We start from the raw sequence: 140,412 nt of genomic DNA on the forward strand, positions 1-140,412 counted from the left end.
AAGTCTTCATCACTGGAGCACGAGGGAATTCCTGTGGTTGGGTATCTTGAATATTGACACTGTTACTCATACTTGAAAAAATTAAGGTGAGATTGGGAATATGCATGTTTATTATTTTTTTCTTTCGTATACCTCCTGAGAAACACTATTCCCAGTATCTTTCATGGGATGATCCTTTTAAAATCTTACAACAGCATCAACAAACTGACTTCCCCAAAGCATCATATCCATGGTCAAAGGCACCACGAATCATTCATTTCAAAGTTTAATGCAGATTTGCCTTTTTTCTTTACAGTTTTTTTTTTAAACGCCACAGGCTAACACCATACACTAATTTATAACAATCATAAGTTTAAAACACATATGTGAGGTCACCTTTCAAATGGCAGATTGAACTTGAATCTTCAATTCTGCACCTGCTGGTATGGCAAAGGGGGTATGATGAAGAGCTAGAGTTGTAATTAAGAGTCCTTTATTTAGGACCCATCTCCAGCTTCAAGAGTTACTCATAGCACAGTGAATAATGTACTGTATACTATTTTTAAAAGAATCCCAACAATGCATGAAATTTCCATTTATTTTGTAATCAAAGGGGAGGGAAGAAATCTAAAAAGTACATCTGTGAGCCTTAATGCTATAAATATATATGTAACTGAAAGCAGAGTTAGTTCCTCAGTATAATTTATTCAAACAAAAAGCTGCTCATGTACCTGTGCAGGTTTTATAGCAAGGTGACAGTACTGGGTTAAAATGACTGCTGTCTCATGTCTCAAAGAAAGGGAAAATACAAGAACCAACAAAAAGGGGACAAAATAGAACAGCAAAGTTGTCAGCAGCTCATTCTTGCCAACTCCATTTCTCAACATATTCTCAAGCAGAGTTAGATGACTTCACCCTAGTTCCACATCAATACCAAGGCTGATCCTAAGAAGTTAGGAAATCTGGACCCTCAAACTGAGAACCAAATATATACTTGGCCCCATTGTTTCAGAGCTTAACTAACTACATTAATATTCTATTCATTTTAACTTATACAAATAAATCAGATTTATATAACATTACCCTACTCTGGCCCCTGAATCATTTTGGGAAGAGGAAAGAAATGTAAAGAGAGAAAGGAGTTTTTACACTCAATCTCCAAAGCCACACTTACCCAAGAGAGGTGAAGGTGGGCTTTTGTAGTACACTAATTGAACCATAGCTTCTCAAAGTTGGCATGAGACTAGTAGGTAAAAAACATAATCCTAAAAAGTCTATAAACATTTTAGGTCAGTTCCCTTTGCCACTGTTAAAAGGTTAAGGGCCAAAATAAAATGCACACCTCATTCCTCATCCTACTAACATTATGAAAGGCCAGACACTGTAGGACAAAAGTTAGTGGAAAGCAAACATCATACACTGTGTTAATCACTGTAGGTGACTGAAAGCCATAGAGATCCAGGCATAAAAAAAAAAATTCCCTTCTATGTTTTACATATTGATTTAAGTACAACAGACAGCTTCTTAATGCAAAATATATGTAAGAAGGGAAAGGAAGTTGTTCATTGTGGGCCAATGTCAAGTTTGGTGCTAAATGTTTTAAGACACTGTAAGCAACCTAACTGTTCTAAATAAGAAGTCACTGGAGATGTTTATCAATATTCACCTCTGAATATTAACAGTTGATTTACCTGAGATACAAAAACAAAATCATGTAAAAGGAAACAGCCTAAGATTTGGCTGCAGCTAGCATGTTGGTCCCCAGGGAAAACATGATGGGTCGCTGACTGGCTGTTCCTATCTGCTAAGTCATCATGTTCATCCATATGTGTTCTAGTGTTGAAATGTTTTGTGCAAACACCACTTCTCTTCTCCAAAGACTCAAAGTGTTGCTACCAGGCTGCTTCCCAGAAATGAGCACACCACCACGTTGATCAACTTTGGCTCCTTTTTATTCAGGAAGCATACGCTAATTCTTTTTATACATTTTTTTTTACATTCCAGAAATAAGCGAAAATAGCAGTTTTAAATATGTTACAAAGTTGGCTTTGGGGGCTAAATAAGCTTTTCGAGAGAGGACCAGCCAACTGACCTTTTCATCAAAGCACCAATGTATCTTCAGTCTTTTACCAAGCTCTACCACAGCTGTGGCCACCTTGGATGTGTTGTACATCCAAGCCACATGAAAGCTGTAACGGAGAGTTGCTGCAAGTCTCTCTGCAAGGCACCAAGAACAGACAGTTCCAGCTTCCTTTCTTCAGACTGAATCAAAATTTTGAAAACTTTTCAATTCATCTCTCAAGTAGTGCTCTCTCAGTGTGAAGACTAGAATTTGTTAAAACTCCTATCACAAGATACAGTAAATCACTTCCAATATTCTGGAAACCACATGGAAGAGTTATAAATAAATGGACACTAAAATTACTTTAAGAAAGTTTTACATCATTTAGTTGGTAAGGACATTTACACATACAGCACAATTTACTGTTAAACATTCTATAACTGGCTTCACATAAAGATGAAAATAGATAATACAAAATGATCTGACATTTTCAGTTAAGTTGGAATTAAGACTCTAGGCAACCCACTCCAGTACTCTTGCCTGGAGAATCTCATGGACAGAGGAGCCTGGTGGGCTGCAGTCCATGGGGTCGCAAAGAGTCAGACACAACTGAGTGACTTCACTTTCACTTTTCACTTTCGTGCACTGGAGAAGGAAATGGCAACCCACTCCAGTATTCTTGCCTGGAGAATCCCAGGGACGGAGGAGCCTGGTGGGCTGCCGTCTATGGGGTCTCACAGAGTCGGACATGACTGACGCGACTTAGCAGTTTTATTGTAGTCAACATCAATTTTACATATTGTTGCAGATTGTTGTGCTATGCCCTTTAAAATGGGAATTTCTTTCTTGGGGTGAAATTCCATTTGGATATGTGTTCTTGCTTTGTACAAACCACTAAAATCTGAGGGACACAGCAACATCAAAGACATAAACAGTAACTGCACAATATTATCTGCTGGATTAAGCTAATACAAGTGGACAGTATTCTTCAAGTTGCAATATCTAATAAAGCACTATATGAAATGAACAAGGTGAAACATCGTAAGAATGAATATACTCTGCAACCAGTACATATAGCATCACTTCTTTAATTCATAAATCTGCCTCAGGCATCTGCACAATAAATTAGCAAGATCTCAATTTGCTTGAGGCATCACCAGCTCATAATGCCCCACTTGGCCTTCCTGTTTGAGCTGGTCGAGTAAGTCCTCCTTCCGTCTTTTTCTTCCTACCACCAGGTATCTGTCGTGGCCCACCCCATGAGACTTACTCTTAAGACCATACTTCTGGGCGATCTGATGTATTTGCTTCCGCTCATCATTAGTCAGCTCTGTAGAGAAAGTTAAATCCGTGTGGCTCTCGGAGCGGGCATAGTTTCTGATGATCTGTTCAATATCTCTCTTGGCAATTTTATTTACCCTCTCTACATCAAGACCAAGCCCTTCCCGCTTATGCTGCTCTTTGACAGAGATTGGCTCCCGAATGCCCTCACCAGATTTACCTAAACCACCACCCGTCCAACCCATCTTTCTCAGCAGCTGATTTCCAATGTTATCTTCTTTGATTTGCTGTTTATAAGCCTCCTCTGCTGAGCGGCCCTGAATTTCATTTCTGGAAATCACATCTTCAATAGCTCCTTTCTTCAAATTGTTAATGACAGTCGGTTGGGTCTTTTTGAGGGTTTTCACAGCTTCCCCCGCAGCTTCATATTTGACAGTTTTCTTCACTCCAACTGCTTCTGCAATTACTTCACTCTCAAGAATCACCTTGCATTTCCATCGGAGGCCTGTCATTCTTTCATAGACGTATTCAACTGTCATTCGGTTAAACTGAGCTGTGTCATTCAGCGTGCACACAGGATTGGAAGAATTCTCATAAACTACAAGATCCTTTATGTCTTTCTTCTTTCCAGATCCCCTGGGTGAAGAGCCTGTTTGGCACTGTGAACTTTTGACAGATGGATAAGTGGGCTGTGTTTTTTGAAGGATTTTCAAAGCCTCATCAGCAGCTGCATGTTTACTTGTTTTTTTGGTTCCATAACCTTCAGCTAAGCAGTGATCTTGCAAAAATACTCGACAACGCCATGTACGATTTGGCATCATCTCATATTTGTATTCTACAGACATTTTGTTGTATGAGGCAGAATTGTTAAGGATACCAATTGCATCGTTTGCATTTTCTGTAAGGATAAAATTGGTCCAGTGTTTGGCGGAAGCATTAAAAATCGGCTGCCCAGAAGCATCTTTAGCCAGCACCACCAGCTCTTCTGGTGGTTTCAGAGCTGGAGGAAAGTCATATGAAGGCATGCCAATCTGACATACCACAAGGTCCTCTCCAATTGTGTGCTTGAATTTCCTTCGGATAACCCTAACTTCAATACGTTTCTGCAAGAGTTTTACAGCTAGCTCAGTAGCTCGATCCCTGGACCCATTCTTGCTGCCAGCATAGCCTGTAGTTAAGTAGATGTTCTGGCATCTAACTTCACAGGCATAACCATCTGTTAGAAGTTTTTTATTTTTGGGGATGTCAGCAGGAGGGATTTCTTTTAAAGGAGCGTATATATATTCAGGATTTGTCTTACATGCCTGAATACAACGAGTTAACATATAGGTGTAATTAATTTTATCAGATCCAGATGTCATCTCTGGATTAGAAAGGTTCTTCCAGATAGTTGCTGTTAATTTTTCAATAAAATACTGCTTCTCAGCTACCACTGACTCAGGAAATGTTTGTGATGGTGAAGGCTCAGGAGGTGACTGAGAGTCTGCCTGCTGTGATGTGCTGCTGGGGGCAGGGTTCCCACTGTCAAAATACATGTTGGCTGTGACAGGCTTGTCTTTTGTGAAAATAAATCCTGATGAATCACAATACTGAGAGTTCCCATCTTGTATACTGAAAGAGTCTTGAGTATAATCTTGGTAGATGTCTCTTGGCATGTTGGCAAAATGTGTTTGTTCATTTCTCTCTTTTGTTTGAGGGCCATAAGGATCTTCCTGTCTTTCATCTTTTGAACTACTAGCTACAAAATGTACAGGCTCAAAACGAGGTCTCACATGGAATTTGGAACCGGCTTGCTTTTTAGGAGGATTTTGACCTATAGAATGAGTGAAATTTACAATTCATTAAAAAGGGATATTTCAAAAGAACCAAGCAGGAAAACAGTACCAACCAATTTTTTTTTTTTTTTTTTTGCAAGCTGAACTGCTGGTAAAAGTTATGTCCCATCACAAAAACTTCAGGTCATTTAGGTGAAGGGACCCAAATATCAATGTAAGATTCCAACATAAGGAGAGATGCTCCCTGTCCTTCCACGTGTAAGGGAGGAGACTTGACAGAAAATATGCCATTGACTCAACTATGCAGGTCACCACCATGCACGACGGGTAGATGCTTCTGCATCTAATGAGTTAAAGCACAGGTGAAGTGTACTGAGTAAGAGGATGTTCCACTATGATCTCATACCACCTGTGCTGAAAAGCTCCCTTCTTAAGGACTGCAAATGGAACAGATGGCTCTAATGCAACAGAGATGATGACCAGAGGCGTTTACAAAGCCTCTCTTTTGTATCAGAAGTGACCGACTCTGTGATGATGCTTTACATAGTTGCGACTAAAAAAAAAATAAAAAATATTTGTCAAAAGATCCCAAAGATTTTCAAATTCAAAATTTTAGTTTGCTTTATTTTATTTCTACAACAAACTTCAGCTGGAAACTAATGATTTACAGAGGATATCAAATTTAAAGCTATGGAAGAACTCTGCCGAGGCTATACCAGACACTAGAGGTTTCTCCCTATAACACTGTTTAGTAGAAAATTGGTCTACCACAGACCCATCCAGGAGGATTTAGTTACTTAGATGCTTAAGGGAGGTTCCATGGCATGGAAGCATTATCCTTCAAGGACAGCATTATAGCATGAATTCAGTATTCTTAGCTTTCAGTTCTATTTAGCATCCTCAAAAAAAATGTACAAACTGAAAGTTAAAACTTTTACAGTGTGTAAGATCTGATGTTACCAATGTTATTTAAAATCATATACCACACTCATATCTTTAAAAAAGAAGCCACACTGTTTCTTTAAATCCCACCTTCCAGAAACAGTATACTCACCATCACATGTTGAGAGGTGACGTTTTTGACCTTTGGAGGCCTTGGACAGCATCAGATCATATGAAGGCATCTCCCCAATATCAATACCTTCAGCCATTTGGAGAATTTTTTCCATCAAGCGTGGGCTGTACCTATTTAAATGAATATAATCTACAGTTAAAACAGACAAGAATGCAGTTTTTGAAAAGGTTTCTAGATGACCCATCTTATAATTGCTCCCACAGGACTTTACTAACAGAATGTCTTGGCTATAAAACTGAAGAATCTGCCCTAAAATAGTTATGTATCAAAATGAGCAATTATGTTACTGTCATTAGAAGACATACAAACACAAATATTAAGAAATTTAGGTGAAGACCATATCTTTAATTGGAATTAAAAGTACCCATATAAACTCGCAATTTATTTTTCTCTACATATATACATTTATGATGTATATCATGTATACATATATACATATGGTATATATCATGTATACATATATGATAATGATAATGTAAAAGTACTCAGAATGTTAATAAGAGATGGATTGTTAACATCCAAATTGTGGTTTCTATCATTTCCCACCAAATGGAATCACAGTCCTGAAAGAAGTGGCTGGATCCAAGTCTGGGCCAAGAAATGTAGAATCTGAGAGATATTTTCATGCCTGGAAACAAGGACGCTGTCAAAGACCTCAGGGGTTGTTGTCAAACGGACTCAGAAGTGAGCCAACCTGAATATCAAGAATAACCACAGTGGATTGAAACACATCAAGCACGTTAAAAATCCATTAGCTCACAGTAATACTTACAAACTCATTATTGGTCACCTTTGGAGGACGGTGGGGAATCAAGTCATTATTCCCCAAACAAGTAACATTAAAAGAAGAAAGCAAGCATTTATCCAGCATTTCCCTGTACAAATTGTACCTCAGAAAAAACTAAAGAGTTGATGAAGAAAATCTCCTTTACAGAAGCATTCCAGCTAATAATTGAAGGAATGATAGATTCCTACCATTTTGCAACCCATAATACAACAATAAATGATCATCAATGGCCACTAAGTTTAGCAAGGAGAGATAAGAATGCCTTCCTAAATGAACAATGCAAAGAAATAGAGGAAAACAATAAGATGGGAGAGACAGAGATCTTTTCAAGAAAATTAGAGATACCAAGGGAACATTTCATGCAAAGATAGGCTCAATAAAGGACAGAAATGGTATGGACCTAACAGAAGCAGAAGATACTAAGAATAGGCGGCAAGAATACATAGAAGAACTATACAGAAAAAAGATCTTAATGGTCCAGATAACCACAATGGTGTGATCACTCATTTAGAGCCAGACATCCTGGAGTGAAAAGTCAAGTGGGCCTCAGAAGCATCACTATGAACAAAGCTAGCGGAGGTGATGGAATTCCAGTTGAGCTACTTCAAATCCTAAAAGATGATGCTGTGAAAGTGCTGCAACTCAATATGCCAGCAAATTTGGAAAACTCAGCAGTGGCTACAGGACTGGAAAAGGTCAGTTTTCATTCCAATCCCAAAGAAAGGCAATACCAAAAAATGCTCAAACTACTGCACAATTGCACTCATCTCACATGCTAGCAAAGTAATACTCAAAATTCTCCAAGCTAGGCTTCAACAGTATGAGAACTTCCAGATGTTCAAGCTGGATTTAGAAAAGGCAGAGGAACCAGAGATTAAATTGTCAATATCTGTTGGATCACAGAATAATAATTCCAGAAAAACATCTACTTCTGCTTCATTGACTACACTAAAGCCTTTGACTGTGTGGATCACAACAAACTGTGGAAAATTCTTAAAGTGATGGGGATACCAGACCACCTTACCTGCCTCCTGCAAAACCTGTACACAGGTCAAAAAGCAACAATGGATTGGTTCAAAACTGGTAAAGGAGTAGGTCAAAGCTGTATACTGTCAGCCTGCTTATTTAACTTATATGCCAAGTACATCATGTGAAACGCCAGGCTGGATGAAGCATGAGGTGGAATCAAGATTACTGGGAGAAATATCAATAACCTCAGATATGCAGATGACACCACCCTTATGGCAGAAAGTGAAGAAGAACTAAAGAGCCTCTGATGAAGGTGAAAGAGGAGAATGAAAAAGCTGGCTTAAAACTCAACATTCAAAAAATGAAGATCATGGCATCCAATCCCATCACTTCATGGCAAACTATGGGGAAACAGTGACAGATTTTATTTTCTTGGGCTCCAAAATCACTGCAGATGGTAACTGCAGCCATGAAATTAAAAGACACTTGCTCCTTGGAAGAAAAGCTATGACCAACATAGACAGCATATTAAAAAGCAGAGACATTACTTTGCCGACAAAGGTCTGTCTAGTCAAAGCTATGCTTTTGCCAGTAGTCATGTATGGATGTGAGAGTTGGACCATAAAGAAGGCTGAGCACCAGAGAATTGATGCTTTTGAATTGTGGTGTTGGAAAAGACTCTTGAGAGGCCCTTGGACTAAAAGGAGATCCAACCAGTCAATCCTAAAGGAAATCAATCCTGAATATTCATTGGAAGGACTGTTGCTGAAGCTGAAACTCCAATACTTTGGCCACCTGATGCGAAAAGCTGACTCACTGGAAAATCTTTCCTGATGCTGGGAAAGATTGAAGGCAGGTCACAGGAGAAGGGGATGACAGAGGATGAGATGGTTGGATGGCATCACTGACTCAATGGACATGAGTTTGAACAAGCTCCAGGAGATGGTGAAGGACAGAGAAGCCTGGCATGCTGCAGTTAATGGGGTCACAAAGAGTCAGACACAACTGAGCAACTGAACAACAATAAAAGCTTATCAGGTGAAAAGCTGATGGGGAAGAACCTAGAAACAGACCCACACAGACATGTTCAACTGTTGATAAAACTAAAAGCAATCCAATGGTGGCAGGACAGTCTTTTTATCAAATGGTGCTGGACAAAGTAGGCATCCAACCTAAACAAACCACCTCAACCTAAACCTCACATCATATACAAAAGTTAACTCAAAATGCATCATAAACTTAAATGTGAAACTAAAAAGTTTTTACAAAAAATACGGAAGAAAATCTTCAAGATCTCCAGCTAGGCAAAGAATTCTTATACTTAACACCAAAAGTATGATCCATAAAAGAAAAAGTTAATAAAATTGACTTCATTAAACTTAAAAAATTTTGCTCTCAAAAGATCCTGTGAAGAGGATGAAAAGACAAGCTACAGAGAGCAAGAAAATATTTACAAACCATATACTTGACAAAAGACTAGTATCTAGTATAAAGACCTCAAGACCTCTCAAATTCAACAGTAAAATATATACATATATATAATGTGTATATATGAACAAAAGATATGAATAGAACATTTCACCAGAGAGGATATACAGATTGCAAATAAGCAGATAAAAAGAAATGTTCAACATCATCAGCTACCAAGGAAATGCAACTTAAACCACAATGAGATATTATTCCGTATCTATCAGAGTGGCTAAAGTGAAAAATGGTGACAACACCAAATGCTGACAAGGATGCAGAAAAACTGGATCACTTGTACACTACTTGTGGGAATATAAAATGATATGGCCACTCTGGAACACAACTTGAAAGTTTTTTATAAAATTAAACATGCAATCACCTCATGACCTTGCAACTGTACTTTGGGGCATTTATCTCAGAGAAATAAAAGCATATGTGCACACAAACAACTGTACATGGATGTTCATAACAGTTTTATTTGTAACAGCCCCAAACTACAACCAGCCCAGATGTCTTTACCACACACCATGGAACACTGCTCAGCAAAAAAATGAATAAACTATTGATACACGCAGTATTGGGTATGAGTGGGAGGGAAATGGATGTGGTTGTAAAAGGGCAATGTGAGGGATCCTTGTGGTACTGGAACTGTTCAATATCTTGATGATGGTAGTGGACATGCAAACCTACACCTGTGATAAACTGTATAGAATCACACACACAAGTATTAGTAAAACTGGAGGAATCTGTGTAGACTGCAGATTGTAACAATGTCATTATCCTGATTATGATATATTAACTCTGTAAACCGTTGTCATTGCGGGAATTGGGTAAAGAGCACAGGGTATCATATTATTTCCTACAATTACAGGTGAATCAATAATTATGTCAGTAAAATTTTCAACTGAAAAAAGTTGTTGGAGAACTTTATCATCTTAATCTCTCTAAAAATGGGACAATCAGACATGTGTCCCTGATGTGATATGACAGGGCAAAGATCTAAAAAGTGTTCTTGACCACCAAATAATTGCACCCAAACCTAATCAAGCCCCTAACTCCTAGAAACATGTTAAGCACCACCACAAGAATACAGCCAGCCAAATCCATCATGAAGGAAACATTATGTGACAGTCCATTTCTTCATCAAATAAACAGCATGAAAATAAAAGGAGAGGGAATGGTTAAAGGCGACAGATCAGTCAGATATGTGTGGACCGTGGGTCAAACAAACCATTCTGCGACAAATGGAGAAAACATTATTGGATCATTTTGAGAAATTATCATTAATTTTTCTGAGTATGAATAATGGTATTATGACTCTATTTTTAAAAATTATCTGGTACAGATACATACTAAAATATTTGCAAGAGAAATGATGGTAAGGTTTTCTTTAATATATTCTGGACTACCTCACACAAAATACGAGGGGCAAGACGAAATGAGAAGGGTAGCATGACAGACTGTTGACAATTGCTGAAGTTGAATGACGCATGCATGAGTGTCCACTAACCTCTTCTACTTTTTGCGTTAGATTTTCCTTACTAAAAAGCTTTAAGACATACAATACAATATTGTAAAGTAATTAGCCTCCAATTAAAGTAAATAAATTTATATTAAAAAAATAAAAAGGACTCCTTATGAAGTACATTTGCCCTTGATAGAATATCAATTTCCTGCAGAGAAAACTATGGGCTCAAGTGAAGTTTTGGTTATCATGGTATCTACTCACTCTTCTCACCTTCAGAGCCTTTCTAAGCCTAAGACCAAAAAAGACTTCTGGTGGTATGTGAGAAGAAAGTTCTTCTTTGGGCAGGGGCAGGGGCAGGGGGCATGCTGTGCAGCTTGCGGGATCTTAGTTCCCCAACCAGGGACCACTGGACCACCAGGGAATTCCCCAAGAAAGTTCTGAAAATGAGAAACTAGCACTCCTCTACATGAGTAGGCTCTGAACTTCAAAGAGGATAACATTTTCCATTTTCAACACAATAGGTCCCGCACCCATCAGATGTCTTTCCTTGCCAAAGAGAGAGGTGACATGGTGGCCGTCTCTGAAAGATGACCTGGAAGCTAGCCCAGTTGTAACCCACACTTCCCACTGATAACTGCTGCTGCTAACACCAGTATTTAAATGCTGTAATTTTATTTTTATTTAGTCTTATCTAAACATCAAAAAGCATAGCCTAAAATGCCATACATTATATATATCACTTTCATTAAGATTTGGGAGTGGGGACTTCTCTGGTGGTAGATAAGATCCTCCTGCCAATGCAGGGAACACAGGTTTGATCCCTAGCCGGGAAGTCCCTACACGCCATGGAACAACTAAGCCGGTGCGCCACAACTACTGAGCTCACATGCTGCAAGTATAGAAGCCCGCGTGCCCTAGAGCCTGTGCTCCGCAACAAGAGAAGCCACCACAATGAGAAGCCCACACACCACAACCAGAGAGTAGCCCCTGCTGGGCGCAGCTAGAATAAGCCAGCACACAGCAACAAAGACCCAGTGCAGCCACAAATAAAATAATTTTAAAAAAGATTTGTGAGTACAATTTCTAAGGTATGAGATGAAAACAAAAGATTATGAAAATGAGATAAAGTCTACAAATCTTAAACTGGTGTTGCCAATTTTGCTACCAAAACTGGTACTACAACCAAACCACTCACCTTGAATTCCAATTAAAATTCTCCAGATCTTATAGACTGATTCCAAACATGGTATCCAAGTGTAATGGCATGTATGCCATTCAGTGTGCATGAATGATGCATTTGGGGCCCACTCCATTCACAGTTTCTCTCTGGTTTCTTCCAGCATTAGTAATGATTATAAATACTTACTGTTCCCTATTCATTACATTTGCCACAAAATTTAACATCACCCATAGGCTATAAAAATAAACCTTTGTGTTGGTTGCCAATATAGTCATCTTCTCAGCCCTTTATTAGGAAGTCATAATACTGAAGAATCCCAACCAGCTGGAACAGTAATGGAACAGACTGTGTAGTGCCTGCTGCTGCTGCTAAGTCACTTTAGCCGTGTCCGACTCGGTGCGACCCCATAGACAGCAGCCCAGCAGGCTCCCCCGTCCCTGGGATTCTCCAGGCAAGAACACTGGAGAGGGTTGCCATTTCCTTCTCCAATGCATGAAAGTGAAAAGTGAAAGTGAAGTCGCTCAGTCATGTCCGACCCTCTGCAACCCCATGGACTGCAGCCTACCCAGCTCCTCCGTCCATGGGATTTTCCAGGCAAGAGTACTGGAGTGGGGTGCCGTTGCCTTCTCCGGTGTAGTACCTAACACTTGACTATTCAAAGAACAAATACTAATCTTTACATTAATCTTTAATTAATCTTTACTATGAAGACCACTAGGATTTCAGTCCTATTTCAAAAAATTCTCCAAAGAGTACCTACCCAGGGATAAAGAAGTGGTTCCACAAATCTGAAATAAGCCAAGGCAGTAAATAGAGCTTTCATCACTCAGTTTTCCATAGTGCATTTTTTTTTAGTGGATTTAAAAAGTAACACCTTTACTCCAGAAATTTTAGAGAATCCATCAAGAAAACGCCTACAAACCCAACCGCTGATAATTTCATTAACATTTGGGGGTTTACTTTTTATTCCTTTTTCTATGCTTCCCATAACACCTTCTCCCCACCCCTGCAAAAAAAAAAATCACTATCAGATCATCTATGTTGATTTGTAATCTGCTGGGGTTTTGATGTTTTTGTTAATTTATTATGTCATAAGCTTTTTCTCCATGTCATTAGCACATGACTTTTAATGGCTATACAGTATTTTATCTCATGGAGGGATCATGATGTAAAGTACCATTAAGGCAAGTCCAACAAAGTAATTTTAAGATGTATGCATACTATGCATTTACAACCCATTTGGTTGTAAATGCTTAAAAAAGAAAACCAAAAAGCCCCAGCTGGTCTTTAAGGTTTTCCAAGGTTATCATGTATTAAGCTTTTTGGAAATCACAACTGTGCCACCATACCTAGCATACAAAAAGATGATTTCTAATGGACAAAGACATCTGACTTCATGAATCTCACTTTCTTGAAAAAAGACACGTGCTTATAGGTGTGCATTTATGATATACAATGGCACCTGAAATTTAATAAATATTCAGTAATAGATGCTTTATTTCAAATTAAAAAAAATTATTAAACTGCTCTACTAGGTCCAAATTTAAAACGTGAGGTTTGAAAACTAAGCAAAGGTTAGGATTTCCAAGAATAAAATTATTTATGCAAACCTATTCAAAAGACTCCTACATAGTGAATAACATACAACTAAGATTACTGATACAGCTTTTAAAAGCTCCCACTCATATTTCATCAGCTGGTGACTGATGCACTCTACCTACTATGTGCAAAGTTAGTTTCACAACATGAGCCCAGTCAGCATCTTCCTTCCAAACGTCAGTCTCACATCAACAAGAAGAGACAAATAATCAAGGTGGCAAACTGGATTCATTTTAGGATATATTTTCTCTATTGATTAATATCTCACCAAAAGTCAATAGATCAGGATTCTGTTTCTTTCTCTTTTTTTTGGATTCTGTTTCTAATACTACTGATGAGGAATGATTGGAAAGCTGAATGCTCCAGTTAACCAAACATTCTGCTTTATTAAACATACACACACTATCAACAATTTTAAGTAAAAACTGCACAGGTCCCTTGGCATTCATATGAACAATTATGTCTGTGCTGTAGCTGAGGTTGATAAGACTGCACTAAATTTTCATTAGCCACAAGATATGTTAGAAATGGCCTACAGAAAAAAAAAATCTTGACACGTTGTTTATTTTTATGAAACAGACAAGAAAAGGTGAAGAGAAATAATTTCGGCTATTTGGGCTTCCCAATTGCCTAGACTGAGGGAAAAAAATGATCAAAAAGCAGATCAGAAAACATTGTTTTATTTATCCTATAAGACAACGGTTCTCATAGTGTAGTCCCTGGATGTGCATCATCCATTCCCTGGGAACTTGTTAGAAACAGAAATTCTAGGGTCCCACATCCATTACCTGGGAACTTGTTAGAAACAGAAATTCTGGGGTCCCATCTCACAGAAACCCTGGCAGTAGAACCCAGCAATCTGTGTTTTAAGAAGCCTAAGATTTTGATGCTGCTTAAGTCTGAGAAACATGTCAGAAGATGGTCAAGAAGATATTAAAACTTGTTCCCTGAGAATAGCCACTATCACCAAAAGGGATTGAAACATGATTTGCTCCCCTGCTCATGTGAGCTCCTCCTGGCTTAGTCTTATGATCAAGGATTTTTAAAAGCTATCCCTGACCTAGGAGTTCTTTCAGTCCCAGCTAAATTAGAACACAGAAAGTCCTGCAAGTGGGAAACAAAATGCAAAGAGTTCTCTTCTGGCTACTGCTTATAATCTGTTCTAAAAGTCAGGGAATGGGCCTTCAACGACAAACTAATGATTTCAGTTTAGAGTGGGCTGTGTCACCATGCATTCTGCAGTCCCCCTGGGAGAAAAGAAGAGTCTTCTGTCACAGAAAAATAGACCAGAAAACAAGAGCTCTGCCAACACTGACGTTAACAAGTACTGGAATACAGATTTTACTCACCTGAAGATGACAGCTGACATAAAGCCTGCCTCAAGTGGAAGATTACACTTGGTCCCTAGCTTCCAAGATTCTTTATTGCCCCTTCCCTTTCTCCTGTATCTAAGTTAACAGATAGAATGTAAACATTACTCTTCAGTTAAGCTATTGGGTAACATTATAGCAACTCTTGTAAGTTTGTTTCTTAAAGGATTCAGATTTCCCATGGCTTCTGTGATATTAAGGACATCTAAGATTATAGGATAAAGGTACCATTCCAATTGCCAGAACAATATTGTTAAGTGCAAGTCAGTTAGATTTATCTGACTTGATTAATTACTGAGGCTTTCCCAGTCATAACCAGTTCCTCCAGTGAAATAGTCATTATCTCTGGAGGCAGAAAGTACACTAATCTAGAAAAGACAGAAAAAATATCTTTGTGTTATGGAAGCAAAACAAGTATCACACTGGATGCTATCTATGTTCAATAATTAAGCATTAACCACAGACAGTCTTATTTATCTGTATCTGTTACAATCATTCCCGGAACTGAACTGGTTGAATTTGATCTGATCATTTTCCATAATTTCTCATCCTTCCTAAAAAATTTGCCCTGAAGCAAGTGTCAAAAAAAACCAAACCTCTCAAGTCTATCAAAGGAATGATTAGTCTAGTATAGGGCCGATTTGAAGGTTCTGAAGGACAGTGGTCCAAGTAGTCTGTTTTAAAAAAATGCGTTGGAACCATACTGCAGTCTCCATTGAATGCAAAGAGCTTTCAAAGAGGCCTGTTCAGAACAGGCACTAGGTTCTAAGAAAGGGGAGCGGGGCGCGGCGGGGGCGGGGGGGGGGGCGGCGACAAACACACACCTAAAACCTCACTCAGAGGCCAAATGTTAATCCTACTGATCACATTTAAGGTGAAATGAGGGCAATCCGCTTTTACAGTAGATATAACCATTTCTTTGTTTGCGTTCAGACACATTATGCGCAAATCTACAAGCAAGGCGGACCCTGCGGTTGAGAGACCTCATACAAACCGCCTCCCCAAGAGAAAACAGTAAAACCCAGCTAGGCGGCTATTTAATCTAACGAGAATGGAAAGAGAGGACGCTCCAGAGACTAGGATTAGAACCGCAGAGCCCCTCTCCTCTCCCCCCATAGACCCCGGAACCCCGACTGTCGAATATTCTCTGCGGATACCGCATCCCTGGAAGGTCCTACGCAGGTCCGAGGTTCTGCTATTCGTCATTTCCCACGCCCTCCAAAACACCATCACAATGACCACCTCTCGGCAGTCCTCTCCCAGGCGCTGCTTCATCTCCATCCCTGGTCCTGGAGAGGCCTCTCCCGCGATCCCCGCACCTTTCTAGCTGTTATGTCATCTGCAGCTACCTCGTTCAGCCAACCGCCCCCCCCCCCGCCCGCCCCGGGCCAACAGTGGAGTCCTCCAGCACCTCCAAATCTCCAGTCTCTAAGCACTCATCCATACTCGCCCCCTCCTTCCCTATCCCGACCCTCTTCACTGATCCCCACCCCACCCGGGTCCCCAGCCCGACCCTCACACCTTACTCACCTGCAGCCCAAGAAAACGTGGTTGGTCCAGGCAGCGGAGAGCGCGAGGAGCTGGTCTAGGGCAGCCCCGGGATAACTGTGCAGGTGCCGACAGATGAAGCTGCGCCGCAGAGCCCACTGCCAGTCACTTTCGTGGCTATAGCGCCACTGCTCCAGCACTGGCTCGGGCGGGGGGCGGCGGGAGGGGCGGCGGCGGCGGCGGCGGGAGGGGGGGTAGCGGCGGCGGCGACAGGAAGTCGCCCCCCAACAGCAGACGTCCGCCAGCCATCTTCTCCGCCCCCAAGCAGGGACCCCAGGGATGAAGTCGACTCCCGATCAGGAGCAAGCGGGAACGGGGGTTTGGTGGGAGGAACCGGGTGAGGAGGGGCGCGCGGGGGGCGCGAAGACCAACTCTCAGGGGTACTGGAGTGTGTACGTGAGGGGCGACCGTTTAAAAGGGAAAGGCGACCACGAGCTCCTGTCCCGGCAACCCGGGTACACGCCCGCTGCACTCCTGCAACTCGTGGAGGAGCACGAGGGCACCCGGCAGAGTCACACGCGCGCCGGGGAAACCGAGCCAGGCCCAGCGCTCCGCACCTCCGGCGATCCTCAGATTCACGCACTGCGCTGGAAAAGAAAAAAAAAAAAAAAAAAGACACCTGCACGCTCTGCTCCCCCTTCTCTGAGTTCTAGTCTACCTACCCGCGTGCCGCCCTGAGGTTGTGAGACCAGTGCGCGTGCGCCACGGCTGTTCCCTAACTTCAAAATCCCGTCGCTGAGTCTCGCGCGACGTACGTTTTCTTCCCCTCTTATGACGACTAGGGGGCTTTTGACGTACTGTGATCACAAGCGTGGGGCGGGGCTCCGGGAAGGGGATTTTTGAAAGATTTTTCTGAGGTTTGGGAACATGGTTCCGTTAACTCCCTAGAAGGCTCTCTCAGGTGACTGTTGGCACGTCGCCTGACGCTTTCCCCTGGGTTTCTGACAGTGGGAGGGACTTGGGTTTGAAATGGATATCAAACTTTTTTTTTTTTCCTTAATGTAAGCTCTCCGAGGCACCCTTTCTTCAGAGGATAGCTTGAAAAGCTATCTGTGCGTCGTGCACCATTAGCTTTGTTTTATTGTGAAGTAATAGTACAAACAAAATACTTAAGAAAAAAATCATCCAAACCCACTTATCGTCCATACTCTATCCCAACTGCTGACAAATACAAGCATCGTGTTCACACAGTTCTGATCACGGTTTCAAATAATCCTGTATTAACTATCAATTTAAAATGTGCAGAATATTACAAAATACAAAAGGGGCCCCCAAACTAAAAGGTGCACAGCACCAAATGGCTCACTCTGTAGGCAAACGTTTTCACTAGACCTGTGGTCTCCTCCAGCCCCTCAATCACTGTCTGCCCGTCTGTGCTATGGAAGTAGTTAATGAGTGTCAGCGGAAATTTATATATCTATTTTATATAAGGTTGGGATTGGTATCTTTCATGTAAACAATTTTATGTATTTATTAATTTGGCTGCACTGGGTCTTCCTTGGGGCATCCAGGCTATGTCTAATTGTGGTATCTTAGTTCGAGGACTAGGAATCAAACCGGACTTCGCTGCATTGGAATGCAGATTCTTAATCACTGGACCACCAGGAATTTACACAGCACTTACTGTGTGCTCAGTATAGTCAATACAAAGGGAAAAGAAACTGGGTTTTCTCTGTTGTCCTGGAACTAATTATCGCGTTGGTAGGGAGAAATAGTCCTGCCTAGAACTCAGTGTTCCATAGCAGGACGACAGTTGGATGAAGTGACTTTTACCCATTGTCCCCTTTTAACTGTTTTAGGATGTATTTATCTTTTTTTTTTTGCAAAATAATTAATTTTTCAATAAAGATACCAGATTTAATATGAACTGATAAGATGTTTAATGACTTTTGTTCTAAGGTCACCTTATTGAGCGATACATCATGAAATCAATAGTTGTACATCTAGGAAATTTACCAATGGAGCTCTCTTCCACTGGTGTGTATATTTTAATCTGTCTCATGTGGGGATCTCTTCCATTTTGGTGATTGGCTAGAATGGCAATCTGTATCATGAATGTACGAATTGGCTTCTTATGATTATCAGTTAAGGGAACGTGAATCCAGCCACTTGGTTTCACCAATTCAAGTTGCCGAATTTCTTGAAGGTTGTGAAAATTATTTCCTACTCTGACTGAGATCTTGCTTGGAGTGTAGCTTTCATCAGATTTGTAATCCGCATAAATACATGTCTTCACTGTTGTTTTTCTTCTGAATTGTATGTTCACTAAATGAGGCTGGGATCCATCTGATTGCCAGTAAGTTTCTAGATTGTCATCTTGTAATTGATCCACTCCAAATCCTGGTTTACAAGACGAGAGTTACCAAACAGCTTGTGACCCAATTTCCCGTACTGTTCCAGTCCTTTCCAACTGCTTAGGGTCAGCACCAGGAGGTGTCTTGTTTGGTGTGGTCATTTTAAAAATATTAGCTTGCGGACTCCACTTGCTGCCACTCAGTTTTTCTGGATCCGCCGCAGCTCTGCGCCACTCCCCAGGATATATTTATCATTATGTGACATATTTATATGTAGGGCTGTTTTGGACTGACAAGAGCAGAAGATCACAGCATTTTTCACTTTAATAATGATTTATTTTCATGCCTGTCTCTCCCATTACATAGGGAGTGCTGTTTTTGACTCTGTGGTAGGTACTCATGTTTATTGAAGTAATGACAGTCTTTGAACCATGAAATCAAAGAACTTGATACTAGAAAGGAAGCTTTGAGATCATAAATTCCAATCATTATTGTATGAGAAAAATAAGGTTGGAGAGGTAGAGTGATAACTGAAGTCTGTAGAGGTGGCTTCTGGCAAAGCTGCGATCAGAATCTAGGTCACCTTACTTCTCATCCAGTGCTCCCCACTCATTTGCCATTATATTACCCTGTTGTTGTTGTTTTTTTATTCTTCACAGTATGTACCACCTTTTGAACTTCAAAAAAATGTTTGACTCCTCCTCACCCCCTGTGACAGTGCCATGAGAGCAAGGAACTCATCTGTCTTGCTTTTAGCACCTACATTTGGCTCCTGTAGGAACTCCATATATATTTGTTAAATTAAATGAATGATTGAATGAATGAAGGCTCTTCCTGTTGTCTCAAATTTGTGAAACTCATTTTCTTAGGGCCTACATTTTAAGCTGATTTTAAGATTAATTTCCACCTAAGCTGCCAACTTTTATCAGTATCAGCATTACAATCAATACACATCTTTCTTAGAAAAGGAATTGAGAAAAGAAAAATGCCTTCCTCTCAGATTGGATGAAAATTCTTCCATCATATAGGAACAAATAATTCCAACCTGACTTTTGAATTTGGATTACAGAGTGAAAGGCGATGAAATTGTTGTTAGAGGCCATTTGCTCTGGAACAGCCATAGCTGGAGTGCATTTATAAATCCTGCTATGGAATAAGCAGTTTCATCTCTAGGAAGCAAAACAAAAATTCCCATGATTCTCCAGGATCTTCTTTCCTTGGTAATCCTTCTGATCAAAAAATTCTTCAGCCAACCTAGCTCAGTCCATTCCCTTCTCACACATCGCAGATGTTTTCTCACTGAGCAGGAATTGAAACCCCTAAGCAGAAGTAAGTTATCTGAATAATGGTTGAAGAGAAATGGAGGAGGGAAGTCTGATAATGGCAAACACTGTCATCCTAATACAATCCAGAAACCTCATGTAATCACCTGTCCTCCTCCCCTCCATCATCTTTCTCTGCTCTACCACAGGCTCCCGCCACTGTTTTTACATGAAACATAAACACACACACACTCATACACACATAGTCTGTCAGCTCTGAGCTTCCTTCCCTTCCCTTTCCTGTGGGGGAGCCAGTGAGTGAAGAAAAGAGGGAAACCTGGAACCTGGCTCAGCACCACCCTCATAAATTATCCCAGAAATCAGATCACCAAAAGTTCTTGACCAGAGTATTCTGCACTGCAATATCCTCTTGAGGAATGGCTACTAATGGACTAAAAGCAATAGCTAGGAGCTGGCCAAAGCCTGGTAATTTGAGTACCCAAATTATTAAGGACAGTAACGAGCCATTGAAAAAATAGGAAGCCATAAGTCCACAGTGAGACCAAGTAGATAAATAATGAGGGAAAGGGGAGGGCCTTTGCTTACAATAGTGTACTATGTGCTGACTGGTAAATATGAAGGGAATGCTGGAGTCAGAAAATCATCATTGGTTCAGGCAAGAATTACCAGTAGATGCTAAATCTAGGGGGAATTTTTTGATGAGGAGGATTTTGCATGGACTTATAGTTTTCTCCTCACAGATTGTTTATTAGTAGCAAAGAAGAGGATGCAAATAATTATATAGTGGAGAAATTGGGCAACACCTTGACCCAGAATGACAACAATCTTTTTTTTTTTTTTAATGGCACTTCAAAAATATCAGTATCATGAAAGACAAAGAAAGGCTGTTTCAGATGAAAGGACACTAAAGTAACAGGACACAGTGCATGATTCTAGAGCCAATCTTATATGGCAAGAAAAATTGGTGTAAAGTATACTATTCAATGGGCTTCCCAGGTGGCTCAGTGGGTAAAGAATCCATCTGCAATGCAGGAGTCACAGGATCCTCAGGTTCCATCCCTGGGCAGGGAAGATCCTCTGAAGGAGGGCATGGCAACCCACTTTGGTACTCTTGCCTGGAGAATCTCATGGACAGAGAAGCCTGGCAAGTTACATTACACGAGGTCACAGAGTTGGACATAACTGAAGTGACTTAGCAAGCACACATACTATTCAATAGGTTAAAGTAGTATAATACGGTTAAATTTACTGAAGTTGGTAACTGTGGCTATGTAAGAGAATATCCTTATTGCTAGGAAATACCCATTGAAATATTTAGGAGTAAAGGCCATGATACCTGTAAATTATCTTCAAGTGGTTCAGAAAAAAATGTTATGCATCTTTCTCTATCTATTTGGTTCCAGGGGAAGGGGAAGAGGGCACCTCAATGTAAATGATAAAGCAAATGGGGCAAAATATTATCAGTTGGTACATCTGGGTCAAAAGCATGTGAGTGTACTTTGCACTATTATTGTTATTTAATCTCAAAATTAAATGTTTTCAAAAGTGCAATAGCTCCCTAAATTGGTGAAGAATCGCCATCTGCTAAGTCGCTTCAGTCGTATCCAACTCTGTGTGACCCCATAGATGGCAGCCCACCAGGCTCCCCCATCCCTGGGATTCTCCAGGCAAGAACACTGGAGTGGGTTGCCATTTCCTTCTCCAGAAGAATCGCCATCTAGTTATCTCTTAATCGCTCTTTATTGTGTGTCTGGCACTTTCCTGGGCCCGCTGGAGAGCTGTAAATGATGTTCCTGCCCTAAAGGAAGCTTAACATCTCTTGAAGAATGAAGTCTCTCAAATGAAAAGCAGAGAAGATTAAACAATTTCAGCCAGGAGGTTTTTGAAAAGGAAGAAGAGATCAAAACAGGTGGATGGGGTCAAGAAAGGCTTCAAGGAGAAGATAGACATGAACCTCAATGGCAGGATTTTTTTAACTTTTAATTTTGTATTGGGGTATAGCCGATTAACAATGTTGTGATAGTTTCAGATGAACATCAAGGGGACTCAGCTGAGTGGGGGCTTTTCAAACACAAAAGGACACTGCTTAACTACAGTTGCTTACAACTGGAGCCAAGGTTGCTTAGCCATTTTGAAGGTATTAGAAGCCTGGTTCTGTCCCTAGAAGCAGTTGGCCTTCTCACTGCTTAGCAAGTCCCTAGGAACTGGCTCTCAGCACCCCAGCAGACCCTTGCCCCCATCTACGCTCTAGGAAAATGATAATACAAATTTTAGTTAACCAAGCCCGTTTCCCCACCAACTTGTATTAAAATATCAGCCGTTTGCCTTCATTTCTGATTTCTTTTTACCAGCCAGTCACTTCTAAGACCTTTAGGTTTTGTGATGCATTCATCTATGCATGCTCAGTCGTGTCTGACTCTGCGACCCCATGGACTGTAGCCCACCAGTCTTCTCTGTCCATGGAATTTTCAAGGCAAGAATACTAGAATGGCTTGCTATTTCCTACTCCAGGGGATCTTCCCAATCCAGGGATTGAACCTGTGTCTCCTGTATTGACAGGCAGATTCTTTACCACTAGCGCCACCTGTGATGTGTTAACAAGCACCAAAATGCATTAGAAGTGGGATCGACAAACGGTGGCCCACAGGCCAAATCCAGTCACACTCCCTGTGTTTATATGACCCTCCCGTGGACGGAGGAGCCTGGTGGGCTGCAGTCCATGGGGTCTCGAAGAGTTGGACACGACTGAGCGACTTCACTTTTACTTTTCACTTTCATGCATTGGAAAAGGAAATGGCAACCCACTCCAGTGTTCTTGCCTGGAGAATCCCAGGGACGGGGGAGCCTGGTGGGCTGCCGTCTATGGGGTCACACAGAGTCGGACACGACTGAAGCGACTTAGCAGCAGCAGCAGCAGAGCAGTAAAATAGTTTCTGACACCATGTGGCCTGCGAAGCCTAAAATATTTGCCTGCTGGCCCTTTACAGGAAAAGTTTGCTGACCCATGGCTCAGAGCAATGGTTCCCAATTTGGGGCAATTTTGCCCTCCAGGGGATGTTTGGCATTATCTGGAGACAGTTTTGTCAGAACTGGGGATGGGGTAGTATAGTGTGCTACTGACATCTAGTGGGTAGGGATGCTACAATGCACGCGTCGGCCTCCACAACAAAGAATTATCTGGTCTCAAAAGACAATAATAGTGCTGAGGGTGAGAAACCATGGATTCGAAGAACCTAAGATATTTCTAGTAAAGGGGAAACTCCGTCCTTAGTAGGGATTTCCTTTAGTGAACACCCACCTCCTTAGTCTACAGTAGCTCACGAAACCGTTGCAATCATCCCTGCAAGGGAGTTGCTGATATTCTTTTACAGGGAGGTTTTGATCACAACTTGCCCCCAAACACACACAGCTAGCAAGTGTCTGGCTCCAGAACCGGTATTTTTCCACACCTCCGGGATGCCGGGGGCTCAGTGACGTCACGGGCGATTGTTGTCCCGCTCGGCTGCTCTCTAGGGTGCGAGTTGCACAGATGCAGGCCAGTGTCGTTTTCCCTGGTACCCCTTCCCTTCAGAGGTCTCCAAGGGCTTGGTGCGGAGAGGGTACCGACCACCTTCCGGTCTCCAGCATCTGGCTATTCGGGAAATGAAGGCGAGGGAAGGAAATTCCACCACGATTGTGGCCAGAATTATGAAAACTGACCACTGTCCCTCTTGCCCACTTGAATGCTGGGAGGGACAAGGAAGCTTCCCTCTCTAGTAGACCCTATTTATAGAAGGCTTTTGGAGTCATGCCCATGAATTTTCAGGATGTTCACATCACAGTAATAATAAGAGAAGCCATGCAGCATAGTCCTTTTCCTTCTGGAATTAAAACTCAATCAACTCTTATTCTATAGGATCTGGCACTCCACTTTCTCCACCTATTATCCTAGATGAGCTCAACGGATCAGTGAAATCCATGCTAATGAAGGAAAAGTAAAGGACTTCCCCCACCCAGCAAGCCTGCGGATATTTCAAACCCAGATGGGGGGTTTGGGCACAGCAGCCCACCCAAGAAGGTTACAAACAGGGTAACAGTGCCTCCCTGAGCCCCTCAAATCACCCTCTTGAAAGGAAGCCACCCACTCCTCCTAAGGAATCACCTAATAATCACACAGCCACTGAGCATTTCTTCGAATTTTATTGAAAATTGACATGGACATTATAAAGGTATCAAGCTAAACAGTGCTGGTTTTGGGATGTTTCTCCTGGCAAATGAAAGCCCCAGAGGGGCAGTGACTGGTCACATCTCTGAGCAAAAAGAACAAAGGAGAAGAAAGAAAGAATGAACACAGATTTTGGAAAACATGCAAAGAGGCTCTCTCAAGAGACACGGGACAGTGGAATGGCAATAGTTGTAGGGCTATATGGGGATGAGCACACTCACATGGTATTTCGATCCAAGTTAAACCAATGAATTTGGGGCAGATTTATCAACATCAAAGCTCTCCCTCCAGGTCCCACATTGAGCAGAAACCTCTCTCAAAACCCCAACTGGCCTTGGAAGGCTGAATGGAGTAATTTTGCTCTCACTAAGCTTAAACTCCCCCATTTCTCCTTTCCTTTCTCCACCTGAATGTTAGTAGATCCACTCGCCCCACTTGCTGAGGGGGTCTGCAGAAGGTCTGTGAATGCTGAAGATAGGAATGTTGCTTGACTTTCTCGTCCATATTCAGAAATGTTTAATAGTGGCTGTAGACAATCAACCCATTGAACCGGAGAAATGGTGTTTACAAGGAAAAACAGAAAACTCAAATGAAAAACTTGTGAACAGTACTTCCACACCCACAGCTGAGGTCTCCTGCCTCAGTCACTTACACTTGGGTGAGTCATCCTGCAGTTTTCTCTCTGAGGTTACATTGGGTCCATTCTCCAGCTCGGACGGATCTTTTCCTGCCTTGTTAGGTTAGGACAAAACACTTCCATTTAAAATACCATGTAAGTTGGGAGAGAGCTTCTTGCCTGGACACATGAACACTTGTTGAGTGTGTGTGTGTGTGTGTGTGTGTGTGTGTGTGTATGCACGTGTGCACACAATTTGGAGGGAGAGGAAATTGGTTGGTTTCTGGTTTGACACAATATGGAAACCCTAACTCTTCTATAATGGTAGTCTTCTCCTTTAGACTTAGTGCAGCTGCTGAAGACAAGATTAAAAAAAGCTGGAGAGGGAAAGAGAAAGAAAACATGAAATTAGCCAAAGAAAAAGGACATTCAAAGTAAGACAGGGTCAGGGAGGTGGGCAGTGTGAGGTAGCACAGATTATACATGGAGAAGACAGGTGAGAAATGGGGTCACTGATGGGCCATCACCACTGGAAAATCTGCTGAGAAGGTTTTAAGAACACCACACACCAGTTTCAAGCTTCTTGTTTTAATTAAAAAAAAAAAGCGCATATTGACAGCCACATGTGAATGCCAAATGATTAAAACAAACAAACAAAAAAACATAAACAAAACCAAAAGTGATCTATCCTGCATCTAGGAAAAGCAAACTTCTTGGCTTAAGAGAAATGAGGCGTATGTGTGTGTGTGTGTACATGTGGGGATTTTTCAGGAAAACCATTTCAGTCTAGGGTAGGGGTGGGGCGGGACACAGACCGTTTCTAATGACTGGTTTTGTTTCACCAGAAGTAAACAGAGTATTAGGGTAATTTTTTTTCTAATAGTAACAATTATACTCAGTAAAAATTTTTTTTCACTGAAGAAGGAAAAAAAATCTGTTTACAGTGAGACAAGCTACCCGATAAAATAAGCATTTTCATTATTTTACATAGCCTTGGTTGGCTTTATACAGGTCTCATGTTCACACACAAGTTAGATTTTTGTTTACCAAACTTCCTTGATGACAAGGGTCATCTCTGGCACCTGTTAAACTTCTGCACTCACATGCCTCATTCCAGACTCCCAGGAAAGCTGAGCAGCTAACAGGTGTCCATGACTCTTATCGTCAGCAGAAGCACTCAGTTCAGGGGCAGGACTAGAGTCCTCTGCTTTGCCCATCCCTGCCCACCCCATCCGCGAATATTTTTCTATGGGAAATAAAACCTCAAAGGTGCTCTAATACTAGCTATTCATTTTCTCCTGAACATCAAAAGACTTGTCTCCAGGAATGAACATGAACAGATTGAATCCATTTGTGAAAAGGATCGGGTCTCAGAAGACACTGAATTTAGCCTGACTTTTGCCACGAAACAGCCTTGGGACCTCTGGCAAAGTCCCTTCATTTCTCTGCGCCTCGATTTCCTCTTACAAAAAGTGGGTCCTACCTGTCTTCTGGGCCCAAATATCTCCTTTCATACAAAATTCCTGCCCAGTCTCTGAAGGTCTCCAAAGGCTGGGTGGCTCTAATACCTTTTGAAGTTTTCAGAACCACTCAAACCTCAAGTAGTTAATCTGTAAATAAATGTAAATGAGGGGACCTCCTATTTGTGATGCAAATAATTACTGTGGCGGGGGGGGGGTGTGGGGGGGCAGGGGATGGAGACCGTTAGTTGTTTAAGTTTGGGATCCTTGGGAAGCAGCTCTGAAACTGGTCAAAGCTGCAAATAAGAATCCTTTCCCATGGAAACTTGACAGCCTTAACTTAGCATCTCCCTGAGCCAAGTTGAGGATCCAAGCTTTTTTTTTTTGGCTTTTAAATCTCCAAGCATAGGGTCTCCTAAAATACTCCACTGTGTGACTTGGATTTTCTCAAGAAACTAGCTTCTGCTTTGGCAGCATCACCTTCATACTTGCTTCTGGCCACTCACCAATCAGTGACTCACCAAACAATACATCTCAAAACTGTCCTCTTGCTTTGCCAACAAGAAAAGATAAAGTGTGTGCATTCGTTTGCTTTCCGTTTCTACTTTTTGCTTCCTGTTATTATCTATTATTGAAAAGAGAACACCCCCTTCCCATTCTCAATACTTCAAAAAGGCCTGAAAATTTGGCATAGCCTTGTTTGATTGTGTGTTTTCAAAGCAAGTGACCAAAAAATAGAAATCTCAAAAATAAAAAAGGTCATGGTCAATGCCAGTGGGACTGTGAGGCAGAAATAGAAAGAAGAGGTGGGGCTTGAAGTGGAAGAACATGGCAGGGGCCGGGGACCCGGCTGCCTGGCACCCCAAAGGAAAGCTGTCAGTTACAATAGGAACCTTGGCTTAAAAGGCTAAGTGGAGTCCAGTCCAGCTGTAGCAGGGAATACTATTCAGTACACAGCCATGGATTACTGCAAAGGAAGGGCAGAGAAACGGCGTGTTAGCCATGGATCATTGCCAGTCACCGCCAGCTCTCACTTTCTCACTGGTCTAACACCAAAGTCCAGTGTTCCTCATGGCCCTGACAAGGGAGGGCTCTCAACTTCCAAGGGGTTCCCAAAGCCACTATCAGAGAGGCCCCATTATACAAATCCAGGCTAGAAGTTTTCAAATATCAAATCCTTAGAGGCAAAGTTAGGGACCTTCCAAGGCACAGCATCTCTTTTCTCTTCTTTGACTGACAGTCTCACCTCCTCTTCTTATTAAGAGACACATGCAAAATACAAATTGAAATTCATCATCATTAAATTCACTAAATAAATAGACTGGAAGATTCCTCAAAGCTGAACTAAAAACACTGATTCTTGAACCACTCGGTCTGGCAGTTTATGACACAGGATGCTTACACCTGCTACTGACCCTGCCTTGCTGGGATGGTGTGGCATTCTCAGGGAAATTACAGAGGAGATGTGAGACACCTCATAACAATTCCATAAGACACTCCGCTGGTACTAATAGTCAGGTTTATTCTCCCTCCTGCATCTGTAGGGTACTCAGAATTACAGAGAGGGACATTCATGCTATTTTCTTCAGCAGTTGTGTTGTCTGGGAAGGGCTGGGTGCAAATAAACTCATTCCAGGTTCTTAACAGAGTTTGAGTGCAGTCACTTTTACGTGAATCAAAACTGGAAAGGGCTGGGCTGACCAAAGGATCTCCTGGAACCCTCTGAGGAGAGGCTGTGGTTCCTGTCGGGGGCTTAGTGGTGGTTGGGGAAGCCAAGTGACTGCAGACTAAGGGGGAAAACCCTGCTGACTGGTGCTCACCCAGCCAGGCTGGATGCAAATACCTCGGGGGAACAAACAGCATTCGGAGTTGGAACAGGGAAGCTGGTGGTCCCGTGGAGCAGGCAGAACCCCTGCACATGTTACAGTCAAAGACAGGGCGGGAGTGGCCGGCTGGGGGCGCTGGGAGGGGCACTGGGATGCAGGATGCAGCTTTAAACCACGTGACTGCTGGCTTCTTGCCCAGAGGCCAGACTGGGTCCTCAGACTCTCGGGCTTCTATAAACCTTGGCAGGAAGAAAGGGGAGGGCACAGGTTGTGTGCCCCGCAGACGTGTTAAGGGGGAATTAGAGAAAGGGAGGCCCAGCTCTGTTGCGCAGGAAAAGGGCGTCTACAGGAAACCCAAACTGAAAATGAAAAGAGAAGTTGGGTTAATGAACGGATGGATTAATGTAAAAAACAAAACAAAGGTTAGAAGAAAATTGTCATGATGACTGATGGATAAATTAGAATATAGCTATGTTAGATGGTCTTAAGGTCTTGTTGTATTGGCTTCTGGGAACATGCTTTCTCTCTCATTCACCCCCACACACCTCTGAGTAGCGATTGTCATGGCATCGGCTAGTAAAATAATCAAGAGCCACAAGAATTCTTTTTCTCTCTTCTTAATGATTAGGTCCTGACTAGTGCTCCCGACCCAGACACCTTGTACAGGAACACCTTCAGCAAATCTCCAAGTGGCTCAGGCCACAGTACAGAGTGCCAGGCTCTCAACCAGTGATGGCCTCACTCCACAGCAAACGCCGAGGGGGTGGAGGTTTCACCTTAGAAGAGCCCCGGTCCACTAACTGGTCCCCTGGGGCAAGATCTGTTTAAGAAGTATCTGGGGGTGGTGACTGGCCTCTGCACCAGGGTCTAACCACAGTCACTTGGAAACCTGAACAATGGAAATCCATTATTGTTTTGTGTTCACTCTGCACTTTGAACTTTCTCCCATTCAAACTTCACCCTTGTGACATAAATGGGGACAAGTTGTATTGGTCCCCATCTGACTTATGAGGAGGCTGAGAAACACTGCAAGCCCAACTGACTTGCCCAAGGTCACAAAGAATCACAACCTACAGGGGCAGAGCCCGAATCCCTGGGTTGCTTGATTATGACTCTCCTTCACACCATAGTGTCCCTGAGAACTCCTTGCCTGTGGACCCAAGCCCCTGGTTTTATTTCTTTTTTTTTTTACCTGAACACATTTCTTTCATTAAAGATATTGGGGAGGGATAGTTAAAAGCATAAGCTGAGTCTATCTGTACAGTCTCTTCCTTAGAGTGAATACACACACACATACACACACACACACACGCATGAGGATGGCAATTTATACCAGAACCAGTTTTGCGTTCTCATTCCAGTTCTGCCAATAACTCCCTGTGTCAACCTCGGCAAGTCCCTTAACCCCATGCCTCCATTTGTTCATCTTGTGAACTGAAGACAAGCACCTTCCTCCTCTGCCTCACAGGACTGTCGTAATGTGAAAATAAGAGAGCGTGCGGAAAAACACTTTGAATAGTATTAAAAGATCCTATGAAAGCTCAGCTTTCTTGTTCTTCCTTGTCTATTTCCCAGGGGAAAAGAAACCTATAGAACACTGCAAGGGCTGGGCGGCCTGGGAAGGCTGAAATATTTTGCTAGGCGAACTGTCCATACATCATACTCTGTCCCCCTGCCAGAATACCTACAACTGTGTGTGGGCCACAGAGGAAGCGTTTTGTTCCAACTGCAGACGGCTACAGACGGCAATCTCTATTTGGTTTGGAACTGCTCTTGTGGTCTGCTGGGGAGAAGCATGCCAGAAAAAGCCAACCTGCTTAGGGTTGGGGTTGGCTGTTCCCACTGTTTGCCAATTGACTCTTGCTCGTTAATTGTGGCTTTAATTATAGTTTTGAAAGGATTCATTTTAGTAATGGCCACTACCACTGATTTGCTCGGGGAAAGCCGAACCAAACTGTGTCAAACCACGTTAATTTGGGTTTCACGAACTGAAAGCTAACTGAGCAGGATGCATCTTTCCTATTTTCCTCCTTGAAAATAGGGGGACCGAGGAAATACACGTGAACAGAGCATCAGCCACTCTGCTGGGCACTAGGACTGCGGCCATGGACATACACTCCAGAACTCTGTCTTCCTAGGTTTCATTCAAGTCAATGCACAGGGCTCCAAGTCTTGCCTTTAAGCCAGACAAGAAATCATTTCATTGTTCTTTAAGGGTTGTTTCCTTTGGCCCAATTTCATAGGCCTTATGTTTCAGAAGCCTCTATGGACTTCCTCTTCGGGATTTGCTTGAAAGTAGGATGTTCTGCCTGGAGAAGGCAATGGCATCCCACTCCAGTACTCTTGCCTGGAAAATCCCATGGACGGAGGAGCCTGGTAGGCTGCAGTCCATGGGGTCGCTAAGAGTCGGACACGGCTGAGCAACTTCACTTTCACTTTTCACTTTCATGCATCGGAGAAGGAAACGGCAACCCACTCCAGTGTTCTTGCTTGGAAAATCCCAGGGACGGGGGAGCCTGGTGGGCTGCCGTCTATGGGGTCGCACAGAGTCGGACACGACTGAAGTGACTCAGCAGCAGCAGCAGCAGGATGTTTTGCCAGCTGCCCAAAGTCCCCGGTGCAGTAGCTGCAGCAATTATTTTGGTGACTAACAGCAGGTTCTCCATTTAAATCATAAACTGCATGGTGAGTGTGAAGAAGTCTTCTCAATATTTTATATTCCCCGATCCAAACAAACCAAATCTAAAAGGCATTTATGAGACGAGGGTATTCTGAACCCTGACTAGAAATTTTATGTGAATGAATTGTTAAATTTGGAGGTGTGATAATGGTGGCATTGTGGTTATTTTTTTTAAGAGTCATTAGCTCTTAGAGATCCATGCTGAAGTAGTGACAGATGAAATGAGATGTGTTTTGCTTTACAATAATCCAGCCAATTTGGGGGCAATAAATGAGACAGGACTGGCTTATGTTGACAGTACTTTGGGGGTTGGGGGGTGGGTACATGGGGCTCCATTGTATTATCCTCTCTCTTCTTTTGTTCCTGTTTGAAAGTTTCTATGGTAAAGTTTTAAATGGTAATACACCTAATTATGTTAGATTGAAAATATTTGTGCTCCTCCCCACTCACTACCTGTCTAGTAAAATAGATCTGGAAGCTTAATCACTGCTGTAATCAACCTATAAACTATGTGATGCCAGGGGCTGCTTATTTACTCCTGTTGACATGACACCTAGCCCTCAGGAATGCATCTTACTAAGGTTACCTGCTTATCTCCTCATCAGAGGTGTTCATGAAGTTGGTACTTGTGGATAGAGTATAAGGAATTCTCTATAATATCTAACTCTTCATTTTCTTCTCCTTTTATTATGGTTTTGGGAGATTACATAGCCAAATGAAATTAGAAAATCTGAACCCCTCAGATAAGAAACAGCCTCCAGAGGGAAACAGAGAAGCAAGTTTCCATTGACTTGAAACCTTCCCAAACCTGGGGCTCAAAGCTGACCGTGACATTGCAGGACAGGGCTTGTGAACCCAACAGTTTCCCTCATCACTACAGTTTAGTTAATTTTGAAAGTAATGCTGAAGTCTCCTTAAGAAAAAAAAGTGGCTAAAATGGAAACCTCAAATACCTATCACAGGTTCCACCTAGGCTAGGTAGACAAGTCTGAAAACACCCCACTTTTAATCAGGAAGGCAAATATTGCACATGTACACTTGGAATCACACTAGACTATTTCTTAATATTATAAGTCACAAGAGAAAACCGGCTAGAACAATGAGGCAGCTTCTTTGATATTAGATATGTGTGTTGGGCAGGGGGTGAGACTTGGGGATATGTGTTCTAGAAGCCACTGCCAGTTCTATTTAGAGTTAATAAAGCTTACCAGGGCCCTGGGTATCATGCAGCATGCAGCAAACAGCAGAGTTAACTGTAAAACAGTAAGAGCTGATGAAGATGGAGTGAGCTTGGGGAGAAATCAAATATTATGAATTGATGCAAATAATGAAGAGTTAGAGGTCAAAGGAGATTAGGAGGAGTGGGGAGGGGAAGGTGGGAGGGTGGGCTGGTAGGGATCCCCTGAAACACCAGTACTTTTTCTTAACTTCTTTAAGGGCAGCCAAAGGAAATTCTCAGTAGGAGACTCTATTAGATCCAACCACCATCTCTCCAGAAGAAATGCTTCTACCCTCACTTTTGCCCTTCACCGCCCCCCTGCCATCATCACCATGGGACCAGAGTGACACCGGACTAAAGATGGGTCTTCCAGAGGTTAGGCAACTGTTTGGGGAATTACATAAGAAGCCCAGACCAGCAGACACATGTATCTGAAAGTATAGAAGACAGCAGGCTGTTTTGTCAGGCTCTCTTGTTAATAGGACGTGCCTGGTGTGAGTGAGGTTTTCACTCATCTCAAAATTGGAAAAGGGTGCCATCACCAGCTCCAAATATTCCTGGAAGACTGGAGAGACATGTCTCCTTATGTGGGGTCTTCGGCTTAGGGGTGGGGGTGGTGGTCAGTCAATTGGAGGTAACTAGAAGAAAGCCTGGTCTGGGAAGAACTTCCGCTGAACAGCTCAATGGGAACTATTTATATAGTTGAGTGTCAGTGGGGTCCCAACAAATGAATCTCCTAATTCCGGCCAGCAGGCTGTGAAACTGCCCCAGGGATCCTGTTAACAAACACCTCGGGACTGTGAAGGCAGCAGGTTAGAGTTGGAAGACTAATTTAGACTTTTCTGATCTTAAAAATAGGAATCCATTCCTGCCTACAACTAACACACCATTAGAGGTCAGTTAATATAGAGTGTGTCCAAAGAGGCTTTGTTTGGGGTAGTTGAATTTTATCATGTAATACCAAAAAAAAAAAAAAATGAGATCATCAGTGACTTTGACATACAGTGTTGTGACTCCATGACAAAAATCTCTGAACTAAATGGTGAAAATGCCCAAATGACACTTTTGAAAAAAGAATAATCAGATGGCAAAACTTAGTGCCTTCAAAGTTAAGACATTTTACTGTTGCATTTTATTCTTGGTGAAATGTGGTACTGCTTTATTCCTAAGTGATGAGCCAGGGGAAACAAGAAAGGAAGATGTTTCCTCCTTCCAGCCAGTAACTAGCAATGGAGTCCAGCAAAAAGTGGCTAAGAACAGAAGGCACTGACGATGGCCATGCTGTAGATCCTCAGACCACTTTAGTTTGGCTCCTCCAGTCACACTGCCCAAACAACCAGAGTGCAAGAGACCACTAGATGTTTTCCTGCTGTTGTACAGGTCCCATCGGAAATTTTTTCTCTTCTCTGGTTCTGGGATGAGGAATGGGTAACCCCAGCAAGCGAGGCCAGGGCTCGGGTCAGCATTCTTGACCCAATGGTAACCAGGAGCCCATACGTCCTGTGTCGCCAAACCCCAGGGGAGACAGACGGACTGTAGAGTCGTTCCCCAGTAGAGGGTGGGGCCTGCAGAGGATATTAGCATCTGAGGATTCCCTGCCAAGTTCCCAGCACCCCAGGCTGGGGACAACTAAGCACCCAAGAGGGAGGGACAGGAAGGGGTGAGAAACCAGGACTGGGCTGCAGCCTTCAGCAGCAATGCTTAAACTCTGTTGGCCACAGCCCTTAGAACTGAGGGGGGTGAAGGGGGCTCCAGGGCTGAACCACCTCCGGCATAGGATGAGAGCTGGCCTGGGAGCACTTCCAGCTCCCACCTCCCGGGGGGAGAGGAGGCCCAGAGGCCTCTGCTACCCTCTCTCTGCCCTTTTTTTTGTTCATCTCCTTCTTGTAACTTTGCAGATTCCCATCGTTTCCGCCTTTCTTCTTTCTACTCTCTCACTTGCCTTTTGCTTTTCCTCCCCTTTCCCTCCCTCTCCTCCTGCCTTGAGCTGGCAGGACTTCACCAAGTGGGCGGAGCAGAGGGGCTGGTCCTCTGAAGCCACACACAGCCCTCGCCTTCTCTCAGCTCCTCAGATGTAGGGAATCTGTGGGGCCTGTGGGGACACCGAGACCAGGTCCAGGGGCCTAAAGGAGCCTATCAGCCCACAGCTGGCCTCTGTCACCAGCCTGAGGGGATGAGCAGGAGCAGAAAGAGGCCCTCACCCCAGAGCAGCCTGCCACTTACTTTTTCTTCTCTTTGTCTCTTTTCAGAGTCTGTGAGCCTCCAGCCTGGGAGCCCTGGGACTGGAGCAGCTCGGCCGCCGTCTTCCTCTGTTTGAAAGCGTTCACTTCGTCATCCAGGGATTTCTTCTTATCCTCCAGCTTCTTCTTCTCGTCCTGGTGTAGTTTCTTCAGACGGTCAAACTTCTCATGCAGCTGGCAGGGAAGCACAGGGGGTTTGGGAAGAGCAGAGCTCAGCTGAACAGAGCACGGTGGGGGGGAGGTGGGGGGATGGAGTTGGGGGGAGGTGGGGATGGGCGGGCTAGTGACCATGACGGACCCTGGGATCCAAGGAGACATTTCTGCCAGGGACAGCTATAATGTCACCAAAGGGCATCATGTTCTGAATGGTTCTCTTCTGCCATTTTATCTCCACACTTCTGCTCCTGAATATGGTCAGGGAACCATGCATTCTGTCTAAGCAAGCATTTTATTTAAAGGAGTCCCCATAGTTACTACATATGAAAAATAATAACATCAGCTATAATGTAGAACATGTATTGAGTGCTTATTGTAGGCCAGGTACTGGCTTTTCTAAGCACTTTATATGTATTAACTCATTTAATCATCACAACAACCCTATGAGGCAGGTTCTGTTATTATCTGCATTTTATGAGAAAACAGAAGGTATGAGAAGTTAAGGAATTTGCCCACAGTCAACTCATTCTTTAGATGATCATATAATGAGATCTCTCAATAGGAAAGGGGCCCCTGCCTTTTCTTAGCCTCTCCAACTAGGGAGACTCATTGGAGATTGCAGAGAAAACTTCGACAGTGCTGAAGCTGGTCAAAGAAAACACGTGTCTGTGGTTGTGGAAGGAAAGAAAAGAACTTTAGAAAATGAAATGGATGTGGAAACCTCAGCTTTGATCAAGGGGAGGTTCAACTAGTCCTGATTAGAGTCAGAAACCCAAAGGAGAAGCGCAACAATGTTCTAATATGTTACTGTGATAAATGGATCAGGGGAATTAGGGGTGTGTGCATGCATGTTCAGTCGTGTCTTTACACCCCCATGGACTGTGGCCCATCTTCTGTCCTTGGGATTTTTTTAGGCAAGAATAATGGAGTGGAGTGCAGGTTGGATCCCTAGGTCAGGAAGATCCCCTGGAGTAGGAAATGACAATCACTCCAATATGCTTGCCTGGAGAATCCCATGGACAGAGAAGCCTGGTGGGCTACAGTCCATGGGGTCACAAAAGAGTTGGACACAACTGAGTGGCTGAACACACACACACTGGGGGTGTTTGGAATGTGATAAACTATCCTGAGTAGTAAGAGCAGCTCAAGCATCATTTCAGTATCTTTTGAGGATTCAGGAAGGAATGGAGGGTTCTACAGCCCTCACAGCACACCGTGGAGGAGGCTGGGTGTCCTATAGGTATCTGGGCCTGTCACCAAGTAAGGGGTGGTGGATGACAGACTTGTTGGGTCAAGTCACTCAGGGTAGGCTGCTGGTAGAAGCTCTGCTGATCAGTGGTGTCCAGTTGGCTTTTGCTTACTGGCCTTTCATTCATTCAAAGGATCACCTTACCTCTCTTCCTAAAAGTACTGGGTGATATTTTTCTTTTGAAAAGTGAAACTGAAATGAAGTCAATACGCTTGCCATGGGCTTTGGCAATAACACTGGAGAGTCTTGGCAGATTAAAAGAAGAAGAGACTTGGGAAGTAATTAAGTGCTCCTTTCTTTATGGGTTTCGAAGCCTAGAGAGCTGAAGCAGTTGCTGACATGACCAAAACTGTGGCTGAGGCCAATTAATCTGGCAGCAGTAGGGGAATCAGTAGTGGGACCTTGGAGGCAAGGCAATGGTGCAAGGGCTAACGGCAGTCTATTAGTCATGGCTTAAGTAAAGTCCAGATAGACCATCAAGCCTTAGTTAAAAACTCACTAGAGCTGCACAGATGTTCTTTAGCACTAGCATGAAATGGAATGGAAGTGGGTGGGAAACACACCAGCTGTCACTGGCTTAGGATTCAACACAGTACCCAGGACTCCCTGGGACCATCTTTCCTCATGGTCATCAGAGCAGGCAGGATGGGGCAGGACCGCCAAGAAAGTGATCAACTGTCCCTTCTGAGCTATGAACTCCCAGAAAGGGGGGCAAAAAAAATCAGCCTGCCCCTGACCTTGAGGGGCAATGTCAGGTCCTGAGTGCTGAGCAGCACTGCCCAATAGAACTTTCTGCAGTGATGGAAATGTTCAACATCTCATAGCCCCGAGTTGCATGAAGATTGAGCATTTAAAATATGGTGAATGCAAATGATAAATAGAGTTTTAAACTTTATTTCATTTCAGTTCATTTAAATAGCTACTATATGGGACAGTGGGGGTCTAGAGAATTAAATAACAAAGAGTGAGAAAATATCCCGGCCTTGGGGACTGAGGGATGGAAAAGACACAGATCTCACAGCCTCTCTGTGCCAGCCAAGGCAGGGCTACAGATGCTGTGTCCCATTCCTGCCTGAGGCCCCAAGGTTCCCCCAGCTGCTCTCTTGGGGCAAAAACCCTTGTCTTACCTAAGTTCAGCCTCCCTTTCCTTCCCACTTAGCATGCCAACCCACATTTTACCTCTTTCTCTGCCTCTTTAAGTTCAGCTTCTTTCTCTTTGACTCTCTGTACAAACATCTGTCTCATCTCCTCTTCTTTTTTCTGGAGCTCCCCTAGGAACTCATTCCTTTTGGCCTCATATGTCTCCTGTAAACTGCAAACACGGTCAGGTTAATTCCCCTGCCTTTGGAATGGCTCTTGTTCAATGAAAAACAGCCCCCATGATCCTCCCTGGGTTCCCCTACCCTCCCTTCCTCAGTTCTTGGAGATGTGCAAAAGCAGAAGCACAGAGCTGTGGGCACCTGGCTTTGAACTTGGAGTGACTTGGAACGTCTATGTGCTTCTATACCCTGATTCTACAGATAAGGCCCAGAGAAGTGAGGTGACTCGCTCAAGATCACACAGCAAGTTAGAGGCAGAGCTGGGACCGGATGCTGGGTTTCCTCTCATAATCTAGGTCCTTCCATCTGCACTATGCTGCCAGGTCCTGGCTCTGAAACTGACCACATTAATGAATGAGTTCAACAACACTTGATGAAACTCTACCACATGCTGGACACAGAATTAAGTGATACTATGCTAGTCACTCAATACCTGGAGCCAATAGCCACTGTGCCTGCCATCAAGGAACTCACAGTCAGTGGGAGATGCCTAGGTTATGTCTCCCTGCCCACCCCCACCCCCCCACCCCCGTGCCTGGATTTAGTTTCATAGAAATAGGAGTTAGCCTGGTGAAGAAGAGGGGGGGTGCTCTGAAGAGGGTACCCTGTGGAAAGGCACATGTGGAGAAGGAATGGCATATACCTGGGGTGTCAGGCATGGCCTCATGTGGCTGGAGTAGTGGAAGATAAGGTTCCTGAGAGTGGCAGGAGAGAGCAGGCATTGGCTGCCATGTTAAGACTTGGGCGTTTTAAGCAGGGCTGACTTGATCCAATTTGAAAATGGGAAAGACCACTCTGGGCATTGCGTGAAGGACAGACTTTCCAACAAAGTAAGAAATGATGGGATCTTGGGACCTTCCTGGTGATCCAGTGGTTAAGAATCTGCCTTCTGATGCAGGGACATGGGTTCAATCCCTGGTTGGGGAACTAAGATCCCACATGCCTTGGGACAAATAAGCTCGTAGGCAGCAACTACTAAGGCTGCATTTTCTAGAGCCTGTGCATCACAACCGGAGAGGAGGCCTCGAGCTACAGTGAAGATCCTGCATGCTACAATGAAGACCCGATGCAGTGAAAGAAAGAAGGGATCTTAATGGGAAGGCTGGGAGGGAAAGAGAGACCAGTGAGGGAAGCAGAACTCCAAGGACTCGAGAGGAGTCAAAGGTGATTCAGGTGAATGGAGAATGAGTACATTCAAGAGGGAAAGAGATGAATTAAATTTGAGACAGCTTGAGTTTCAGGTGCATCCTCTATGGATGGCCAAGTGAAAATATCCAGGAAGCAGTGGGATCACTGAGTTTGAGCTCAAAAGTAACATTTTAACTTGGGAGTGATCTATTTCTTTAGGACTGTGAGAGCAGAAAGAACCAGCCACAAAGAGAATAGAGAGCGAGAGTAGCAGAAGCCTTGAGAAAGACACAGAAAGGAAGAAGCTGAATGAGACGAATCTGCTGAAGAGGCTGAGGAGTAAAACGGTGTGAGAGAGGACTCTAACCAGACAGACCGATGCTGGAAAAGCCAACCACAAAGAGAATTTCAGGAAGGAGGCAGCGGGAAGGAATATCAAGCACTGTGCTGAGATTTTTAACAAAAAGATGGGGGACTTCCCTGGTGGTCCAGTGGTTAAGACTTCGCTTTCCAATGCAGGGGGTGTGGGTTTGATCCCTGATCAGGGAGGTAAAATCCCACATGCCTCACAGCCAAAAAACCAAAACATAAAATAGAAATAATATTGTAACAAATTCAATAAAGACTTTAAAAATGGTCCACATTCAAAAAATTCTTAAAAAAAAAAAAAAAGAAGACGATGGGGCTCAGAGATCACACTGGAATATGTGACTGCTGACCTAGAGGTCTCTCTACTCAGTGGCATGGTGGAACAGAAGCCAGTAAATACAGAACCATTCTCTCTTCCCATCGCAGCCAAATTCCTTGACAGGGCAGAGGCTGGTGACAAGGAGCAGAGTGAGGAAGAGTTTTTTTAGGATAAGAATGTCTGCCCACAAGATGGAAAGGAGCCAGCAGAGAAAGTGTGCAGAAGGCAAAGATGTGAGAAACAGAGGTAGTCAGGATGGAGCCGAGGAGGAGAGGAGGGGGCTAGAGGACACCACTTACCCCACAGATGCAGATTAAAGCAGTCTGAAGGGTAGGCGGGAGAAAGCTAACAGAACACCCATCAGAGAGACCAACACGTTTTCCTTCAACTCCAGGGGCTCCAGCGCTCCCTGTCCATGAAGGGCAGTGAACTTACCCCTCCGGAACCAGACATCCCCAAAGGAATGGCTATTCTATGCCTCCAGGCTGGCTTTCTGCTGTGAACAGGTTTTGTGGGATCTGAGAAGCCATTTGCAGGCCTTCTTATCCCACAAGCAAGCCCGTTTATCAAGGCCTGACATTTCCTGAAATGTTCCAATACAGGGCACTACATGTGACATGGTAATTTACAACGTGAGGCTTACATCACATATTATGCATACAGATCAGACACTTATTCACATAGCTCCCATCAGCATAGGTATTTGAAAGCATTTGAAGCAATGCTTTCAAAAACTTTCCTCTTTTCTGAAAGCATCTTAGATTCTGATTTGAGGTGTCAAGGATTAGTCACATCTGGTGGTCAAAACAACCTTGCACTTGAATACAAACGCTAAAGGGCAATAATGAAGAGCTGGAAGTTCATCAACACGTGTGTGGTGACTGCTGCCTGGTCCCACCTGGTTTTGATCATGGGGAGGGGGTAAAGAACAGACTGGAAACCTGACAGAGCAGCAGGAGCCCGATGAAGAATGTGGGTCAGCAGGCAGGCACAAACTGCCACGTTGAGGCACAAGGCCCAGGCTCAGGGCTCACAGCTACTATGCGAACACCTGTGGCAGCGATATCACAGGCCTTGCCCATCCCCTGGCCTCCTCCCCGCCCCCATTCTTATAAGCACAGCATCGGGGCTTACCAAGCCCACCATGCCACAGCATCCCCTGGCAGGTGTGCCAGGGCAGAGAAGGGACAGGCAAGTGGAGCTGGCAAGTGACAGCCTTCCAGCGCTAGGTCTGGGATCCTGTGTCTCGCCTGCCCTGTGAATTCTCCAGGGCAAGCCTCCCCCCTGCCCCTGGGTGGGCTGAGTTGGGCTGGGCAGGGCTGATGGGAGAGATACCTGAAGGGTTTGCTGTCAGGGTCGGTGTCCTTGAAGCCCATCTCTTCCAGCTTACAGCGGCGGTACAGCTCATAGTGCCGGCTGTGGGTCTGCTCTCGGAGATCCTCCATGTTGACTCGGATCAGCATCTCCCGTAGCTTCACAAAGTCACAGTGGGCTTCATTTTCAACTGCGTTTCAGGGGTTGAGGTATTGCAAGTCCATTGAAAGGAAGGCCAGAAGAAGCAGAAATGGACAAAACGAGAGGTGAAATATCTAACGGTGACATCACCTTTTAACCTGTGTATAATAAGAGGTCGAGATGTTGCCTTCTAACTGGCTTTTCTACTAAAAAGGCAGATGAAAAATTATAAGAATGACAGTAATGGAAAACAGCAATACCATAAAAGTATCTAAGAACACATCTGGTAGACATTTAGACTCAACTCAAATTTACCCATCAGACACTCACAGGAATGTTTGCTTCGCACCACTTTTAGGACAATGCAAATGGACATTCAGCCATCTGTCTGATAAATACTTGCAGAATCTTTGTTCCCAGGATAGTATGAGGCACTGGGAATTCAGACACATGAGGTCTTGCCCATAGGAGCTACCAGTTTAATGGAAAGACAGATGCAAACACACAAATGTAATACAATGCAAAAATTACCAACATGGAGATACATAGCCAGGGAACCACAGAAGCCCAGAAAAGGGAGTCCTGAGAACTTCAGGGAGCATGAAGACTTTACCAAAGAAGGGAGAGACCCCTAGGATGACTCGTGAAAGAAGACTAGGAATTCAGCAGGCGGATAAGGGACTCATCCTTGCAGAGTCTCACTGAGGGTTAGGCAATGTTACAGCTAGAAGTCGCAGGGTTAGGATTCCAATCCAGGTCATCTAAAGGAGAGGCAAAGCCTATGACCGGGTATCAAAGTCCACAGAATAAGAGTGTAGAACTAGGACATGGCTAGATGGTTGTGACAAGGAGGGATGTGAGCCACGAGTGGCCCATCTGGATGGTAGATGCTTCAAAACAGGTGTTTTTAAAGGGTGAATAATGACCTGATGGCAGCAATGGTGACCAGGACAGAGTATCTCTGGGCACAGTTCCACCTTGCTGGAATGGGGGGTGTCTGGCCTGACCACATTGGGACAGTGGCATCTGAGATGAATAGGCACAGTTATCCCAGATTCCGTTTCACAGGTCTGGGAGAAGGTCATGGGGGCCGTGGTGGGGGTGTCTGGACACGGGATGAGTTTATGGTAAACCAACCACCTTCTCACATATAGTAACCCTGACTAGTACCAAGAGCACCTTACTTAACATGTGTCAGGCAGACTGCAAAAGGAATTTTCTCAAGCCTATAGGCAACAGACTGTTTTAAAATTGCAAAGTAATCATACAAACAAAAGAGTGCTTGAAATGTACAGTTTAAAGGATCAAAAAAAAAAAAAAAAGGACACCAATGTATCTATGGCCCAGGTGAAACATTACCCTAGACATCCCTTCCTTTTTTTTTGTAAACTTTGCCCGCACTGCAGAATCTTGGTTTGATCTTAGATGGGACCTTCATCCCCTGCTTTGGAAGGCAGGATCTTAACCACTGGACCACCAGGGAAGTCCCCCTTTGTGTCCCTTTCTGATCTCATTCATGCCTCTCCTTCCCGGCAACAAGACTTAACCACCGTCCTGACATGGGGGTTTATCCTTCCTTTGTTTTTCTTTATAGTTTTACCGTTTACACATGAATTCCTAAAGTTCATTTTTGGCTTACTTTTGGATTCCATATAAATGGAATCATCCAGCTTGTATCTGTCTATGATTTACGCAGCTCAACATGCTGTTTGTGAGATGCATTGCTGTAGATGTATAGTCCATCCATCTTCACTGTTGTATAATATTGCATTATTTGAACATTCTGCAATTCACCCAATCTATTTTTAATGGCTCTGGGTTGTTTCTAACTATTTGCTATCACGAACAACACTGTTGTGGACATTCTTGTACGTCTCATACACTCAAGTGGGTACACCTGTTTTCTCACACACTCTGTCCTACCTTACTGCAAGTACATTTATGTTTGTTTTAGGAATGCTTTCTCCATTGGAGACAGAGAGCTTGCTCAGTGCAGAGAATCCAGGTATGGAGCCAAAGTTTGCCTGCTGGTGACCCCTAGAGATGCCTGAGGCCCAAGATGAATAAGTAGAAACTGGGGACAAGTGAGGAACTGGTCACATAGTGGCTGGGGACAAGCAAAGGGACAGATAGAAGGGGATTGCTGAGCGTAGCCCCTCTCCCAGAGATTCACTCACCTTGCACAGTGCCCCAGGGGTACTGCCGAGCTTTCATCATCTTGTTACCTATCTTCAGTTCTTCTGTGCTACCAATGACAGCAAATGGCAGGTGGGCCTGAAACAGGAGGCAGACAAAAGCTGAGAATTCCGGGTAAAGGCACCGAGTGGCCCCAATACAGCTGCTGCTCATCGCAGGGGCCTCGGTACCCCTGCCGCAGTGTCCCTCACTGATGCCACCATCAGAAGGCATTTCATAAGCTCCCAGGATGTGTAGGGAGAGAGGCCTACTGCAAGCTTTGCATGTTCAGAAATTCACAATAGAAGGTAACCAGGATATGGCCGAGTGCATAGGAAACAAAGACAGAAAATAAGCAGAATAATAAGCAGATACACAGATGAGCCAGCTATTCAGTCTTCATGGTTGCTGAGGCGAAGCGCCTTCCGAAGGCAGGTGAGTGGGACACAGAGGGCTATGTGTGGAGAGAGACTAAAGGAGAATGGAGGGGGCTGGAACCACTGCTCCCTTTCCCCACAGTATGAGAGCCCCAAGAATAGACACAGACAGAAACCACACTACTGACTGAGGTGGATGCCCCTGGTCTCATACTATCCTGGAGCAAGAGCTTGCCTCAAACTCTCGAGCCTAGAAGTCAAGTCCCCAAGTATTTACCCAGGTGCCCATCACTGAGCTGAGTTCTGTTTCAGGGGCTTTAAAGGGAAACAAAGGGAATAGAAAATTCACTCCCTTACCCTCTGGGAGCTTATGATCTGGTTAGGGAAGACTGAATTCCATACCCGAAATCACAGAAGACAGAATATGCCCAAGGGCTCAAGTGTACAGTCTGGCACCCGGCATACAGTAGGTGCTTAATAAATACTCCTTGAATAGTCACAGGAATAGCAGAGGAAAGAAAAGTACAAACGGTGGGTATGGCTTGGTGCTTGAGGTGGAAAGGGAGAGTAAGGCACAAGGCCTAGCTGATGAGGCTGCTTTCATGCATCAGAGAAGAGGCAGATGCCCCTAGTCGTACTGTGAGGCCCGGGACACGCTCCCAATGCTCCATTCCACAGGAAGTGCTGAGTCACCACTGGCCAAATGGAATCACTGATTAAATACTGTTTACAAGCCAGGTAGAGCTTTATTCAGAAGGGCTTTACACAGAGAAGCAAAAAGTCCACTGAAACAAGCTTTCTTAGCCTGCTTGGACAAACAGGCCTTGATCTCAGATATTTTGACCCACTTCATAGTCAACAAGAGTCCGAAATGCAGTACTTGGATGCAATCTCAAAAACAACAGAATGATCTCTGTTCATTTCCAAGGCAAACCATTCTATATCACAGTAATCCAAGTCTATGCCCCGACCAGTAACGCTGAAAAAGCTGAAGTTGAATGGTTCTATTCTATGAAGACCTACAAGACCTTCCAGAACTAATACCCCCAAAAGATGTCCTTTCATTATAGGGAACTGGAATGCAAAAGTAGGAAGTCAAGAAACACCTGGAGTAACAGGCAAATTTGGCCTTGGAGTACAGAATGAAGCAGGGCAAAGGCTAATAGAGTTTTGCCAAGAGAACACATTGGTCATAGCGAACACCCTCTTCCAACAACACAAGAGAAGAACCTACACATGGACATCACCAGATGGTCAACACCAAAATCAGATTGATTATATCCTTTGCAGCCAAAGGTGGAGAAGCTCTATACAGTCAGCAAAAACAAGACTGGGAGCTGACTGTCGCTCAGATCATGAACTCCTTATTGCCAAATTCAGACTGAAATTGAAGAAAGTGGGGAAAACCACTAGACCATTCAGGTATGACCTAAATCAAATCCCTTATGACTGTACAGTGGAAGTGAGAAATAGATTTAAGGGACTAGGTCTGATAGACACAGTGCCTGATGAACTATGGATGGAGGTTCGTGACACTGTACAGGAGACAGGGAGCAAGACCATCCTTAAGAAAAAGAAATGCAAAATAGCGGTGAAAAGAAGAGAAGTGAAAAGCAAAGGAGAAAAGGAAAGACATACCCATTTAAATGCAGAGTTCCAAAGAATAGCAAGGAGAGATAAGAAAGCCTTCCTCAGTGATCAATGCAAAGAAATAGAGGAAAACAATAGAATGGGAAAGACTAGAGATCTCCTCAAGAAATTAGATACACCAAGGGAACATTTCATGCAAAGATGGGCTCAATAAAGGACAGAAATAGTATCGACCTAACAGAAGCAGAAGATATTAAGAAGAGGTGGCTAGAATACACAGAAGAAATGTACAAAAAAGAGCTTCACGACCCAGATAATCACAATGGTGTAATCACTCACCTAGAGCCAGACATCCTGGAATGTGAAGTCAAGTGGGCCTTAGGAAGCATCACTATGAACAAAGCTAGTGGAGGTGATGGAATTCCAGCTGAGCTATTTCAAATCCTGAAAGATGATGCTGTGGAAGTGCTGCACTCAATATGCCAGGAAATTTGGAAAACTCAGCAGTGGCCACAGGACTGGAAAAGGTCAGTTTTCATTCTGATCCCAAAGAAAGGCAATGCCAAAGAATGCTCAAACTACCACACAATTGCACTCATCTCATACACTAGTAAAGCAATGCTCAAAATTCTCCAAGCCAGGCTTCAGCAATACGTGAACTGTGAACTTCCAAATGTTCAAGCTCGTTTTAGAAAAGGCAGAGGAACCAGAGATCAAATTGCCAACATCCGCTGGATCATTGAACAAGGAAGAGAGTTCCAGAAAAAACATCTATTTCTGCTTTACTGACTATGCCAAAGCCTTTGACTGTGTGGATCACAATAAACTGTGGAAAATTCTGAAAGAGATGGCAATACCAGACCACCCGACCTGCCTCTTGAGAAACCTGTATGCAGGACAGGAAGCAACAGTTAGAACTGGACATGGAACAACAGACTGGTTCCAAATAGGAAAAGGAGTACATCAAGGCTGTATATTGTCACCCTGCTTATTTAACTTCTATGCAGAGTACATCATGAGAAATGCTGGGTTGGAGGAAGCACAAACTGGAATCAAGATTGCCGGGAGAAATACCAATGATTTCAGATATGCAGATGACATCACCCTTATGGCAGAAAGTGAAGAAGAACTAAAAAGCCTCTTGATGAAAGTGAAAGTGGAGAGTGAACAAGTTGGCTTAAAGCTCAACATTCAGAAAACTAAGATCATGGCATCTGGTCCCATCACTTCATGGGAAATAGATGGGGAAACAGTGGAAACAGTGGCTGACTTTATTTTTTTGGTCTCCAAAATCATTGCAGATGGTGATTGCAGCCATGAAATTAAAAGACGCTTACTCCTTGGTAGGAAAGTTATGACCAACCTAGAGAGCATATTAAAAAGCAGAGACATTACTTTGTCCACAAAGGTCGGTGTAGTCAAGGCTATGGTTTTTCCAATGGTCATGTATGGATGTGAGAGTTGGACTGTGAAGAAGGCTGAGCACCGAAGAATTGATGCTTTTGAACTGTGGTGTTGGAGAAGACTCTTGAGAGTCCCTTGGACTGCAAGGGGATCCAACCAATCCTAAAGGAGATCAGTCCTGGGTGTTTACTGGAAGGACTGATGTTGAAGCTGAAACTCCAATACTTTGGCCACCTGATGCGAAGAGCTGACTCATTTGAAAAGACCCTGATGCTCAGAAAGATTGAGGGCAGGAGGAGAAGGGGACGACAGAGGATGAGATGGTTGGATGGCATCACCGACTTGATGGACATGGGTCTGGGTGGACTCCAGGAGTTGGTGATGGACAGGGAGGCCTGGCATGCTGTGGTTCATGGGGTCGCAAAGAGTCGGATACGACTGAGTGACTGAACTGAACTGAACTGGACTGAACTGACGTCCTGCTATGTGCCAGGCATTAAGAAGAATACAACACTGAAAAAGCTCAGAGCCTAGCCCCGGCAATTGTACAGTCTGGGAGGGGAGAGACACACCAGTGATAACACAGTAAGGTGCAGACTATGAACAGAGGCTGGAGGAACACAGAGAAAGCAGAAGCTGATTCCATGGGAAGTCAAAGCAGGGTTCCCAAAGTAGGTAGTAGCAATCATACTAAGGGATCGGGAGCTATAGACCTGATATTAGCAGCAGTTCTCTGTCCCATGTGCCAGGCGCTCTACGTGGCATTATCTCACTGAATCTTACAACACTAGGAAATAGGTATGCTTATTATACCCATCTTATAAAAGACAAAACTGAGGTCCAGAAGGGCCAAGAGACTTACCAGCAGTGCCACCATAGTAAGGGGCAGAGCTAGGAGTGGAATCCAGGTCTCTCTGACTTCAAAGCCCACACCTGCTGGTCTGCCACTCCCTTTTGGGGTTTGAGCAGCAGATCAGGGGAGCACTCTAAACCCAGGGGGTGAACTGGCCAGGCAAGGCCAAATTGTAAGAGGCGGTTTAAATCTGACCTCACAGTCAATATTTCCTTTCTGTTCTCCTCTAGCCCTGCACCCAAGAATGTTCTTCAGAGTGGAAGAACATAGGTGTCAATTGGGAGCTCAGCCCCAGCACATCTGCTAAACCACTCCCCCCGCCCCGCTGAGGTGCTGGGCCTTCACCCACTCTCAGCTGCTCTCCAATGATTATCTTAGTGTTGCCACATCCCACTGCTGTGACTGTCCCCAAATAGGGGACAGAAGAAGGAGGGAAAGACAAGGCTATGGATATGGAAAGTGAGCAAGGGGTGGAGGTGGGAAATGTTTTGTCAGTCTTAATAGGGCCATGGCGGGGGTGGTATGTGTGAAATCCTGGAAACCCTGCCTAAAGGCCGAAGCATCTCTGACCTCAGCCAGCTGGCTCTCAAGGTCAGAAGGGGCAGGGGTTCAATTGGGCACAATTTATTCCCCCTCAGAGACCCAAAACATGCTGGCAGCCTCCAATTCACCCCCAAACACTTTCCAGGAAAAGCCTGCCCCATCTGCAGAGACCTCAAAGCTTCAGTCACTTGAAGGGGCAGCATGACAGAGGGCTAGACCAGGGGACTGGTGGTGGAGCATTCCCACACATCCTGGGCTCTCAGCTGAAAGTGATGTGGGAGGAGGGTATGTGAAGTGGGAAGTACTTCTCTGGGCTTAAGAGCGAAAAAAGAAAAAAAAAATCCAGAAGAGAATAAAGGCATTAAAAAAAAAGTCAGTATTCCCTTGGGTGTGTTATTTTTATCTCCAAAAGACATTTTCAGTTAGCATGACAGGGTCACTTGCTTCCCCCTCCTCTTTAAACTGCCGTCACTTTATCCCTCCCCACTCTGAAACACACAGTCCCTGCCATGGCAGCTTCAGAGGGCTCTGAGACCTCCCCTGGCATACTCGTTTCTAACTGGCATCAAAGTCTGTTCTGATAAGTTTCTGCAAGGATCTCATTTCCGAGTGCTCCCAGGCAGATTTCATTTGATTCTACAACAGCCTTCCAGGGCAGTTATTACAAGCCCCACTCGTGATTTGGAAAACTGGCATACAGACAACTGAAAGGAGTTGCCCAGGTTCCTACCTCCCATGCCCAAATCTTCCCAAGGAGCAGTGAGGACACCACACTGTAGCTGCCAGCCTTTGCCACCACCCAGGGCGGCAGGTCAGCTCAGCTTTAACCGTGAAGGGCAGGAAATCGTGGGGTTGGCTCTGGCCACCTTGCTGCTGCTCTTGAGAGCCTGGTGGCTCTGACAACTAGAATAGAGCTGAGCAGGGCAGGGAGAAGGTAAACCCTCCAGCCCCTACCCCCTACCCGCCTGGGGCTGGCACTTTGTAGGTGTGGGCCCTGAGAGGAGACTTGCAAGACAGCACTGCTGCTGAAACATGTATGGGTTCCTGTGGGGATTCCATGTAATTCTCACTCACCCGAGACCTCAGATGGGCCCCTGTCTCAGAAAACTCCAACAAGGGATAGTCCCAAGCCTCCTCGTGGGAGTCTGTTCCCAGACTCTCTCTCTCTCTTTTTTTTTTAGAGTGAAAGAAGGCTTATCCAGGGAGGAAATACACTCTGTAGACAGAGTGGGGGCTATCTTGGAAGGGAAGAGAGGCCCAGGGTATGGGGTTGTAGACAAAGTGATAGGTAAGAAGTGGATTTATTCAGAGAGAGACACACTCCACAAACAGAGGGTGGGCCATCGCAGAGGACGAGTGCCCAGACTCACTATCTTTATGGTCTCATATGTCCCTTAAATTCCTCTTGGTCCATTTAAAAGTGTTCGATGAGTCAACCAGCCTGAACTATTCTATTCTGTTTCTAAGACACCCATTCTATTAGGGAGGTTAGATGACCATCCCCCTTAGCCCAGTGAAACACATTGTCAGGACCACTGATTCTTCATCTGATAAGATCTGGAGTGGGCATAGCTTCCTCCCAGGAAGACAATATTTCCCAGTTGTGGGGCTAGTTACACTGGCCTTCATTCTAGGCTCCTACTGGCCACTGAGCAAGAGAATTGTCTTTTACCATCTGAGCCATCAGGGAAGCCCGAGAGCATTGACTGATCCTCCCAAGTTCACCCTTGGTGGTGATTCACACACAAATATTGCGAACTATGGAAATGGCACTGCTGCCTTGGGGTGGGGGGAGACAGGCTTGTACCTATGGGTCTCCCTGTGACCCTCCTGGCCACCCATATGCTCTCACTGGGCCCAAATGCCTTTGCAGGGGCCAAACCCAACAGCTCACAGGCAGCCAGCTGACTGAGCCAAATTGAGTAACTGGGCCTATTCCCTGCTCCCTGGCCGCGGTTTGAACCATTCAAAGAACATTCAATTTGAACAAAAGAGCAAATTTTGGGCTTCCTGGGTGGTGCTAGTGGTAAAGAACCTGCCTGCCAATGCAAGAGACATAAGAGATATGGGTTCAATTCCTGGGTTAGAAAGATCCCCTGGTGGAGGGTATGGCAACCCATTCCAGTATTCTTGCCAGGAAAATCCTATGGACAGAGGAGCCTGGCAGGCTACAGTCCAAAGGGTTGCAAAGAGTCAGACACAACTGAAGCGACTTAGCACAGCACACCAGAGCAAATTTTAGCACTCAAGTCTGCCACCTTGAGAGCTATCAGAGTATTGGTGGAAAGTAGCATACAGCAAGACCTCTCCCTCTCTCTTTTGAGCACTCTGAGCCGAAATGTGTTTTCAGAGCCACCCAGGAGCCAAGAGGGAGGCTAGACCTCTTGACTCTCATTCCCTGCTGTGAAAATCCCAAGTGGGGAGCTAAGGGATGATTGAGAAGTCTTCTCCACTAGAGCAAGAGGCTTCTTCCATTCTTCCAACCCAGTTCCCATGACAATTGGCTAGGGTGGCTGAGACTGTGGGGCTGGAGTCAAATCCAGAATTGAGAGGCCAGCATCCATTTCTCCTACCACCCAATCCCGGCTCTCTGATGCTGCTGCTTCTCAGGCCACAACTCGTCTGGAAGGCCCAGTGTGACACAGTTGCTCCAGGGATAGTCAGGCTAAGCAATTCTCTGTATGTATTTCATAGCAGCTACTCCCCCCGCCTTCCCCCATCACAACACATGTAATACACAGTTTGCACATGCATGCCCCCTCCCATGCACATGCCCAGTTCAGGCATGCTAGCTGTAAGCCACCCCTGTCTTGAGCCGTCTGTCACATACAAAAAAGCCTGGGGGAACGCAAGAGAATGAGCGCTGAGGGATGTTGCAGGGATAACCTCAGATCCACTCAAATTAGGTTTTTCAAAGTGAAGCTTTGGCACACTGGGACTATTTATTGTAAAAAAAAAAAAAAAAAAAAAAAAAAAAAAAACAGCGTAGTTGAGGATTACTGCTTCATAGCACAGGAAGTTTCCCACCTTGAGGCCAAGGCTGCACGGGCTTCAAGCAAGGGCCAGAGGTAAGCTGAAAGCAGAGCCCAAAATGATGGTCACTCCTGACCCACCACATAGTCAGAGGTTGTTCTGTGTGACACCCTGAGATTGCTGAGGACTCTTCGACCATATCCATATCCATCCTTAGCCAAGCAAACCACCAGCCTGAAAGCTGCCTAGTGACTCAGGTATCCATGGGGACCGATGTTCTGAGGTGAGTACAAGTTTCCAGACCTCAGTGTGGTGACACCAGATGACGCTTCTCTCTAAGCTCCAGTTTTCTGGAGATTAGGTGCCCCTTCGGGTTTTCTTATCCTAGCAGAACCTAATTTTCATCAAAATGTCCTGGCGGCTGGAGAGGATATGCTATAACCTTATTTTTTAAAAAATTAGTTTTTCAATATTCAGGCCTAGTTAGAGAGGCCACAACTCCACCTCCCATGATCTACACAGTTCTATCCTCCAGCCAGGTTTGTCAAAGATAACCAAGGGCCTCTCATCACAAACATATCTCTGGTGTGCTGATGGGCAAAAAGGCAGGCAAGACAGTGACTTGCTGCCCCACTAGGCTAATTTGTTGGCTGATTCATAAGAGGTGGTAGCTGATGCGTAATGATGACTTAGGGGGCGGCGGCAGCAGGAAAGTTTTCTAAAAATGGCTTTTATTATAAGGCTTTCCTGCATTTGGCTATACTCAGGCATTATGTCATTAGGAAAAAACTGATGACTCTCAATAGAGAAAAAGAAATCTGTTCCCAAAGCAGAGGCTTTCTGCAAGCTATTAGCTGTCTCCTTGAAATCACAACATTGAAGACTTCGCAGCAACAGCATCAACACATTGTAAAGAAGCATGAGGAGCCATTTGACTCCCTGCCTCCTTCATTACTCATTCCTCTAGGAGGGGAAGTGGGGGAGTGAGAGGAAACATGGCAAGTGGTTGGTTGTTTTTTTTCATTTTTTCCCTTCAACTCATTCACACTTAATAAAGCAAAACATAATCATGAAGTTTAAAAATAACATTTCTCTAGTCACCAGAAAAATTGGAGACTACGTGTCATTTTTCCTCCCAGGGGCAGAGGGCTTGATTATCTGAGTACAGATTATCCTCGAGTCTCCAAAGCCAGCCAACTTTCTCACACTTGCCTTCTTTTGCTGCATCAACTGTCGAGACATTTTTCTGGTCTGAGACAAAGACTGCCTTTCTGGCAGTCCCCCAGGGGCTGCCTGGCCTAGATGAGAGAGGCGTCAAAGAGGAGGGTAGGAGACGTTGGAATCCCCTGGTCGAACCGATTCCTGGGGTCAGCCATTCCCTCCTGCAGTCTCTGGCTATTTATCTCTGCATGTCTGAGGAGGGAGGAGCTGTCTGTCTCTAAATTCTTTCTCACAAATACCTGAGACTCAGATAATCGAGCTGATTACACTAAGATGGATGGTGAGGTCTGACTGCTATTTGGCAAAATAATAATCCTAAAGAGCAAATGGCCAGAAAATTGAAGCCCTGTGTGAAGCCCACTCACGTTCATGGTTCCATTGATCTCTGCCACTGACTCATCATCTGTAGGGAATTGGTAGATCTGGACTCCGTTGCTGACAAGCTCGCTGGTGATTTTGATTTTGAACTTGGTTAGTTCACTCTTAGAAATGGCATCTGATTTGGCAATGATGGGGATGATGTTCACCTAGAGAAGGGAAGAGCAAAGGGGCATCATTACTGGAAATTTGCAGCTCAGAGTAGGTGACCTAGGACTTCTACCAGCTGCCAGAAGGAGCAGTTCAACCCAATAGTCCAGGCCTGGCCACCTCCATAGCCAAACAGTAGTATAATAAATGACGATGAGTGCTTTCTGTTTGCTGGGCACTGAACAATAAGTGCTTTACATGGATTAACACAATTAACCCTGGCAGAAAACTCTCCCAGAAGGTATTAGTACCACTATTTTACCAAGGACAAATTGAGACAGAGAGCGGCTAAGTAGCTTGTCCAAGGCCACAGAGCACACACATACTGGAACTGGGATTCAGATCCAAGTTGAACCTCATTTTTCAGTCTGTAGTCTTATCCTACCAGCTCAGATCCAAATTGATGAGCTGCGTGATATCTTAATATCAAGGTCATTGCTTTGGTGATTTTGAAGCAGAAAGATGACAACTGGGAATCTGCGGTGGACAAGGGGAGAAGAGGCCACTCCTTGTCAATAGTCAACTGTCCCAACCCATCTTGTGGGGGCTAGCCCTAAGCTAGGTGAAAGAGACCCATGTGGGAAGTGAGGCAGGGCAGGGCTCCATGAAGATGCATACACGGCCCTCTTTCTGGAGCCAACACTAAGGAAGCAGCCCACTGACGTGAAGACCACCCTCCGTTACTGATTTGATCTGTGCTGTGCTTAGTCGATCAGTTGTGTCTGACTCTTTGTGACGCTATGGACTGTAGCCCGCCAGGCTCCTCTGCCCATGTGGCTTCTCCAGGGAAGAATACTAGAGTGGGTTGCCATGCCCTCCTCCAGGGTATCTTCCCAACCCAGGGATTAAACCCAGGTTTCCCACATTGCAGGATTCTTTACCGTCTGAGCCACCAGGGAAGTCCAAGAATACTGGAGTGGATAACCTATTCCTTCTCCAGAGGATCTTTCTGACCTAGGAATCGAACTGGGGTCTCTTGCATTGCAGGAGGATTCTTTACCAGCTGAGCTACCAGGGGAGCCCAATTTGATCTGAGACTTAGCCAAAAAGAGCTTAACTGTCAGAGTCCCTGATTAATTTCTGTGTAAAGAAAGCAGAAGCAGATGCCCAATTTTGTACAGATGTGGGAAAAAGGCCTGATGCTGCCCTGAAGTCCAATCCACCTGAACCTTAATCCTTGAAATTCTTCCAAGAAGAGACAAGGCTTTTACTGCTGGAAGGTCAAGCAACTGGAAAGGCACGTGCCTGAGTGAGACAGAGCAGAGCCAAGCTCAAGTTCACACAACAAGCACAGCTGGTCCTGCCAGCACACTCCAATGGGCTGGTGTGGATGGTGCTTGGGCCCTGAAAAGAGCTCAAGACTTGAAATTTCCCCTTTCTTTGCTCTTTGCCTTTGGAGAGCCTCTCCAGGCTGATGCCGCAGCTTCAGGTGTTGGTCAAAGAAAGACTGGACCTTGGAGGCACCTCCCTTCAGGTCTTTGGGGCATGGAGGTTGAAGCCTTGGCGAGGTAATGCAGCAGGCAGTCAATTCTTGTCTCTTTTCACCACTTCCCACATCGGCACACTGTAAACATAGGCTGAACTTTGCCTACCTAACTCAGCCCGCCTAGCAGGCTGCCCACCACATGGCTCCGTGCTGCATTATTCAAGACATGCAGGGCATGGTGATGTTTCCTGAGCAGCACGCTACTCACAGGCGGTGAACTCATTGCTGTGAAAAATGACAAATTGCTCCTCTTTTGATGACAGCTGAAACTCAGTGATTACAGTGAAGGTGCTACTAAACAACCACATTTAAAGATTTCCCTTTTTTTTTTGTAAAATAAATTCCCTGGAGTTAGAGAGAGCTCGGTCTGCATCCCAGATCCATTACAAGTTGTCTTGAGCAAGCTATCCGACTGTGCCTCAGTTTCCTCGTGTGTAAAATGTGAATAATAATAATACTTACCATGCAGGGTTATTGGAAGGATGAAATAAAAACAATGCATATAAAGGACTCATCACAGTGCCAGGCACATATGAGATGTTAAGGGAGGAAATGTACTAGTAATGAGGCTTTTTAAAGAATCCCATGGTCAATTATCTTACACAACCAATAATCCTTTAACATGAAGAATCATTGTCTAATTTACATCTGATGTGGGACTTGCATTTTTCAGTTTATCTTAAAGCAGGATGTGCCTGAATCCCATAGCCATTTTCCTTGGGTGTGGAGGCAATGTAACCTGGCACCACAGAGCCGAGTTCAAATCTAGGCTTTGCCAGGGCTGGCTCTATGACAATGGGTGTCTCTAAACCTCTTACAGCCTCAGTTTTTTCTTCTATAAAATAAGAGTAATGATGGTATTTGCTTTACTGGGTTGTTGTGAGGATTCAATGAGATACTCCACAAGGCACTTTTACAGTGGTGACATATACTAAAGGTTTAATAAATGTTAGCTGCTATGATAAAATTATTATTGATAATAAGAATAATAACTTTTGAAGTCAAGCTTGCATGTTTGATTCCAGTATAGATCAGTTAACATTGTGATAAAGGAAAAAAAAACACCTTTCCACCACCTAAAGTCTGAGGCCCTAGACTCAGACAGCCATCTGTCCTGCATCCACCTTTATTCCCAAGAGGGATCAGGGCAGAAGACAGCTCAGTGCACACTCATGCCCGGTGCTAGGAAAACATCACAAAGCATATGACTCAGGTGCTGGAGCAATAAACACCATCTTTATGGAGGGACAGGGAATGAAGGGGAGGATGCCAATGCCACAGAACCTCTGCCGGACTCTGACATCAGTGTGGCACAGGAGACCACCAGGAGGGGTCCAGCAGGCCCCACCTCCCACCCACCCTCGCCCCTGCCTCCTTACTTTACTGTCCAGCTTCTTCATTGTCACTAGGTCCAGAGACTTCAAGGAATGACCCGTGGGAGCGATGAAGTACAAGCAGGCGTGGATGCGAGAGTCATGGTAGGTGTGCAGTACCCTGCGGATCTTCAGCTCCTCCTGCAGGTAGGCCTCAAACTGGGCATCGATGAATTCCACAATGGGCTTGTAGCTACAGGGCAGAGTGGGGAAATGGCCAGACCCCTTCAGACACCTGGATTTTGTTAGGTTTCAAAGGTCTTTTTGAAGTTCAAAATGCTCTCGGTAATCTGACTCCTCCCACCTGACTGGATTTCAGTAGGCCTCTACTCCCATCAGACTAGCCACCTCTTTTATTCCCACATGAGCCAACTGTGTGTTCATCAGTGTGCTTTCTCTCTGGAATGAGCTCTTCTCTCTTCTCATCCCAGTCTTGCCCTCCCAGGCCTCAGGACTTGGATGAATGCCCATCTCCTCCAAAATTCCCCAGTGATGCCAGAAAGCCCTTCTGGGCCTCGGGAGTGTGACAAAGAATTATGCTATTGGATGGCTTACTGATGCTTCACAAGGATTAGTGTCCCCTCAAATAGACTGTGTCCTTGTGAAGGGCAGGGACAGTGAAGGGCCCTTCTCTGTCCCATGGGGCCCAGATGCGGTGTGGAGCCCCCTGGCATCTGTGGATAAGCGGATGGTGCCCCAGGCTGGGCTCATGTCGTTGCTTCCTGTGTCTCCCCTGCAGCAGCTAATACTCGAGCTGGGTACCCAGGGGTGGTCAGGATGTCTCCTTGACCGACTAAAGCCACGCCCCCTGCATTAAAGTGCAGAGTCTTAACCACTGGACCTCCAGGGAAGTCCCTAAGGTAACTTTAAAAATTTGAAACTTTGAAAATTTGGTAGAGTCTTACACAAACAACCTCAACACGTGTGCACACCTCCCCACCCCCAAGCTCACTGAGTCCCCAGGCACAGAGCTCCTGTGTGGCTCCAAGTCTTGCTAAAGAGTCTTAGCCAAGAGTCAGTCCTCTGTTCCTCTCTGTCCTGGGAAGCTTCTTTCTTTTCTATGGCCCCTACAGCCTCTTTCTGCTCTAAGTAAGTCAGCTTAGCCTCCACCCTGCCTCTCTTCTCATCTCCCTGTCTGCTGCCTCTCCATCCGGGGTTTCCTCCCTTCAAGCAAGAAGAGGTTTGCTATCTGGCCCAGGGCAGTGGTCCCTAACCATTTTGGCATCAGTGACCAGTTTCGTTGAAGACAGTTTTTCCAAGAACGGGGGTGGAGAAGCAGGAGGGTGGGGATGGTTTCAGGATGATTCAAGTGCATTACATTGATTGTACATTTTATTTCTATTAATATTGTTATTACATCAGCTCCACCCCAGATCACCTGGCATTAGAATCTGGGAGGTTGGGGACCCCTGCCAGATGGGGAGTCTGCAGAGACCACCGCGGGAAGGGAACGTGATGGAAGGAGGAGCCAGGCTCAGCCAGTGCCTCTCAGCTGCAGTAGCCCCCTACCAGAGCCTTTTTGAAAGATTCCCCTAGTAGAGAAGAGAAAAGAGCTTTTTAAAAAGGAAATCACAAAATTCTAGATTCTGAGAGCTACAGAGAGAGCCAGGTGCACGGTACCTCTGGAGCCATAGAGAAAAATCTAAAAATATAGTCCTTTCTTTCTTCCTTTGATCCCTGTGAGCCAAACACTGTTCTGAAGCATAATAGCATCAAAGGAGCACTTGGTTGCAGGGATCCTTAGAAGGTTCCTGAAGAATTAGCGGAGTGCGGGGGGAATACATCCCTTAGGTTTGTTTAATTTTTGGGTGACTGGCTCATTCGAATGATCTAAATATGGCACGCCCATATTTTTTCCTCCATTATATAACTTTTTTATTTTATTTTTTGCTCTACAGAAGGGACCCAAGGAGGACACAAAGCAATGCATTTTTAGCTTTTTACTCCCTGCATCTCTAGTGACACACTGGGTCTATCTTTCTGCTAACGCCTCTGGCCCTTAGGGTCTCTGAAGAGAGGCATCATCAGAGCAGCCAATCCACCCACAGGATTTGGTTCAGTCTAATCCTAAATGGATGACTCATCTTTGTCTTATTCATTTTTACCCTTTTTCTGACATTTTGGTTTTTTAATTTAGTTTTATTGAGACATAAGTGACATATAGCACTGTATAAGTTTAAGGTATACAGCATAATGATTTGATTTACATACATCATGAAGTGGTTATCACAATAACTCTAGTAAACATCTATCGTCTCACATATGTACAAAATTACAGAAATACAAACAAAATTTCCCTTTTGATGAGAATTCAGGATTTACTTTCTTAACTTTCATATATAACATACAGCCATGTTAATTACATTGATCATGCTATATATAAATTACATCCTTTGTATTTATTTACCTTAGAACTAGAGTCTTATTCATCTTTTATCCTCAGTGTCCCACATGGTATCTGGAATTTAGTAAGGGTCCCACTCCCACTCCCAATGGCTCATCTTCCTTCAATGGCCATCTCTCCCATCCCACTCTGTCATGCTCACTGGACTCCAGTCCATGGTAAACAAAATCCCTTACTCCCATGAGCAACTGTGTCACAAAAATGCTTCCTTCTAAAAAAAAAAAAAAACAACAACTGCTTCCTTCTGAAGGACACCTGGCTCCCCTTCAAAGATTTTGCTTCCTTCATATCCTTATCAACTGGAAATGTCTACATCCCTCACACCCCAAGGCAGCTTTTTTCCAGCCCATTTTCCCTGGCTTACTATGATCTGCTAAAAAACCCAGCTCCAATATATTCTACCCCTCTTTCTCATGACTGTTTATCTTTTACTTTTCAGGGTAGGAATTCCTTTTTATCTTTTGGCCATGCCACATGGCATGTGGGATCTTATTCCCTGACCAGGGATCAAACCCATGCCCCCTGCAATGGAAGCTGGGAGTCTTAACCACTGGACCACCAGGGAAGTCCCTTCAGAGTAAGAATTCCTTAGCCTGAGGTCCACAGACCTTGAAGAGGTCTATGGATAGAATCCATAGGATCCATGAACTTCAATAGGAAGAAACATCTTTTTTCACTAAGCTGTAACTGAAGTTTAGAGTTTCTTCAGGTACAAAAGTAGGTAATGCAAAGGAAACCATAAACGAGACGAAAAGACAAACCCTCGGAATAGGAGAAAATAATTGCAAACAACCCGATCAAAAAACGGGCAGATGACCTAAATAGACATTTCTCTAAAGAAGATATACAGATGGCCAATAAGCACATGAAAAAATGCTTAATACCGCTCATTCTTAGAGAAATGCAAATCAAAACTGTAATGAGGTATCACCTCACACCAGTCAGAATCATCAAGAAATCTACAAACAATAAATGCTGGAGAGGATGTGGAGAGAAGGGAACCTTCTTGCACAGCTGGCGGCAATGTAAATTTATACAGCCATTATGGAGAACAGTATGGAGATTTCTTAAAAAAGAAATGAAACTGTCAAATGGCCCAGCACTCCCACTACTGGGCATATACCCTGAGAAAACCATAATTCAAAAGACACATGTACCCCAGTGTTCATTGCAGGACTATTTATGGTAGCTAGGATATGGAAGCAACCTAGATGTCCAGAGACAGATGAATGGATCAAGAAGTTGTGATACATATATACACAATAGAATATTACTCAGCCATAAAAAGGAACAAACTTGAGTCAGTTCTACTGAGGTGGATGAACCTAGAGCCTGTTATACAGAATGAAGTAATTCAGAAAAAGAAAAACAAATATCATATATTAATGTATACATATGGAATCTAGGAAAATGGTACTGATGAACCTATTTGCAGGGCTGGAATAGAGACGCAGACATACAGAATGGACTTGTGGACACAGTGGGGGAAGGAGAGGGTGGGACAAATTGAAACAGTAGCATTAAAACATATATATCACCATGTGTAACACAGATAACTAGTGGGAAGTGGCTGTATGATGCAGGGAGTTCATCCCGGAGCTCTGTGACAACCTAGAAGGGTAGGAGTGGGTGAGGGTGGGAGGGAGGCTCAAGAGGGAGGGGACATATGTATACTTATGGCTGATTCATGCTGCTATATGGTAGAAACCAATACAACATTGTAAATCAATTATATATTCCCATTAAAAATTGTTTAAAAACCACACTGAGATATCACCTCACACCTATTAGTATGGCTACTATCAAGAAGACAAGAGAAAAAAGAAAAGACGACAATTTTTATCTATTGATCTGTTGTTCCATACTTGGATTGTTTCCATATCTTGGCTGTTGTGAATGGTGCCACAATGGACACAGGAGTGCAGATATCTCTTGAATATCCCGTTTTCATTTCTTTTGCAATATGTACTCAGAGGCAGGACTGCTGGATCATATAGCAGTTCTATTTTTTATTTTTAAAATTGTTTTCCATGATGGCTGAGCCACCAGCGGTGCACAGGTATTCCTTTTTCTTTATCTTTGCTAACACTTGATTTAGGTAATTATACTCCAATAAAAAAATAAAAGTCATTCCAGCAAAAAACAAAGTAGGTAACAGTCTACAGTAACTTCAGCAGTGCCTGTGATTTCATAACCAATAGAAATTACCAATATTTTTCATTTCCTATAATTGTTGCAAATATCTCAAAATAGCATTTATAATCATGACCTCTAAATGATAATCATTATTACACCTGCATATAGCTATTGTTATTTCAGAGGTTAGTAGAGAAGGACACAGATTACTATATCACAATTTTAAAGTATTTTGTTAACTGTATTTTTTTGGTGGGCTTCCCTAGTAGCTCAGCTGGTAAAGAATCTACCTGCAATGCAGGAGACCCTGGTTTGATTCCTGGGTCAGGAAGATGCCCTGGAGAAGGGATAGGCAATCCACTCCAGTATTCTTCAGCTTCCCTGGTGGCTCAGCTGGTAAAGAATCAGCCTGCAATGCAGGAGACCTGGGTTTGACCCCTGGGTTGGGAAGATCCCTTGGATAAGGGATAGGCTACCCACTCCAGTATTCTGGCCTGGAGAATTCCATGAACTATAGAGTTGATATATTTTAGGCAAGTTATTCTGAGCCCAGAGGCCTCACTGGTTTAAGGGGCCAATAGCACAAACAAGCCCAGTCTAGACACTATTTCTTATTCATTTCAGATGGTGATATGCATTATGAAGACAATAAAATAGGACAATGGGATAAAAAGTGACTGAGGGCTCAGCTACTTTAAATACAGTGATCAGGGAAGGCTTCTCTGAGGATGTGGCACTTGAGCTTCAAGGATGCAAATGACAGTCATAAGAGAATGTGGGAGAAGAGCATTCCAGGCAGAAGGAAAAACAAATGCAATGGTCTTGAGGCGCAAACAAACTTGACAAATTTGAGCAAGAGAATTAGGGAATGAGGAAGCGCAATATACTGTTCACAATTGCTAAAGGTGGAAACAACTCAAAAGTCCATCAACTGATAAAATGTGGAATATCATACAATGGAATACTACTCAGTCATGAAAAGGAAGAAAATTCAGGTACATGCTGCCACATGGATGAACCTTGAAAACATTATGCTAAGTGAAAGAAGCTAATCACAAAAGGACAAATAGTATATGATTTCACTTCTATGAAGTACTGCTGTTGCTGTTACTCGTTCAGTAGAGTCCAACTCTCTGCGACCCCATGGACCGCAGCCTGCCAGGCTCCTTTGACTATTCTATGGGGTACTAGAATAGTCAAATTCACAGAGACAGGAAAGAGAATAATAACTGGGAGCTGAGAGGAAAGGGTAATGGGAAGTTATTGTTTAATGTGTTTCCTTTGAGGATGATGAAAATGTTTGGGAACTAAACAGAGGTAGTGATTGCACAACACTGTGAATTTATTAGATGCCACTAAATTTATTCACTTTAAAATAGTTAATTTTATGTTATGTGACTTTCACTTCAAGAAATACAAAAATAATGAGATAAAGCAAGTGAGGTAATGGAGACAGATCACATAAGGTCTTGTGGGTAAGATTATAGTAAGAGTTTGTTTTTGTTTTTTTTGGTTTTTTTTTTTTACTGTGAATAGGGTCTTCTGTTCCATACTGCTTTCTAATTGGTTGTTGTCAGATAAGAAGTCTATGACTTTCTGCATATTTATTTTCAAATTAGCTACCTTGTCTTTAAGTTGATTATATTGGATTTTGTAAATAAAGATATTACAGAAAAGTAAGAGTTTTATCTTTTAATTGTTTTCTTTCTTGATAATGTTAACCAGTCCCTTCTTGAAATACTGTCCTTTGGCTTCACTGCTACTATTAGCTCCTACCTCTATAAGAACTCTTCTTTCTCACTCACCTTAGCTTCAATTCTTGGCCTGTCTCTGAGGTTCCATCCTGGACCATCTTTTGCAGTCATTCTGCACATCACAGGCACTTTAGCCCTGGGTGGTCCCGTTCACTGTCATGGCCTCAGTTACCACTGGCTCCTATCACACTTTGTAGACACCCAGAAGTCACCCCAGTCTCCCTCTCCCACATGCCAGCCCTCTGTGCAAACACAGCTATCAGAAGCTCCCCTGCTGGAAACCCAGAAGACCTGGTCACAGACATCATACTCAAACAGTACCATGTCAGGCATCAAAGCCAAGATATCACAAGGTCTGGTCTCCTGGAACCAGATTCTCAGAGTGACAACACATCATTCACTCCATCGTTCCAATCACCTCTTTCCTCTATGCTCATTGCTATTCTGCTCTCTCCTCGTGGACTCACTATCCCTCCAAACTATGTCCATAGACTCACTATCCCTCCAAACTCTGTCCATAGACTCACTATCCCTCCAAACTATGTCCACTGTGCCCTCTGAAACTCCTGAATCATGGTGAACAAAACTGCCACTCAGAGTGTGGTTCCCAAACTGGCAGCACTAGCATCATCGGAAGGCTTGTTAGAAATGGAGACTCTCCAGTCTCCAACCCAGACCCACAGGATCAGAATCTATATCTCATTAAGAGCCACAGTGGCTCATATGCTACTTTAAAGTCTGAGAAGTAGCATATGCCATCTTCCTCTTCATAGCACCTGCCTATCTCTTTATGCTACTGGAAATCTAATTCTCTCCTGAGGACCCCACTGCCTAGCAGCCCCCTTCTGTGTAGGCTCCTCATTCTCCCACAACCTGTGTACGCTGGGCTCAGTGTGGTGGGCATCCAGGCAAACGCTGAGCACTTCTAGACCATTACTCCTCTACCTCTGTGTAAAACAACACTCTCCATTTGAGACCTGTTCCATCCTCTTCTGGAGGTGCCTGACCCAGTCTTTCTTCCTGTTCTGGGTGACTGCAATGTGCTTGTGGACAAGCCATCAGCGTTCAGCCTCTTTATTCCTTGATGGCCTCAACTTCCCCAACCTCCAGACCCTTCTACTTCAGCCACCTCCACACCAGACCATTCGCCAGGCCAGCCTCACCCAAGATAGCCTCTAACACTCCGCTCTCTGACCACTGCCACACATCTTTCCAGCTCTCCTATGTCTCTGATGGGCCTAAACTTGATCCTTCACCTCATAGAATCCTCTGGTACCTTGGTCTCTCCATTATCTTACAGGCTATCAGCCCCTCATGGCCTCATCTTCTTCTTGGCCTGGGCTGACCCCCTAATCAATGGCCCCAAACACTCTTTTATCAACTCCTCTCCCATTGCACCCTCCTTGCCTGGCTGAACTGCTGGACTGGATACATTTCAGTATCTTCCCTCTGCTCCTAGACCATTGCCGCTGAAGTTGACTAGAAGCAATCACAAAACGTGGGGTCTTGGCACCCAAATTCCTGGCCTCCAACCTCACATACGCCTTTAAAACAATATGACATCCCTTTGCTTGGACTCAGTTGGCTCCTTCCCACTGCTTTCATTGACCAGGCCAAACCGTCCCCACTTTCCTCAAGCTCCAAAACTCATCTGTGACCCTTCCCTCTCACAGGACCATGTCACCTTCTACTTTCTCAGCACAATCAAGGTCACCAGGCTCATACTACAACCTGCCTCACTCCCTTGCCTTCTCTGTACCCTCTAGCCTCTGAGGACAAAGCATCCCTCATCCTGTTCAACGTCCATCAGCCCCTGTGTACTTGATCTCATTCCTTTCAGGCTCTTTGGAGAACCTTCTATCTATCAGCTCCTCACCTCCTACTGATCACTCCCCCTCCCTGAAACCTATGAACAGGCTTACGTCTTCCCTCATCTCAAAAAAACAAAAAAAGATCTTTCCTTAGCCAGTCCTCCTCAACTACACATTTCTCTCCAACTACGGCCCTGTGTCTTCTCTTTCCTTACCAGTCAAGTCTCTCTTTTGCACCTACTACAGGGCCTGACATATAACAGGTGCCTTATAAACGTATTTAGTGCATGGATAAAGATGTTTTTTGAAAGCACAATCTACTCATTTATTTATTTCTACTTCATCTTCATTCCCCAACACACTGTAGACTGGTTTCCACCCTCACCAGCATCCTAGTTAACATACTCAATGGATACTTCGGGGATTTTTGTTGTTGTTTGAAGTATAGTTGATTTACGTTGTGTTCGTTTCAAGTGTACAGCAAAATGAATCAGTTATGTATACACATGCATGCATGCGTGCTAAGTCACTTCAGTTGTGTCTGACTCTTTACAACCCTATGGACTGTAGCCCGTCAGGCTCCTCTGTCCATGGGATTCTCCAGGTAAGAATACTGGAGTGGGTTGTCATTTCCTACCCCAGAGGATCTTCTCTACCCAGGGATTGAACCCACGTCTCCTGCACTTCCTGCATTGGCAGGCAGGTTCTTTACCATTTAGTGCCACCTGGGAAGCCATATATAGATATATCTATAGATACAGATACCCTGATGCTGGGAGGGATTGGGAACAGGAGGAGAAGGGGACGACAGAGGATGAGATGGCTGGATGGCATCACCATCCCGATGGATGTGAGTTTGAGTGAACTCCGGGAGTTGGTGATGGACAGGGAGGCCTGGTGTGTTGCGATTTATGGGGTCGCAAAGATTCGGACACGACTGAGTGACTGAACTGACTGACTGATAGATACAGATATATCTTCTTTTTAAGATCGTTTCCATTATAGGTTATAATAAGATATTAAATATAGTTTCCTGTGCTATACAGTAGGTCCTTGTTTATTTTATATAGTGTATATCTGTTAATCCCAAACTCCTAATTTATACTTCTTCGATGACCATATATTTGTTCTGTATGTCTGTGAGTTGGATATTTTTAGCTTTTTAAATTTTATCTTACTTATTTATTTTGGCTGTGTAGGGTCTTCATTGCTGTGTGGGCTCTTTTCTAGTTGTGGAGAACAGAGGGCCACTCTCTAGATGCGGTGCTCGAGCTTTCTCACTGTGGTGGCTTCTCTTGTTGCAGAGCACAGGCTCAGCAGTTGTAGTGCACGGGCTTACTTGCCCCAAGGCATGTGAGATCTTCCCTGATCAGGGATCGAATGGCATCTCCTGCATTGGCAGGCAGGTTCTTTACCACTGAGTCACCAGGGAAGCCGCTACTTTAAGTTTTACATCATGAAAAGTTAAGAGGTGTTTATTTTCCCCATCAATGTATATATTATATTGATTCATCATTCATTCAACAGATGTATACTGAATACCCACTATAAGACAGATGGCTACCTTGTACTCATCTTGCAAAACTTGAAAACTTAGCCCAGTCATTCCTGATCACCTCCTCTCCCCTTTCTGCAGCCTCCAAGCTATGTACTCCCACCACCAGGCTGGATTGCCTGTTCCCACAGTCCTTCTCCACACGTCTCTGTTACTGTACTTACCATATTATGTAGAATTTGTGCATATATATTTGCCCCTTCTACTAAACTGTGAGTTCCTTAATTAGAGATTAACCCTTATTTCTTAGTATTCCTGGCCCTTCACACTGTACCTGGCACACAGTGGTGGTTTAGTTGCTAAGTCGTGTCCAACTCTTGCAATCCCATGGACTGTAGCCCACCAGGCTCCTCGTCCATGGGATTCCCCAAGCAAAAATACTGGAATGGGTTGCCATCTCCTTCTCAAGGCATACAGTAGGCATTCAGAATTTTATAACCTGAACTAGATCCCCCGTGTCAACTGGTTACTATGTCTTATGGATTCTTTCCCTTACATTGCCCTCTTCCTATCTATCCTTGAAGTTTCTGCTCCTGTTCAAGCCCTTTTCATCTCTTCCATCCTCATAAAATTCACCCATGACCTCCCTGCCTCCCTCTGGATGCTGCTTTATCTTTTTCCCAGCTCAGAAAAGCTTTTTAATGGAGCAGTCTACACCCAGTGTATCTGCTTCCTTTGAAATATTTTCAATTTAAAAAAAAATTATTCATAATCATGCAAGCAATACGTGTACTTAATCTACTATTCTCAGAGGTAACTACTATTTTTAGTTTGATTATTCATACAGACTTATTTCTATGTCTCTATAAACAGAGAGAGGGGCAGGGAGGGAAGGAGAGGGGGAGAAAGGGAGAGATGTTTGTTTTATTGGGAAAGGGTACTCTTGCCTGGAAAATCCCATGGATGGAGGCGCCTGGAAGGCTGTAGTCCATGGGGTCGCTAAGGGTCCGACAGGACTGAGCGACTTCACTTTCACTTTTCACTTTCATGCATTGGAGAAGGAAATGGCAACCCACTCCAGTGTTCTTGCCTGGAGAATCCCAGGGATGGGGGAGCCTTGTGGGCTGCCGTCTATGGCATCACAGAGTCAGACACGACTGAAGCGACTTAGCAGCAGCAGCAGCAGCAGCAGATTTATACAAATGGCATCATGATCTGTGTATCATTCTTTAACTTCTTGTTTTCACTTAGCAACCTGTTTATGTGAGTATGTATAGACTTAACTCGTTATTTTATATGGCTAAGTACAGGTCCATGGTATGGCAGTACTATAGCTCATTTAGTTGCCCTCTTGGTGGAAATTCAGACTGCTTAAAATTTTTTCTCATTCCATAACCAATGATACAGTTAATTTCAGAATAAACTGTGGAAAATTCTAAAAGAGATGGGAATACCAGACCACCTGACCTGCCTCTTGAGAAACCTATATGCAGGTCAGGAAGCAACAGTTAGAACTGGACATGGAACAACAGACTGGTTCCAAATAGGAAAAGGAGTATGTCAAGGCTGTATATTGTCACCCTCCTTATTTAACTTCTATGCAGAGTACATCATGAGAAACGCTGGGCTGAAAGAAGCACAAGCTGGAATCAAGATTGCTGGGAGACATATCAGTAACCTCAGATATGCAGATGACACCACCCTTATGGCAGAAGGTGAAGAGGAACTAAAAAGCCTCCTGATGAAAGTGAAAGAGGAGAGTGAAAAAGTTGGCTTAAAGCTCAACATTCAGAAAACGAAGATCATGGCATCTGGTCCCATCACTTCATAGGAAATAGATGAAGAAACAGTGGAAACAGTGTCACACTTTATTTTGGGGGCTCCAAAATCACTGCAGATGGTGACTGCAGCCATGAAATTAAAAGACACTTACTCTTTGGAAGGAAAGTTATGACCAACTTAGATAACATATTCAAAAGCAGAGACATTACTTTGCTGACTAAGGTCCATCTAGTCAAGGCTATGGTTTTTCCTATGGTCATATATGGATGTGAGAGTTGGACTGTGAAGAAGGCTGAGCGCCAAACAATCGATGCTTTTGAACTGTGGTGTTGGAGAAGACTCTTGAGAGTCCCTTGGACTGCAAGGAGATCCAACCAGTCCATTCTGAAGGAGATCAGTCCTGGGTGTTCTTTGGAAGGAATGATGCTAAAGCTGAAACTCCAGTACTTTGGCCACCTGATGCGAAGAGATGACTCATTGGAAAAGACTGTGATGCTGGGAGGGATTCGGGGCAGGAGGAGAAGGGGACGATAGGATGGCTGGATGGCATCACCGACTTGATGGATGTGAGTCTGAGTGAACTCCGGGAGATGGTGATGGACAGGGAGGCCTGGTGTGCTGCGATTCATGGGGTCACAAAGAGTCGGACACGACTGAGCGACTGAACTGAACCAATGATACAGTGAACATCCTTTCTGTGGGCCTTTTACAAACATGTGCAATCATTTCTCTAAGCTGTATACCTAAAGATGGACCTGCTGGATCAAAAGATACTCACATTTCTTTTTTTTTTTTTTTTTTCATTTTTTATTTTGTTTGGAAACAAGAGTTCTTTTAGAGTGAAATGTTTTAATGGTTAAATAATTCATTTTGAGACTTAAAAACTTGATATCTACTGAATTTAATTTTCTTTTCTGCTCTGGGTCTTCGTTGCTGCCTGTGCTTTTCTGTAGTTGTGGAGAGCGGGGGTTACCCTCTAGTTGGGCTTCTCATTGCAGTGGCTTCTCCTGTTGCGTAGCACAGGCTCTAGGGCGTGTGGGCTTCAGCAGTTGCAGCTCTCAGGCCCTAGAGCACAGGCTCAATGGTTGCGGCACAGAGGCTTAGGTGCTCTGCAGCATGTGGGATCTTCCTGACCCAGGGATCAAACCCGTGTCTCTTGCATTGGCAGGCAGATTCTTTACCACTGAGCCACAAGGGAAGCCCTGATATCTATTGATATTGATGGTTGTATTAGTTAGGGCTCTCCAGAGAAACAAAATCAATAGGATGTATATTTATATATATAGATTTATTTTAAGGAATTAGCTTATCACATTTAAAATTTTATAGATACTGTCAAATATACCCTTTACAAAATCTGTATCAATTTACACTCCCAGCAAGATGAATGAAATTAGCTGGTATTAATGGATATTGTATTTTTATGTTTTATTTTCACAAATCTGATAGATGAAAAAAATACTTCATTGTTTCATTTCACATTTCCCTGATCACTGAAGAAGTTGAATGACCATCATTTTATATATTGATGGTCCATTTACATTTCCCCTTCTGTCAACTACTTGTTTCTCCCTGAATTGCAGAAGCTCTTTTTACATTTTAGAAAAACACTTTGTCTGCTATATGAAAAAGTGAAAAAGAAAGTCACTCAGTCGTGTTCAACTCTTTGCAATCCCATGGACTATAGCCTGCCAGGCTCCTCTGTCCATGGAATTCTCCAGGCCAGAATACCGGAGTAGGTAGCTGTTCCCTTCTCCAGGGGCTCTTCCCAACCCAGGGATCGACGTCTGCTATATTGGTTCCAAATATTTTCTCCCCATCAGTAGTTTGGTTTTTCTTTTGCTTATAATATCTTTCAATAGACTACTGACTGAAAAAATGCACAACCTAAAAGCTGAGAATTATGTTTTATTTGGTGGACAAAACTGAAGACTTGCGCCTAGAAGACACCTTCTCAGCTCTAAGGGACTGCTCCGAAGAGGTAACAGAGGAGACAAGATATCCAGCGGGGTTTGCAACAAAATCCAGGTAGTCAGGCCATCAAAAAACTACTGCTAGTTAAAGAAAACCAGACATCTCAAGTTAATGAGCGCAGTGCTTTTCTATGTATGGAAAGAGGCAAGAGTCTGGTGGGGCTCATTGAAATCATGCCTTTGATAGGCATCTTAACTGTCCAGGGCTAGTATTCTGCTTTTCTCCATCCATCCTGAGTCCCCATGGAATGCACTGTTGTGGGTGGCCTCAGTGGACGCTGCCTGGATGTAACATCCTTTGTTTATTGATAAGGCAGGCGACATTTTTCATCCACAAGACAAAGGTTTTGTTTTGCTTAATTTTTAACGAATTTAAATCTGTCAGTCTTCTCTGACTTCTGGACTTTACATCACAACTAGAAAGGCCTTCTCTATCCTCCAAAATTACAAAAATATTCTCCTATGTTTTCTCCTCGTATTTTTAGAAATTGTTTTTAATCCAGCTGGAATCTATTTTGGGGACTGGTACTTGTGTGGGAGGGTCTCATTTTATTTTTTCCTGATGGATGACCTATTTCCCCAGCACATTTTCTTGAATAGTCCATTCTTTTCCTTGCTAATGACAAATGCTAAATTCTCACAGAAACAGGAATTTGATCTTGGACTCATTTTTATGTTCAATTGCTCCTTTTGCTAGGCTGATGCCTGTACTTCCTTATCTCCCATTCACTCATGGCAAACTAGTTTCACCCACAATACCCCTAGGATTATTATTCTTCAGTTCAGTTCAGTCGCTCAGTCATGTCCAACTCTTTGTGACCCCATGAATCACAGGACACCAGGCCTCCCTGTCCATCACCAACTCCCAGAGTTCACTCAGACTCACGTCCATCGAGTCAGTGATGCCATCCAGCCATCTCATCCTCTGTTGTCCCCTTCTCCTCCTGCCCCCAATCCCTCCCAGCATCAGAGTCTTTTCCAGTGAGTCAGCTCTTCGCATGAGGTGCCCAAAGTACTGGAGTTTCAGCTTTAGCATCATTCCTTCCAAAGAAATCCCAGGGCTGATCTCCTTCAGAATGGACTGGTTGGATCTCCTTGCAGCCCAAGGGACTCTCAAGAGTCTTCTCCAACACCACAGTTCAAAAGCATCAACTCTTCAGCGCTCAGCTTTCTTCACAGTCCAACTCTCACATCCATACATGACCACAGGAAAAACCATAGCCTTGACTAGATGGACCTTTGTTGGCAAAGTAATGTCTCTGCTTTTGAATATGCTATCTAGGTTGGTCATAACTTTTCTTCCAAGGAGTAAGCGTCTTTTAATTTCATGGCTGCAGTCACCATCTGCAGTGGTTTTGGAGCCCAAAAAAATAAAGTCTGACACTGTTTCCACTGTTTCCCCATCTATTTCCCATGAAGTGATGAGACCGGATGCCATGATCTTCGTTTTCTGAATGTTGAGCTTTAAGCCAACTTTTTCACTCTCCTCTTTCACTTTCATCAGGAGGCTTTTTAGCTCCTCTTCATTTTCTGCCATAAGGGTGGTGTCATCTGCATATCTGAGGTGATTGATATTTCTCCCGGCAATCTTGATTCCAGCTTGTGCTTCTTCCAGTCCAGCGTTTCTCATGATATACTCTGCATAGAAGTTAAATAAGCAGGGTGACAATATACAGCCTTGACATACTCCTTTTCCTATTTGGAACCAGTCTGTTGTTCCATGTCTAGTTCTAACTGTTGCTTCCTGAGCTGCATACAGATTTCTCAAGAGGCAGGTCAGGTGGTCTGGTATTCCCATCTCTCAGAATTTTCCAGTTTATTGTGATCCACACAGTCAAAGGCTTTGGCATAGTCAATAAAGCAGAAATAGATGTTTTTCTGGAACTCTCTTGCTTTTTCCATGATCCAGAGGATGTTGGCAATTTGATCTCTGGTTCCTCTGCCTTTTTTAAAACCAGCTTGAACATCAGGAAATTCACGGTTCACATATTGTTGAAGCCTGGCTTGGAGAATTTTGAGCATTACTTTAAGTGTATTTATTAATGACCTCCATTCATGTTGCCAAACCTAATGAATATTTTTCCTTTTTTTTGGCCACACCAAACGGTTATGTGGGATCTTTAGTTCCCTGACCAAGGATGGAACTTGTTGCCTTTACAGTGGAAGCTCAGAGTCTTAACCAGTGGACCACCAGGGAAGTCCCAATATTTTTCAGCTTTTGTCTTCCTGGACACTATTTATCATATCCTCCCATATGCTACATGATACAACTCTCCCTTGATTCTTCTACCAATAAAAGTCATGATCATGACAATATCTTCTGTTCATTAGTTACCTTGTGCCAGGCACTGTTTAAGCATTTCCTGCATGTGGAGTATGCCTCCCCCATCACCTTCTGGGTAGATACTAGTATTATCATCGTCTCCCCTTTACAGAAAACTGAGGCATAAAGAATTGAAGTGCCAGACTTCCGTGGTGGTCCAGTGGTTAAGAACCTATCTGCCAATGCAGGAGACATGGGTTTGATCCCTGGTCCAGGAAGATTCCATATTCCTGTAAGCTGCCAACTACTGAGCCTGCGCTCTGCAGCCCGTGCTCTGCAACAAGAGAAGCCACTGCAACTATAGAGTAGACCCCACTCACCACAACCAGAGAAAGCCTGCGCTCAGCAGAGCCAGCACTGCCAAAAACACTTACAAAAAAGAATTTAAGTGCCGAGTTGTCGGGTGAGCCCTGACAGTTGTAACTTGCATTTTTTTGTAACTCAAGTGCCTGATTTAAGCTTTGATTTCCGAGGCATCCACTTCAATAAGACATTACTTCAAGGACGGCTATCTCGAATAAACACATTGCCAGCCACAGAAAGATAAGGAACCAGCCTTCCCCACCCCCTCACCCCTCCACCCCAGGCTTCTTTGTTTTAAGGATCTTGGTGAATTTCTATAATTGACCATTTAAGCCACTTGTTTTCTCTCTCACGTTTTAAATTCACCAATAAAGAGCAAGCCTGCAAAACTACAGGCCATCCACCCTCACCCACCCTTGATCCCAGGGAAATCAGAACCCCTGGCCCAGGTCCTCTCTCTCTTTCTCTACCCTTGACCCTTGACCTTGCTGTGTGGCCCCAGGTATGCCTTCTCCTTTCCAGGACCTGTGAGTAATAAACCCCCTTTCCCCTTCAAGTTGCCTGATGGTTATAACTCTTGCAATCATAAGAACCACAACACTGGTTATGGATAGATAGGCTGAGACCCGAAGAAAAAACATCCCATGCAACATCCCTGAATTAATAGGTAGCAGGATGGGGCCAAACCCAGCTCTGTCAGAGCCCAAAGCCTAGGTTCCTAAGCACACGCCTTTTTCCAGCCTGTGCTCTGTCTCCCCCTCCAGTTCCTTTTGCTCCAGCATCTTTCAAATGGTGGCCTTCCCATTTCCATTTCCCGTGGGTATATATTTAGGAGTGCTATTGCTGGCTTTTATGACAAGCTTGTGTTTAAGTCTCTTCTGAAGAGACTCCCACACTCTTCCAAAGTGTCTGTACCATTTTACCTTCCCGCCAGCAGTGTCATGCGGGTTCTGATTTCTCCACATCCTCACCAATACTTGTTGTTTTCTATTTTTTGGTTATAGCCATTCTAGTGGGTGTGAAGTGATAACTCGTTGTGGGTTTGATTTGCATTTCTTGAATGGCTAATGATGTTGAGCATCTTTTGATGTTTCTATGAATCATGCATGTATATTCTTTGGTGAAATGTGTATTCAGATCTTTTGCTCACTTGTTTAATTGGGTTGTTGTCTTATTTTGGAAAAGTAAGCTTTCTTAAAACACTCTGGTTACAAGTCCTTTATAAGACATATGATCTGCAAATGTTTTCTCCCTGTCTGTGACATGTCTTTTCAATTCCTTAATAGTGTGAATCTTTTTAATATTAATGAAGTCCAGTTTATGGTTCTTTTTTCTTAAAAAATAGTGGCTTTCCCCAGGCTCTAGCCTTCGTCCCTGCTTTTCTCAGTTTACCTCCGCATCCTGGGTAAAGCAGGGCTTTCTGATGCTCTATTTTAGTGCAGCTGCACTGATCTATCTATGCCTTTGTGGCCTTGTCAGAATGGAGAAAACATGGCTTTTTGTTACAAATCCTTGGAACTCACTACTCCTGTTCCCCAGCCCATTTCCTAGAGGCTTCTCATTTCTACTTATTCGAGTTTCTATTATTTAATGTAAGCATGTATCACACTTATAATTAGGACAAACAGTAAGCATACTAAAAATATAAAAGAAGCAGATTAGCCTCTAAGGGGTTCTATCAGTTCAGCCCTCCCAAACCATCATTATCCAGACATTTTCCAATGTTCGGCGTGTCAAGCGTATGTTACTGAAAACCGTACGATATTTAATTGAGGAGATGCTGAGCAATCTGCAGCTGAGATTAATCACTCATATTGTGACCCAAATATCCCCTTTCCCCCAGGGTTTAATTTATTCTCCCCCAAACAAGATTAGCACAATAAACAAGCCTATAAAAAGCAGAGGTGTCCTTCGTCTAGAATTGCAAATGGAAAACAGAATTCAGTTCAAATCTTAAGGAGCTAAATATATCTATTCATTAAAAGGAAACGAGTGTGGCTGTTGTTATTTTAAGGGAAAGATAGAAAAATTTGGGATATAAATTTGCTAAGAAGCAAGGGGATTCTCAAAGGATGAGCAGACACTTTGCTCAAAATGATGAATGACCTTTTCTGCGAAGAGCATGTGGGATTACATGTGATTTTTAGTTAAATGCAGGTGGTGTCTGACCCCTCCCCACCTCAACCCAGCCCTCATCCTGTCCTCATCTGAGCCTCACTCCAGCCCTCCCTGGCACACCATTTTCAACCGCCCACAGTCTCTCCTCCCACCTCTTTGCTTATTCCAGCTCAGTCTCTTTCCAGGATGTCTTTTCCTCCATCTGCTGACTTAACATCCCCAGGCTTTTGTTTTTAGCCCAGTGTTCACCTTGCTCAACTCCACTCCCTGGATGATCTTACGTATGTCTGCGGCTGGAACACAGTCCCTCTACCTTGATAACCCAAGTCTTTTGCCAACACAGACCCTTTCCTCACCTCGAAACCCTGCACATTCAGCTGCCAACCAATGAAGGATGCATCTTCTCTCAACAGGCCACGGGCATCTCAAGCTCACCGTGTCCAAAACAGAACTGGTTCTTTTTAAACCTGGTTCTATTTGAGTTCCTCTTACTGAATGCCACCACCATCTGTCCACTCTCCAAAGCCAGAAATCTCAGCCTTATTTATTCTAGGTTCTTCTTTTGCCTTCCTGACCTCACACCAAGCCTCTCTATCAAGTCCTCTTGAGTTTACCTACCCAACAGTTACCCCATCTGTCTCCTCTTCCCTGTTTTACTCCTGGCCTCCATCAAATTGGTCCAACAGTCTCCTATTTGGTCTTCCTGCTCTCCAGCCCATGCCCATACTATCCCAAAGCCCCCCTGCAAAGGCCAATCCAACCACATCATTCTACTTTACAGAGCTTTTCAGTGGCCCCATATCCACATATTCCATTAACCCCTCCATGATCCGGCCCCTTCTTACCTCTTCAGGCTCATCTACCCTTACTGTTCCCCAGCTCATGCCAAGCACCAGCCCAGGGACAGAGTGGCTATCATGGGGACCTAAGCTTATATGATTTGAAGGGCCCTCCAAGAAATAGCAAATAACACAATGACTAGAAATTAGTTCCAGGGCTTTGGAGGGTCGTGGGCAAGTGGCAGTCCTGAAACAACCTTCACTAGCTTTACCCCTGGTCTAGCCAAACAGAACAAGTGCTGTCCCCTAGAGCATGCCATGGTCTTCCACAGCCCTTGCCTTCATACAAGCTGTTGTCCCTCCCTGGAATGCCCTTTTCGAACTTCCTTTGTCTGTCGAGCAAAATCGTTTGCCCTTCAAAGGCCAGGTCAGGCACACCTCCTCTGTGCAGGCCTCCCTGAACACCCCTCTCCCCACCCCCTTCCCCACCCCACACCCTGCCCTGAGTGGAGCTGACTGTTCTCTCCTTCCCATTCTCACTGTAACATTGTACCCTGTCCTTTACAGAGGCGGTCATGCTCAAAGGAACTTGTTGATTTAAGATCAGGCTTCCCCGTGACTGCCTCAAGGTCTGAGACAAGGTCATTCTTTAGATTGTTAGAGCATGGCAGTACCTGGCACAAGGTAGGAACTCAATAAATGTTTGCTGAATGAAGGAAAAAGACATCCTGCTTTCGGCAGAGCATGTGGAGTAGAGCACTGAAATAGACAGGAACCCCGGCGGAAGGCGGTGCTAGTGAGCTCTCTGCTGACAGCCTGCATCATCTGACAGGAGGTCTGGCAAGAACCCAGTGGTGAGCTCCTCCCCGTGGGCTTCCCACCCGCCTCTCCACTCCACCGCTTCCCTTACCTGTCCTCCTTGTTGATCTGGTCCCCGAAGCCCACCGTGCTAACAATCGTCAGCTTTAGCCCCACGTTGCTCTCTTGAAGGTCATAGGTATTGGACCGGAGCTGGACACCCGGCTGTGTGTGGGTGGCTGGCTCCCCCTCGAACTTGGTGTTGAACAGGGTGTCCATGAGGGTGGACTTGCCCAAACCTGTCTCTCCTGAAAAATGAAAGAATGAATTGTGATGCATTCACACATATTTTGGATGTATAGTCACTGACATGGGAGACTATACACAGTAAGACACTAAGTGAAGAGCGCCTAGAACTAGATGGGCTAGGTGATCTCAGTTAAGTGAAAAGGAGTCTAAGGAACTGCAGCAACGTATTAGCGGTAGTCATCTCAGGATAGTGGAATGAGGGTAATTTTCCTTTTAGTCTTCATATTTTTGTACTATTTGAAAATTGAGCATGCATTGTTTTTACACTCAGAAAAAGAAACCGTGTTAAAAGGCAGTGATGGAAAGGCAGAGTCATGCCTAGGAAACGACTGGAAGGGCATAGTGTACTCTTACCAAATAGTCATGTCTGGGTGGTGGGGTTGTGTGTGGTTTTCACTTCCTTCTTTATGCTTTTCTCTATTGTCCCAGTTTTCTACAAGGAACTTGTATAGCTTTCATAAGAAAAATTTAAGGGCTATCTTCAAGTTTAAAAGAAGGGACAGAAGTCCCTCCTCAAATAAATATTCTCTCCTCTCAGCACCGGCCCCCCCCATTCCCTGCCAGCCCCAGACAGCAGGGATGCACATCCCAGTGGGGAGACCATTTTTAGCTAATGGGGAGGGAATTCAGCAGGCCACAAATTATCCTTCCCTTTAGATTTCAAACAAGCCAGTCATTTGTTTGTTTAACTAACAGGCTGCAGGATACTAATAAATTCAACCACTGGAATTTCAAAGTCTTGGCTTTCACACTAGGGAGTGGGGGCAGGGCTGTGGGGACTGGTGAAGGTTCTTGGAGGTTATTCCTGAGAGCCGAGAGCCGCAACGGATGTTAAGCCACTGCCAAGAGCCAAGGACTGCGCTTTGGAGACCTGGGCTGCCCCGCTATCATCACCCCTCTGCTCCCCTTCCCTGCTCCCATCCCTTAAGATGTAAGAATTGACAGGTCTTCCTGATGGGGAGCAGGGTCGGGAGGAGGTGGGGAGTGGGTTTGCCCTGGACAAATCCTGGCCTGGCAAGTCCCTCTTTGTGACCGACAGCACTATCTCCAGGGCAGTCCAGGGCTGGGGTTATAGCTGGTCTGGCAAGTCCCTCTTTGTGACCGACAGCACTATCTCCAGGGCAGTCCAGGGCTGGGGTTATAGCTGCTCAACCCATAACCCATAAATGGTCCATCTCTCCTCCACCCTCCGGGTGTGTCTAGCTTTGCATCTTGCAAACCTCTTTCATCCCGAATAATGAGCTATGAATACAGGAGGTGCTTTCAAAAACATCTGTCTCTCACAGACAGGGAACAGACTTATGGACACGGTGGGGGAGTGGGGGTGGATAGTGGCAGAAAGGAGAGGGTAGGCTGAATGCAGAGAGCAGCATGGAAACATATACACCAATACATGTAAAATAGATAGCCAGTGGGAATTTGCTGTATGACTCAGGGAACTCAAACCAGGGCTCTGTGACAACCTAGAGGGGTGGGATGGAGTGGGAGGTGGGAGAGAGGCTCAAGAGAGAGGGGACATATGTATACCTATGGCCGATCCATACTGATGTAGGGCAGAAACTAACACAACATTGTAATCATCCTTCAATTAAAACTAATAAATTAAGAAAAAAATATTTGTCTCTGCTGAGCTCTCTCTGTGTGGAGAGGTTGGTGAGACAGAGAGGGAAAACAAGGAGAACATTCAACTCAGCCTGGCTACCCGGCCCCCCAGCCCGATTTCATAGCCAGGTCTGACTAATGCGGTTGAGTGCCGGGGTGCAGGGAAATGTTCCTTACACAGATCACATTTCCAGCCAGGATCTGCTATACCTATTAGCAGCAAACACTCTCTCAAAAGCGGCCCTTTCTTTCCCTCCCTAAGAGCACCAGAAGTATTTGCATCCCCAGAAAAATCTGGCGAGGTGGGGGGCCTCTGTCATGGGAGGTGGCAGACTTGGCCGAGCAATGGCACACAACATCCGCCTCCCCACCTGAAGTGGGGCGCAGCTCCACTGTAAAGGGGCCAGCACCTCTGAGCTGGGAAACCAGGGTGGCTCCTCCCCCTAACTCGCCTTCCCTCAGGCGCTGAGGCTCAAGCTACATTTTAGCCCGTCTTTGTTCATGCCTAATAAATCGTCCCTCTACATCCCCACTTGCAGCCCCTTTCTCCTGTTCCGTGAGCTCTCTGCTGAGTGGCTTGAGACATGGTAGGCCCTGACTCCCCAGCACCAAGAGCGGCCCCTGACTCCCTGATCCTAAGACTTCTTGGAGAGCAGGGGACGGGCAGCTTCTAGGACTCCCCAGGCAGCTTCTAGGACTCCCCGGAGCGCCCAGCAGAGGCTCACACAGAGCCCTCAGGAGCAGTGAGCAGAGGGAGGGGCCCACCCTGTTTGTGCAGCTGGAGAAAGGGAGGCTGGGCGGCCTGGGCAGGGCAGGGCAACAGGGAAAATGACCATCCGGATGCCTGCCAGGGCAAAAAGGCTGTGGAAATTAGACACTCAATGATGAGTGTCTGGAAGAAAAGACCCAGCGTGTGTCTAGGGAGTTGTGATGAATTGCAACACGAGAAGAGGGCAGAAAATCAAGAACTGGTCCCATTGCTCTCAATGCTCCCGCCCAGGTTGCCATCAATGTGGAGGCTGGGGGGCGGGGGGGCGAGGAACTCTCTCCCTCTCCATGGCTGGCACAGACCCAGCCTAAGCCTGGGATGCTGTCCTGGGCTGAGCATTGAGGGTGGGAGGGGAGCCTAACTCACATCAGGTCAGCAGATTCCACGCCCCTGCAGGAAGGTGGGGACTTGGCCATTACATTCCAGCAGGAAACCTGAGGAGTCCCCAAGGATCAATTTCTCTCTCCTCCTCCCTCAAGAGTGGACAGCAGGCTTTCTTAACCCTTTTTAAGTCATCTCCACCAGTAGAGAGGATTTCCTCTCACTTTGCTTAATGTAGATAGGAACCTGGAAAGACTAGATTTTTTTTTTCAAGATTTCATTTTAAAACATGAAATATGAAATCTGCTTTTTCAAACTATATTCCCTGGGATAGTCTGGTGTTGACCTCTCTACCCTGAGTTCAACACCACTGTGACGAAGAAAAGCTTAACCCTCTTCCTCAGCTACAGTTAATATCTGCATCCTCTGGTACCTCGTGCAATTCAGTTGTTGCAAGTGATTAAATGCAAAGTCCCAGGCGGGTTATCACTAAATGACTATATCATCTAAGCCAAGCCTTTCCCCCTCTTCTGGATTCCAGTCTCTTTTTCCATAAAACAAGCAGGTTCGAGTAATAATAATAAAAGTTATTGCTTCTGGAGCACCTACTTATGTGGACACCATTGTAAATAAATACCTTACATATATTTTCCTCTATATTCCCCCAAATAAGCTTGTGCATTCAGTTTCAGTCCAGTAGCTCAGTTGTGGCCGACTCTTTGTGACCTCATGGACTGCAGCACGCCAGGCTTCTCTGTCCATCACCCACTTCCGGAGCTTACTCAAACTCATGTCCATCGAGTCGGTGATGCCATCCAACCACCTCATCCTCTGTCATCCCCTTCTCCTGCCTTCAATCTTTTCCAGCATCAGGGTCTTTTCCAATCAGTCAGTTCTTCGCATCACGTAGCCAAAGTATTAGAGCTTCAGCTTCAGCATCAGTCCTTCCAATGAATATTCAGGACTGATTTCCTTTACAATTGACTGGTTGCATCTCCTTGCCGTCCATGGGACTCTCAAGAGTCTTCTCCAACACCACAGTTCAAAAGCATCAGTTTTTCGGTGCTCAGCTTTCTTTATGGCCCAACTCTCACATCCATACATGACTACTGGAAGAACCACAGCTTTGGTTAGACAGATCTTTATTGGCAAAGTAATGTCTCTCTGCTTTTTAATAACTTTGTCTAGGTTGGTCATAGCTTTTCTTCCAAGGAGTAAGCGTCTTTTAATTTCATGGCTGCAATCATGATCTGTAGTGATTCTGGAGCCCCCAAAATAAAGTCTGTCACTGTTTCCACTGTTTCCCCATCTATTTGCCATGAAGTGATGGGACCAGATGTCATGATCTTAGTTTTCTGAATGTTGAGTTTAGAGCCAGCTTTTTCACCATCTCTTCCTTCACTTTCACCAAGAGGCTCTTTAGTTCTTCTTTGCCTTCTGCCATAAGGGTGGTGTCATCAGCATATCTGAGGTTGTTGATATTTCTCCTGGCAATCTTGATTCCAGCTTGTGCTTCATCCTGCCCGGCATTTCACATGATGTATTCTGCATATGTTAAATAAGCAGGGTGACAATATACAGCCTTGACGAACTCCTTTCCCAATTTTGAACCAGCTGTTGTTCCATGTCTGGTTCTAACTGTTGCTTTTTGACTTTCATACAGATTTCTCAGGAAGCAGGTCAGGTAGTCTGGTATTCCCATCTCTTTAAGAATTTTCACAGTTTGTTGTGATCCACACAGTCAATGGCTTTGGCACAGTCAATAAAGCAAAAGTAGGTGCTTTTCTGGAACTGTGCTGCTTTTCCTGTGATCCAGCGGATGTTGGCAGTTTGATCTCTGGTTCCTCTGCCTTTTCTAAATCCAGCTTAAGCATCTGGAAGTTCTCAGTTCATGTACTGTTGAAGCCTGGCTTGGAGAATTTTGAGCATTACTTCACTAGTGTGTGAGATGAGTGCAGTTGTGCGGTAGGTAGTTTGAGCATTCTTTGGCATTGCCTTTCTTAGGGATTGGAATGAAAACTGATCTTTTCCAGTCCTGTGGGCACTGCTGAGTTTTCCAAATTTGCTGGCATATTGAGTGCAGCACTTTCACAGCATCGTCTTTTAGGATGTGAAATAGCTCAACTGGAATTCCATCACCTCCACTAGCTTTATTCATAGTGATGCTTCCTAAGGCCCATACTATTTGTCCTTAATTTACCGATGAGTTAACCAAAGCACTTCATAGCTGCGTGCATCTGCCCCTGCTCTTCAGTCTCCCTGCACCTCACTTTCCTCATCTATAAAATGTGGAGGAAGAAACTGACCCAGGGTCACAAAAGTAGGATGTGACAATGCCAGCATTTGACTGCAGGCAGTCTGACACTGGAGCCCATATATGCTCCCGTGTCTAATAGGTGCGATATGCTGGTTCACTCAGTCAGTCAACAAATCTTTAGAGCCTCTAATAGGAGCCAGGCACAGATTTAGGAGCTGGGGATACAGCAATGAACAAGACAGCCACAATCTCTGTTGGCATGGAACTCACAGTCGCATGGAGCTTGTCTCTTCTGGCTTTGAATGTTGGAAAAAACCAAGAGAGATGTCTTTGAGCTCAACCGGGAGGTGTCCAAAAGGAAACTCTCCAGGAACTCCTGTTGGCCAAGGGACCCTATGGACGGGGAAAGGGTCCTGCCTGACGCTGTGACCTTGCCCTCTATGCCTTCCTCATCTTGCAGAGACCTGGCAAACAGTGGTGTGCTGGAGCTGGCTTGCCTGGCTTCCTGCAGCTCCTCCCAAGCCCTCATGGCAGTTATGTCAAGTTGGCAGTTTAAAACCAGCTATGGTGAGACTTAGTAGCAACAGCAGCATGGTGAGAATAATGACAGCTGGGAAACCAGCAGATGCTATAGACCATGGCAAGGTTTCTCCTGAGAGTGGGTTGCTCGATGCTGACCAGCACACTATCACTGGCAGCCTTTCTTAGACAAGTGGATGGCTGCCTCTCCCAGAGACGGTGGGCTGAAACCATCGCCCCCTGACCTTGAGAGAATGCTAGTGGCCCTTCCCCTCCTTCTGCAGGGCCTCAATCCGGCTTCTCTTGTATGTTTTCTTCCCCCCAAGTTCATTATACACATCTGTGTCTCTTTCCCTGTCTTGCATACAGGGTCGTTCGTCATTGCCATCTTCCTAAATTCCATATATATGTGTTAGCATACTGTATTGGTGTTTTTCTTTCTGGCTTACTTCACTCTGTATAATCGGCTCCAGTTTCATCCATCCCCCCAAGTTCAACAGAGCCCAGCTGAGCCTGGAATCCTGAGCAGCTTCAAAGTAAATATTATCATTATGACCCTTTGTGCTCTTCACAGGCATTCTCTGTTGCTGGCACATTCAGAGGGTTGAATCTCTTTGGGGTTCCTTCCCAGTCGAATGTTTGCATTGCTGACTCAAGTGGTTCCTCCAAGGCTTCCTGTACTATGTCTAGAATCCTGGGATCCTAGTGATTTCTAAAGCTAAGGGACTAGATTTTTTAGAGGGGGAGGGGAATCTCATCCCATTCAGTAATTATTGTATTTATTGTCAACTGTTGGAAAGGAGACATAATATGCTCACACCCATGTGCCTGGCCATTTAAAAATAATCGTAGATGTTATTATTGGGGCCCTTGCATAAAAACTATGCTTTTGATTCATAAAAATTCTCCCTCTCAATTCCATATTGGAGTGGGTAGCCATTCCCTTCTCCAGGGAAGCTTCCTGACCCAGGGATTGAACCCAGGTCTCCTGCAGGCAGATTCTTTACCGTCTGAGCCACCCACCAGGGAAACCTGTTTCCATCACACACATGTGCACATATGTGTGTAGGGTACTCACTCTGCTGCTGGAGCCTCTGATCAGAGCCTAGCACCAGATAAACACTGCTGTGACGAAAATATCCTAGGTCTCTATTAATAACCAAGGCTGGGGTTAGTATAATTTTACATTTACTTAAAATTTATTTAAAATGCTTGATCAGAAAAGAAAATCCTTTTTTGGGAAACATACCCTATGCAAACAAAATGGTTTTCTAGTCATCATTAAGGGAGTAAAACTGACTGTTATGCACAGGCAGTAGGCACGAAAGTATGGTCACTGAAGGTTCTGTGAAAGAAACAGTCACCTTCAGCGGCCAAGCCATGGACCCTTCGCCAAGTCAGCGACAGCACCCCGCCCCATGGCCAGGCTGAGATGGCAGCCGAAGAGCTACTGTAAGCCACTCGTGACTTAGGGCCAAAATGTGGGTTCTCAGAGCAAGGACAGGCTTGGGAGCCCAGTCAGAGACAGGGATGTATGAGTTGCAGGCTTCTGTGGATCAGGGATGGGGAATGAAATTAACCCAATCTGGGCAGGTGCATGCAAGGGGTGCACCCGCAGGGCTAAAAGGGGAGTTACTAGGACAGCCATTTCCTGAAACTTCAGGTAGGGAGAGGAAGAGAAGGGGACTCCTTGGGTGTAAGGGTCTCCTTTCTCCCCTTCTCTTGGAGGGTCTGTCCCTGGCAGTTGAGCAATTCTATCCCCACAGGTACACAGTGAAGCAGTTACAGTAGTAACTGCCTGGGTGAGTGGGGGTTTACTATTTCTCCCGCCCACTTTGCCTGGAGCTTGGCTGCCTCTTCCTCTGGGCCCTAGGAGAGCCTGTGGTCCGAATGGCCAATTGCCCCACACTTAGGCTCTCCCAAAGCTGTACCAGCCACCCAACTGCGATTGGTTTGAGAGGCTGACATGGGTGGGCCTTCACTTCTCGTCCCTTCAACTTCAGCGCAGGTCATCCGGAGCTCTGGGAGGAATGCCAAGGGACTCCATCATGTTTGTGCAGAAGTTTTCAGTAATCAAATATTATGTGAAATAAGTTGGCCATCAGCCAAAGATGGGAAAGATCTGGCAGTGCTAATATTGGATGTGATGGCATTTGATCTTGATGTTGATCACCACAGCTGCTGTTTGTTTTGTATCCCTCTCCTAATAGAACTTCATCATAACCATGGGTCAACTTTTGGCATTTGAAGAATTAACAGCTTAGATGTGGATTTTCAGGCCCCTGATAAGTAATCTGTGAAGCATGTATTTTCATCTCATAGACTTCAGAGCTGGACAGTGGGAGTGAGCCTAGCTGACCACCTGTCCCCCAGTTGTAGAAGTGGCTTTGTGTTTTCTACTTGTCTTTGAGAGTGCAGTTATTCTGCTCCACGAAATGATCTGAGGAGTGCCAGGGATGGAGACAAAAAAATAAGAGTCCCACAGAAAGGAATGGCCTTAGTTAGAAAACATCACTTTAGACTACATTAGAGTAAAATATGCAATTCAGTTGTGGTTCAGACCCTCAACATGAATGAACTCCCCATAAGCTCTATACAAAAATAAGAAAAGGCAATTAGCAAGCGTTTGAGTGTTCTAATTGGCATGAAAACTGCCATTATTATGGTATTTATACAGCCATTATGGTTTGGAGGTACGTCACTGAAAATATGCAGGTATGCCTTACTGCACCGTATAGTGAAAATTATATGCTGTGATCATGTTTGTAAACCTGGGATTATAAAGTCTCAGCCAAGAGTTGGACAGTACTGAGCACAGCACGGCAGCAAGGTCTAAAGAGAGATTCTTAAAGAATTTCAGGGAACTGCTATTCCTCAGATGTGTTTGGTTGGAGTGTGACAGTTTTCAAAATGCTTCTGGGTTCTCAAGAGGTGTTGCAGGCAGCGGTTACAGAAGCAGTGGGAGGAACAAAGGGTCAGGCAGACCTGGGTCCTTGTCATGGCTCTGCCACTTGACCTGTGTGGACTCAGATAAGTCCCTTATCCTCTGGAGTTTCTTGGTCTCCATCTGTTCCTTGAGGCTATGAATACCACTTGCTCTGTTCACTTCCCAGAGTCCTAGTAAGGACGCAAATTGCTAACATGGGAAAGTGTTTGAGAAGTATAGTGAGTGGTTCCTGCGGGGATAATTCATTCATTCATTTCATGTACATCATTGAACTCTCTTTGTGCTGTGATTAGCACAGTAGAGGTGACTAAGACATGGTTCCCACACTTGAGACTAAAGATCCAGGCATAGGTACACTTAAAAGGAATAAAAGAACTTGCCACACAGCTGTGTGGTCCCTGTGCTTAAGCTCAAACTGTACCAAGCACAGCACGGCTGCAGAGGAAACAGACAGACCCAACCCACTGCCCACAGCTGGGAAGCAGGCATCTTTCCACAGCCGTTACCTCCCTCCCAGTTCTGCCCTGGCTCTTATTCTCTACAGTCAGAACAAACCTGACAAGAACTGGTCAGCTCCCTCACAGAATTTCCACTGGGTGTCACACAGCTCAGCTCCCCCCACCCTCAAGGGATGGCCCCACATTCTGGTCTGGGCAGAGAAAAAAAAAGTGTAATTACAGCTAGCTGCTCACAAAACAAGCAGAGGGATAAAAGAAGAAGACGGGGAGAAATACTCTTGCAAATAGATCAGAACGATACACTATGGAACCTAATTACCTGCCAAGCCACATCCAGCCATTAAGGATCCATATTCTGTAATAGAATTTCCTGCTATGGAAATACTCACCCACGCACAGGATGTTGAAGCAGAAGCCCTGGCTGACTGACTTATTCACCAGCTGGTCGGGCAAGCTGTCAAACCCCACATGTCCAGCCAGGGGGACTGTTCGGCAACCTTCACCCTAATTTGGAAAGGGAGGGAGGAGAGAAAATGAGGACGTGCTCACAAGCAACCTGGGTTGCACTTTTCCCATCCCAGTGCCCTCTGTGCTAACACACACTCGGGGAGTCGGGCTCATCTCCTCTTAGCTAGTTCCTGATCCAAAGCAAAATGACCCATTAGCTTACAAATCATGGATTCTTGGGTTCTGGCATCCTTGAGGCTCCATAATGAATGTCAATACAGTTCACACGCAGCCAACTACAGAGAGGGCTTGTACGAGGTGGGGGGGTGGGATCAGAGGATGAGAACACTGGGGCTGGAGGTTCCCATTCTTGGGTTAGCTCTGTTGGAGACGATATTATGTTACAGGTGATTGGGAGACCCAATACGCTAACACACATGTAATGAGCTTAGGACAAAGCCTGAAACACATGTAAGTGTTCAGCAAACATGACAAAACAACTTCACAAAAGCAATTACTGGGACCTCCCTGGTGGTCCACCAGTAAAGAACTCACCTTCCAATGTAGTCATTGCTCCTTGGACAGGGAACTAAGATTCCACATGCCGAGGGGCAACTAAGCGCATGTACCACAGCTAGAGAAAGCCCACACTGGGCAACGAAGACCCAGGGCAGCCAAAAAAAAAATTAATAAAAATTTAAAAAGCAATTACTCCTCTCTCTAGGGCACTTTTGGGGATCTAACCAAGGTGGCACAACATACAGGTTAAAAATCAGGCAGGTCTGAGTGGGAGTCCCACATTCTCCACCTCCTGACCTCAGACACATTTACTCAACTTCTCAAAATCTCTGCATCTGTAAAACCAGGCAGTAGTAGTTACTACCTCGCAGGACTGGTGTGAGGACTGGATAGGATAATGCTCTTCATGCCCTGAGCATGGGGCACAGAGTGTGATAAGCACGCCAGCAACAGTAGCTGCAGCTCTCACTGCGCTGTGACGCTCTCCTTCCCCTCAGACCCTCAAACAATAGGCAATGCCATGGAACACTTTGTGACAGTCCAGCTACACAGCTGCCCTCAGCCTGCCCCGGGTTCCCTGGTCTCCATCAGGGTCAGGTAAGCCATTTGCAGCCCTGGAAAGCAGGGGGCCTTTGCTCTGCCTGCATGTCCCAAGGGTTCTCATTGTCAGCAGTTCTACAAAACAGGGAGAACCTCACACTGAGGAAGGCTTCCAAGGAGCCAGGGGGCAGGACCAAAGGGGCCTGCTTGTACTCAAGAAGCCAGCTAAGTGCCAGTGGCCCCAAGGGAGGGGTGCAGAGACGAAAGGGGAAGTGGGGGACAGCTGAGCTAGACAGGAGGGTGGGCTACACAGGGAGTTAGACTTTCTGTTTGGTGGAGTCCACTGAGATTTCCGTACCCAGAAAGGTGCCAAGAGCAATCCAAAATGGACACAGGAGGTGCCAGGAGTCCTATCCCAGCATCACCAGCTGTGCTAGCAGGCACCTCTCAGGCTGGACGGGCCCTGCTTTTCGACTCAGATCATCAGGGTAAACTTTTGCACTGAGACAGACGGACTGCTTTGGCGGGGGAGCCCCTCAGCAGCTGGCATTGTCACCACTGGTTCCCAGACAGCCCTCCCCCCAGCATGGGATCCAACTCCCATCGGTGTCACCAGGTCATTGAAGAGATAGGACAAGTGCCCGTGACTGCCATCTGGCAAGATGGTTACCCTCATACATCCCACCCCACACACTCCCAGCAGAGTATTCTCAACAGACAACCATATGCCATCACTTGGTCCTGGCTGGTAGATTCCGGACCCCAGAGGGGTACCTGAAGACAGCTAAGTTTCACGAGTGGCCCGCATCACTCAGGGCTTGTTCTGCATCTGCCCCTCTTTGCCTTCCCTCACCCCTTTCTCCTTCTTTTTATCAAAACAATCAAAGAGAGATATAAGTTTCCCACCGTTCACTCTTGGTCCTCAAGGCTGCAGGAGAGACAGAAACCTAGGAGCCCATCTGCTTTCTTGATGGAGCCTCCTACTTAGCAGATCAGAAATTGGGACGGACTCAGAGTCGAGGTTTCCTGAGCCCTATTTTATCGCCCCTGGCTGCCTCTTCCTGTCTCCAAATTCGGCACCATGAAACTTCGCACTGCTCCAAGGCCTCTGGTCCAAGTGCCAAAAGGTGAGGAAAGGGAATTTTCAAACTGAAGATAGTGAAGGGCAGTGGGGAGGACTCCATATCTTATTCTTAAAGATTGAGTTCATTGTCAAAACCTCACCAAACACCCCTCAAATGGCCACAGTTATCTTCCACCTAGCCCAGTGCTGTGAGTGCCTGAAATAGCTGAAGAAAACATATGGCCTTTATTCCCCAGGCAATGGGGTTTGAAAGGGGCATTTTGAGTGTTTTGAGCAGGAAGGACCATGACACAAGTGGTGTTTTCAAAACATCATTTGAGCTGCAGGGCACTTGATCAGTGGGAGGAGAAGGAGGGCAGGGGCAGGAAGACATATTAGGGGTGACTCCAATAACGCTGAACTGGCAGAGTGACAAGCAGGCACTGTGACAATAAATGCTGGCTGAAATGAACGGATCTGACTTGGGACTCAGGAGAGAGGAACAAATTTGAGAGCTGTTCTAAAGGAAGAATGAGACTCAGTGAGTGTTGGGGCAGAGAGTAAAGGAACAATCAAAGCTGTCAGGCTGCAAGGTCCTAGGCTTGGGAGCCTGGATTGATGGCACCAAGGGCAGAAAAAGGGAAGCCAGGAGAGGGTGCTTTAGTGGAAAAGTCGAAGATTCTCATTTTAAACAGCTATTATTTTAAAATTACATTTATCAGATTTTTATAAGAGTAATCAATGTTCACGTAGAAATTTTAAAACATATTGAAAACTATAAAGAAGAAAATAAAAATCACTCATAATATCACTCTCCAGAGATAATCACCACTAATATTTATGTGTGTTTCCCTATAGTCTATATACTTCTTTCTCTATCTCTTTTTTTTTTACAAAATGGGATAATTCTGTATATATATTCCTTTTCATCACCTGGCTTGATAACCTGACACTTAATATAGTATGGATGTTCTCTTGAGTAATTAAGTATATTCTAAAACAATACTTTTTTGGCCATGTAGCATTCTATTGTAAGAATTTACCACATTTTCTCAACCCATCTCCCACTGCTAGACCTTTAGCCTGTTTCCAAGTTTGCAACCATTTTAAGTAATAATTCACGTTCTTACACGTTTACATAGTCTCTGATTATTTCCTTAAGCTAAATTCCTAGAATTAAACCCTGCTGGGTCCAAGGGCACACACATTGGAAAGACTTCGGTACACATTGAGAAATCATTCAACAGAGAATATTACAAATGTCTATTTCCAACACCAGTGTCTGAGCATGTCTGTTTACACATACTTAGACTAGCACTGAGCTTCTGAGACTTTTTAACCATCATGAATTTTGTCACTGGAAAATGGCATCATGTCACTTAATTTGCATTTTATTAGTGAGAGTGAATATTTTTTTATTGTTCAACTGTGTACGCAATTGTGTCTATGTATATGTGAGTTGCCTATCCGTGTCTTTGCCCATTTTGTTAAAATGGGTGCTTGTCTTTCTTTTCTGGATTTGTAAAAGCATTTTCTATATTAAGGAAAATGAGATAGTTTTGATTTTATGGTGACATATCTATCCCGAAGAAGTCCAGTATGTACTTAGCTATATGGAATTGCATGCTCAGGGACAATTCGGGACTGAGACAAATTTAGGAGTGAGAAGTATGAAACTGGATGTGTTCTTCAAGAGACAGTACAGGGAGAAAAGAACTAAACAATGAATATAAGAAATATACAAGTAAGGAATGGGAAGACGAAGAGAATTCTTCCAAGAGGGAGGGAAATGATCAGGAAAGTAAGAGATGACCCAATTAGTTTTCTATCACCAGAGGCCAAGGTTGAAGTCAGGAATTATTACAAAGAAAGAACCATTGGTCTGGATTTGGTGAAGGCCACTGATAACTTTTAGAATCCTTTTTTGTTTCTGTCTTTTTATCTGGTGTCCAGTACTAGGAACTAGGGAACATGGAATCTGAGTAATGTGTCTTTCTTGCTAACCAAGATTTAAGCAGTAAATTGTATGTCTCAGTCCTTGTAGCTGAGAAAGCTTCAAAAATGAATTTGTAAATGCAGTTCCTGTTTTAGGAAATCCTGTCTGGCAAGCACCGTTCACTCCTGCTTTGATGAATCTTAGAAGATGTCAAGGTCACCGTTATGAGTATCAGTCCCCATTGTTCAGAGGTAAATACATAGAGGTGAAAAGGACAGAATTTGGGCTGAGTGGACATTGACCCTATGACAGCCCCCGGAAGTTTCTCCACACCCCCCCTTCCTCTCTAAACCTCTGGTAGTTTATCTCTCTCCTATTTCTCCTTAAGGTGGCCCGATTAATTGAGGGCCTGATTGCTTTGATTGCAGTTCATTGAATGTCCCTGGATTACAAAGTGCACAAGAGGAGATGGAACTGGCAACCTGGCCCAGCACATCTGTCACTAAACTCTTACCATCTTGAGTATCAGGTGGTGCCACATCTGAGGCTTTAAACTGAGATGCTAGAAAGGACAGAGCCACCAAAATGTTAAATGGCTCGTCTCCCATGACCCTGCAACCTTCCCTGAGAATCTACTCTACAGAAACTCACATGCGTATACAAAGATACATGTACATACAATACAAGGAACTTCATTACAGTATTATTTATAATGCTGAAAACTTAGGGGAAAAAACCCTAAATAGCCGACAATGGGAAAATAGTTAACTAAATTATGGTAAGTGCACATTCTGGAATATTCTGCAGCCATTAAAAAGCATGCAGTAGGTCTAGAAATAGAATTACAGATCTAGAAAATAAACTTTTGGTTACCAGGGAATAAGGAGGGGCAGAGATAAATGGGGAGATTGGGATTGACATACACACTACAATATATATATTAATAAAATAGGTAACTAACGAGGACCTACTGTATAGCACAGGGAACGCCACTCAATACTCTGCCATGACCTATATGAGAAATAAATCTAAAAAGTAGATATATGTATAATGGAGTCACTTTGCTGTACACCTGAAATTAATACAACATTGTAAATCAATTATGGTGGTGGTGGTTTAGTCACTAAGTCTTGTCTGACTCTTGATACCCCCTGGACCGGAGCCTGCCAGACTCCCCTGTCTGTGGAATTCTCCAGGCAAGAATACTGGAGCGGGTTGCCATTTCCTTCTCCAGGGAATCCTCCTTATCCAGGGATTGAACCCACGTCTCCTGCTTTGGCAGGCATCGCAGGTGGAGTCTTTACTGCCGAGCAATGAGGGGAGCCCAAAGATCAAGAAATCAACCATACTCCAATACATAAAAAGAATGCAGCAGGTCTATACGTACTGATGGGAATATCTGAAACATATTATAGTAGAAAAATAGAAGCTGTGTAACAATAAGCACAGTATGAGTCGATACATGCAAAAATCCCTACATGTGTGTATTGACACATACATGAATGTGAGTGCAGAGAAAGGCAACCAAAAAGATCTCTTAAAAAGCCAGAACTCAAGCTACCTCAGGAAAGGGGACCGGAACTAGGGGCTTACTCAAAGGGGGTAGTGAGTGCGCTTCTGCATTGTTTGATTCTTTTACAGCATGAATGTATTCACACATTACCTGTGTAATTTAAAAACATCTTTAATACAAGAAAAGAGAGTTCTCACTCAGCTTTGCAGCAGGGGTAATTAGGATGCAGAGTCTGAGAGCAGCTGAAAGGAAGGCAAAAATGAAAGTGTGCTCCTGAGAACTGGAGGAGCCCCCACTCCCCTCCCCAACTGCATTTCCTGTTTTCACCTCATCTGCAGGCACCTGCGGTTTTGAAATACGTTATACCACATTTCATATCACAGGCAGAAACACCACTCTCTTTCTCTTCCGCCTCCTCCCCTGAGGACATGCCAATTTCGTGTTTTAATTGAATATTCGAAGGATCACGTTATGAAGAACGAGTGAAGGCAGTTCCAGCTGTGCATCAGTTTCCCCTTGCTGTGATTCTGAAAATAAAGAGTCCTGAAGCACCCAAATGGGCCACTCCTGTCCCCCCCCCAAGCTTTGTGGGAAAAGGAGGGTCCATCTGTCTCCATTTCAAACCGGGGTGTAAAAAAAACCTGGAGTGGCCAAGTTAGTAGCTGTCACTCTGAAGGATAAGGCCAAAACAAAAAGTTTGGAACTCATGGCTGGTAACTGGGCTTGCCCTTGACTTTCTTCCTCTGGCCTTGGCACGGAGATGCTAGGAAAGGACAGAAACACAGAAATCAGATTCTCTCTGGCAGCCTCATGTGTCACTTCGTGGTGGGCCTGATTTCTCACACTTTCCCATTTTCTACATCCATCCCCAGCTCTGAATATTGACCTGTGAGAGACCCTGCAAATCTCAGGATGTTCAAACTCAATGAACAGTTCAGTGATGCATGATGGACTATTAAGCGGATGGTAAAGAACATATTCATAGTCAAGGCTATGGTTTTTCCAGTGGTCATGTATGCATGTGAGAGTTGGACTGTGAAGAAGGCTGAGCGCTGAAGAATTGATGCTTTTGAACTGTGGTGTTGGAGAAGATTCTTGAGAGTCCCTTGGACTGCAAGGAGATCCAACCAGTCCATTCTGAAGGAGATCAGCCCTGGGATTTCTTTGGAAGGAATGATGCTAAAGCTGAAGCTCCAGTACTTTGGCCACCTCATGTGAAGAGCTGACTCATTGGAGAAGACTCTGATGCTGGGAGGGATTGAGGGCAGGAGGAGAAGGGGACGACAGAGGATGAGATGGCTGGATGGCATCACCGACTTGATGGACGTGAGTCTGAGTGAACTCCGGGAGTTGGTGATGGACAGGGAGGCCTGGCATGCTGCGATTCATGGGGTCACAAAGACTTGGACACGACTGAGCAACTGAACTGAACTGAACTGAAAAAACATATTCTAAGAATATTTAATAGCATAGGAACATGATCACCAAATACTGTTAGGTGAAAAAAACAAAACCTTGTATGTACAGGATCATCCCAATCATGGGGAAAATAAGTATATATGCATTTTTAAAAGCTTGGAAGAATATATACCAAAATAGTGACAATGGTCACTTTGGGATTGGAGGGGCTGTAAGAGTTGGTGCTTTCCTCTGTTTTCCAAACTTTCTACAGTAGGCATATTTTAATTTTATAATCAGAAATAAAATGTTATTTTTTAAAAGCACCTATGATGATATTTTCCTAGGCAGGAAAGTGGCCTCAGATAGTTTAACAAAATCTTTAGTTACAAAGAAAAAGTTGCTTTCTGTACAGATAATCAGACAATTCAGTTGGTGCTTTCCTCTGTTTTCCAAACTTTCTACAGTAGGCATATTTTAATTTTATAATCAGAATTAAAATGTTATTTTTTAAAAGCATCTATGATGATATTTTCCTAGGCAGGAAAGTAGCCTCAGATAGTTTAGCAAAATCTTTTTTTCGTTTGTTTAGCAAAATATTTAGTTACAATGAAAAAGTTGCTTTATATACAGATAATCAGATAATTCAGTTAAGTATTCAGCTTTCAGGCAGCTTTATTGTATATAAAATATTTATTTTACCAATAATACAATAAAACCTCATATTTTGCTTATTATAACATAGGTGCATGCATACTAAGTCGTTTCAGTTGTGTCCAACTCTGTGACTCTATGGACTGTAGCCCCCCAGGTTCCTCCCTCCGTGGGGATTCTCCAGGCAAGAATACGGGAGTGGGTTGCCATGGCCTCCTCCAGGGGATTTTCCCAATGGGTTCTTTACCACTAGCACCATGTGGGAAGCCCCATTATATATATGTGTATATATATATATAAAACATTATTATATAGTATATTATTGTTATTATTATATAATATATTGTTGTTGTTTAGTTGCTAAGTCGTGTGTGACTCTTTGCGACCCTATGGACTGTAGCCAGCCAAGCTCCTCTGTCCATGGGGTCTTCCAGGCAAGAGTACTGGTGTTGGTTGCCTTTTCCTTCTCCAGGGAATCTTCCCAACCCAAGGATCAAACCCAAGTTTCCTGCATCAGCAGGCGGATTCTTCAGTGCTGAGCCATCAGGAAAGCCCCGTTATGCCTTATTATTATACAGTATAATGGGGACTTCCCTGGTGGTCCAGTGGTTCAGTATCTGCCTCCCAATGCAGGGGACATGAGTTCAATCCCTACTCTGGGAAGATCCCACATGCTGCGGAGCAACTAAGCCAGTGTGCCACAACTACTGAGCCCACGCATCCTAGAGCCTGTGGCTTCAAGAGAAGCTACCGCAATGAGAAGTCACCACAACTAGAGAGTAACTGCTCGCCACAACTAGAGAAAACCCACAAAGCACAAAGTTGGTGAGGCCAAAAACAACAACAGCAACAACAAATTCATGTGAAGCAGGTGGCAAAGTCAAATCACATAACCTGATGAAGCAATCAGGTGGATGCTAGCCCTATTTGCTGCCTCCAGTGTTGCAGAGTGCGTGCATGCTAAGTTGCTTCAGTCGTGTCTGACTCTGTATGACCCTATGGACTGTGGCCTGCCAGGCTCCTCTGTCCATGGCGGGTGGGTTCTTTACCACTAGCAAGTGACATAAGAGATGCAGGTTCGATCCCTGGGTCGGGAAGATTCCCTGGAGGAGGGCATGGCAACCCATTCCAGTATTCTTACTTGGAGAATCCCATGGACGGAGAAGCCTGGAGGGCTACAGTCCATAGTGTCGCAAAGAGTTGGATACAACTGAAAGAGATAATCATGTTAATAACCTGCATTATTAGCCATAGAAGCACAAAAGCACAAGCAAAAAACTCCAGTATGCCTAACACATGAAAATCAGGATTTCCCTGGCTCCGATTAAGCTGGGCTGAGGAAACTGATAGTAATAATAATGCCCTAACTGGAAGAGAGAAATTTGGGGGGCTTTTGGATGAGACATAAAGCCTGCAAAAGCCAGCACCACACCTTGGGGGCCCCAGTGCCTTTCAGTGGGGAGTAACTTAGGGGATCCCGGGGAAGCACACAGGAAACCATGCCCCCATGGAGACAGAAGGCCCAATTGTGGCAAATCTTAATACACTGGATCAATTCCAGAGTGGCTTTTCCTCCTGTAAAAGGATGCACAGCAGGATTCTATTAAATAGCTAGCTCTCCTAGTGCATTTAAAAGGGGATTCAATAGACAAAAATTCAGCTGTCATGTACCTTTATAAGAAGACAATAGCTATATAGACCTACACGGATAGACAGACAATATCTGAAGGGTCGCTGCTTTCCATTCCAGTTCCAGAGACCCTGCTAAGCTAAAAACCACTGGCTTGCTTTCTCTACAACAGTCTTTCCACCCAGCTCAAGGAGTCAAAGCAAGGAAAAGGTGGACTTAAATTCTGCCATCTCATTTGGAAGCAGAAGCAGTCAAGGACCTGAAAGAAATTAGGCCAGAGGACTAGGAAACACAAGAACCGTACACCGTTAGAGCTGGAAACGCCCTTAAAGATCACTTCATCCAACCGGCTCATTCTACAAAAGGGGAAACAGAGACTCGGAGGGAGGAAGTGACGTGTCCCCAGTCACACAGTGATTTCGAGGCAGAGAACAGTGAGGGGACCCTGACAAGCAGACAGCCACTCTCAAATGGAAAGGCTGACTCAAGTGGCACAGAGATTTCTTTCTGCTGCTAGAATTCCAAGACACGGGGCTTGGGGCTGATGCTAGTCAGGAGGAGAAGGGTGGTGGAACAGGCTCATGAAGGCTGGTGCCCCTCTTCTGCCTCTTCTCTCCCACCTCCAGCTCCCAGTTCCCTCTCTTCTGACTAAGGCCTGAGCCTCAGTTTGGCCTCTAAGAGCTTAAAAGATCTCCTCCACCTCAGGCCAGGGGTGACCCCTGCCCAGGGTGGGTCAACTTTCCCACAAAAGCCAGACAGCTTCGCTTCCAATCAGACCATTTAAACAGAGTCTCCTAGGTGTTCTGGCCATTGTTATCTCCAATCTGTTAGAAAGAGAAGAAAAAAAAAAAAAAAGGTTTACTCACAGGCCTCTGGATGAATGCCCAACTGTCCTCTGGGGAGCCTGAATTTGCCTCTGCCTCCATCTGGTCTCATTTAAAGGGGATCTGAAAAAACCCAGTTCCTGCCTCAGCGCCAGTGCTCAGAGCTGGGGCCTCTGCTGCAAAAGGAAACCGAACACGACCTCACACCTCATCAAGGCCGTGAAAGCAAGGCTCGGCCCCTGCTACCCCAGCGCTTTCCTCGGGGATCAGAGAAGGCCCTTGCCAGAGAAACCTGAGCCCTGGGTCCTGTCCCTGAGAAGGCCCGCGAATCTTTCCCACAGTCCCCTTTATGTGAGTGGAAGGAATGACCCGACTCTGAGGCCAGTGGAGAGCATGCTGCGTAATTCAGCAGATGGCTGCCTCTAATGAGAAGACACTGCAGAAGCGGGAACGTTATTTCTCCCCCTCCCAAGCATGTGGCCTCCTTCCTCTGTGCAGGCAGCAGAGAAAACCCACGGTTTCAAATCCCAGCAGCAGAAGCCTCCTCCTGCCAAACCGAGGAGGAAGGGTCTGTGTTTCTAATTCATCCTGCACCCCCCCTCCAGTCGTTACTTAAAATAATCCATCATTACATGGCTGGTGGCTCCAAGATTTTTATTTAAAGCAATATGGGAAAGAAGAAAGAAAGAAAGCCCACACATAGCCATGACTGTGCTATCTGGGGTTTAAGCTGAGAATCTCTTTTTAACATCAGAGCATCTCCCAAGCACCCAAGTACAGTCTTTCTTGACCTCTATGATTAAGTGTGCTGGGGGGAGGGGGAGATGCAGTGAACACAGGGGGAAGAAGGGACATGTCAGGATTTTTATTTCTTGGAATCATGATGACAAGGCCAGGGTTTTTTAAAAACTGAATTTGTATCATCTGGTAGGTGTTTCATTGCTTCATCCACTGACCAGCAATAACACTTTGGACTAAGTCGTTTGGTCTCCCTGAACCCATAAAATGAAAAGAACAATAATACTCGTCCAGGAAGCTGTTGGGGAAAATGAAATCATACAGATGGAAGCATTTTGAGATCGTTGAAAGACACATGTTACACTCATCCATGGTATTCTTTTTCTTTCTTTTCTTGCTGGTTCTTTCTCGAATGTGGTTTTAACGTACACATGACTGAAAAGCACTCCTGAGTTGTTCATACTAATATGAAACCACGGCTCTGATAATCCAGAAACCCAGGAAAGTCCAGAAATCAGTCCCATTTAGTTCTGGAATACCTTTTCCCAGGGGACTTAGATTCCTAATTAGTTTTGCTCAGGCTAATGCAATGGGCTCGCTCCCTTACAGCACACAAAGGGAGGGGCTGGGCTGGGTAACAAAGCCAGCAATTAATAGAAAATTTACAGCAGAGACTCTACAAAGTAAATGCTGTGCACAAGACTGCAGATCAAAATCTCATTATACTATACAGGCAAATTGCTCGGTTGTAATGCAGTTTTGTAATAAGAATGCCGCTGACACTCACATTTCCGGGTGTTAGGATATGAAGAGGGCTTATTCTGGCCTCTCGTCTGGAAGCTCTGAGAGGGCCGTCGTGTGGGCCTTGCCCACCACTATATTCCCAGCACCTGGCACAGAGCCTGGCAGTCGGTGCCCAATAAACACATGCAGAAGGAATGAATGAAAATAAAAGTGTGTGAATTAACAAAGGAAATGTTCCCAGCCTGGGAGCAGAAGTGAGTTCTCCCCCATCTTCACACCTATCCTTCTGCTGGTTAAAGTCCTCAGCAAGTCTTTCCTATCACCCACCACCACTGCCCCCCCAACCCTGGCCAGGGCTGGATCAGGTCCCCTTGTAATGAATTATCCTAGCAGGCAGTAGCTCTCCTCTGCAGCACATCACAGGGATAATCATAGTTAATTGTGTCTGCCTCCACTACTAGATTGTAAACTCCCCGGGGGTAGGGGCCATGTGGCATTTGCGAGGAGGAGGACGGACATTGCCATTGCCCTACAACTTTTAACTTTGCAAAGTCTCAAGCACACAGAAAAGTTGGAAAATAGTACCATGATCATCCACAGACCCTCGACTTAGATTCGTGAAATTTTACTATTTGGGGCCATGCAAGTTTTCTTCAGTGCTGTATTTGCATATGCTGTATTTGCAGAGATAATGGGTTTATGCTACAGTTTTCCTCTCCCTGCTTGGGGCAGAATATGACTTTTAGTTGGAGGTGGTGGAGATGGCTGAGGCAGGGCACTGCAATGGGAATCAAGGTTAAGTGTCATTTGATAGCAAGACCAGAGTGCAGCCACCTGTAGGTGGTACCCTGGCAGCATTAGGCCAGGCAAGCTCTTTCTTTAGGGAGAAAGACCATTATCTGGCTGCCCCTGAAGGAAAGTATCATTGTCCACACCGCGGGATTGGTTCAAATCAGAATCAGTAAGCCCTACTTTCTATGGGCCAGCACTTATAGGCTGGACCCTAAAAAGCAACACTGAAAGAAACAACTCAGTGCAAGAGCCAGCAGCTGTGGCCTCTGGTGCCCACACCATGCCTTCCTAGCTTGCTCAGACTCATATCCATTAAGTTGGTGATGCCATCCAACCATCTCATCCTCTGTCATCCCTTTCTCCTGCCTTCATCTTTCCTAGCATCACGGTCTCTTCCAATGTGTCAGTTCTTCACATCAGGTGGCTAAAATATTGGAGTTTCAGCTTCAGCATCAGTCCTTCCAATGAATATTCAGGACTGATTTCCTTTACGATTGACTGGTTGCATCTCCTTGCCATCCATGGGACTCTCAAGAGTCTTCTCCAATGCCACAGTTCAAAAGCATCAATTCTTCAGTGCTCAGCTTTCTTTATGGTCCAACTTGCACATCCATACATGACTACTGGAAAACCCTCAGCTTTGACTAGATGGACTAAAGTCAATAAAGACTTTAAGAAAATGGTCTACATAAAAACAAAAATAAACCCTTAAAATATATTTGTGTTTATATACACACACATATATATATAGTCTAGTGGTTTTCCCGACTTTATTCAGACTTAAATGGAAAGTACGGAAAACCACTAGACCATATATAAACATATATTTTTTAAGGGTTTCTTATGTAACCCATTTTCTTAAAGTCTTTATTGACTTTGTTACAATATTGCTTCTGGGTTTTTCTTTTTTATGTTTTGTTTTTTTGGCCAAGAGGCAGGCGGGATCTTAGCTCCCCAACCAGGGATCAAACCCACATCCCCTGCATCAGAAGACAAAGTGTTACCCACTGGACCACCAGGGAAGTCCCATTAGAGTATATATTAATAGTAGCCCAAGCCACATCACAGGCGGGGGCTGGAGATGGGAACATCCCAAGAATCTTCTGTAGTTCTCTAATTATTTCCCCATGTACACAATTAGTCTCTCCAACTAGACTAGAATAAGTGTAAAAGCCAGGAAGTACATCTATTACTTTTTTTAGTATCCTTAACCAGGGCTAGCCATAGTGCTCCACACTTATTAGTCAATCAAATAAACCCTGTGGACACAATAAAGAAACTGTTTTGTCACAAAGAATCTTTATGGTGTTCATTCAAATAGGGTGGGATTGTCTTATGGACACAAAAGCTGAGCTTTCAAGTTGCATGTGTGCACAAATAAGGGTCCTACCCAGGAACTCTAAGGTCTGTTTTTGTCACTAATGATGTTATCTCACAAGCCAGAGTGACCCTCAACTGACTCTGGAGAGGCCAGCCCATCCCTCACACACACCGGAGCACTACTTGCATGGCACCGTATCTCAGAGCTCATTAAAAAGAACTCCTAGGCTAGGCACACTTAGGTTTAGACTCTAGTCTTCTTTTCCCAAACCCCGAATATGCCTTTGCTGAAAGAAACAATCAGCAACCAGACGTCCAAGGTCTTCCAAGTTAATTGCATCTTCCTCTGGTGAATTACAACTTCTTACAGACACAAAGGCAAGCAGAGAGACAAATGACACAGAAACAAGAGCTTCACTGACTGGGGGAGGTGGGGGGCCTGGAGAGTGACGTCAGTTTTCCCAGCAACCCATTTATCACGATAACAAGGTCTCAAGGGCTCTGACTGCTCTTTCAGCTTCAGGATCTGGCATACAATTTTGTTCTTCATTGTAGAGTAGGGTAAGGCCACCCAGAGCAAACTGGAACCAAGCAGAGCAATCCAAGTGGCCCTAAACCAACCCCCTCCATTTTTAAAACAAAGGGGATCTCTGGGTAGCCCCAGGTGAAACACAACCTTCTGGAAGGTTCCCCTTTGCTACATCTGCCCTGCAACCCTGATTCAGGCTAGAGGAACTGGTGAGAGAGTATGGGCAGGTCAGTGCAAATTCATTAGCATCCTTCTTGGTCACTAAGGATGGAGCAAGTGTAATCTAGGGGACTAAATCTTCTCCTTAAGGCATGCCATCGCTAAAATAGAGGAGCAGAAAGGCACTGAGGGAGCCCTCAAAACACTAATGCAATACATATTAGAGTGCCAATCCTGGGGAGAAAAGCATTCTCTCAAACGCCATTATCACAGAGCATGGTCTCCCAAGTACTCCTGGTCCTCCCACATCCTGAATGCCTAAAGAACTCCAGGCTGGGGTCTTGCAGGGCAGTAGGGGAGGATCCAAAGAAATCACCTTGCCCTTCCAAACAGGAACAAGACGGTGGAATAAATTTAGCAGTGTCCTGTAGAAAAAATACTACCAGATTCTGAATTCAGATTTTGAAAACAAATCAATTTCAATTACACCAAATACCTAGAGGCTATATATATATATTTGCACTAGAATTGCATTGCATGGACTATTTCCCTAAATAAGCATGACACAAGATTTAAAAACCCTGTGTGTGTGTGTGTGTGTGTGTGTGTGTGTGTTTCAGAAATTTTCATCAAGTAGTACGGATATTTACTGTCATGGGATCTGACCTAGCTCTACTTCAGTCTCCTTCCTCACTTCAGGGCGCTAGTAACTGTGGGCTTCTTAGAAATCCCAGACACTCAGGGAGGAATAGAAAGGCCAGGTTGTTCCCTCAAGCGGAAACATTCCCCTCCCTTTGCAACGAAACTTCTGGTCTAAAAAAACAAACATGGAGCCTCAGGTCACTTCGGTATAATTTCTCTGCACATCCCAGGCTGGAAAACTTCAGTTCGTTAAACGAAGATTTTTTTTTTTTTCCAGAGTCGGCTGCCAACAAAAAGAGAGAGACGGCATCGCTTTTGCAAGCATCACACTTATTTTCCTGAGTCCCATGACAAGAAGGCAGCGCCACAGGTTTTGGCACACAAGCCCAGTCACACCGAACTCGCATTGGAGACAGATCCCCCCACCCCCAGGGTCCCGCAAAACCCGGGTCAGGTGTCAGAAACACGCCAAAATACGCAGCTAGCCAGCCGCCTACAGGCCAGCGGACTGCAGCCCACACAGACGCACAAATGAGACCCAGAGGCACACAGCACAAGCAGACGAGGAGAGAAGCATCCGGACCCAGGGACACGCACCAGGGAGCTGAGTACACTCCCAGAAACAGGCGGACGCATCAAGGATCACAGACAAGCCGAGCACCGGCGTGGTCCGCCCGGGGAGGCACGAGTGCGCGCGCACGCACTCACACGCACAGTGATACATACACACACACACACACACACACACACACACACACACACACAGACGCAGTCACATATGTAATGCATATGGAAAAACCCTACCCCAGCCAGTCACCTCCCCGCCCCCCTCACCACTCGCCGCCTCCTGCCCCAGGCTCACCCCAGTCCCACGCCCCTCTGGCTGAGGAAGCCCGGGTCCCGGCGCGTGGCGGGGCGCTGGGGCGCGGCCTGGCCCCCGAGGGAGGCCAGGGTGCCGGGGACCCGAAGAGCCCGGCGGCTCGTGCGGCCATTCATTCGGCAACGCCCCAGCGGCGGGGCCGCAGCTGCAGCGAGGGCGGCGGCGGCGCCGGCTGCAGCTCTTGGGCAATGCAAGTTCAGCCGCCGGCCTGCAGCCTGGACCAGTCCCCCCGCCTCCCCCACCAACCCGCCACCACGGTTCTCGGGGACGGAAGGCTGGGGGACTGAGTCTCTGACTCTAGGAGCAGAAGTCCCGCCGCGTCCGGTCTCCTGGATGGTGCCCACCGCCCCTCTTTGCGGCGGCCGTGACGGCGGCCAGGTCTCCTCGGCTCTTCCGAGGCCCCGGCCCCGACTCTGGCACCCAAGCCCCGCACTCACCACCTGGCGAGCTATATCGGTCGCTGCCATCGTTCCTGCGTCCGCCAGGGCTGCCACGGGCGCCGCCGCAACGGGAGCTAGAGCACAGGAAACAGCGGAGCTCCTCCGACAAAGAGAAAGTGTTACACTTTGGGCGCAACCAAGTCCGGCGGGGGGAGGTGCAAGGGAGGGGCCCCTTCGCTACTGCTCCAACCCCGACCTCTCCTCTATCGCCCACCCCCTCGGAAGTGGGGTGCGGCGTGGGGGTGGATTTAACGCGCCGCTTCCCTCTCCTGCGAGCAGGGTTCCAGCTCTCCCTGCAACCTCAGTTGTAGGCCTGTGCGAAGGGAGGCGGGGGCTCCCCTCGGTGACCCAGTCCTTTGCCCGCCCCCCCGCCACTGGGCTCCGTGGTACGTCCCGACCTCTGCTGAATTGTCACACCCCCCTGCTCTCGCCTTACATCCCCGAGTCCCCAGACCCCTGAGGCTGGAAGGGAGCCCCCGCCCCTTCCCCCTGCCTCTGCCGCGCACCACTCGGCTGCTGACCCCTGCAGTCCTCCTCTTCCTCCTCCCTGCATCCCGGACCCCCTTTTTCTCCCCACCGAAATCTCAGGGTGCTCGAAGGGGAGCGGCCGCCGCTGGAGTCTCGCTGCTCCACCACACCTCCCCCACCCCGGTCCGGGAGGGCTGCTGAGGCCGGTGGGGGACCAGGAGGGGGAGAGCTGTGGCAGGTGCCGCTTCCCAGCAGAGCTTAGAAAGGGGGCGGGCGGTTGGGGGAAGCCGCACTGCGGGCCCCGCAACTGAGCTGTGACATGCGGTGTCCGAGGCCACGGGGCCTGACATGAAGCGCCCCTTCTGCCCTGGGGTTTCCACGCCTCGGATGCTGTGGGCTGTCATTTCCGAGCTCACCACCGTTGAGTCCCGCGCCTCCTCTCCCCACCGAGCCCTAGACGATCGGCGTGTGAGCGGAGGCTCGGACGACTTACCCCCCTGTAGAGCCTGGACCGCCGGCAACTCTCAGAGGAGGTGCCGGGGGCTGAAATCCCAGCTCTGTGGAGCGGGATTTCGCAGAGGGACGCCGAGCAGCCTCCAGGGGCTCTGTCCCGCCCCCTGATTTCCCCTTAACCTTGGGTCAACCCGAGGCTAGGCGGCCTCAGTGAGCAGAGGGAGACCCTCCGAAGGCAGAGGCTCTGCCCGCCGGCTTTCCTTTTCCTCTCGGCCCTCCGTCGCCGCGGGTCCCCTCCCTTGCCCTCAGCACCTCTCCCTCTCTTTGGCCTGACGCCCCGCAACCCTTCTCCTGGCCATGGACCCTGCTAGCTCCCTGGGGTGTCCGAGGCCAGAGCGGGCGGGATCATGCTACTCCACTCCTTAAAAGGGCAGGCGCCCTGGTCTCTGAGAGGGACTTGGATCCTCGAGTGGAACCCGGGACCGCGGGGGGAGACAGATCCCTGGGGGGAAGCCCGGCCGGCGAGGGGGCCGGGATGCGGTATGGGAGCTGGCCCGAGTCGGGAGCGCCTGCGGTGGAGAGGAAGGAGGGAGGAAAAAAGAAAAACGGGAAGCTCTGAGAGGGAGAAGGGACCCGACCCGGAGGCCCGCGCGTGGGGAAAAGGGCAGGCAGAGAAACTGGGGTGGCCATAGGAGGCGCTCCCGTGGCCCCGATTCCACCTGCCGGGACAGTGCGTGTTACAGGGTCTCCGGAAGCTCCTCACGTGCGTGTGAACCTTGAGAACAACGACTCCGCAAAATGCATTCCCAGAGCCTACTTCGGGTCCTGGCATCCACCAAGCGCCCAATTAAGCATTTTCTGAACCGGCGGACAGAGGGTTTGGACTGGGGCGGGCGGGGGGAGCGGGCGGTGCGGCGGCGGGTACAGGAGAAGGAAGAGACATTCCGGAGGTGGCTCTGTAGGGACAGAAGAGCCAGGCTCTGGAGGTGCCCATTGTGCGGGAGACCCGGGAGGGGCCGAAAGAGAAGAGCCTGGCACAATCAGGGAACAGAACTAGGAAGCTCTGTGGACGGACAGCGCTGGCCGGAAGGGCAGATGATGGTGGCAGAGAACCGGGGTGACTATCGTCTCTGAGGCCCGCCAGGGCCCTGGGGCAGGGCCTGGCGGCCAGGCCCTGGATTCGGGTCTCTGACACGTGCGGGACCAGGCTGGTATTTGCGGAACAGTCATAAGGCTGGGCCGGGACCGGATCGGGGCGGGGAGCAGTGGGGGCGGGCGGCTCGCAGACCCGGTGTCTGGCCGGCAGACAGGTCTGCGCTGCAAAGGCTGGGGCGTGGAGAGCGGGGAAGGGCTGGAGGTCATTAACTCTGACCTGGATCTGCGGTTTGGTGGGTGGCGGGAGCCGAGCTGTACATTTGGAAAGCAGAGCTGAGAGCTGATACCCGCAGCGTCGGCGAGCAAGCGCAGTGCCCGGCGGAGCTGGACTGGCCGACTGCGGGGCTTCCTGGAACCCTGCCTGCCCCCTTCCAACATCACCTCGCTCCCGCCTAAGCGCTCCTCGGCCACCAAAACTCGAAGCATTTCCACCCGGTACAGGGGCTACCGAAGCGCCGAAACCTTGGTGCCCCGCCCATATGCCCCCCTCTGCCCTTCTGTCCCTAGGAATCCTCACAACCTCGCGGAGGCCTCCGCCTCCAAAACAATGGCCCTCGCAGACTGGAACCAAGTGTGTAACTCAAGTCTCCCTCAACCCTTTGGTCTCTCAAAAACCTGCCACCTGCGGCTGCAAGCGCCTCAGGCTTCCGGGTTTCCGCGGGGTGCGGTGGCTGTCGATGCGTGCGTAGGTGTGCATTTGTCTGTCAGTGTGCATCCGCTGTATCTGTGTGTCAAGGTGTGTCACTGTGTGTGTGTGTGTATAGGCATGCATTCACTGTTTTTTTATCTGCTACCGTGTGTGTGAGTTTCAGTGAGTGCGTCTGTGTCGATGCGTGTGTCAGGGTGTGCTTCTGCTGTGTACTGGTGTGCATGAAAAGCTGCGCATGTCAGTGCTGCGCGTCTGTCAGTCTGTGCGTGTCAATGTGAGGGTCAGTGTGGGTGTGTGTATGTGTAGAGACGCTCTAGCTCACTGCATTCTGGGCTTTACATTCCTTGCCTGACTCCATGCAGGGGGCCCATAACTGAATGCTATGGATTACCATCCTTATTTCAACGAAGAAGTGGGGGGAAGGGAAGGAGAACAAAGAAATTTGGAAATTCGCTGGGTTCTATCTCCCAGTCTTTGGTCCTGGGTCACTAGCCCAGGCACAGGGCAGACACAAAGGGGTGAGGCAGGAGGGCTCACTAGTGGTCAGTCACCTCCTTGTATGTCTGTCCCTGTTGAGGTCTCATGGATCCTCGGGACCCATGAACCTATTTTCATGTGCATTGTATCCTCGCAGGGTCCCTTGGGTCCTGCACAGTTATCTGGCAGATGCTCAATCAATGTTTGTTGAGTGAATGGATAAACGGAAGCACGTAAATGTGGTGTTTTCAGTGTTTCCACTGTCCTTAAGGAAGTTGGAGCAAGCAGCAACTTCCGCAGGCCAGCAGGTGACTGTCATTAACTTGCTAATGTTGTTTGTGGAACCGGACTCCCCAGGGAGGGGAAATGGCCATCCCTGCTAGATAGGAGGGGGCCCTAATTAAAGCCAAGCTTTAGAAAAGTCACCCTGATGGCTGGGGAAGGGGGTGCTCAGACTGGCTGGGGGAAGGGGTCAGCAATGTGGGGAGGGAGGGAGAAGAGGGCAGTGAAATGGAACTAAGAGCTCAGGAAAGAGCTTTGTCCTGAAACTGGCTTTATGGAAGAAGAAAGGATGGTCACGTTGCTCTAAAGTGGAGACGCCGATAATCATCTGAAAAATAAGATCAGAAAGTTGGAGGAAGAGGACAAAGTGAAGCAGAGGGAAAATGACCTGAGATTAACCAAATCGGACAATGCTGATAGAATCAGAAACTCAGTGAAGGGGCTAAGTCAAGAGGAAATAAGGATTCCTTTGTGCATCATTACCTCCTGCCTCTGATTTGACATCAGTTTATTCCAGTAGTTCTCAAAAGGTGATCTTTGTCTAACAGTCTCAGTGTCACCTGGGAAGTTAGAAATGCTAACTCTCAGGCCCCAGCCTAGACAGACCTACCAAATCACAACCTCGAGCACTGAGACCCAGTAACCTGTGTTTGAACAAGTCCTCCAAGGAATTCTCATTTATGCTAAAGTTTGAGAACCACTGGTTTACCTGAAATCTGGCCATGGATGGGACACAGGAGTGAGTAAAGTTTGGCAGGATATTGGAAAATTCTGAAGCCTGGACTGTCATACTAATGGCAGATCCTGGTGGATTACTCCAATGGGCAGCATGAGAAGACAGTGCCTAGGTTGGAAAAGGGGTGCCCTAAAAGATGGAGAGGGAACCCCTGTAGGCAGCTGGAAGTGTCTAAAGATAAACTTTGCTTCCTTTGAAATTTTACTCTTCATTCCACGAATATGACCTAAGCCTCTATTGCATATCAGCCACTGTGCTCAGTGCCGGAGGACTCAAGAAAAACGGATGGCAAGAAACCCTGTTGTGACCTGAGGTAGCCCCCTGGCCAGTTGCCAGCTCCACAAACAACCAGTAATGGGATAAGCGATCTAATCAGGCAGGGGCAAGATCCTGGGGAGGTAGACACCCAGAGAGGTGAGGGAAGGCAACTCAAAGACACATTTGGGAACCTTCCTGGTGGTCCAGTGGTTAGGGCTCCACACTTCCACTGCAAAAGGCAGGGGTTCACTCCCTGGTCTGCTAGGAGAACTAAGATCACACAAGGCACACAGCATGGCCAAAAAGAAAAAAAAGAAAAAGACCCATTTGGATTGAATCCTGAAGAAAGAGTAGGAGCTTATCTGGCCATCAAGGGGTGGGGTGAACAGTAGCAGAACACCATGTGTAAAATCACAGAAAAAAAAAGGCAACAACATTTAGGGAATTCCAACTCTTGGCCAGAGGGAATGGTAGAGGAGAGGACAGCGGTTGTAAATGAGGCTGAGAGAAGCTGGCATCAGAGCTTGAAGGGGCACGTTGGTCATGCCAAAGAGCTCAGCCTTTACGCCCCAGAGTCTGGAGTCTCAAGCTGAACTCTCTAGGGCCAACACCTGCTCCATTCTGGAGCCAAGTGAGACGGATGCTTACAGTGAAAAAAAATCTATTAATGGGTAGAAACTTTTCTATTTTAACTTTTTTTAACCATAACGTTTTCTTCAGTCTTTGACAGATGCTCCTTCTTATCTGTGAGCAGGCAACAGAATGAATGAACATATAGCAAAAGAATATTAAACAGACAGTCCCAGGACTGATCATGCTTAATTCAACAGTTTATTTCTTTTTTCATGGACATCTGTGCTTGTGGCTATGATTTTGTATCGCACTCACACTATGTAGATGTATTTTCTGCTAGCAGAAGTGTTCTTTTGAAAAGTGTTTGATTTCATATGGTGCCATGGAATATATCAATCATTTCCTGGCACTCTAGAAAGAATACCATGACTTCCAGCTGCCATGCCACCTGAACCAGCTGGAGAAACTGTCCCTTAGATGGTGAGGAGCCACCAAAGGGTTTAGAGCAGGGGAGCAGAATGAATGCATTTGCAATTTTGAAATGTCACTCTTGTTCCAGCTTGGGGAGGAGACTGGAGCAGAGAGTGATGAAAGCAGTTGGGACTCGGGAATTAACTCACGGTTGTAGCAGTTCAGGCAAGAAATGATGGTGACAGTGACATGGGATTGGATTGGAAGGGAGGGAATAGGGCACGCTTTAAAAGGGGCATCCATTATAAGGGCCTTGTGCACCATGTTAAAGATGCTAAGCTTGCACCCTCTTGAGAATAAGAGTCTTTGAAGAGTTTCTTGATGAATGGCTGCAGCAGAATCACCTGTCCTTCTTCTTATAGAAACAGAGGCCAAGAGGCCACCTCGGACCTGCCAAATCAGAATCTTTGCTTGGGAGGAGTATGGGTGTGTAAGAAGCTCTCCAGGCAGTTGTGGAGAACCACTGCATGATGGTTAGTGAGTGGCAGTGCAGCAGTGAGATCTAGGTTTACACAGCGCACTCAAGACGCCACAAGAATAACTGATTGAATGAAGGCAAGAACAGAGACAGATAGCACTCGTGTTTGTTTTTGTTTAATTTGTGGACAAAGACTTACAGACGAGTGTGAAAGTAAATCCTCTTTTGCAACCCACAACTCATTGTTCAGTATGAGTTTTGATACAGATAAGAAGGAACATGATCCATAAAATGGGTGTGTATTGATGAGCATAAAGATTGCTTCCAGGGCTGTAGAGTTAAATAAACTTTCAAATTACCAGCTGTATTGATCCTAGTACTCAGTTTTAATGTTGACATGAAACAAAGATGGGCTTCTTTTTTTAGGCTTTTATCTTCGGAATACAGTGTCTGGATTTTCCAAAGGTATTGGCATATCCCAATTATCTCTGTCAAGTTTTAGGGTGTGATAACTTAGGAATTAATATGATTTGAACTTGATAAGTTTTTAGAGAACTAGACAGATCCCATCTCCTGAACCTAAACAGGATCCTATAGCAAACTTCTTGAGGAAATTGGATCTTGAAGATTACAGGTGGCAAACTTTGAAGTGCACTCCATTAAAGATCAAAAAGACTCAACTAAAACAACTGTGGCAAACATCACAGCTGTGGATTGAGTAGAACTTTTTGAAAGGGCTACCTTGAAGATGACAACTTTGGAGGAGCTATGGTGATTGGCAGTGGAAAGAATCAGGACATGTGAACATCCTTAAAAATTTATTGACTTGAATAACTTTGCCTATGTTATGAATAAAAAGAAACCTTTGTGCAGAAAAAAAAAAAAGAAGAAGAAAAAGAACAGAGACAGGGAGAGCAGTCAGGAGGCTACTGCCATGGTCCTAGGCTGACTTTCTGCATTGGGCAAGAGCCAGAACTCAAGGGAAGGTTTGGCTCACCACCCCTTATCAGGGATACTAGCTATCCTTAGAAACTTACCTGTACACACCATTTTACACAAATGATACAATTTTGTATTTTCCCAAACAATTCTTGTTCACCACAATTAGTCCTCAGTGGTCTTCCCAGAGTCACAGAGTTTGCCTAAGATTTTTAATCATGTAAAATGCATGATGTACCTACCAGGGCACTGCAAGAGGTAGAAAGAAATATGAGATATGGCTTCTGTTCTGCGGGAAGTTCCCGTCTAACTGAGGAAACCAGACATGGACTGTAGCCTACCAGGCTCCTCCGTCCCTGGGATTCTCCAGGCAAGAGTACTGGAGTGGGTTGACATTTCCTTCTCCAGGAGATCTTCCCAACCCAGGGATCGATCCCGCATCTCCCGCATTGCAGGCAGACGCTTAACCATCTGAGCCACCAGGGAAGACTCAGATATATACCCACTAACAGTCAAATGTCCTGCACTATACTTGTGTTTAGTCGCTCAGTAGTGCCTGACTCTCTGCAATCCCATGGACTATAGCCCGCCAGGCTCCTCTGTCTATGGGATTCTCCAGGCAAGAATACTGGAGTGGGTTGCCATGTCCTCCTCCAGGGGATCTTCCCCACCTGGGGACTGAACCTAGGTCTCCTGCATTGCAGGCGGATTCTTCACTATCTGGGCCACCAGAGAATAGTGAATACCAAATATGTCTTAAGGCAGTAACCAAGATGCAGCATAGACAATGAATACCAATGCTCTGTTTCTTTTCTTTTTTGTTTTTTGTGTTTGTTTTTGCCATGCCTCATAGCTTGTGGGATCTCAGTTCCCCTACCAGGGATTGAACCCAGCCCTGGAAGTGAAGGCAGCGAGTCATAACCACTGGACAGCCAAGGAATTCCCCCAGTGCTCGATTTCTTAACCTAGCAATGGTCACATGGGTGTTTGCTTTATAAGTATTGATTTTTGCTTTGTCTTTCTGCTTTAGGAATGCTTCAGGATATGTGTTACATTTCACAAGATTAAAAAAAGGTTTACTGCGCACCCTAGAGCCCAGGCTCCTCAACAAGAGAAGCCACTGCAATGAGAAGCTGGCGCACTGCAACTGGAGAATAGGCCCCACTCGCTGCAACTAAAGAAAGCCAGAGCACAGCGATGAAGACCCAGCACAGTTAAAAGTAAATAAGTAAATTAATCACTTAATTAATTTTTAAAGAGGTTTAAAAAGACAATAAGTTCTGTGAGTTGAATGATACTCACCGACAGCCCCTAGACATCGTACAGAATCTAGAGAAACAAGGTGTCCACCCGGTGACCTTGCAGTCTTCCACAGATGAGCCACCAGCACTGTGAAGGGATTGAAATAAGCCACAGAAACAGAATCAAGATGGTAATGACACCTCAGTGAGATACGGGCTTCACCATCACCACTATTAGTCATTGGTTAAGGTGAAGTTTAATTTTTTAAGAATGATTCTGTCAGTGCTTTGAAAATGCTTTGGTTTAGTTTTGTATCCATACACATGTGCATACACACACAGAGTATCTTATTGCAAAGCATATTTTATGGGTCAATAAACTGGGAATAGAACATCATTATCAAAAGAGAGGATTCAGATATGCTAAATCTAGTGGGTTGATATAATCGCTGTAATTAAGTTTTAAATAGGATTCTCAGCTTCCTGGAAGCCATAACAAAGGGAGAAATACTGGCTGGCTTCATTTTGTGTGGGGTTTTTGTTTTTCTGGTCGTGCCAAGCAGCTTTGGGATCTTAGTTCCCTAATCAGAGATTGAACCTGCACTCTCCGTAGTGACAGCATGGAGTCCTAACCACTGGACCACTAGGAAATTGCTGTTTTATGTATTTTCTATACATAAGAATCATTAGCCTCACAAATATTAATAGAGTACCTGAAAAATGAAAGTGAACATGTTAGTCGCTCAGTTATGTCTGACTCTTTGCGACCCCATGGACTGTAGCCCGCCAAGATCCTCTGTCCATGGAATTTTCCAGGCAAGAATACTGGATGGAGTGAGTAGCCAATCATTTCTCCAGGGGATCTTCCCAGCCCAGGGATTGAACCTGGGTCTCCTGCAGGGCAGGCAGATTCTTTACCATCCGAGCCACCAGAGAACCTACTGTATGCCAAGTCTTAGACTAGGTGCCAGAGATCAATGATGAGTAAAAACAAACTTGGTCCTTGCCTTCATGGAGCTTATGGTCTAGTAGGGAGCACAGATAATAATCAAATAGTCATATGCATAAATGAAGAACTAAAATTGCAATAAGAGCAATTAAGTGAAAGTGAAAGTGAAGTCGCTCAGTCGTGTCTAACTCTTGCGACCCCATGGACTGTAGCCCTCCAGGCTCCTCCGTCCATGGAATTTTCCAGGCAAGAGTACTGGAGTGCATTGCTATTTCCTTCTCCAGGGGATCTTCCTGACCCAGGGATCGAACCCAGGTCTCCCGCATTGCAGGCAAACGCTTTAACCTCTGAGCCACCAGGAAGCCCCTAGAGCAATTAAGGAGATATTTATTGTGCCCTGAGAACTTATAATGGCAGGGGTGGGGGGATGTAGATTTGACTCAGTCTAGCCACCAGGGCTTCCTGGTGGCTCAGAGGTTAAAGCGCCACTCCAGTATTCTTGCTTGGAGAATCCCATGGACGGAGGAGCCTGGAGGGCTACAGTCCATGGGGTCTCGAAGAGTTTGACACGACTGAGCGACTTCACTTTCACTTTTAGCCTGTGAGTGTAGGGGGCTTCCTGGAGGAAGTGGTGTTTGAGTTGAGATCTATAGATTAAGTAGGAGTCAGCTAGGTGAAAGGAGAACTGAAGCCAAAAGTGAAAGGGAAAGAGCAAAGGGAAGAGCATGTGCCGAGGCTCCATTCAAGGGACAGACAGGAAACTGGTGTGCCTGGAGTACAGACAGACTGGAGTGGAATGCAATGAGGCTGGAGACATGGGCATAGAGCCAAATCATTCAGGGCTTTGGTCATTGTTCAGAGCTGTTTGGAATTTTTTATGCTAAGCAATGGGAAACCACTGAGGGATTTGAGACAGGAGTATGACATGATCAGACTCGTGTTTTGAAAAGCTCCCTGGCTTCAGTGTGGAGAGCATATTGAAGAGAAGAAAATGGAGGCAGAAAACCAGTTAAGGGAATTTCCTGGTGGTCCATGGCAGAGGCCACGGGTTCAATCCCTGGTCAAGGAACTAAGATCCTATGCCTCACAGCATGGCCCAAAATAAAGGAAGGAAGGAAGACAACCAGTTAGGGAGCTTTCCTGGTTACTCAGTGGTAAAGAACCCACCTGCCAATGCAGGAGACATGGGTGGAAGATCCCACAAGCCACACAGAAATGAAGCCTGTGCACCACTACAATTGAACCTGTGCTCTAGAGCCTGGGAGCCAGAAGCCCATGCACCCTAAAGCCCGTGCTCCACAGTGGTAGAGGCCACCACAATGAGAAACCCAATCACCATGGCTAGAGAGTACCCCCTGCTCACTGCAACTGGAGAGGGGACCACACAGCGGCGAGGACCCAGCACAGCCAAATAAATTAATTAATTAAAAAAGGAAACCAGTTAGGAGGCTCTTTTAGTTGTCCAGCTGAAAGATCATGGAGGCTTGTACTAGGGTGGTAGAAGATGGAGAGAAGAAAACTTACTGGCTTGCTATTTAGAAGATAAAGACAACCTAGACTTGGTAATGTGGGAGATGAAGGAGACAGGGATGCCAAAGTTGACTCTTATGTTTCTGGCTTGTATGGTGGTGCTTTTTATGGAGATGGGGAACACTGGAGAACCTCTGGTTTGAAGAAGAGAGAGACCATCTTTGGCTCCAGTTTGGAACTAGCTTGAGTTTGAGATGCTTTTGAAACACTGAAGGGGAAGATGCCAAGTAGGCAACTGGAGCTCCCATAAAAGGTCAGGCCTGGAGACAAAAATCAAGAAGTCATTGGTGTATAGGTAATGTGTAAAGCCATGGGAATAAATGAAATGACCTAGGGAGAGAGTAAAGAAGAGGACCCAAGACTAATCCCTGGAAAACACCAGCATTTCTAGATGGGAAATGAGAAGAACTTGAGAAGGGAACTGAAAAGAAGAAGCTAGAGAGGAAAACCAGTATCCTGTGCCATCAAAGCCCAAAGACAAGAGAATTTCAAGAAGGTAAATATCAACAGAATTAAATACTGCCACGAGGTCAAAGAAAGTAAGGGAAAACTGTTCATAGAATTTAGGGTTCGTGGAGGTCAATGAACTCAACAAGAGCTGTTTCAGGGAAGTGATGGTGGCAAAAACTGGCTTGAGTATGCTGAAGGATGATTGGAAAATGACTAAATGAAGTCAGGAAATAGAGTCAATTCTTTGGAGAAGTTTGACTGTGAAGAAAAACAGACAGAATGGTAGCTGGAGGAAGATGTGGGGGCTGAGATTTCCTTAAAGATGGCAGAAAAGACTTGAGAATGTTTGAATGTTGTTGGAAAGGATCCAGATGAGAGAGAGTCACTGAATATACACAGTGATGAGCTGTGTATATGCTTAACAACTGGTTCTTTGAGGGGTGAGGGAAACAACCCAGATATGTAGCATTTGCTGATTTCCGTCGGAGAAGGCAATGGCACCCCACTCCGGTGCTCTTGCCCAGAAAATCCCATGGATGGAGGAGCCTGATAGGCTAAAGTCCATGGGGTTGCTAAGAGTTGGACACGACTGAGTGACTTCACTTTCACTTTTCACTTTCATGTATTGGAGAAGGAAACGATAACCCACTTCAGAATTCTTGCCAGGAGAATCCAAGGGACGGGGGAGCCTGGTGGACTGCTGTCTATGGGGTCACACAGAGTTGAATACGACTGAAGCGACTTAGCAACAGCAGCAGCAGCTGATTTCCATGGTATAAATATTCTTACAACAACTGATGTCAAACTGTTAATATGAAGTCTCAAGCCCTACCTGATGCGAAGAACTGACTCATTGGAAAAGACTCTGATGCTGGGAAAGATTGAAGGCAGGAGGAAAAGGGGACGACAGAATATGGGATGGTTGGATGGTATCACTGCCTCAATGGACATGAGTTTGAGCAACCTCCAGGAGTTGGTGATTGACAGGGAAGCCTGGCATGCTGCAGTCCATGAGGTCACAAAGCCTACCAGTAGGCTTCAGCACACCACTAACAGCAGAAAGATTTATGTTCAGTTATCAGTTATATTTTTCCTTTTATGAATTTCTCATACGTGTCCCTTGCCTACTTTTATATTGAAACACTTTTTTCTCCTTCTTTAGTCCTATAAGCTCTTTATATAGTGAGGATATTAACCCTTTGTCATTAAGTTTATTTATAGTGGATTTTTGGGTAAAGAAGTTAAATTCTTTGTATAGTCAAAATCTATCAATATCTCCCTTTATGATTTTTCCCTTGGAGTTCTGCATTTTTGTCTATTAGTAAATTGGCACTCTGCTTTATTTTTTTCTGAAATTGGCTATGATGAATTAGCTTTCCTGAAGCTGAGGTGTTTTGTTATATTTCAGGTATTTTTTATGTAGACCATTTTCAAAGTCTCGATTGAATTTGTTACAATATTGCTTCTGCGTTACATTTTGGTTTTTGGCCACAATATAGTTGGGATTTTAGTTCCTCAGTTCAGTTCAGTTCAGTTCAGTTCAGTTCAGTCACTCAGTCGTGTCCGACTCTCTGTGACCCCATGAATCGCAGCACGCCAGGCCTCCCTGTCCATCACCAACTCCTGGAGTTCACTCAGACTCACGTCCATCGAGTCAGTGATGCCATCCAGCCATCTCATCCTCTGTTGTCCCTTTCTTCTCCTGCCCCCAATCCCTCCCAGCATCAGAGCCTTTTCCAATGAGTCAACTCTTCGCATGAGGTGGCCAAAGTACTGGAGTTTCAGCTTTAGCATCATTCCTTCCAAAGAAATCCCAGGGCTGATCTTCAGAATGGACTGGTTGGATCTTCTTGCAGTCCAAGGGACTCTCAAGAGTCTTCTCCAACACCACAGTTCAAAAGCATCAATTCTTCGGCGCTCAGCCTTCTTCACAGTCCAACTCTCACATCCATACATGACTACTGGAAAAACCATAGCCTTGACTAGACGGACCTTAGTCGGCAAAGTAATGTCTCTGCTTTTGAATATGCTATCTAGGTTGTTCATAACTTTTCTTCCAAGGAGTAAGCGTCTTTTAATTTCATGGCTGCAGTCACCATCTGCAGTGATTTTGGAGCCCCCCAAAATAAAGTCTTTCACTGTTTCCACTGTTTTCCCATCTATTTGCCATGAAGTGATGGGACAAGACGCCATGATCTTCGTTTTCTGAATGTTGAGCTTTAAGCCAACTTTTTCACTCTCCTCTTTCACTTTCATCAAGAGGCTTTTTAGTTCTTCTTTGCTTTCTGGTATAAGGGTGGTGTCATCTGCATATCTGAGGTTACTGATATTTCTCCCGGCAATCTTGATTCCAGCTTGTGTTTCTTCCAGTCCAGCATTTCTCATGATGTACTCTGTATAGAAGTTAAATAAGCAGGGTGACAATATACACCCTTGATGTACTCCTTTTCCTATTTGGAACCAGTCTGTTGTTCCATGTCCAGTTCTAACTGTTGCTTCCTGAGCTGCATACAGATTTCTCAAGAGGCAGGTCAGGTGGTCTGGTATTCCCATCTCTCTCAGAATTTTCCACAGTTTATTGGGATCCACACAATCAAAGGCTTTGGCATAGTCAATAAAGCAGAAATAGATGTTTTTCTGGAACTCTCTTGCTTTTTCCATGATCCAGAGGATGTTGGCAATTTGATCTCTGGTTCCTCTGCCTTTTCTAAAACCAGCTTGAACATCAGGAAGTTCATGATTCATGTATTGCTGAAGCCTGGCTTGGAGAATTTTGAGCATTACTTTACTAGCATGTGAGATGAGTGCAATTGTGCGATAGTTTGAGCATTCTTTGGCATTGCCTTTCTTAGGGATTGGAATGAAAACTGACCTTTACCAGGGATCAAATGTGCAGCCACCGCATTGGAAGGCAAAGTCTTAACCACTGGACCACTGGGGAAGTCCCCAGCTGAGGTGTTTTAAACTGCAAAGGTGGTGAACAGACTGTGGCTCTCAGTGACCTCACCAAGGTACTACCACCTTGTGAGTTCTACTTGTGGTCAGGTAACACTCTAACCTCATCTTTTCAATTTATTATTTTAAATACCATTATAGGACATAGACTTGCCAAGAGCCCACCTCCTCTTTTAAAATTTCTGCTCCAATAATTTGAATCTGCCTTTCAATCACCTGCACAGATAGTCCCCCCTACCATGGCAAATGAGACATTCAGGGACCTTACAAAAGTAAGCTAGTGACAAGATTCTATCATCACCTGCCAAGAAGAACCTCAAAAGATAATCAGATCTCGTATTTTGCTCCTATTTGAAGTAATTAAGGTAAAATTGTAACCTTTGACTGTAGCATGTATTTTCCATACTCAATTGGTCAAGTATTAAATAACTTTATAAAGTAGGTTCACTCACCTGGGGGCATATTGACTTGCAGCGAATTCAGCCAGGCCCACTCATGGGGAACTCATGTTATTTAAAATCAGACATCCCATAGTGTCAATCTGCAGCTGAGGGGTCAAGTCAAGGATACAGCCAGAGTTTCAGGGGTGGGTAAGCCAGTGGAATGGATTCATTTATTTGTTTATTCAGTAAAGGTTTACAGAGCACTGCTGAGCAGTGTACATAATGCTGGGGACATAGCAGTGTACAAGTGCTATTATGGAACTTACAGCCTAGGTGGGAGTGGAGGGAGAAAAAGACATGCAGGCCATTATAACACAACAAGAGAAAACCACGGATGCTCTGAGACCCTCAGGAGATGGGTACCCAATTCAGGTAATGAAGTAAGGCTTTCCAGAGATGGTGATAACTAAGTTGAGGCCTGAATGGAAGTAGGAGATGGTTGGGTGTAAAAGAGAAAGGCAATGGTCATCTCATCAGGCTGAGGTCTAAGAACAAAACACTTAATGGGTGGAGAAGTGCAGATGGTAAACAGAGGTTCAGATGTGGGTTCCAGTGCTGTGAGTCTATTATCTTGAGCTAGAGTCAAAAACTGAGGGTGAGCATGGGTGTGTATATAGCAGATGGGGGAGTAGGTTCCAGAATTAAAAACCTTTTGTTTTCCCTGCAGAGATGTGGGTTATGGGGACTTTGAAGAGCAAGGACTTTTTTTTTTTCTTTTAACTTTTTATTTTGTGTAGGGGTATAGCCGATTAACAATGTTGTGATAGTTTCAGGTAAACAACGAAGGGACTCAGCCATTCATATACGTGGATCCATTCTCCCTCGAAGAGCAAGTAGTTTTTAAAGTAAGCACACAATGAGGTCCTTCATATAGCATAGGGAACTGTATTCAATATCTTGTGACAAACTATTGTAAAGAAAAAATATATATATATATACACATACATATACATATATATGTATAACTGAGTCACTTTGCTATACAGAAGAAATTCACACAATACTGTAAATCAGCTATACTTCAATAAAAAAGAAATTAAAGAAAGCAAGGGGGACTTCCCTGGTGGTCCAGTGGTTAAGACTCTGTGCTTCCACTGCAGGCGGTGTGGGTTTGACCCCTAGTCAGGGAAGGAAGATCCCGCATGCCTCACTGTGTGGCCAAAAAATTATAAAAGGATAAACATTTAAAAAAAAATAAAAGTAAACAAGGTAAAAACAAGCATGCCTTGAGCACAGGTGGGATCTCAGCAGAAAGGACAAAAACCCTTTCTGGAAGCTTGCTTTTATATGGCATGCCCGGTACCCACTCCTTAGAGGGAGCCTGCGTGACCTTTGCAGAGCAGGAATAGTACTGAGGTTCTAGCAGGATTATGGCCGGTTATTGGTTAATGTTATGCACCCACTTTAGTACTCTTGGGCTTCCCTGGTGGCTCAGCTGGTAAAGAACTGCCTGCAATCCGGGAGACCTGGGTTCAACCCCTGGGTTGGGAATAACCCCTGGAGAAAGGAAAGGCTACCCACTCCAGTATTTTAGCCTGCAGAGTTCCATGGACTGTATAGTCCATGGGGTAGCAGTGAGTCGGACATGACTGAGCAACTTTCACTTTCCATACTGTGAAACTTAGGGACTGAACGGAGTGTTTTTTGACTTGTTAGCAAATAGTCCAAGCTGCTTCCTGCTTCTTGGAAGATTTGACTTCACCATAAATAGCTTCATGGCTCACTTCCAGAAGGCCTATGACCTTCCATTTTGGTGACCAGAGGTCAACTTTCCTAATATAATATATACCAACCACCTCCCTTATTGGTTTCCAAAATAAATGCATTACTCCTCCATAAACAGCAGAGAGAAAAAAGCTCTCTAAGCCCTTATCAGAGATGACAAGTTTAAATGATCTGCCATGTCATTCTGATCACAAATCTAGACAAGAAAACTGAAATTTGAGGATAGCTTGCTTGGGGTATGGCATCCACATTTTTTCCATTGTAAGTCACATGATAAAAGATACAGATATGTACAGATTGCATACACTAATGGTAATAGTGAAATATGGCTTGTTGGCTGGTCAACAATACGGACTGTAGAAATAGTAACACAAAAGCATCCCCTCCAAGTTTAATCAGCTGTATTCACTCAAAAGTGCACATTTGTAGGTCTGTTGTTTATCAGTGATAAATTTTGGTTGATTCAATAATAAGAACAGAACACTGGCACTTAACAAAATGACCTGAAACAGTGGGTGCTAGTTTAGTCTAGGGCTGTCTCATGCTGACTCCAGAGACACTCCCAATGGGGGTTTCCATTTCGGCAATCTTAAGAAAGAGAACATACTCTCAGCTGCATTAGAAAGGCCTCAACCTTGTTTAGAGCTTGGCCATTCAAACTGAGAGGTTGGGATAATGTTCACCTCAAAATTCTTGATGAATCCAGTTCACGATGTTGAACATTGACACACACTAATAGTAGGTTTTCTGATTTAGTTGTAAGCAATGTGTAAATGAATAAATGACAACCTAATGTTGTTTGTGCTCCCAAGGCAGTCATAAAAATGTCTTTTTTGTTTGTTTTTTGTTTTTGTTTTTAATTTTCTTTTTTTCTTTTTTTTTTACTTTACAATACTGTATTGGTTTTGCCATACATTGACATGAATCTGCCACGGGTGTACATGAGTTCCCAATCCTGAACCCCCCCTCTCACCACCCTCCCCATATCATCTCTCTGGGTCATCCAGTGCACCAGCCCCAAGCATCCCGTATCCTGTATCGAACATTATCAGAGAAATGCAAATCAAGACCACAATGAGGTACCATTTCACACCAGTCAGAATGGCAGCGATCCAAAAGTCTACAAGCAATAAAAATGTCTTTTAAAGTATATTTTGCTTGTGAAAATAAAGGACTGTTCACCAAAACTTGTGAAACAGATGGATTGTGTGGTGTGTGAATTAATACTATTATGGGCTTCCCAGGTGGCACTAGTGGTAAAGAACCCTCTTGCCAATGCAGGAAACATAAGAGAGAGGGGTTTGATCCCTGGGGTGGGAAGATCCCTTGGAGGAGGGCACAGCAACCCACTCCAGTGTTCTTGCCTGAAGAATCCCATGGACAGAGAAGCCTGGCAGGCTACAGTCCATGGGGGTCTCAAAAAGTCCGACACAACTGAAGCAATTTAGCATGCATGCATGCAAAACTACTATGCTGGCGGCTTCCCTGGTGTTCAATGGTTAAGAATCCACCTTGCAATGCAGGGGACGTGGGTTTAATTCCTGGTCGGGGAACTAAGATCCCACATGCTGCGAGGCAGCTAAGTCCACAGGCTGCAACAAAAGATCTCACATGATGCAATGAAGATCCCATGTGCCGCAACTAAGATTTGATGCAGCCAAATAAAGACACAAATAAATATTTTTTAAAGCTATTATATGGGCTTCTCTGATAGCTCAGTGGTAAAGAATCCGCCTGCAATGCAAGAGACATAAGAGACAGGGATTCAATCCCTGGGTTGGGAAGATCCTTTGGAGAAGGGAATGACAATCCACTCCAGTATTCTTGCCTGGAGAATCTCATGGACAGAGGAGCCTGGTGGGCTACAGGCTATAGAGTGGCAAAGAGTCAGGCATGGCTGAAGCTACTTAGCAAGGACAAAGCTATTATACTAGAAAAAAAAAAAAAGAAAGAAAACTATCAACCTCTTCTGGCCATCCCATTACTGTGCCTTAAACTCTCCTGGGCACTCTGCACCCTACCAGGGATGCATGAAATACAGGACAATCAACCATTCCTGGCACCTGCCAAGCATGGCCCAGTCCTGGAGGCTGGCTCTGCCCCTGCTATATTGCTCTGGTCATTCTGGCTTACAGATCCCTGACTCTGCATATCTAGCCTGAGGTAAGAGACTGCCTCCTCTAGTCCCGGGCTCTTGGGCTCCTGTGGTGTAAACTCTCCTCTGCATCCCTCCTACATCCAGGGAAGGGAACCATCACACAAGTGTGACCTCTTTCCCACCAAATCTATTACAGACTTCTTTACAATATAGGAATGTATTGAACCCAAGACAGTTCAGCAGTGGGAACAGAGGGGTTTCCAGTCCCCATCTGCCCATCCAGGTGTCCAGGTAGAGTCTGCCTTTCCTTGAACAAATCAACAGAGCTTTTGTTTGTCCCCTGAAGTTTCAAGTTCAATGTGCTCTGATGTCTTGTCATATCCATAAGGAAATATAATCTTGTGAATCACTGGAGGTCTAACAAATTGGATTTGGGGCCTCTGATTCCAAAAAGTCCTTGATTGGAGATGGCAGCTCAGTAAATCTCCATACCTGGGATCAATCTCTTCTAAATAGCTCCTAAAGTGTTCATGATTAAAGATGTGAGCACAGAGGAAATTCATAGTCTTTATTGTTTTCTCCGTCACATCACGTGGTGAACCAGACTTGGAAAATTCATGGCATGAGGCATGTGGCAATGACAGCTGGGCCCACCAAATTTCTCTTGGATTGAATACATTGTTGAAATCTTATTTGCCTTTCAAAGCAGATGCTCTACGTATAACAAGTGAACTTTTCCATGTTTTGAACTTTTTAAAGTCCTTTTAAAAAACTGGTTGGGCAAGGACCTACTCAATGTTATGTGGCAGCTTGGATAGGAAGGGAGTTTGGGAGAGAATGGCTACATGCATGTGTATGGCTGAGTCCCTTCCCTGTTCCCCTGAAACTATCACAACACTGTTAATTGGCCACATGCTTTGTGCTAGTTGATCAGCTGTGTCCGACTGTTTGCGACCCCATGGACTGTAGCCCTCCAGACTTCTCTGTTCATGGAAGTTTCCAGGCAAGAATGCTGGAACGGGTTGCCATTTCCTTCTCCAGTAATAAAGTATACTCCAATATAAAATTTTTTTAAAAATTTAATAAAAAGCTGGTTGATACCTAATTCATGTGGGTTGGCACTAAAAAAAAAAACAAAAGAACTCTGGAGTCAGACCCTTTAGGTTTAAGTATCAGTGTGCCTCTTGCCAGCTATGTGCATTAGGCAAAATTTTTAACTTCTTTGTGCCTTAGTTTCTTTCCCTGTAAAATTCAGATAACGATAATAAGATGACCTGTGTTAGGGGGTTGTTATGAGGATAAAATATGTTGAAATTTGTAAAATGCTTAGAATAATACTGGCACATAATAAGTGCTGTATTAGTTCTTAAGTAAATTAGATTAGTTGATTTTGCTAAAACTCTCAAGCAGACACAAACACTTGCCCTTTCCCAGGATGTCACACACCTTGGATGAGGACATACAGTTCATTCATTCTCCTGGGTACTCTGAGTTCTCTTTTTCAGTCAAACTAGACCACTTGAAACCCATGTGTTCAGTCACCTTTGCAGGATCACCTTCCCTGAGTTTTACTTCTAATGCTATGCCTTCCACTTCTGATCACTGTAATAAAGAGACATGTAAAATTCTTTTCTGCTGGCTATTAAAAACTATTGTTGAAACTTCCTTGGTGGTCTAGTGGCTAAGGCTCCATACTTTCAATGCAGGGGGCATGGGTTTGATCCCTGGTTGGGGAAGCAAGATTCCACAGGCTGCGTGGCATCATCAAAAAATAAAAAATATTGTTGAGGACAATATCCAATACGTTACATATTTGCACCTCCAGCCCCAACTATCTTGCTCCAGCCTCATGTATCCATCTGACATCAGCATTAGATATTTCAAAAGAAATAAACTCAACAAATTCAAAAACAAATACATCATCCCCTTCCTGCTCTTGACCCTCAACCAGATTTTCATCAGTGATCCACCTCTCAGAGAACAGCACCACCATCTATCCTGTCACACAGATCAGAATCATAGGAGTCATCTTTCTTCCTCAACCCTCATCTCAGTCTTACAAAAACCAATCTATTTCACCTCCTAAATATCTCTCAATATTCAAAGCCCACATGTCTGTTTTTATACAGCTATGACCAGTGTATATGAACTCTTTTCTTGCCTCTTCATTTAATAGTGTCACAAACACACTGGCTTGAGTATCAGTGGAGACTGAGCCCTTGTTTGTTTATTCAATAAAATTTAACACTCCCCTCTTTGCTCAGGCTAATCTATGAGGGCTGCTGGAAAAAATAGAGATGACCTAGATCTGTTGGTGCCCTCAAGGAGCTTCCAGTCTGTTGAGGGAGACAGACACATTTCCAATTTTTTTCTAGAGGAGATGTGCCATGCAGTAAGCAGAGGTCAATACGCACAGGGTATTGAGAGACCATGGAAGAGTAACAAGTTAATCACATGTAGGTTTGGAAAACTTTCCTAGGCCTTGAACCCTGAGTAACAGTTCCCTGGGAAAGGAACAGTTGAGATTAGAGATAGTCTAGGCAACAACTGCAGTCATGAAATTAAAAGACACTTGCTCCTTGGAAGAAAAGCTATGACAAACCTAGACAGCATATTAAAAGCAGAGACATTACTTTGCCAACAAAAGTCCATCTAGTCAAAGCTATGGTTTTTCCAGTAGTCGTGTATGGATGTAAGGGTTGGACCATAAAGAAAACTGAGTGCCGAAGAATTGATGCTTTTGAACTGTGATGTTGGAGAAGACTCTTAAGAGTCCCTTGGACTGCAAGAAGATCAAACCAATCCATCCTAAAGGAAATCAGTCCTGAATATGCATTGGAAGGGCTGATGCTGAAACTGAAACTTCAATACTTTGACCACTTGATGCGAAGAACTGACTAATTGGGAAAGACCCTAATGCTGGGAAAGATTGAGGGCAGGAGGAGAAGGGGACAACAGAGGGTGAAATGGTTGGATGGCATCACTGACTCGATGGATATGAGTTTGAGCAAGCCCTGGGAGTTGGTGATGGACCAGGAAGCCTGGCATGCTGCAGTCCATGGAGTCGCAAAGAGTTGGACATAACTGAGCAACTGAACTGAGGCAATAATAATAGTGCATGCAAAGACCAGAAAGAAGAAATCCCACTGCTGGTTCAAGGAACTCTAAAGTATTCCTTGTGTCTGGGAGTCAGAATTTGAGAGGACTGAATTACCAGTAGCCAGATCATGCTTTGGGTGCCCTATTGAGGAGCTTCCTCTATCATGTGGTAGCTGAGAGGCCAAGGTATTTACACAGAGGCGGGACAAAATCAGATCTGGATATTTAAAAGATCTCTGTGCAAACCTAATCACAAACCTTCCAAATAGATAAAACAAATAAGGAAAAGATTTTTCAAAAGAAATATAAGGCTTGAACGACACAGTAAACTAACTGGACCTAATGGATATGTATAGAACAGTCCACCCAACAAGAGCAGAATGCACCTTCTTCCCAAGTGACCATGGAACATTTCACAGGATAAAGCCATATATTAGGCCATAACACAAGCCTCAGTACATTTTAAAGGCTTATAATCTTACAAAATATGTTCTCTGACCACAACGGAGTAACATTAGAAATAAATAACAGAAAACAATTAGGGAAATTCACAAATATGTAGAAATTAAACAACACACTCATATATAACCACGAGTCAAAGAAGAAATAACAAGGGGAATTAAAAAATTCTTTGGGATGAATAAAAATGATGGCTCAATATACCAAAATTTGTGGGGTGAAGCTAAAGCAATACTTAGAGAAAAATATTAATAAAGTAATATTTGGTACCAAAACCAGATGAAGATATCATAAGAAAGAAACAATATCTCTTATGAATATAGACGTAAAAATCATCAACAAAACACTAGTAAGCCAAATGCATCAACATTTTAAAAGGAAGAATCACTGCAAACTAAGCTAATGGAGGTGATAGAATTCCAGTCGAGCTATTTCAAATCCTAAAAGATGATGCTGTGAAAGTGCTGCACTTAATATGCCAGCAAATTTGGAAAACTCAGCAGTGGCCACAGGACTGGAAAAGGTCAGTGTTCGTTCCAATCCCAAAGAAAGGCAATGCCAAAATGTTGAAACTACCGCACAATTGCACTCATCTCACACAATAGCAAAGTAATGCTCAAAATTCTCCAAGCCAGGCTTCAACAGTATGTGAACCAGGAACTTCCAGATGTTCAAGCTGGATTTAGAAAAGGCAGAGGAAGCAGAGATCAAATTGCCAACATCAGTTGGATCATTGAAAAAACAAGAGCATTCCAGAAAAACGTCTGCTTTACTGACTATGCCAAAGCCTTTGACTGTGTGGATCACAACAAGCTGTGGAAAATTCTTAAAGAGATGGGAATACCAGACCACCTGACCTGCCTCCTGAGAAATCTGTATGCAGGTCAAGAACAACAGTTAGAACTGGACATGGAGCAACAGACTCGTTCCAAATTGGAAAAGGAGTACATCAAGGGTGTATATTGTCATCCTGTATATTTAACTTATATGCAGAGTACATCATGAGAAATTCTGGGCTGGATGAAGCACAAGATGGAATCAAGATTGCTGGGAGAAATATCAATAACCTCAGATATGCAGATGACACCACCCTTATACCAGAAAGCAAAGAAGAACTAAAGAGTCTCTTGATGAAAGTGAAAGAGGAGAGTGAAAAAGTTGGCTTAAAACTCAACATTCAGAAAACTAAGATCATGGCATCCGGTCCCATCATTTCATGGCAAATAGATGGGGAAACAATGGAAACAGTGAAAGACTTTATTTTGGGGGGCTCCAAAATCACTGCAGATGGTGACTGCAGCCATGAAATTAAAAGATGTTTGCTCCTTGGAAGAAAAGCTATAACCAACCTAGATAGCATACTAAAAAGCAAAGACATTACTTTGCTAACAAAGGTCCATCTAGTCAAAGCTATGGTTTTTCCAGTAGTCATGTATGGATCTGAGAGTTGGACTATGAAGAAAGCGGAGCACTGCGGAATTGATACTTTTGAACTTCGGTGTTGGAGAAGACTCTTAAGAGTCCCTTGGTCTGCAAGGAGATCTAACCAGTTAATCTTAAAGGAAATCAGTCCTGAATATTCATTGGAAGGATTGATGCTGAAGCTGAAACTCCAACACTTTGGCCACCTGATGCAAAGAACCGACTCATTGGAAAAGACCCTGATGCAGGGAAAGATTGAAGGCAGGAGAAGGGGACGACAGAGGATGAGATGGTTGGATGGCATCACCAACGCGATGGACATGAGTTTGAGTAGGCTCTGGCAGTTGGTGACAGATAGAGAAGCCTGGTGTGCTGCAGTCCATGGGATTGCAAAGAGTCAGACACTACTGAGGAACTGAACTGAACTGACTAATGCACGGTGATGGACTTATTATGGTGATTATTTCACAATATAAACAAACATCAAATTATTATGTTGTATACCCAAACTAATACAATGTTATATGTCAGTTATACCTAAAAAAAAAAAAAAACAAACAAAACAAAACAAAAAAAAACCACTAAACCTCAGGAAAAAAATAAAAGAATAAGCAAAGGAAGGACTTTTCTGGTGATCCAGTGGCTAAGACTCAGCAATCCCAGTGCAGGAAGCTGAGATTCGATCCCTGGTCAGGGAACTAGATTCCACATTCCACAACTGAGTTTGCATGCTGCAACTAAAGATCCTGTGTGCTGCCACATAGATCTGGTGTAGCCAAATAAGTAAGTAAATAAAAGTTTAAAAAAAAAAAAAACAAGAAGGAAAAGCAGCAAAGGATCTGAGTAGACATTTCTCCAAAGAAGATAGACAAGTTGTGGATAATTTTGTGAAAAGATGCTCAACACCACTAGCCTTCAGTGGACTGCACTTTGAATCCTAAGATAGACCTACTTCACACCTGCTAGGATGGTGTGCTACAATCAAAACGACGTATAATAACAAGTGTTGGCAAATAAATGGAGACATTGAAACCCTCATTGACAGCTGGCAGTGATGTATAAGCCACTTTGGAAAGCAGTCTGGCAGTTCCTCAAATGTTAAGCACAGAGTTACCATATGACCCAGCAATTCCATTCCTAGAAATAGACCCAGGAGAAATGAATACATACATTAACTCAAAAACCAGTACATGAATGTTCATAGCAGCATGAATCATAATAGCCCAAAAGTCAGAACAACCCAAATGTCCATCAATTAATGAATATTGATGACTTAAATGTGGTATATCTAGACAATGGGATATTATCCTGCAATCAAAAGGAATAAAGTACTGATACATGCTACAACTTGGATTAACTTTGAAAACATGATGCTAAGTGAGAGAAACCAGTCACCAAAGATCATATATTGTATGATTCCAATTTTATGAAGTGTTCAGAAGAGGGAAATCTACAGAGGCAGAGAGTATATTAGTGTTGCCAAGAGCTGGGAAGATTGGAAGGGAATGGAAATTGAGTGCTAATGGCTATGGGATTTCTTTTTGAGGTGGTGAAAATGTTCTAAAATTAGATAAGTGATGATGGTTACCCATATCTGTGAAACACTAAAAAGCCATTGAACTGTACCTTCTAAACAGGTAAATTGTATGGCATGTGAATTATACCTCAATAAAGCTATTATTAAGAAAAATCTCTATGATGACAGGTCCAGGAAAGAAACTGGAGGTGAGACTGAGACCATGCAAGTGATTGGTGTATGGTCTGGGCAGGAGAGGATGAGTGAGTTGGAACAGGGTTTGTGGAATAGATGCAAGAGAGAGTCCATGTGGAGACAGACGGGACTGGGTGATGATTCAGCTTGATTCTTAGTTCTATACATAATATTTGTCCTGATACTACCAGTTTGTATCCGTGAGTTGCTCTCCATCCATAAAACTACCTGCTGCTCCAAACCTCTCTCGTCATCACTCCGATGGTCTATGTGCATCCACTTGGGTTCCCTGCCAGTCTGTTCCCTACGCTGGAGCCACAGTGATCTTTTCATACTGCAGATCTATCATGTCATCCTCCTGCTTTAAACTTTTCAATGATTTCCCTTTGCACTTAGGATGAAGACCAAAATACTTAACCCCCTCAACCACCCCAAATGTCCTAGTCCCTGCTTATCTCTCAGATCAGTCCTTTTGCACTCCAAGTCCACTGGACTGCTTTCAAGTGCCTCACCGTGCTCCCTTCTACCACAGGATCTTTGCACTTGCTGTTCCTCTATGGGTGCTTCATTCCCTGCTTCACCTGGTGACTCAAACTCTCCCTTCAGCTACCAGTTATCACTTCCTCAGAGAAGCCTTTCCTGATGGCACAGTTCAGTTCAGTTAGTCGCTCAGTTGTGTCTGACTCTTTGTGACCCCATGGACTGCAGCACACCAGGCTTCCCTGTCCATCACCAACTCCCAGAGCTTGCTCAAACTCATGTCCATCGAGCCGGTGATGCCATCCAGCCATCTCATCTTCTGTCATCCCCTTCTCCTCCTACCTTCAATCTTTCCCAGCATCAGGATCTTTTCAAATGAGTCAGTTCTTCACACAAGGTGGCCCAAATATTGGAGCTTCAGCTTCAGTCCTTCCAATGAATATTCAGGACTGATTTCCTTTAGGATGGACTAGTTTGATCTCCTTGCTGTCCAAGGGACTCTCGAGAGTCTTCTCCAACATCACAGTTCAAAAGCCTGATGGCCCAAGTGCCCTATTTTATGCTCTCAGAGCTCTTTGTACTTCTCCTCCATAACCCTTATCATGGTTGCAGGTTTTTTTCTATTTATGGGATCATTTGATTAATGTCTATCTCTTTCATTAGCTTGTAAGTGCCATAAGGTCAACATCTGTGGCTATTTTTGTTCACTATTGTATCTCTGGTGCCAAATACAGTGTTTGGCACATAGTAGGCCCTGAATTATATTTGTTAAATAAATGAATAAACCTCAGGAACAATTTAAAATGCTAAGCAAAGCAACAATGAACTGCCCTACTGTGCCCATAGATTGGCAGTGGTTATAAATACCCAGTGTGGAAATGGATAATCAACAAGGATCTACTGTTTAGCACATGGAACTCTGCTCAATGTTATGTGGCTGCTTGGATAGGAGGGGAGTTTGAGGGAGAAGGATACATATATATGTATGGCTGAGTTCCTTTGCTGTTCACCTGAAACTATCACAACATTGTTTGTTAATCGTCTATACCCCAATACAAAATAAAAAGTTTTTCAAAAGATAAATCTTAATTCTCCCTGGAAAAAGAATACCCAATGTGGGTAAGGATTGAGGAAAATGAACACTGTCATATTCTGGTGCTGGGTGTGTATAATGCTATGTCCTTGATGGATGGATCTGCAAATGTTCACACTGTTGCACTCCACAATTCTATCCACGAAATTTTATTCCAAGAAAATGACCACTAGTGTGCATAATGGTATAAACAGGAGGATAGCTCTTGAAGCGTTGTTTGTAATAGTAGAAGGATGAAAAACAACCTAAATGTTCAACCACAGAATATTATTAGTTAAATAAATCACAGTGCATTCATACTGTGGAATACTATGCAGCTATTAAAAATGATCATGCAAATTATGTTTATCAACATGATGAGAAATTCATGGTAGAATCTTTACTAAAACTAAACAGCTACTAAAAAGCATGATGAAAGTGAGAGTGTTAATAGCCTCAGTAGGGAGGCCAGATGGAGAAGGCAATGGCACCCCACTCTAGTACTCTTGCCTGGAAAATTCCATGGATGGAGGAGCCTGGTAGGCTGCAGTCCATGGGGTCGTGAAGAGTCGGACACGACTGAGCGACTTCCCTTTCACTTTTCACTTTCATGCATTGGAGAAGGAAATGGCAACCCACTTCAGTGTTCTTGCCTGGAGAATCTCAGGGACGGGGGAGCCTGGCGGGGCTGCCATCTATGGGGTCGCACAGAGTTGGACACGACTGAAACTACATAGCAGCAGCAGCAGCAGACAAAGTATTGGAGCTTCACCCTCAGCATCACTCCTTCCAATGAATATTCAGGGTTGATTTCCTTAAGATTGACTGCTTTGATCTTGCAATCTAAAAAGACTTCTCCAGCAACACATTTCAAAGGCATCAATGCTTAGGTGCTCAGCCTTCTTTATGGTCCAACTCTCACATCCGGACATGGCTCCTGGAAACACCATATCTTTGACTAGATGGACCTTTGTTTGCAAATGATGTCTCTGCTTTTGAATACGATGTCTAGGTTTGTCATAGCATTCCTTCCAAGGGGCAGGCGTCTTTTAATTTCATGACTGCAGTCACCATCCCCATTGATTTTGGAGCCCAAGATAATAAAATCAGTCAGTGCTTTCACTTCTCCTCTCTTTATTTACCATGAAGTGATGAGAGTTGATGCCCTGATCTTAATTTTTTGAATGTTGAGATTTAGCCAGATTTTTCACTCTCCTCCTTCAGCCGCAACAAGAGGCTCTTTAGTTCCTCTTCATGTTCTGCCATTAGAGTGGTATCGTTTGCATATGTGAGGTTGTTGATATTTCTCCCAGCAACCTTGATTCCAACTTGTGATTTCTCCAGCTGGGCATTTCACATGATGTTCTCTGCCTAAAAGTTACATAAACAGGCTGGCAGTATACAGCCTTTTTGTACTCCTTTTCCAATTTTAAACCACTCCGTTGTTCCATGTAAGGTTCTAACAGCTGCTTCTTGAACCACATGCAGGTTTCTTAGGAGACAGGTAAGGTGATCTGGTATTCCCATCTCTTTAAGACTTTTCCACAGCTTGTTGTGATCCATATAGTCAAAGGATTTGGTGTAGTCAATGAAACAAAAGTAAATGTTTTTTCTGTAATTCCCTTGCTTTCTTTATGGTCCAATGAATATTCACAATTGAATATTTGATTCCTCTGCGTTTTCTAAATCCAGCTTGTATATGTGGAAGTTCTCGGTTCACGTACTGCTAAAGACTACCTTGAACGATCTTGAGCATAACTTTACTAACAGACAAAATGAGCGCAATTGTCCAGTAGCTTCAACATTCTTTGGCATTGCCCTTCTTTGGGATTGGAATGAAAACTGACCTTTTCCAGGCCTGTGGCCACTGCTACATTTATCAAAATTGCTGATATATTGAGTGCAGCACTTTAACTGCATTATCTTTTAGGATTTGAAATACCTCAGCTGGAATTCCATCAACTCCACTAGCTTTGCTCGTAGTGATGCTTCCTAAGGGCCACTTGACTTCACATTCCAGGATGTCTGGCTCTAGGTTGGTGATCACACTATCGTGGTTATCTGGATCATTAAGATATTTTTTGTATAGTTTTTCTGTGTATTCTTGCCACCTCTTCTTAATCTCTTCTGCTTCTGTTAGGTCCATACCATTTCTGTCCTTTGCTCTGCCCATCTTTGCATGAAATGTTCCTTTGGTATCTCTAATTTACTTGAAGAGATTTCTAGTCTTTCCTATTCTATTCTTTTCCTCTATTTCTTTGCATTGATCACTTAGGAAGGCTTCTTATCTCTCCTTGCTATTGTTTGGAACTCTGCATGCAGATGGATATATCTTTCCTTTCCTCCTTTACCTTCTTTTTTCTCAGCTATTTGCAAGGCCTCCTCAGACAACCATTTTGCCTTTTTGCATTTCTTTTTCTTAGGGATGGTTTTGATCACAGCCTCCTATACAATGTTATGAACCTCACTCCATAGTCCTTCAGGCACTCTATCAGATCTAATCCTTCAAATCTATTCAAAATCCTTTGAATCCTTTGAATCTTTGAATCTATACACTTCCACTGTATACTCATAAGGGATTTGATTTAGGTCATACCTGAATGGTCTAGTGGTTTTCCCTACTTTCTTCAATGTAAGTCTGAATTTTGCAATAAGGAGTTTATGAGCTGAGCCACAGCCAGCTTCTGGTCTTGTTTTTGCTGACTGTATACAGCTTCTCCATCCTTGGCAGCAAAGAATATAATCAATGTGATTTCGGTGTTGGCCATCTGGTATGGGCTAGCTGTCAGCCATTCTGGGCAAAGTACAGGCATGGAGTCAGCCAATCAAGGGAAAGTACCAGCTAGGTTCGGTCAATTAGAGCAAAGTATAGGCTGGAGGCAGCCAATCAAGACATAATATACGTTAGGATTCAGGTATCCAGGCAAAATGCCGACTAGCATTCAGCCATTCAGAGCAAAGTAGAGGCAAGTAGTCAGCCAATCAGAACAAAGTACAAGGTTGGAGTCAGCCAAAGAGACCAAACTACTGGCTAAGATACAGCCAATTAGGACAATGAACGGTCTAGAAGTCAGCAAATCTGGGCCTAATACAAAGTTGGATTCTGCTGATCAAAGCAAAGTACGAGCTAGGAGTCAGGCCAATAGAGCAATATACAGTCTAGGAGTCAATCAATCAGAAAAAACTTCTGGTTAAGAGCCAGCCAATTAGGGCAAGCTACAGACTAGGAGCCAACCAATCAGGGCAAAATACTGGCCTGGAGTCAACCAATGAAGTCAGCATATTCTAGGAGTCAACCAATCAGTGTAAACTACTGGCTAAGAGTCAGACAGTCGAAGCAAGGTACAGGATCCAAGTCAGCCAGCCAGACAAAGTAGAGGTTTGGACTCAGACAGTCAGAACAAAGTGTAGGCTAGGACTCAGCCAATCAAGGCAAAATGCAGGGTAGCACTCAGTCAATCAGAGCAAAGTACAGTCTTGGTGTCAGCCATTCAGAGCAAATGATTAACTAGGACTCAACCAATCATAGCAAACTACTGGCTAACAGCCAATAAGACAGGGCAAGGAACAGTCTAAAAATCAGCTGATCGGGGTCAAGTACAAGCTTGGAATCTGCCAATCAGATCAAAGTACTAGCTAAGAGTCAGACGTTAGCTTAATATAGACAAAACACATGCTAGCATGCAGCCAATCAGAGCAAAGTACCAGCTTGGAGTCAGCGAATCAGGCCAAAGGATAGGCTAGGAGTCAGTCAATCGAGGCAAAAAAACAGGCTAGCTCTCAGCCAATCAATGCAAAGTACAGCCTAGGAGTCACCCAATCAGAGCAAAGTAGAAGCTTGAAGTCACTGCTGCTGCTAAGTCACTTCAGTCGTGTCTGACTCTGTATGACCCCGTAGACGGCAGCCCACCAGGCTCCACCGTCCCTGGGATTCTTCAGGCAAGAACACTGAAGTGGGTTGCCATTTCCTTCTCCAATGCATGAAAGTGAAAAGTGAAAGGGAAGTCGCTCAGTCGTGTCCGAGTCTTAGCGACCCCATGGACTGCAGCCTACCAGGCTCCTCCATCCATGGGATCGCCCAGGCAAGAGTACTGGAGTGGGGTGTCATCACCTTCTCCGTTGAAGTCACTAAATCAGGGCAAGTATAAAATTGAAGTCAGACAATCAGGGCAAAGTACAGGCAAGGATTCAGCCAATCAGAGCAAAGTACAAGCATGGAGTCAGCCAAGCAGTGTAAAGTGTAGGCAAGGGGTCTGCCAATCAGAGCAAAGTACCATTACAGCAAGCCAATCAGGGCAAAGTATATGCTAAGAGTCAACCAATCAGAGCAAACTACTGGCTAAGAGACAGCCAATCAATTCAAGGTACCATCTAGAAGTCATCCAATTAGGGCCAAGTATCAAGCTTGAAGCCTGCCAATCAGAGAAAAGTACAGGCTAAGAGTCAGTCAATAGAGCAATGTATAGGCTAGGAGTCAAGCAATCAGAGCAAACTACTGGCTGAGACAGCTAGTCAGGGCAAGGTACAGGCTAGGAGTTAGCCATTCAGGTCAAAGTACTGGCTTAGAGTCAATCAAACAAGACAAAGGATAGGCTAGAAGTCAATCAGTCAGAACAAACTACGTTAAGAGCCAGCCAATCTGTGCAGGGTACCATCTTGAAGTCATCAAATTAGGGCCTCGTATCAAGCTAGAAGTCTGCCAATCAGAGAAAAGTACAGGCTAAAAGCCAGCCAGTAGAGCATTGTACAGGCTAGGAGTCAAGCAATCAGAGCAAACTACTGGCTAAGAGACAGCAAATAAGGGCAAAGTACAGGCTAGGAGTTAACCATTCAGGGTAAAGTTCTGGCTTGGAGTCAATCAATCAAGATAAAGTATAGGTTAGGAGTCAGTCAATCAAGACAAGTATAGGCTAGGAGTCAATCAATCATAGCAAACTACATTAAGAGCCAGCCAATGAGGGCAAGCTACAGACTAGGAGCCAGCCAATCAGGGCACAAGATCAGCCTGGAGTCAACCAATCCGGATTCTCAGAGTCAACCAATCAGAGTAAACTACTGGCTAAGAGTCAGCCAATCAAGGCAAGGTACAAACTCAGAGTCAGCCAAACAGGCAAAGTAGAGGCTTGGAGTCACACAATCAGGACAAAGTACAGGCTAGGACTCAGCCAATCTGGGCAATATGCAGGGTAGCACTCAGTCAATCAGAGCAAAGTACAATCTTGGCGTCAGCCATTCAGGTTAAAGGATAAGCTAAGACACAACCAATCAGAGCAAACTACTGGCTAAGACCCAACCAAATAAGGCAAGGTACAGTCTAAAAGTCAGCCAATCAAGGTCAAGTACAAGCTTGGACTCTGCCAATCAGAAAAAAGTAGTAGCTAGGAGCCAGCCAATACCACAATATACAGGCTAGGGTCAACCAATCAGAGCAAAGAACTGGCTAAAGATAGCCAATCAGGACAAGGCACAACCAAAGAGTCAGCCATTTAGGGCAAATTACCGGCTTGGAGTGAGACAATCACGGCAAAGAATAGGATAGGAGTAGATCAATCAGAGCAAACTACCGGCTATAAGACATCCAATCAGGTCAAGGAACAGGCTAGGAGTCATTGAATCAAGGAAAAACACATGCTAGCACTCAGCCAATCAGTGCAAAGTACAGCATAGGACTCACCCAATGAGAGAAAAGTAGAATCTTGCAGTCACCCTAGCAGGGCAAAGCACAAATTTGGAGTCAGACAATCAGGGCAAAGTACAACTTGGAGTCAGCCAATCAAAATAAAGTGGAGACTAAGAGTCAGCCAAACAGTGCAAGTATACACTAGCACTTAGCTAATCAGAGAAAATTACAGGCTGCTGCTGCTGCTGCTGCTGCTAAGTCGCTTCAGTCGTGTCCGACTCTGTGCGACCCCATAGATGGCAGCCCAACAGGCCCCACCATCCCTGGGATTCTCCAGGCAAGAACACGGCAGTGGGTTGCCATTTCCTTCTCCAATGCATGAAAGTGAAAAGTCAAAGTGAAGTCGCTCAGTCGTGTCTGACTCTTCGTGACCCCATGGACTGCAGCCTACCAGGCTCCTCCGTTCATGGGAAATTACAGGCTCAGTTCAGTTCAGTTCAGTCGCTCAATCGTGTCCGACTCTTTGCGACCCCATGAACTGCAGCATGCCAGGCCTCCCTGTCCATCACCAACTCCCGGAGTTCACTCAGACTCACGTCCATCGAGTCCGTGATGCCATCCAGCCATCTCATACTCTGTCGTCCCCTTTTCCTCCTGCCCCCAATCCCTCCCAGCATCAGTCTTTTCCAATGAGTCAACTCTTCGCATGAGGTGGCCAAGGTATTGGAGTTTCAGCTTTAGCATCATTCCTTCCAAAGAAATCCCAGGGCTGATCTCCTTCAGAATGGACTGGTTGGATCTCCTTGCAGTCCAAGGGACTCTCAAGAGTCTTCTCCAACACCACAGTTCAAAAGCATCAATTCTTCGGCGCTCAGCCTTCACAGTCCAACTCTCACATCCAATCCATACATGACTACTGGAAAAACCATAGCCTTGACTAGATGGACCTTAGTCGGCAAAGTAATGTCTCTGCTTTTGAATATGCTATCTAGGTTGGTCATAACTTTTCTTCCAAGGAGTAAGCGTCTTTTAATTTCATGGCTGCAGTCACTATCTGCAGTGATTTTGGAGCCGAAAAAAATAAAGTCTGACACTGTTTCCACTGTTTCCCCATCTATTTCCCATGAATTACAGGCTAGGGGACTGCTAATCAGGACAAAATACTGCTTGTTGTCGTTGCTCAGTGGCTAGGTCTGTCGGATATTTGCAATCCCATGGACTGCAACAGGCCAGGCTTCCTTGTCCTTCACTGTCTCCTGGATTTGCTCTAATTCCTGTCCATTGAGTAAGTGTTGCCATCTAATCGGCTCATCCACTTCCATCTCCTTTTGCTTTTGGTGTTTCCCACCATCAGGGCCTTTTCCACAAATTTGGCTCCTGGCATCAGGTGGTCAAATTACTGGAGTTTCAGCCTCAGCATCAGTTCTAATGAAGATTCAGGGTTGATTTCCTTTAGGATTGACTGGTTTGATCTCCTTGCAGTCCAAGGGACTCTCAAGAGTCTTCACAAACACCACAGTTCAAAAGCATCAATTCTTCAGTGCTCAGACTTTTTTATGGTCCAACTCTCACATCAGTACATGACTACTGGAAAAACCATAGCTTTGACTAGACGGACCTTTCTTTGCAAATGATGTCTCTGCTTTTGAATACACTGTCTAGGTTTGTCATAGCTTTCCTTCCAAGGGGCAGGCTTCTTTTAATGGCATGGCTGCAGTCACCATTCTTGGTGATTCAGGAACCCAAGATAATAAAATCAGTCACTGCTTCCACTTGTTCCCCTTTTATTTACCATGAAGTGACGGGACTGGATGCCCTAATCTTAGTATTTGGAATGTTGAGTTTTAAGCCAGCTTTTTCACTCTCCTCTTTCACTCTCATCAAAAAGCTCTTTAGTTCCTCTCACTTGCTGCCAGTAGAGTGGCATCATTTGCATATATGAGGTTGCTGACATTTCTCCCAGCAATTTTGATTCCAGCTTGTGATTCTCCAGCCCAGTCTGTTGTATGATGTTCTCTGCCTAAAAGTTGAATAAGTTCAGTTCAGTTCAGTCACTCAGTCGTGTCCGACTCTTTGCGACTCCATGAATCACAGCACGCCAGGCCTCCCTGTCCATCACCAACTCCCGGAGGTCACTCAGACTCACGTCCATCGAGTCCGTGATGCCATCCAGCCATCTCATCCTGGATCGTCCCCTTCTCCTGCTGCCCCCAATCCCTCCCAGCATCAGAGTCTTTTCCAATGAGTCAACTCTTCTCATGAGGTGTCCAAAGTACTGGAGCTTCAGCTTTAGCATCATTCCTTCCAAAGAAATCCCAGGGTTGATCTCCTTCAGAATGGACTGGTTGGATCTCCTGGCAGTCCAAGGGACTCTCAAGAGTCTTCTCCAACACCACAGTTCAAACGCATCAATTCTTCGGTGCTCAGCCTGGCAATATACAGCCTTTTCATACTCCTTTCACAATTTTAAACCAGTCAGTTGTTCCATGTAAGGCTCTAACAGTTGCTTTATTTTTAAAATTTTATTTATTTTTAATTGACAGATAATTGCTTTACAGCATTTTGTTGGTTTCTACAAAACATCAGTATGAATCAGTCTTAGGTTTACCTATGTCCCCTCCCAGTTTACATCCCTCCCACCTCCCTCATCCCACCTTTCTAGGTTGTTAGGGACCCTGGGTTTGAGTTCCCTGAGTCATACAGCTAATTCCCATAACAATTGCATCTTGAACCACATACAGGTTTCTCAGGAGGCAGGTAAGGTGGTCTGGTATTCCTATCTCTTTAAGAATTTTCCACATCTTGTTGTGATCCACACAGAGGCTTTAGCGTAGTCAATGAAGCAAAAGTAGATGTTTTCTGGAATTCCCTTTCTTTATGGTCCAACGAATATTGGCAATTGGATTTGGATCTCTGATTTCTCTGCCTTTTCTAAATCCAGCTTTTACATGTGGAAGTTCTCGGTTCACATACTGCTGAAGACTACTAGCTTGAAGGATTTTGAGCATAACCTTTTTTTTTTTTTTTTTGAGTATACGAAATGAGTGCTATTGTCCAATATTTCAACATTCTTTGGCAGTGCCCCTCTTTGGGATTGGAATGAAAACTGACCTTTTCCAGTCCTGTGGCCATTGCAGAGTTTCCCAAATTTGCTGACTTACTGAGTGCAGCACTCTAACAGCATCATCTTTCAGGATTTTAGATAGGTCAGCTAGATTCCATCACATCCACTAGCTTTGTTTGTAGTAATGCTTCCTAGGGCCCACTTGACTTCATGCTCCAGGACGTCCGTGACCACACCACTGTGGTTATTCCAGTTGTGAAGACTCTTTTTGTATAGTTTTTCTGTGTATCCTTGCCACCTCTTCTCAATCTCTTCTGTTTCTGTTATTTCCTTACTGTTTCTGTGTTTTACTGTGCCAATCCTTGCGTGAAACAGTCCCTTGATATCTCCAGTATTCTTGAGACCTTTCCATTGTATTGTTTTCCTCTACTTCTTTCCATTGTTCATGCAAGATCTATTTCTCATTGTTATTCTCTTGAACTCTGCATTCCACTGTTCGTATCTCTCCTTTTTTCCCTTGCTTGTCGCTTCTCTTCATTCCTGTCTATATGTAAAGCCTTCTCAGACAATGACTTTGCATTCAGTTTAGTTCAGTTCAGTTGCTTAGTCATGTCCAATTCTTTGAGACCCCGTGAATTGCAGCACTCCAGGCCTCCCTGTCCTTCAGTATCCTATCATTTTGCCTTTTCATACTGTTCATGGGGTTCTCAAGGCAAGAATACTGAAGTGGTTTGCCATTCCCTTCTCCAGTGGACCACATTCTGTCAGACCTCTCCACCATGACCCGCCCGTCTTGGGTTGCCCTGCGGGCATGGCTTAGTTTCATTGAGTTAGACAAGGCTGTGGTCCGAATGTGATTAGATTGACTAGATTTCTGTGAGTATGGTTTCAGTGTGTCTGCCCTCTGATGCCCTCTTGCAACAACTACCATTTTACTTGGATTTCTCTTTCCTTGGGCGTGGAGTATCTCTTCATGGCTGCTCCAGCAAAGCATAGCCGCTGCTCCTTACTGCCTTTCTTTTTCTAGGGACCTTTTTGGTCACTGTCTCCTGTACAGTGTTATGAACCCCTGTCCATAGTTCTTCAGGCACTCTGTCTACCAGATCTAAACCCCTAAATCTATTAGTATCCTTCAATGTATAATGATGGGGCTTCACAGTTGGCTCAGCAGTAATGGATCTGCCTGCAATGCAGGAGACATATGTTCGATCCAAGGTTGGGAAGATCCCCTGGATGATGGCATGGCAACCCCTTCCAATATTCTTGACTGCAGAATCCCATGGACAGAGGAACCTGGCATACCACAGGGTTTCCGAGTTGGACATCACTGAAGGGACCGAGTACATACCCACCCAATGTATAAACCTAAAGGATATGTTTTAGGTGAGCACAGACTCCCCTAGTGGTTTACCATACTTTCTTCAAATAAATTACAGGCTAGTAGTCAGCCAATCACAGGAAGCTAGAAGCTTAGAGTAGGCAATCAGGGCAAAGTGCAGTCTAGGATTCAGCCAATCAGGAAAATGTATATGCTCAGATTCAGCCTATCTGGTAAGAGGCAGCCAGTAACAACAAAGTAGAGGTTAGTTTTCAGTCAATCAGAACAAAGTATGTGCTAGATGTTACCCAGTCAGATCAAAGAGGATGCTAGGAGTCAGCCAATTAGGGTAAAGTAGAGGCTAGGAGTCAGCATATCAGGGCAAAGTACTGGCTAGAAGTCAGCAAATAGAGCAAAGAACTGGCCAGAAGTAAACCAATCAGAGTAACTTACTAGCTAGGAGTCAGCCAATCAGGGCACAGACGTGGCTAGGAGTCAGCCAATCATGGTGAGGTATTGGCATGGAATTAGCCAATCAGGAAAAAGTACCAGTTAGGTTCAGGCAACAATGACATAATATAGGCTAACATTCTGCCAATCCAAGCAAAGTACAGGTTAGGAGTCAGCCAACCAGAGCCAAGTACAAGCTTGGAGTCAGCCTATCAGAGCAAAGTACATGCTAGGGTTCAGTCAGTCAGGGCAAAGTATAGGCTCGAAGTGAACCAATCAAAACAAAATATAGGCTAAGAGTCAGAGAATCAGGGCAGGTGCACACGAGGAGTCAGTCAAGGTAAAATGCATGCTTGGAATCATTGAATCAGGGCAAAGTAAAGGGTTGAAACCAGCCAATCAGGAAAAAGTATAGTCTAGGAGGCAGCCAATCAGCCCAAACTACTGGTTAAGAGGGCCAGTACACGATAGGAGTCAGTCAGGGTAAAGTACAGGCTTGGAGTCAGCCAACCAAGTCAAAATAAATGCTAAGAGTCAGTCAATCAGAGGAAACTACTGGCTATAAGAAGGAGCTAATCAGGGCAACGTACAGGATAGGAATCAGTCAATCAGGAAAGGGTATAGGCTAGGAGTCAGCCAATCAGGCAAAATACAGCCTGGAGTCAGCCAATCAAGACACAATATAGGCTAGAATTCAGCTAATCAAGGCAAAATGCAGGCTAGCATTCAGCCATTCAGAGCAAAGTACCGTCTAGTAGTCAGCCAATCAGAGCAAAGTACAAGCTTGGCATCAGCCACTCAGGGTGAAAGATAGGCTTGGAGTCAACCAAAGAGGCCAAACTACTGGCTAAGTTACAGCCAATTAGGTCAATGCACAGTCTAGAAGTCAGCGAATCAAGGGCAAATACAAAGTTGGATTCTTCCAATCAGTGCAAAGTACAGGATAGGAATCAGCCAATAGATCAGTGTACAAGCTAGGATGCAAGCAATCAAAACAAACTACTGGCTAAGAAACAGCCAATAAGGGTAGGTACAGCCTAGTTCTCAGCCAATTAGGGCAAAGTACAGGCTTGGAGTCAGCCTATCAGGACAAATACAGGCTAGCCAATCAAGCAAATGTTTAGAGTCAGCCAATCAGGACAAAGTATAGGTTAGGATTCTACCAGTGAGATAAAGCTACTGGCTAAGAGATAGTCAATCAGGGCAAGGTACAAATTAGTGTCAGCAAATCCGGGAAAAAATATGGACTTAGAGTAAGCCAATCAGGTCAAAATATATGCTAGGTGCTGGCGACGGAATGAAACACCAACACTGCAGAGTGGTTTGAATCTTTATATTTTAACACTTGCTTCTTACAGCTGCTTTATTTTATATCCCTTGCACAACAACCTATAGGACAAGTTGCCAAGCACTATGATTCAGAGACTATACAGTGCACAGGCGCAGGGCGAGATAACCTTTACCTTGACTTATATACTGCAGCTAAGACTTTGTTTTGGGGAACTTCCTTATCAACTTAGAATCCGTTTTGTCCCTGGGTCTGTTCCTTTTGAGGAATCAGAGAAACATTCTTGTGTGCAAGAAATGTTCTTTTCCCATGGGAACAAACAGAGGATTCTTAGCCGAACATCTCGTTTGCAAGAATGTTCAGCCCTGGTTGAGAGTCTCGTTTGCAAGCACTTCTCAACCTTCCTTATACCTTGTTCCCTACATCTCCCCCTTTCTTTTCATGCAGATGCTGAATAAGTGCTTGAATATGCAAAGCTTCTTCTTTCAATTGTTTCCCTTTTCTCCAGCACCGGTAGACTATAAAAGCAATAAAACATAAAGCAACAGTTAACAAAGTATTCACAAAGGATGTTGTTAACAATGTAGATACATGCCCTAAAGGATTAAGGTTATCTAATCCTTCTTGGAGACTCTTCAGTATATCAGAACCAAGAATGTCAGGCAGCGTCTTACTAAAAGTTGACAATATAGTTTGTTCTAATTCCATAATTTCAGCAGTTAAATTCTGGTGTCCCACTAAAGACCTTTTCATTTTTTCCCAACCCTCACTCATATTAAAGAGAACAGGGGTTACACATAGGTGAGATGAGTTCCAATCACATTTTAACACACTCTTTGTAGCTAACACAGTCAGTTGATCTCCTAACCAAGAAACAGTGTTGTAAATTCAATACATCAGTAGCCAATTAAGCGTCCAAATCATGCTGTTGTTGCCACAATAAATGAGCATCCTTATGCCACTCCCTGACAAAATCAGCAGTCTGTATGCCCTGATGCAAAGCAAGACCTGCTACAGTTGCTGTTGCTGTTACTGAAGCCACGGCGAGAATTGATGCGATGACGATGCCAAGCATTCTTCGAGATCGATGGAGAAGAGTTTGTACAGCGTTCACAAGATGAGCGACAGCAAAAGAGCCCGACCAAGGCCGAGTGAGATTCGCAGGCAACCAGAGTCCAGCCCGTGCTTTCACAGTGACCGAAGAGTAATTACTGGAATGGACCATCTTGTTTTCAACATTTTCCCACCAAGAACGATTTATACATTGAGTCAAGTTACAATCAGAACATGATATAACTCCCAAAGTTTCATTCCAAATCCATTGCCCATACAGTAAAGAATAAGTAAATTTTACACATGCTATAGCAGAGTAAGATTTATTAATATGCAAATGAACTTGAAATGGCCCCTTAGGATCATTAATATTTAAAGTAAAGTTTCCCGTCCATATAGTAAGGTCACCTGACACTGCCCATGATTATACACTGGAATAGTAAAAGCAAATTTATTCCTATCTTTCATTTGCAAAGGAATAGTAAAAAAGCAATCCTTCAAATCTAAAAACCATCAAAGACCAATTCTGTGGAATCAAAGCAGGAGAAGGGAGACCTAATTGCAAAGCTCCCATGGTTGT

The 140,412-nt window shown here is 44.7% G+C and overlaps 2 protein-coding genes and 1 pseudogene across 6 annotated transcripts; all 3 read right to left on the minus strand.

Moving 5' to 3' along the window:
* Nucleotides 1-2,706: 2,706 nt before the first annotated feature.
* Nucleotides 2,707-16,856, minus strand: NKRF (NFKB repressing factor). 2 transcript variants are annotated; one of them, XM_018044740.1, is made up of 3 exons: nucleotides 16,543-16,856; nucleotides 6,152-6,282; nucleotides 2,807-5,135 (listed from the first exon to the last, which is right to left on the minus strand). In XM_018044740.1, exons 2-3 carry the CDS (start codon nucleotides 6,264-6,266, stop codon nucleotides 3,178-3,180), a joined length of 2,073 nt encoding a protein of 690 aa, XP_017900229.1. In that variant the 5' UTR covers nucleotides 6,267-6,282; nucleotides 16,543-16,856; the 3' UTR covers nucleotides 2,807-3,177. The 2 variants fall into 2 exon arrangements, with proteins under 2 accessions (XP_017900230.1, XP_017900229.1); XM_018044741.1 differs by lacking the exon at nucleotides 16,543-16,856 and having other exon boundaries at nucleotides 2,707-5,650; nucleotides 6,152-6,230.
* Nucleotides 16,857-18,432: 1,576 nt separating this feature from the next.
* Nucleotides 18,433-19,032, minus strand: LOC102174728 (annotated as a pseudogene).
* Nucleotides 19,033-24,297: 5,265 nt separating this feature from the next.
* On the minus strand, nucleotides 24,298-100,863 carry SEPT6 (septin 6). Of its 4 annotated transcripts, XM_018044739.1 has the most exons (11): nucleotides 100,524-100,843; nucleotides 84,148-84,262; nucleotides 74,689-74,884; nucleotides 54,907-55,093; nucleotides 51,879-52,040; nucleotides 42,555-42,651; nucleotides 40,258-40,426; nucleotides 36,967-37,099; nucleotides 34,366-34,556; nucleotides 32,132-32,176; nucleotides 27,920-28,602 (listed from the first exon to the last, which is right to left on the minus strand). In XM_018044739.1, exons 1-10 carry the CDS (start codon nucleotides 100,551-100,553, stop codon nucleotides 32,173-32,175), a joined length of 1,284 nt encoding a protein of 427 aa, XP_017900228.1. In that variant the 5' UTR covers nucleotides 100,554-100,843; the 3' UTR covers nucleotides 27,920-28,602; nucleotides 32,132-32,172. The 4 variants fall into 4 exon arrangements, with proteins under 4 accessions (XP_017900227.1, XP_017900225.1, XP_017900226.1 ...); XM_018044738.1 differs by lacking the exons at nucleotides 27,920-28,602; nucleotides 32,132-32,176 and adding an exon at nucleotides 24,298-25,334 and having other exon boundaries at nucleotides 100,524-100,863; XM_018044736.1 differs by lacking the exons at nucleotides 27,920-28,602; nucleotides 32,132-32,176 and adding an exon at nucleotides 25,530-27,384 and having other exon boundaries at nucleotides 100,524-100,844.
* Nucleotides 100,864-140,412: the final 39,549 nt, after the last annotated feature.

This window comes from Capra hircus, unplaced genomic scaffold, assembly GCF_001704415.2.
Source record: "Capra hircus breed San Clemente unplaced genomic scaffold, ASM170441v1, whole genome shotgun sequence".
NCBI lineage: Eukaryota > Metazoa > Chordata > Mammalia > Artiodactyla > Bovidae > Capra > Capra hircus.

What these genes read in the sequence shown, in the direction of transcription:
- NKRF (XM_018044740.1), bottom strand. Translation starts at nt 6,266, where the DNA reads ATGGAAAAAATTCTCCAAATGGCTGAAGGTATTGATATTGGGGAGATG. An exon ending in TCACCTCTCAACATGTGATG is followed by an intron (nt 5,136 to 6,151) that starts GTGAGTATACTG and finishes CTCATTCTATAG; the next exon opens with GTCAAAATCCTCCTAAAAAG.
- SEPT6 (XM_018044736.1), bottom strand. Translation starts at nt 100,553, where the DNA reads ATGGCAGCGACCGATATAGCTCGCCAGGTG. An exon ending in CTTCAACATCCTGTGCGTGG is followed by an intron (nt 74,885 to 84,147) that starts GTGAGTATTTCC and finishes TTCATTTTTCAG; the next exon opens with GAGAGACAGGTTTGGGCAAG. An exon ending in AGAGACAAAGAGAAGAAAAA is followed by an intron (nt 27,385 to 34,365) that starts GTAAGTGGCAGG and finishes CTTCCTTTGCAG; the next exon opens with TAATCCATGGCTGTGTACTG.